The 131375-nt window shown below is 38.0% G+C and overlaps 6 protein-coding genes across 20 annotated transcripts; all 6 read left to right on the forward strand.

Annotated features, from left to right (window-relative positions):
- The first annotated feature begins 6492 nt into the window (after nt 1–6492).
- On the forward strand, nt 6493–20496 carry LOC116265201 (putative white-brown complex homolog protein 30). Its single transcript, XM_031645750.2, has 14 exons — nt 6493–6909; nt 7208–7284; nt 8368–8640; nt 10588–10651; nt 10738–10884; nt 11009–11043; nt 12958–13031; nt 13525–14435; nt 15264–15560; nt 15912–16400; nt 17276–17424; nt 17950–18239; nt 18320–18453; nt 20132–20496. The coding sequence occupies exons 1-14, from the start codon at nt 6674–6676 to the stop codon at nt 20286–20288; spliced, it is 3333 nt and encodes a 1110-aa protein (XP_031501610.1). The 5' UTR covers nt 6493–6673; the 3' UTR covers nt 20289–20496.
- Nucleotides 20497–30713: 10217 nt separating this feature from the next.
- On the forward strand, nt 30714–32972 carry LOC116265979 (uncharacterized). Its single transcript, XM_031647002.2, has 3 exons — nt 30714–30756; nt 30849–30957; nt 32275–32972. Exons 2-3 carry the CDS (start codon nt 30879–30881, stop codon nt 32757–32759), a joined length of 564 nt encoding a protein of 187 aa, XP_031502862.1. The 5' UTR covers nt 30714–30756; nt 30849–30878; the 3' UTR covers nt 32760–32972.
- An 8314-nt stretch (nt 32973–41286) lies between these two features.
- LOC116266346 (uncharacterized) lies at nt 41287–88916 on the forward strand. Of its 3 annotated transcripts, none has more exons than XM_050080810.1 (7): nt 41287–41726; nt 41894–41990; nt 42103–42218; nt 42517–42561; nt 44955–44980; nt 45149–45284; nt 88660–88916. In XM_050080810.1, the coding sequence occupies exons 1-7, from the start codon at nt 41390–41392 to the stop codon at nt 88764–88766; spliced, it is 864 nt and encodes a 287-aa protein (XP_049936767.1). In that variant the 5' UTR covers nt 41287–41389; the 3' UTR covers nt 88767–88916. The 3 variants fall into 3 exon arrangements, with proteins under 3 accessions (XP_049936767.1, XP_049936768.1, XP_031503375.1); XM_050080811.1 differs by lacking the exon at nt 45149–45284 and adding an exon at nt 87157–87292; XM_031647515.2 differs by lacking the exon at nt 88660–88916 and adding an exon at nt 46653–47061 and having other exon boundaries at nt 41288–41726.
- LOC116265674 (uncharacterized) lies at nt 50143–55119 on the forward strand. Of its 2 annotated transcripts, none has more exons than XM_031646460.2 (2): nt 50143–51741; nt 53085–55119. In XM_031646460.2, the coding sequence occupies exon 1, from the start codon at nt 50432–50434 to the stop codon at nt 51590–51592; it is 1161 nt and encodes a 386-aa protein (XP_031502320.1). In that variant the 5' UTR covers nt 50143–50431; the 3' UTR covers nt 51593–51741; nt 53085–55119. The 2 variants fall into 2 exon arrangements, with proteins under 2 accessions (XP_031502320.1, XP_031502321.1); XM_031646461.2 differs by having other exon boundaries at nt 54852–55119.
- On the forward strand, nt 56864–106262 carry LOC116265465 (uncharacterized). 6 transcript variants are annotated; one of them, XM_031646063.2, is made up of 10 exons: nt 56864–57102; nt 57817–57867; nt 58510–58626; nt 60215–60775; nt 62200–62606; nt 62923–63022; nt 63109–63168; nt 63365–63454; nt 63562–63681; nt 63783–64234. In XM_031646063.2, the coding sequence occupies exons 1-10, from the start codon at nt 57001–57003 to the stop codon at nt 64089–64091; spliced, it is 1917 nt and encodes a 638-aa protein (XP_031501923.1). In that variant the 5' UTR covers nt 56864–57000; the 3' UTR covers nt 64092–64234. The 6 variants fall into 6 exon arrangements, with proteins under 6 accessions (XP_031501923.1, XP_049936757.1, XP_049936756.1 ...); XM_050080800.1 differs by lacking the exons at nt 62200–62606; nt 62923–63022; nt 63109–63168; ... (1 more) ...; nt 63562–63681; nt 63783–64234 and adding exons at nt 104228–104634; nt 104951–105050; nt 105137–105196; ... (1 more) ...; nt 105590–105709; nt 105811–106262 and having other exon boundaries at nt 56869–57102; XM_050080799.1 differs by lacking the exons at nt 60215–60775; nt 62200–62606; nt 62923–63022; ... (2 more) ...; nt 63562–63681; nt 63783–64234 and adding exons at nt 102241–102801; nt 104228–104634; nt 104951–105050; ... (2 more) ...; nt 105590–105709; nt 105811–106262 and having other exon boundaries at nt 56869–57102.
- On the forward strand, nt 92213–97711 carry LOC116265869 (uncharacterized). Of its 7 annotated transcripts, none has more exons than XM_050080809.1 (2): nt 92213–93719; nt 97693–97711. In XM_050080809.1, exon 1 carries the CDS (start codon nt 92410–92412, stop codon nt 93568–93570), a length of 1161 nt encoding a protein of 386 aa, XP_049936766.1. In that variant the 5' UTR covers nt 92213–92409; the 3' UTR covers nt 93571–93719; nt 97693–97711. The 7 variants fall into 7 exon arrangements, with proteins under 7 accessions (XP_049936766.1, XP_049936762.1, XP_049936765.1 ...); XM_050080805.1 differs by lacking the exon at nt 97693–97711 and adding an exon at nt 96850–97117; XM_050080808.1 differs by lacking the exon at nt 97693–97711 and adding an exon at nt 96889–97117.
- Nucleotides 106263–131375: the final 25113 nt, after the last annotated feature.

A 131375-nucleotide genomic window follows, 5' to 3' on the forward strand; every position in this document is an offset into this window, starting at 1 on the left:
CTACAATCTAATTTCTCCACTTATCTACGTGCTGCGGCCCACATGTTTGCACCTGTGAATTCTGAAGTTCATTCTTTTTTTTTTTTAAGACCTAGAGTGCAATTAGGGTTGTTCAAGAACTTACTCAGTTTACGTAAACTCAGCTCGATCTCAACTCGTTTAATCAACGACTTCGAGTTAATAGAAGTTCGTTTCAGTGGATAAGCAGAGTTGAAGCAAGGTAAGTTCGACTCACCAATGCCCTCACTACAATCAACTTATTATTTAGAATGATGGAAATTGTAACAATTGATCAAGTTATCAACAGCTTGCAATGTTGTTCTTGATCAACCTTCTTAGATTTATAAGGATCGTTTTGCTTATTTTGGTGTCTCACAGTATTTAACCAACCGTAATTTGTTTCATGAATATTGCCTAGGTGCTGGCAACGATATATATATATATATACACACACATAAACAGCCTGACGTTGCATTGACACTGCCATTTTACAAAGAACAAAGATGGGTTTGAGGACATCAGATTCAACTCAATCTCTTGAGATAGTATATTGCTTATTTGTACATCAAAATTCTGTAGGTCAAATGTCAAGTGTGTGATTATATACTGCCTTGTTAGAGTTTCACGGTGCAGGTTTTGATAGATAAAGTTTAGGGATTTTCACTTTTTATATATTTGCTAATCAAGTGTACAGTAGTGCCAAGAGTCACAGGGATATATTTATATTGGTGAATGTGATAAAATCTATAATGTTGTTAAAATAAGTAGCATAAAAATTCTCCGACAGTGTTACTGACGTGTTATCAACCTCATTATTGATTTTACTATTACTGACTCATGAAATTTGCATCACTAAAAGGCAACTACCTTTCATTTTTTTCCCCTTATGTGAAAAATGCATCGGTAATAGTATTTTTACTACTTACTGCAAAACATAAGCAAACATGTTCTTACTAATGTATTGCAAAACGTCAGTCAAACACCTTTACTGAAAAATTTTATTGAAATTTTGCTAAAACAGACATTTTCCATTGGCATTTTGAAAAATATTAGTAAAAGTTTTACTAACGTATTTCTGACTTTCATTGACATTCTTTTCGTGTTTGTAAAAACCCTTATTTTTTGTAGTGCCTTTTTGCATTGGAGTTTAGCAAGTTAGTAAGGCCTCACACAAAAAGGGTATCTCAAGGTGGTCATTGAAAGTGACATTATTAGACAAGAAACCAAGTTCTGTATATTGTTTGTGTATATAACGAAGTTATGCCGGATGTGGACCCTACTACCAATATTTATATTTACATTAATACCCATAGGGTTTTAGATAATGACATAAAGTGGTATGAGATAATGACTAGGGTACAATAAAATAAAATGTGTATGACATAATGACAGATGTATGAGATAATTTTAAATAGCGGTATAAGATAATGTATATGAGATAATAGCAAATGTATGAGATAACACTAAACAGAGGTATGTAATAATAACAGATGCATAAGATAACAAAAAATGTATGAGATAATGATAAATATATGAGATAACATATGAGCATAAAAAAAACAAAAACACTTTTTTGCCACTAGAAGCATATTAGTAATAACGATATGCATATACTAACTGATAAATTTTACTTGTATCGAATCTCAAAATCTTTTTTTTGTGGTTTTCTTTATTGTCCTTACAAAAAGTTTTTTTTATTAATTACGAGTATGAATTATCATTATCGAAATGGTGCATGAAAATTCATGCATAGTACGACGTATTTAACCAGCTATGATTAGAAGGAGGAGGCAAAGAGGCAGGGAGGGAGGGGAATAAAAACTCGGATGGCAACTACTAAAGGGTGCTCAAAACCGATCGATACTACCAGACGGACGTTGGACTAAGGCTTATATAGCCTTCAAACTCTAGACTATACAAACACAATGAGGGAAAAAGGTGGAGTCACTACAACACGTCCGACCAATCCTCAAGATTAATCTGCGACACCACTTAATAGTGGTAGCCATTGACAAAATAGGAAAAAACAGAAGAAGAAACATGTCTCAATAACTAGTTTGTGTCATGTCTATGACCTAAAATGGCAGACAATGACTTATGCTCAGTATACAAACAAAATATTATGCCAAAAAGGTGTTTGGGTCATCATCTTATATTAAAAGTAAATGTGAGAAAGGACTGGAAATTGTTGTGACCGACAACCAGTATCTCTATAGTCCTATTGTCCTGAACTAAAAAAAGAAGATGATCACCAAAACCAAAGATATCTCCTGATAACAGCACAGAAGAAACCCACATAGATGAGAATCTCCTTCCCGCACAACGTTGTTCTCTGGGTTACTCACATGAAGAAGAATAGAGAGGAACACTAGAGAGAGGGAGAGAGAGCGAGTGGGCAAATAATCAAACTTCTTTATCTATAAGGCATGCACTTGAAGTCTAAACGCTTCATATTTATGGCAGTTACCTAAACAAGCACAGGACATTTATCCTTTCCACCACAGCCGATGCCCAATCACACTATCAGATGTGAACGTCGTTGCAGGTGGTGGATGGCATGGGCATCGGCGCCACAGAAAGAGGGGTGTTGCAGTTCCCTTTTGTCTTCTAGATGTTGGCTTGGTTCATTAAAGAGACACATGTAGAAAATTTCAAACCCCCAACCTTTTTGTAACGTATTCTCGGGTTCCTCTCCTCAAAACTATCGATATAGGATTAATTAAGGAGCATTTACTCTTTTTCAAGGTAGCGTTGTTTATCTCTCTTTTAGAATTTCTTAATAGAGGTTCATAATTGTCATTTTGTGCAATGCTTTCAAAGCAGGTTTGACGTGTGAGGAAAGTCTGCCTTGAGAATTGTTACGAAAAGGAGTTGGGCTTGTTCATCCGTCAAAAGATTTTTTTTTTTTTTTTTTTTTTTTTTTTCATTTGGCACTCTTTTGTTCTTGTGTAGAGCCGGGCCGATAAGTTGTCGAGCCGCCGACATGATGCCTTTCTTGGGCCTGAGCTCGGGCTCAAGTCAGGCTTGGTACCGGGTACACCTGACCCGATGCCCAGGCTTATGAAACTCCATTCCCACATTATTAACAAAAAATGAATACTTACACAATATACACAAGTTGACAAAAAGTAACCTCAATCAACCCATGTAGAGCCCAAATAATAGACTACACTGGCACAAATGCCTAGATCGCCAATGCCAGTCTATCACAAAACTTTGAGTTCACTTGATAACCAATATTCAGTCAAAAGCTACATGTAGGGATAGAAGAGTATGGTCAGATTGCTATGAATATGGAAATACCTAACCATACATGGTTCAACAAAGTATGTATATAGACGTATCAAATCAAAACTTGCATCAATGCGTCTGATAGGCCAAAGGAATGCAGGTGACAACCGTATATGTAGAGGACCATCAAGAAAAATGTACTCATCCAATGATACTCATACTCACATTTTCTACTGAAGTGTCCAGCATGCAAGTCTGCAGGGAAGATGCACTGATACGGGGCTTCAACAAAATGTCCTTGTAGAAACCCAATAAGCAAACATGGTTGGTGAAAGGCAGCAAGCCCATTCATCCTGGACTAATTTACAAAGATCATCCTCTGTTCAATAAATTATCTCAAAACGAGAAGGGATTCAAGCTCTTGCTGGAACAAAGATATCAACTATTTACTGGCCTTGAAAAGAACTCTGACAGCATCAAAGAACCTATCACAATCCCAAGACAAACCAGCACTCATGGTGTGGGATGTCGCAGCAATGAGGAAGTGGTGGAAGAATGAGAGCTCAAACTGGTACCATTTGTCAAAGGAACCACCATGGGCAGATGTTTACCACCAATCAAAAATTAATCATGCTATCTTCTTCATTTTTCCTATTTTTCAAGAAGAACCATTGTACTTTGTCGATGATCAAGTGTCTCATTTTGTAATCTCAATGATATGTAATAATATGCAATCTGACTTGTTCCATTCTTGCATTTTTGTCTCATACTCTTTCTTTCAATCAGGATGACATCCAGAGGAAAGCAATCAACTTCACTAGTAGAAATGAGTTCAGAGCTCTGAGAGATAAAATGTCCGAAGTTCACTCAAATAGAAAAACAAGATCAACCATTGCCGCTGGTGTTTCAATCAAGGAAATTAACATAAACACTACAAATAATCTAAAAATACTACAAATTGGCACTAATCTCTCTCTAGAGGAAAATACTGAATTGATCGAATTCCTCACAAAATATCAAGAGGCTGTTGCATGGACCTACGAGGTCGTACCAGGCAGGCCTTGACACCAAATTATTCGAACACCTGGTTTCCCTTAAAACTGGAATGCAAGTCAGTTAAACAAAAGCTAAGGAAATTGGACCCAAAAATTGAAGGGCAAGTCAAGGAAGGACTCCAATATCTATTGAAAGCCGGATTTATCCGCACGATTGACTATCCCAAATGGTTGGCAAACATTGTGATAGTTCTTAATAAAAATGATAAAATTCGTCTCTACATACAAAAGAAAATTACATCCATATCCTTTCGTAAGGATTTGAAGGGCTTCTACAATACAAATTCAAACTAAACCCACAAAAAGGTATGTTTGAGGTAGAATATGAAAAATTGCCAAGGTTCATAGTCAGCAAAAAAAGAAATGAAATGGGCCTAGCTAAAGCAAAGACAATCATTGATATACAACCACCCACCAATTTAAAAAAGCTGTGGAATTTGCAAGGCCAAATCTAGTCAATTAGGAGATTTATCTTCAATTTAGCTATAAAATGCAAACTGTTCAATTAACTCTTAAGAAAAGAGGTTAAGTTTGAATGGAGAACCGAATGCCAACAATCATATGAAAAGATCAAAAAATATCTTCTTGATCATCCAATCTTGAAACCCTTAGTTTTGGGCAAACCACTATTACTATACTAAACCACTTAGATTGTGATGGTTTTTTGCACAATATAAAGATGGATATAAAATAGAACATGTCATCTACTGTGTCAGCAAAACATTTAGTACAATATAAAAAGAATTACTTTCATATGAAAAAGACTTGCCTAGCTTTGGTATAGATGTGTCAAAACTGAAGGCACCACCTCATATCATGTGAAGTAAAAATTTAATTGAAACTCAATCTCCTCAAGTATATCTTCTAACAACCATTATTGAATGGGTGGATAGCTAAGTGGTAAGTCCTATTGATGCAACACGAACTGGAGTATCACAAAAATCAATTGAAGAACAAACCATTGCAGATCAACTAATAGGGTTTCCCCTATCAGTCAGATGAATGGATTGTAATAATCAAAACAAGATCCCTGATCCCTTGTGGAACATACACTTTGATAGCTCCCAAAGCACTGTAGGAGCCGACATTGGAATACTTTTTCTTACTCTAGAAAATGAGACAATTCTCTACTCTCTCAAATTAAATTTTCTTTATACACCCAACATGGTAGAGTACGAAACCTTAAACCAAAGGCTCTAAATGCTTCTCAAATTTAGAATACGAAGGGTTCATATCTCTAGTTGTCAGTCAAGTCAATCGCGACTGGCAAGTCAATGATTCAAAATTGATTCCTTATCAAAAACTAAGAACGTCCTTCATAGAGCAATTCGAGGAATGCCAACTATTATATATCAAACGAGAATTAAACCCAATTGAAGATGGTCTGGCTAGCTTAGGCTCCACCATCACCTTTAAACCTGAAAATTCATTCAGATCTTTGAGGTTGACAAGTTAGTACAACCTGCATACATGATAATAACAAGAAGTGAGGAAACACCTAGGTATCATAACATCAAACTATATTCAAAGCGGAACATTTTCACCAGAAATGTCCTTCAAAGAACAGAAGACATTAAGATATATATATCTACAAGATATTTTGTTCTCACAGGGGTTCTTTACAAAAGAGGATTCATTGTAGAGTACGCCTAATGCCTTAATAATCAAGAGACATTGAAAATTATCTAAGAGGCCCACAAAGGAATTTGTGGGGCTGAATACTACTAGCCGATCATGCAAAAAGATTGCCACCAATTTGTAAAGAAATTCAAATGTCAATTGCATGCACCCTCAATACGTGTTTCGGCAGCCTATCTCCATTTAGTTAGCTTGCCTTGGCTTTTCTCAATGTGGGTTTTTGATGTGGTCGGCCCGATCATCTTGGTGCATCAAATGGTCATTAAGTATTTCCTTGCAACCATTGACTATTTCACCACCATCCTACCTTAAATCCATGGTTTAACGTGTAGCATGTATTTAAAATCTATGTTGAGATCTTCATTTCTTTCAAACATGCCTTTTCAGGTAACATCAGATGTTTAGGTTATCAAACGTAAGAATACTGTTAAATAAATAATGGATAGAGAAAATCTTGCCATAAATGTAAGGTAGAGGATATTTTGGTCATTCGAGGACTCGAGAAATCCGTTGAGTTTGCGCGCTTTTGAGCTTTCCGCCAGCTGCTTGCTCCCGGCCATGGCGGGAGCTCCTCTTCCCCTTCGACGCTCGAGAAATCCGCTCCACCACCCCCTTCTTCTCCGCATTCCTCGTCTTCTTCTTCCTCGTCTCTTCCTTCTCTCCTTCCTTCCTTCGTTCCTTCTTGTCTTTCTCTTTTCCTTCTTTTCTTCCTTTTCTAATTGCAGAAGCTCCTGCGCGCCGCGACCGCCATGAGCAATGCCGCGCTCAGACCCTGTTTGACCATCAGCATCATTTTCTTCTTCTTCTTTCTTTTCTTCTCGATCTCTTCCCTTCCCGTTTTGGGGCAGGATGACGATGGCGGTAAGGAGATGAATCCTGCGCTCCTCACGTACCTTACGAGCATGACCTACAACCGGCTCTCGAACATTACAGGCATCCTCAGCTCGGAGATCACGAAGAATTTCGATTTCTGTATCAAGAACCCGTGCGTCGTTCTTCATTTTCGTTCTTGTCCTCTTGTTTTGCTGGCTTTGATGTTCTGTTGTGAATTTTTCTAGTATTTAATTGAGAATCGTGCTCAAAGTTTCCATAACATGAAAGATAAAGTGGATGCATGAGTTCGATACCTAATTTTAGATTCTTCAACCAGAATATGTTTGTTTTTCTGCCTCCATTACAGATTGTCTCTCCGAAGGTTCTTAATTCAATGAAATTTATGTGTGAAATTTGAGCGTCTGTGAACGTTTATTAGTTGATTTATTGTGTTGAGTTTTTCTGTTTAGGGAACTTGATTGGAATGGAGCGTTCAATTTCTCATCAAATTTGACGTTTCTGACTTCTTGCGTACGCCAAACAAATGGTAGGTGCTCGTCTGTTATGAAATTCTGTTAAGAAAGCAAGTTGGTTTGTCTGCAGCTATTTATGTATTCCTTTCAGTGAAGTGACATAATACCTCTCTTCGGTTTGTTTTTCTTTTCTTGTTTTTCAGTGAAATGTTACGAAGTTAACTGTTGAAAATTTGTGAACCAAAGATATGGATTCTAATTTCAGCACATTTCAGTTGTTTAGCTATGTTCTTGGGTGCACTCACATGCATCTATACGCAGCACACAGTCACACACTAATTTCTATAATATCAATTATTAAATCATTTGTAATTTTGTAGCATTCCAAAGATAGAAGAAGTGGTTCTCAGCAAGTGTGATATGCAGCTCATGTTTCATTGGTGACCCAGCTGATGAAAGCAATTGGCTACACTTAGACACTTCTACCATCACCTTTATTTACTTGGTCAGTTTTTTGTTGCATGTCATCCTGTGCTTGGGAAATTCTCCAAAAACAGCAACGTTTTATTAAGTATGCCATTTTGGCATCCTCCTGGTCAAACAAAAATCGGAGCAATATGAAGAGAATGTTATTGTTTTCCAGGCTTGGAGATGAATACTAGAGGAAATGCTTTTAGAAATCTATGCAAAACAATGGATTGGAGAGCATGTTAATATGTGCACTAATTATATAATTTTCCTGCAAGCAAGAAAAATAAATTGTTAATGGTAGAACTGCAGCCATTGCTGTCACATTCAAGATTCTCTCTCTGAATGCGCTCCTCATTGTAGAAAAGATATATGCTTCATCAGCTTGGTATACACAGTACAGCATTTGGTTTGTACTGTTCTTCTATTTCAGAGATAACTTCCTTTCATGTTCCAAATATAGAAGTCCGGGTATTAAAGTTTTGCAGGAAAATTTTTCTGGTTAGAACTCTACCTCAAAAGACCCAAGTTACACTTTACAAACAGCAAAAGGGGGATAATGTACTTGCATGGACATGCATTTTAATATGAAGGCCTACCTGAGCATGAAATTTCAATATTTTTTTTGTCTACTTTTCTTTTCCTTCAGTCGGATTGTTTACTGTTGTAGCTGTTATATCATTTTCCAGGGGATCTCATGCGGCGCCTCTGCACTGCAGCCGACATCAAATTTTACTTTAATAGTTTCTATGATAGTAGTGGAAAGAATACTTTTATCAAGCCGAACAAGAACTGCAACTTGTCTTATTGGGTTGCTGGATGTGAACCTGGATGGGCTTGCAGTGTAGCTCAAGATCAAAAAGTTGATCTTCGTAATTCTCAAGAAATGCCTTCTAGAAGTCTTAATTGCCAACCTTGTTGTGCAGGATTCTTTTGCCCTCATGGTCTGACTTGTATGATCCGTAAGTGTTTGACCTAATTTACCTTGCTTGGATTTTATTAATAAATGCCTTTTTCTTTCATGTCTTTTTTGAATTATTATGTGAGCATGTGTTGAATTATAATGCAGCTAAACTCAAATGGCATTAGATAGCTTTATGGATGTATGCAGAATCAATAAGGCTGACTCTGTCCATCTATTCAACAGTGAATTTCATTGTTTTAAAATGATTGTATATTTGCATGTGCTCGTATTGAAGCTGTTGTTGTTTGGATCTAAAGGCCGCCCTGTCATGGGCTGCCATGTTATGTTAGTGACGTATAGCTTCTGTTACTCTACACAACATGGGTTCTTTATAGGGATTTTTTCAGATCTCAGATGGACCTATACAGCTATTGACAATGTCCAACTGGTTTTGCTCAATCCGATTCTGAGCCAGATTCCAATCCACATGTATAATTGCAAAGCACTGTGTTTTACATGTAACAGATTCAGTTATCAAAGGAAATAAAATAACATATCCATCAGACTCAGTAAGGAATATAATATACCAAATCTGAATTTGATTATTAGCCGGAGATGAATTTCTTACTGAATCCAACTTGGATTCAGATTTGAAAAATACTGGATTGTATCTGACTCTTGAATCCCTAGTTATGTGATCTATATTTCAGGTATCATATTAGATCCTTTAAATTGCAAAAGAAGGAAGTGTCACCTATAAAATGCACCTCTTAACAGGGCACTGAAGGGTATATTTTGCAAATTTAGTATTGCAAATGAATGTGGATAACTGGATATTTGCTGGCCCTGTGCCATTGTGCAAGACAAGTTTGATTGACCACCATGAACATGTGCTTCTCACTGAAGAACAAATTGTGAACAGCATTTCATTTGCTAACTGATGTATCCATGATCTATACTGAAGAAGTACTACCATCATGTCATGATCTATGTCACACGGACATGCCTAAAAGTATCACACAAATAGCAAAATGCTGCAAGTTTTGTTTAGATATGTTTAAAGTTTAAACTTTAACGTCATATGATAGTTATCAGAAAATGCTATTCTGTATTTTTCTCATGCGAGAATCTGATCTTCCTTGTGTTTTGCAACAATGTAGTACAAGATCTGTTTCTACTAAAATAGGCCAGTAGAGCATCATAAATTTTGGTGTACAAGAAGTTGTAAAAGAAGTATATATATTCTTGTCTTCATGCACCTCCCTTGATGTGTAACACGTACACACAAAAGAATGTGTATTACTTAGGGTCACATATATCATGAGATTTTAAAAAATCTCGCCATATTTACAAGAAAAACAAAAGAAATAGGGAAAAGTCAAGAGATTTCGAAAATCTCCCCAAAACAAAAATTTCATGATTTTATCCCGACTTTTTTCCAAGATTTTAATATTTTTTTAATTTTTAGAATTTCAAACGTTTTTTATGATTTTATGATTTTTTTTTTAAATTGTCAAAGTTTCCCCAAGAAGAACAACTTCACCAAAAAATGCCCGAGAAAAACCTCATCTATATTTTCCCAAGAACAATATTTGTGACAATGGTATTACTTTGGTGTCCAGATATTTGTGTACCTACAAATATATAGGTACATTTTGCATTATGAATGATGTCTTTTCATATTCTGCATTTTGGAGATTGTTTGCTAGAGCATACTTTTTGAAACCCTGATTTCACATCTCATATCTGATTAATTTGGAAAATTTAGTAACATTGTTTTCACTTTATTTATTCAGCAGTTCCACATACATGGTGCCATGCTCATTGTCCTCTACAACTTATTATGATTACTGATTTTACCCTTTTCTGATATTCAACTTATAAGTATCTCAATTTGATCTTTTATTACTATATCAAGTTTTGCCTTATAAAAGTTCACTTCATTCTGGATACTTTTTCATCAGCCTTCTGATATGGTTTCACATTTTGCTATTCTATTATGAAGCTTGTCCCTTAGGTGCATACTGTCCTCTTGCTAAACTCAACAAGACCACAGGGATTTGTGATCCGTAAGTTGCTTCCTTTTACAGTGACCTTCTGCTGGTTGTTGCTTTGTCCCTTGTGTTGCATGGGTTAATGGCAAAAATTAATACAGATATCTTTACCAGCTGCCTCCTGGGAAAAACAACCATTCATGTGGTGGAGCAGATAAATGGGCTGATGTTGGAAGCAGTAGTGAAGTGTTCTGTTCAGCTGGGTCATATTGTCCTACCACAACAGCAAAAGTTCCTTGCAGTAGTGGGTATTGATTTCCATCCTGAACATGGCCCTTTTCAGCACCTCTTATTTATGACTGTAAATAAAAAGAAACCAGAATTTTCTGTCCTTCAAACTCCTGAAAAAGGTTGTGTCCTGTAATTGTGCAGACATTACTGCAGGAGGGGTTCCACATCTGAAAGAAGTAAGTTCCTTTGTTCTTGTCCTGGTCAGCTTACAAAATAAAACTGTAATATTCTTTAGTGTTGTTGTTGTGGAGGTTATTATATTTACACCATCTGTTTGCAAAAAATTTAAAAAATGGTTTTTTACCCAGTTAAACACTAAAAGTTTCTGAAAAATTTTATGGTTGGCCTATGAAATGAAACAATGTAAATGAACACCATAGATTGTGAAGGCCTCATGCCTGATTTTCTAATTCTAACCTATATTACATGTATAATGAAGATTGGAGTAAAGCATCTTCTTTCACTATGTGAAATGCATGAATATGGTTAAAAACAAAATCATGTGATTACCCTAACTGCATGACTGTTCAAGGATGCATGACTAGTGTGGCAGAAAAGTGTTGTAAATTGTATTACAGTTGTTAAGATCAGATAATTCATCCATAAAATTGTAAAACTAAGAATAAAACGGAAAACCTTTTAGCAAAGAATTAAACACAAGACATCAGGAAAAGAAAATCAGTACAATGATAGTATCAAGATTTAAAATAACAAACAAAGATGAACATGAATGATCCGACCTATATATGATAACTGATAATGCAGCCATGGAGTATAAGCTAGGCAACAGTAATGCACTGAGAACAGGCATAATTGTCAGCCTATATATGTGGGCACTCGGTTCAGCCAGTTCCATTGTGGACTAGTTTTCACAGCCCGTTTCTCTTTCTCTCGCTTTCACCCACCTTTTCTCTCTTCCTCTTCTTCCTGTATGCTTTTTGCTTTTCACACCATCCTCATCATCCTAAAATTGGTGAATATAAGAGAGGAAAAAGACTGAAAAGCAGTCATTTGCCCCAGCAATGGTTTTTTTTTTTTTTTTTTTTTACTATAGTTATATGAGAAGTGAGCATACAAAAGTGGGAAATTATAAAGAAACAAGGTATGAATTGGAACAAGAAAATTACTACAATTAGTTCTACAGTGTTGTAGTTTTACAGTTTTACAATCTGCTTCACCTTTTATTTTGTGTTTTTTATGTTTAAATCAGTCATGAACACCCTCTCACTGTTAAATTATGTAACCAAGGTTGTGTATAACTTAAGTATACACATACATGTATGCATATATATGTATACACATGAGTTCTTTTTCTGTTTTTTGTAGCCTTTTTCATGTAATTTCTATTTCCTTTTCGTAAGTTTTCATTTTTCTTTTGTTTGTTTTAGTTCAGACATTAAATGGCTCTTGGCTATTCCTGATGGTTGTATATATCAAGGCTGAGCCTCATTTTGTAATTCAGTTTTGGAGTTTTGGGACTCTAATGAAAATCAGTACTATTTTCTTGTGTATGTTGCTCTTTTAGATTTCGTTTATCAGACTACAGCTGTGTCTTGAGAACCATTTATTTGTCCTAGATTAGTAAGGAATCTAGGTGCTGTTGTTCCTGCCATTCCATTGTACTCACTTATTATCAAGTTTCATTGAGTAACAATTTTTACTAGCCTTCAGTTAAATGTTAGCCTCCTCACCACCGTAAATGTAGCAGATCACTGGTTCCTGAAGACCTCAATAATCTTTTATGTCCCTGAGGGAGGTCATGCTTTTGCAGTGACTTACTTTGTTAAAGGCACTGGTGGATGTGTTTTATATGTGGAGTTTCATATATAAATATCATGGCTTTTTTTTTATAATGACAGAAAACCTAATCTGTTCAGACTTTAGTGTTGATCATGTTTTTTCATAGTAAAAATGAATTGTCTGCTATGTCTCCAATATTGCTGGCAGCTGCAGGTAAATTGCTGCATGCCCTAGTTAAATATAGGCAGCTGCCCTAGTTAAATTGCTGTGAGGGAGACGTTTGACACCCAAGGAGGTACTATTGGCTGTCGCTGCTATCCACATTAACTAATTTCTTGGATCTTTTGCAGGATGCTTCAAATTAACTTCTTGTGATCCAAACACTTCTAATCAAAATATCCATGCTTATGGAGTCATGCTTTTTGTAAGTGCATCGTCATTTTCTTTATCATTTGACTCCAACTGAGATATTGTTGTTATTAATTCTTTTTTAAGAGCAGCTTATGTCCAGACACTCTGGGTGAATTTTTCTTGACCTACATCATATAGTTGGGGTAAACATGGATTCATAATGCATATATGATATATATGGAAGATTATCTTCAGTTTTCATTTAATTTTTATAATTTTGTATAAATCATCACCTTAGTAATAGTAAAAGCTTGATTTTTTAGAATAATGAACATATTTTCCTTTGTGATTTTAGATGTTTGCATGTTCCTGCTCTTGCAATATATAAATAAAATAGCTCCTAAAACTGTATAAAAATCCTATTTGGCTAATCGAATCCATGCAAAAGCTGAAAGATGTTTGTATAGTCACACTTTCAGTTACCATGACAAACTATATTTATCACTGAATTACCCATACAATTTATGAAGTTCAATAGTCCTCAGAATATGCCATCATTTTCTCAGGCTGCATTGAGTACTTTGCTGCTTATTATCTACAACTGCTCCGATCAAGTTCTGACAACACGGGAGAGAAGAGTAGCTAAATCTAGAGAAGCTGCAGCTAGAAGTGCAAGGGAGACTGCCCAAGCCCGTGAAAGATGGAAAGCAGCGAAAGATATTGCTAAGAAGCATGCAATTGGCCTGCAGACACAGCTGTCTCGAACATTCTCTCGCAAGCGCTCTGTCAAACAGGAGGAACTTAAGACAATGGCTCAAGCCAGAACTTCTGCGGACTCCCTATTGCCACATGTGTCTCCAGCTAGTTCGTCAAATGCATCTTCTGCAGCATCAACATCAAAAAAGGAGCCCAGTAATCTCACTAAGATGATGCGGTCCATTGAAGATGATCCGGAGAGTACTGAAGGATTTAATTTGGAAATCGGTGATAAGCACCACAAGAAGATGCCAAAACCTAAAACCATGCAGACTCGGAGCCAAATTTTCAAGTATGCATATGGACAACTTGAAAAGGAGAAGGCCATGCAGCAGCAAAATAAGAACCTAACTTTCTCGGGGGTAATCTCAATGGCAACTGACACTGAAATCAGGACCAGGCCTACAATTGAGATTGCTTTCAAGGATCTTACTCTTACCTTGAAAGGGAAGAGAAAACACCTATTAAGATGTGTGACAGGTAAAATCATGCCTGGCCGTGTTTCTGCACTTATGGGCCCTTCAGGTGCTGGGAAAACAACTTTTCTTAATGCACTGGCTGGCAAAGCTACTGCTTGCACAATGTCTGGTATTATTCTTATAAATGGCAAGATGGAATCAATACATTCATACAAAAAGATCATAGGATTTGTTCCCCAAGATGATATTGTGCATGGGAACCTGACGGTAGAGGAGAACCTCTGGTTCAGTGCAAGATGCAGGTATGTTGCAGCCTATGTGATTTCATTTTGTTGTACGTCTCCTATTCTGATCTTTGTCCTGATACTGTATTTGGGTACTCTTTTGTCACTTCTAGGAGGAAAGGAAAGAGGAAAAAATAAAGGAATTTTTGTGTGTGTTCGGGTTGGGGAGATTAAGGAGAAGTGGGAAGGGTTGAAGAAAGGTTTATGTGACTAATAGGCAGTCTGCGTTTTTGTCTGATAACTGATTTTTAATGTTAATCAAAACCATAAGCAGCTATCATGGAACCTATTGGAGAAAACTGGTTAAATAAAACTATGCTGTGTCATCTATGCTTGTACATCAGAAATGTGCATGTTTGTTTAATGATATGAAGAGCTGTTGAAAAACCTTCTGTTTAACTAAAAAGAAGCTGTTGTAAGAAATTTGCTATGTTAATCATAGAAATCAAAGCCAGAAGTGACCTGCTGGGAGATCAACGGAAAATGAAAATTCTGAGAAAGTACTAAACCATTCCTGTTAGGTTTTCTCGATGTTTTTTGCAAATACAAGAACAGTCATAAAAGTTGTTTCCCCTTTTAATATTTTGCCTTGGTATATCACTTCCTTTTACATCTTTCCGTTCCTTGAAAATATTTCCTTAAACGTCCATATCAAGTACCAGCTTCTTTTTGTGGTTGTGCATTGCCTTTACATCTGCATCTCATTATATTTACTTGTTCCCCTAAATATCTTGTCATTCATATGCTTAAAACATTTTTCTTTTTATCGTTCATAATTTCTGTAATACCTAGATCAGGAATTGGTCTTATATTTATGTACTCACCACTTGCTTCTTGTTTCTGAAGACTATCTGCCGATTTGCCTAAAGCAGACAAAGTTCTAGTCGTTGAACGAGTTATCGAATCATTAGGCTTGCAGTCTATCCGGGATTCTTTGGTTGGCACAGTTGAGAAGCGGGGAATATCAGGGGGACAAAGGAAACGTGTAAATGTTGGGTTGGAAATGGTCATGGAACCTTCCTTATTGATCCTAGACGAGCCAACATCTGGGCTAGACAGTGCATCATCACAGTTGCTTCTCAAAGCTCTTCGCCGCGAGGCTCTTGAAGGTGTTAACATTTGCATGGTTGTTCACCAACCAAGGTGAATTCAAATGCCAGCTATGAAGGGCTACAAATGCTTTAGTTATTATTATTTTTATAATGATCTTTTACCTCTACATATTGACGAACATTTCGATGAAAAGCTATTTGAAATTTAAAGCTTTTCCTGGTTCAAATAATTTTATCTTTTTATCTCTTCTTTGCTTATGAACCAATACTTGTATTTGTATATGCTTATACATTTGTATGTATGCGCTCACACACACACCCGCCCACAGATATGTATTTGTATATTACTCTCTCTCTCTCTCTCTCTCTCTCATATACACGCACACACTCACACACACATAAATGCAGGTTTTAACCTCTGAAAATTTGTGGAATGTTTCAGCTACACTTTATTCAGGATGTTTGATGACTTAATTCTTCTAGCTAAAGGTGGCCTGACTGTATACCATGGATCTGTGAAGAAAGTTGAAGAGTACTTCTCGGGTCTTGGGATAAATGTGCCAGACCGTGTTAATCCTCCTGACCATTTTATCGACATTTTGGAAGGAATAGTAAAACCAAGCCCAAATGCTAATATGAACTATAAGCAACTTCCTGTCAGATGGATGTTGCATAATGGCTATGAAATACCACCTGATATGCAGGCCAGTATTCCCGGCACAAACCCATCTTCAGCTGGTGGAGCTTCATCTAGTCAAGCACATGATGCTGGAATTCCAGCCCAATCATTTGCCGGAGAACTATGGCAAGATGTCAAATTCTCTGTGGAGCTGAAGAGGGATAATATACAACATAACTTTCTGAATGCCATGGATTTGTCTAATCGTCAAACACCAGGTGTTGCTAGGCAATACAGATACTTTCTTGGGAGGTAAGTTTGGCTGTCTTTATCTTTGTTTAATCTCTTTTAGGAATATGAATAATTGGCTAGAAATTGTAATCTTCATCTGTATTTGTTAATTTGTGCAATATAAGGTTGTTTCATGGTGCTGTTTCATGGTGCGGGTGCGGGTACGGGTGTGGAGGCATACCCGTGTTACTTAGGTCTTAGCAAAGTTTGTTGATTCAGAAGTAGTTCAAAAGAATCATGCAAGTAACTAATACATAGTTGTTTTGACCAAGCTAAAATGACTTCAACACATCCATTTTTTTGTTTTATATATATATCTGCAAAGTGATTTACAAAGTGCTACAATTGCTTTCTCCCTTGTCGTTGTGCGTGCCTATTATATTTTAAATTGTTACATGAAAAGTGCATGAATGTCATTTTTGGGGTCCATATATGGTTGTTAAGCTCAAAGAGCATTCGTAAATGATCATTCTTATGTTTGGGAAAATACTGCAGTCAGTGAGACTGTTACAGAAGTAGGTGAAATATGTAGCCTCTCAGATGAGGGCTAAGCCAACCTTTATGCATACTTTAAATACAGCCAAGCTGATTTTCAACCATTTCTTGGTTCTTTTAAATGGTGACACCTTTAAAGAATGAACATTTAGTTTATTTTTTACTGCAGTTGCACATATATTGTAGACTTTTAAGAGGTTGGTTTCTCTGGATATTAGCAGAAATGCACTCTTAAATAATTGAGTTTTAAGCCAATTGGGTGTCACATTATTTACGGTGGAAGTATTTGGTGTTTGTCACTGTGTTTGGTATATTGCATCCAAATAGCTCTTAAGAGAATCCGGATCTCGGGCGTCTTTGGAAATTCAATTCTTGACCTTTTTCTGCTTTGCATTTTCCAGAGTTGGTAAGCAGCGTTTGCGTGAGGCTCGGATACAGGCCATGGATTTCTTGATCTTGTTATTGGCTGGAGCTTGCTTGGGAACACTTGCCAAAGTGAACGATGAAACATTTGGAGCACTTGGGTACACATATACGGTGATTGCAGTCTGTAAGCTCTCTTACTTCCCAATCCTTCTGGCTCTAGGAAAGGAATTTTTTATAGCCTCCTCTTATACATGTGTTATGGTCAAAGTAACCTTTGAATCTCCTTATTGTCAGATTGTATATCTTCCATTTAACTTTCACTTGGTGTGTTCATTGACCTCCTAGCTTTGATCTCAAAAGAAGAGAAAAAGTGTGCCAGATGTGAACCATGTTTGGCTACGGGTTTTTTCATGTTTAATCCTTCATAACCTGTTGCTAGGCTCATGGTTTGTATTCCACTTTGGAGAATGCAAGTACTTCTATGGAGAAAAAGAAAATTATAGAGTTTTTGTGGTGGATTTTTGCTAATGCTAAAATAAATGTCTGTCGTTTAATCTTTCTTTTTTGGTTTTCTGAGGCACATAATTTATAACAAATTAGTGAATTACAAATGGCTTCTCTGTGAAAGTTTGTGTTTCTTTACCTTCAGTACTATCTGTGAGTTGCTTTGGATGGTAATTTTGATTAGTTCATACTGTGTGAATTGCAGCTCTGCTGAGCAAAATTGCAGCTTTGAGGTCATTTTCTCTTGATAAGCTGCAGTACTGGAGAGAAAGTGCATCTGGCATGAGCAGCCTTGCTTATTTTCTTTCGAAAGACACAATTGATCATTTTAATACTCTGATCAAACCCCTTGTCTACCTGTCAATGTTTTACTTCTTCAACAACCCAAGGTCATCATTTCTGGATAATTATGTTGTTCTGGTTGCACTTGTGTACTGTGTGACTGGTATTGCTTACCTCTTTGCGGTGCTCCTTGAGCCTAGTCCTGCCCAGCTGGTATGGTGTTAAGCTTTCTGGATATTAGCTCTTTGAAATTTTGTATAGCACTTATTTACACAATCATTTGATGTTTGCAGTGGTCTGTCCTTCTTCCTGTTGTTTTAACTCTGATAGCAACACAGGAAAAAAGAAGTGGAGTTGTGAACACGTTAGCAAATATGTGCTATACTAAGTGGGCTTTGGAGGCTTTTGTTATTGCAAATGCAGAGAGGTTTGCCCTAGTATCCCTTCTTGTCTCTATCAGTTTTTCTTTTTTCTTTTTTTTTCAGAAACACATCCCTGGATATTAAACTTTCGAAGCTCTTCAGCTTAAAGGTCTCAGGTCTCGCCCCTAGCTTTCTGGATGTTCTTATTGGCAGTATCAGAAGTTCACTAGCAATAAGCGTGCTTAGGTTTGACACATTTTTTAGACCTAAAACTTCATCTTGATACTTCTGCAAATGTCACTTTCAATTTTGTTTCCGTATTTGTCTATGAAACATTGGTATGGCTAAAAAGGCCAAGTACTCATGTCAAAACGGGTTGACATGGGTGTGGGCCTGGACACGGCAGCCATAATTTTTTTTTTTATGGATATATTTTAGTATTTTTTTATTCAGTATTATATTTTATAAATATAAGCAATGAATTTGTGTGATGATTTAGCTAAAATCTTATTATTATACACATAAATATACATGTATGGCCGTACCCCTGTATTGGTGGTTTTTGAACTTGTTCTGCATCTGTACCCATGTGATATGGGTAATTATATTTGTTTTCATAAAAATTTTGTTTCATTCTCAATTATGGTTCCTTCATTGGTATTAATTTATAGTTCTTTCATGTTTCCTCTTTCTGTTGGTTTTTATTTAAGGGTTCTTTGAAATACCCTTGGCAGTTGTCAGTCAGCGTCACGGCATCTGGATTTCAAACTTTGGCATCATGACTATCATTGTCACCCAAATCAATAACCTTCACCAATTTTTAGTAAAATTTTCTGAATTTTCTGGTCTAGAGTTTAATGAACAAAAAAGTATTGTAACTTTCAATGACAGACTTAACTTACGTATTATCTCAGCACATTTTTTAATCTACAGGGTCGAATTCCCCTTGAATACCTTGTACACCTTTCTCCAAGGCATCTCGAAACAGTATCCTTGGGGAGAGACTGGATATCATCATTAGAAGTGATGAAATGTAGAGTTATAGTATGAAATGGGCTCAGAATGGGCACAAGAGAACATTGGCAGGTAGCTTACGTTGTGAGTTGTGACTATGGGCAAATACCATTTTGCATGTCACCTGTCCTGCACTACAAGAGGTGTCGAGGGGTTCAGTGAAACGCCTTAACATCTGTAAGTGTTTCCATGAAAAAAACTAGATCCTAAGGAAGTAAGATTGTTCTATTTGAGCTTGGTTTAAAACAGGAAACACAAAATAGTAACCTGTTTTCTTTCCAACTTTTTGAAACCTGTGAGGAAGGAGTGCTTGCTCTGTGCTGGCGGCAAGCAGAAAAATGTGCCAGCTTGTCGAGAAGGCATTTCCTCCATCCATGATTAACTGTCCCTCATTTGATTCCATTCTGAGGCAAAACTAAATGCCTAGTTATCAGATTCTTTATTTTGATAGGACTAAAGCAAACATCAAGAAATCTAAGGACTTATAGTTCCTTATCTCACTGCAGAGAACATTTTTCTAATAAGCATGAGTATTCCTTGCTAAGAAAGTATGCTCCTCGAGAGTAGGTTATTATATGCTCCCTTAAAGTTCCCCTTCTAACAGCTAATATTGCATGCCTAACATTATATCATGACTGAAAAAGGACCAAGATAAGCAAATACTGCTAGCAATTTCAATTTTAACTGTCTGAGCATGAACTATGTCACAGACATAGCATCTTTTTGCAGGTATTCTGGAGTTTGGTTGGTGACACGCTGTGGTTCGCTTATGAAGAGCGGGTACAACCTCAAGTCCTGGTCACTCTGTATTGCCATCCTTGTTTTATATGGAATGATCACCCGGCTTTTAGCATTCTTCTTCATGGTGACGTTCCAAAAGAAGTAGATCCAGTTTAGCATTTCTTATTTCATGTAAAGCAGGAAGTTAGTTGTGGCGGCATGTTGACTGTTGCTCTTATTGCAACGAGAGCCCAACCTCCTTTTGTATGTACTTTTGGGGGCTGTTCAGGAGAGCTGTAGATTGGCTATAATTTGTAAAAATTCAGCCTTGTATAGATCTCATATGGAACACGTTCTTTTATTCGTTAAACCAATAGAAAGCTCTTTCATTTTTTCTTTTTACATGCGGGTCTTTCCACACTTGCAAGCACAATTCTTTTTATTGATAAGTTTTGTAGTTGTACTTACCTTAGGTGGGGCGCACACTTCATTACTTGGCGTGCTATATAAGTCAGGATTCTTGGTTGTATATGTTCATTCTAGTGTGCATAACCTGCTCATATTACACTTGGGGAATGCCATTCTCTCTCTCTCTCTCTCTCTCTTACATCCTCAATTTTCAACTTGCAGGGTGCTATCATGATGGTAACTTTTAAAATGACAAACGGTAGTTGGTAGTAGTTAAACGGAAGAGGATGGGGAAAGTGATATTTAAAGCGGGAGCGTTCAACCAAACATTTTGAAAAATATTACATTAGTAACATGAGCTATGAGATTGACAAAGAATTGCCAATGAGAAAACAAAATCAAATCAGACAAATCAAATTTCAGAAAAGTAAAGCAGATTCCGGATAACTAAGGCCAAACCATGCCAAACTTCATACGATTAGAGGGTAAATATTATATGTTTTACAAAAAAGGCTGACTGCCCTACAAAAGAGCCGAATTTCCATCTTTCCCACATCTCTGTCAGCCCTACAAAAGAGCCGAATTTCCATCTTTCCCACTTCTCTCTTGAGGTCTGCAAGTTTATTTTTAGGGACTTGTAATGTCACCCTCAATATGCTTCAACTTATGCATTGGTGACCCCTTTTTTTGGCGCTCTTTTCCAGTTACATGCATCTTGAACTTGCAAAATAAACATGAGTATTCAACTAAGCTTTTTAATATCCTAAATGAGCTAAAAATAATGGTCATTTTACAAAATAAAAAAGAAAAATATATTTTGAAAGCAAAGATTATGCTAAAAATGTCTATAATTGTGCATGGGATTAAGCTTTCAAAACACATAGCTAGTATAGTGGATTTAATATAATATGCATATATGAAGGCATAACAATAACAAAGTATGTTTATATTTAATGCTAAATTGTAAAAAGCTAGAATCATATAAAAATAAGATCTGATGAATGCAAGTGATGGTGACAATTGGATATAGTCTCTAGATCAAATTAGGTCCAATTGAAGCAAGGCAAATGCATATGGATATACATGAAGTGCATATAAAATTGAAATGTGCAAACACTAATATGGCCTTGAAGAGGACTTCAATCCATCAAGATCAATTCCTATTCTCCATTGGTTCAACACAAGCAAAATAAATATAATATAAGATGTCTAAAGAGCCACTTGACAATAGTAACAATTTGTTACTATTCCATGTGTCCGCCCCAAAGATTGGAGAAGGTTCATAGAACACTATGTTATACTATTCCGTGAAGGCCGATTTATAGAATAGCAACACTTCCCATTGCCTAAAGGGGTATGGAGCATGGGTATACTTTGTTTTTAATGCTTGTGAAGGAAAAAGGAAATAAATGGCAACATTAGTGATAAACTATTGAAAATTGACATTGAATAGGGCAGCAACAAGAGTGGCATAATACTGAAATGGCAGAACGGTAGCAAAAATGAAGAAAGGGGAAGAAGAAAGAGAAGGGAAGCAAAAGGACGAGAGAAGTTGGCACCTCACTCTTCATAGGATCCCTAACCGAGATTATTTGCCTTGCATTGGTAGAAAAATTGGAAAGGAAATCAAGTATTCAAACAGTGAATTTACTCTCACATAGCAGCATGCGACTATGTTTAATCAAATAAGCATACTTTAACTTATTTGGCAAATTACTGAATGGTAGTTTTTGAATTACCTAAAGAGATATGAAAAAACAAGAAAAAATTATGGTGAATTTTATATGGCCCGAAGAATAAAATGCTATCAAGAAAATGCATATGATAACTTGGAAAAAGCTTTGCAGGCTTGGGAAGGAGGAGGCACGGGCATTAAATCTGTAGTAGAATAGAATAAGTCTCTCCTATAAGAGTTTGCTACATCATGAATAATATTTTTTAAACAAAGGTGTGGATTATAAGAAGGTAGATTCAAAGAAGATACATTCAAGCTGGGTGTAACTTGTGGTTTATTAAATTCCCTTGGAGTGGTTCTTCAGGGGAGGTGTGGGGTAAAGCAAGGATGAAATTTAGCTGAGAGATAAAGTAATATGGAAAATTGGAGATGGTAAAATAACAAAGTATTGAATAGACAATTGGTGTGGAACCGAATTGGTTAAGGGGTTGTTTAGAGAAGTTTACAACCAATTTTTTTTTAAGATTTCAGTTTAAACTTCATAGAAGCCAAAAGAAAGTATAACAGTGACCCTTTACCTCGATGTCTTGGTTGGAACATGCTAATGAAATCTCCTTTTCTTCCTTTTTTGATCATATTATATGGAAACCAGGGAATGCAAGAATCTCAAGGAGGGGAGGGTGGGGAGATTCAAGCAACAACTCAAATGGAAGTGAATTTTGGATGAATAAGATTTGGAGTACTAAGGATCCTGCAAGGTCCAACTGGTTCATTTTTCTTGCATGAGTAGATGGGCTTCCAACACTAGATCGTCTTTAAAGAATGGGTATTGCCCTCGCCAAAGTGGGTAATCTTAATGGGAAAGCATTGGAACAAGTAATTTGTAGTTGTAAGAGGTGACTTTGATAATGTAAGAGGAACAGAGGCGATGAAGGGAATAAAAAAGATGTATATTCATTGCACACTATGAATGATTTACAAGGTATTTATACATTCAATGGATAAGAATCAACAACGATCATATTCCTAATTTATTGCCAAATCTATGATTCCTCCCAATCTGCAACGTCCACCATCTCATTCTTAAATTGTTGCGATCTCCCAATCTGCAACGTCTACCATATCATCCTCTTGATTTGGTGTGATCTTCAACCGTTACATATAATAACGTTCAACACTCCCCCTCAAGTTGGTGCTCCAGGATCGATGAGACCCAACTTGCATATGAATTTTACGAATGATTCCTTTCCCAACGCCTTAGTAAAAATTTCTGCAATTTGATTTTCAGTGTCTATTTGCTTAGTACAAATTTCCTTTCTTTGGATCTTCTCTCGAACAACATGATAGTCAATTTCAATATGTTTTGTTCTTTCATGAAACACCGGATTTGCAGATATGTGTATCGTTGCTTGATTGTCACAATGTAATTCCATTGGTTGATGATGAGTAATTCTAATGTCATTAAGAATGTACCTTATCCATGTCATCTCGCAAGAAGTTAATGCCATTGCTCTATATTGGGCTTCTACTGAAGACCTTGAAACAGTGGTTTGTTTCTTAACTTTCCAAGATATTGAGCTTTCTCCACTGAAAATACGAAAACTTGACGTGGATCTCCTTGTCATTGGGCAAGATGCCCAATCCAAATCGCAAAAAGCTTTGATTATCATGTCACTATGGGATGACAACATAATCCCATAACTTGTTGTTGGCTTGATGTATCAAAGTATTCTGAAGGATGCCTCTAAATGAGTTGTTCTTGGTTGCGACATGAATTGACTCAATATGTGAACACGATGCAAAATATTGGGTCGTGTAATGGTTAAATAAACCAAACGACCAATTATTTTCTTGAAAAAGGTGGGATCTTTTAACAATTGTCTACTCTCCATCTAATTTTAAATGTTGCTCTATGGGTGTTTCACTAGGTTTGGCACCACTGTATCCGGCTTCATGTAAGATATCCATCATACTTCTTTTGGGATAAGAATATCCCTTTCTTGGATAGAGCTACTTCAATGCTCAAAAAATATTTCAACTCTCCCAAATCTTTCAACTGAAATTTACTGTTGAGGATGACTTTCAGCTTCTTGATGGCATCATGATTGTCTCCTGCGATGATTATGTCATCAACATATACAATGATGAAAATCATGCATTGTTTGTTGATATTGGAAAATAAGGAATAGTTTGCCTTAGATTGAGAGAAGCCAAGTTGCTTGAGGGTCTCTGTTAATAACCAGTTGCAAGATGATTGTTTGAGATCATATAAGGATTTGTTTAGCTGAGACACCTTATTCTCCCCCTGTCGGGTAAAGCCAGGAGGAAGCGTCATATAGACTTTTTCTTGTAGATTACCATGGAGGAAGGTATTGTTGACATCAATTTGAAAAAACTTCATTCTTTGATGGCTACAATAGATAAGAGACATCGAATGGTGGTAATTTTAGCGACATGAGAAAAAATCTCTGTGTAATCAATGCCTTCTGTTTGAGTATAATCCTTAGCAATGAGGCGAGCCTTGTAACGTTTGATAGTACCATCAGCATGATATTTGATTTTATATATCCATCGGCAACCAATAGGGTGTTTACCTGGTAGAAGAGAAACCACGTCCCAAGTCGAGTTCGTTTCTAATGCCCGAATTTCAACAGCCATAGCATCTCTCCATTCTTGATGTTGCGTTGCTTCTTGGAAAGTGGACAGCTCATGGTGATTGAGAATAGAGGTAAGAAACACTTGATATTTATGAGAAAACTTGTGTAAATGGAGGTACTGACTCATGGGATACCTTGTTTCGTTAGGTTGCATAGGCGCCGACGTTGATTCAGATGATGTGGGCCGAGCGATGGAGTGACATTGATAATCCTTAAGTCGTGAAGGTGGAATGCACCGTCTATTTGATCGCCGTAATAGAGGCTCATAGAAATCAAGGTTGGTGGCGATAGTATTGACGGTGGTGGGTTGGTGTTGAGCCGATAATGGGAGTGATGGCTGTGGTGCGGGTGTCGGAAAAGATGATGGAGGTTGATTTGGTTGTTGTGTGCTAGGGGCATGAGGTTGGTATTCATATTCAAATGATTCTTGAGATGGAAGAGGCATAACAACTCCACTATCTTGGACTTTGTGGTTTTGAAAAGGAAATATGTTTTCTATAAACTTAACATCTCGATTAGTAAAAACTTCCTGAGTTTCAAGATCATAAAATTTATGCGCATTTTGACCAAAAGGGTATCCGACAAAGACACATTTGCATGAGCATGAGTCAAATTTGTGAGTTTTACCAATGTTGTAAACATTATATAAGCAACCAAAAACGTGAATATGATCATATTTGAGAGTTTGCTCATAAAAAACCAGGTTTTGTTTTTATGTAAAGGATGAGTAGGCAAACGATTGAGTAAATAGACAGCAGTTAAAACACATTCTCCCCAAAATTTGATAGGCAAACATGCTTGAAAACAAAGTGCACGGGCAATATTTAAGAGATCTTTGTGCTTGCGTTCAACCACTCCATTTTGTTGGGGTGTGGTGACGTAAGAGAGTTGACGGTTGATACCCTTATGGTGTAAAAGATTCTTCATATTTGCAGAAAAAAATTTAGTTCCATTATCACTGTAGATTTTTTTAATGGAGGTTTGAAATTGATTTTCTATAAGATTAATGAATTTTTGGATATAAAAAATGCTTTAGATTTGTAACGCATTAGAAAAATCTTTGTGCAACGCGAAAAGTGATCCACAATAGTGAGAAAATAATGAGCCCCAGATAGTGAAGGTGTTTGATAGCCTCCTCAAATATCACAGTGAATCAATTGAAATATGCTAGTGGTAGATATGGAACTATTGGGAAATGGTAGCTGAGTTTGTTTGGCAAGATAACATACAAAGCAATGTTCATTAACATGAGAACAATCAATAAAATTAAATAATGATTTTAGGCAAGCAAATGAAGGGTGACCGAGTCTAACATGCCATAGATGGGACTGGTTTGGTGAAGCTGCCGCAGCGCGTGGTTCTTCATCCTCAAGGATATACAAGCCATTCTCCATCCTACCCTTCCCAATCATCCTCATAGAGCGTCGGTCCTGAATTGTACAATAATAAGTATCAAAGATAACACGATAATTGTTTTCAGCAACCAACTTAGATACATAGATAAGGTTAAAAGAAAAAGTGGGAACACATAAGACATGATGTAGTGTAATAGAGAAATTTAAATAAGACTAACCAACATGAGTAACCGGAGTGGTTGAACCATTAGGGAGCTTAACAGAATTAGACTGAGCCAAAGAAGGAGAAACGAAGTTAGACAAGCAATTGGTAATGTAATGCGTAGCTCCGGTATCAATTATCTATACTTGAGATGAGGCCAAACAAACAATAGGTGAGTTTAATGTACCTGCGAGGTTGACTTTGGGTGTTTTAGAATTCATAAATTCCATAAACTAACGGTACATGTCTAGCATGAAGGAAGTTGGTTGTCCTTGAGGTTTTGTAGATGGAGAGATTGACAATGCATCATTGGTGGAATGAAGATTTGCTTGAGGTTGCTGCCGTTGGCCACTAGGCGTGCTCCTTTTGGAAAAACAATGAAGATGGTAGCAGCGGGCTTTGATGTGCCCAAGTCATTCACAATGCTCACATTGAGGTCAGGATCGACCCTTGAATTTGTTGTTGTCATAATTTTGTTTCTTTATAATAGCCGCAGAAATGCTATCGGATTGAAGGGGAACATGAAGTTCATGTTGGCATTCTTCTTGAACCAGCAGGGCGTAAGCCTTGGATGTATTAGGAATGAGATCCATGAGTAAGATCAAGCTACGAATTGCTCCATAGCTTTCATTCAGTCCCATTAAGAACTGAATTAGTCTGTCATGTTCTTGAATATCATGCGCATTCTTCGTAGGCCCACATCCACAGGTGGGCAGTGTGACCATCGAATCGTATGCATCCTAGAGGCCTTTGATTTGAGTATAATAAACACTAATTGAAGATTGTCCCTGCTTGCAATTAATAATTTGTTGTTGGATCTGATATAGACGTGGAGCATTTGATTGGGAAAATCTAGTTTTTAACTCGTTCCAAACATTTGCAGCATTCTTGGCATAAACAACTGTTGAAGTCAAAGACTTGTGAAGAGAATTAAGCAACCAAGAAAGTACCATGTTGTTGGATCTTTCCCAAGAGATGACGAGAGAGTGGGGAGTCGTGTGTTTCGGTATAAAACCATCGATAAAACCAATCTTATTTTTGGCTAAGAAAGCCATGATCATGGCCCTTCTCCACGTTTCATATTGATCTCCAGTGAGCTGTTGACATACAAGACACATACTAGGGTTGTCTGAATGATGAAGAAAAAATGGATTATCTTTTTGAGTGGATGACCAATTGAATCTGATGGTGTACTTGTCATTCCATGAAGGTCTGCCATGGTGTGGCACAAATTTAATTAATCAGACGCTTGCACATAAACAACCGATCCTTGCTGAAAAAAAAAAGCACTAGAAGCAATCCTCACTGAAATAGAAAAAAAAAACAAACGCTCGCTGGCTCCTGGAGACTCCTGGACGTTCAAGGGTGTGCCACTCGACAACCAGATGCACCGGAGAAATCAACGCGGGCAGAAGCAACTGCCGTGATCAGATGATGCTTTCTTTGTTATCAGTGGTAACAGAGGCAGAAACAGCGGCACAATATAAACTTTCCTTACAACTTTAGGTATTCATTATACCACCAATAGAACAGATCAAACTTTTTTTTTTGTTGAATACCACTTGCCTACAAATATCAGTTTGCTAGAAAAGGAAGGTGGAACTTTACCGCCAGTGACAACCACACGTTCAGTAACGATAACAGAGAAAAATACAAAGGTAGAAACGATTTTAATCTTGAATGAGTGGATAGAAAATCATCCAAGGAAAGTTAGAGAGAAGCACCAGGAGGAATTGGTAAGCAGGTCTGACAGATGAAGAAGAACGGTGACCTTCTGGCAGTTGGACAGGCAGTAGATATCTCTGTTCTTCCCATATTCCTCACAATTGCCAACCTAGCTCTGATACCATGATAAAGTGAGAGGAACAGGGACGATGAAGGGAATAAAGAAGATGTATATTCATTGCACACTATGAATGATTTACAAGGTATTTATAGATTCAATGGATAAGAATCAGCAACGTTCATATCCCTGATTTATTGTCAAATCTATGATTCCTCCCAATCTACAACGTCCACCATCGCATTCCTAAATTATTTTGATCTCCCAATCTGCAACGTCCACCATCTCATCCTCTTGATTTGGTGTGATCTTCAACCGTTACATATAATAACGTTCAACAGACTTGAAAATGAACGAGTCTATATGATGAATCACCCAAACCAATCATCATCATGGAGATCGGGTCCTGCACAAAGCACCCGACAGTAGTAAAAATCAGACGACATTTGGTTTGTTGAATAAATCCGCTCACAGGCAGTAGGTTGTAACCAAAGCTTGAAAGATAATACATGTTTTCAAGAACAATGGAAGGTGACAAAACAACTTTACTGACATGTGTAGCATATATTGTTTTGTTGTCAGTAATTCTAATGGAAATGGAACAACTAATTTTGTGAAATCTAGCAGTGAATCAAGGCAGCATGACATGTGGTGACTAACACCATTATCTATTACCCAGGTGTCAATTTTAAAGAATGAGATATCTGCAAAGTTTATTTGGGATACTAATCAATTTTTGAGGAGTAGTTTGAATTGAATATATTCATCTTGAGCCAGAGTTGGAGCAGCCCCCTTGTTGAACTCTTTGCCATGTGTGGTGGAGATTAAGGCAGTGGAATCAGTTTTCTTTGCAACAAATGCATTTGCATTGATAATGTTCCCCTTGTCTTGCCTCAATTTTTCACCTTTACGGCCTGTTTGGATGGAAGGAAAGGAAAGAAAAGAGCAATCAATATTGAAAGAAATCCATCCATTTCCCATTCTCTTTCCATTCCTTACCTTTCTATCCCTCCATTTCCTTCCCTTTCCATCTATCCAAACAAAGCGTTAAAGTTTGGGGGGTAACCATTTAATTTGAAGCATCATTCCTTCTAGTATCCAGCAATTTTGCAATAATTGCAGAAATATTGTGGAAGCTTGTTTTGCTTGTCTTTGAACACCTAACGTGCACCTGCTGAGAGACCAACACGCTCGACATCACTAGTTGGAAAATGAGCTTCTCTCTACTTCTCCTCTTGAAGGACCAGTACTTAAGTCTTTTGTATCGAGGTTCAATCCCATAAAAAATTCAACGACTTTGTTTTCTTGTTGCTTTTCAGCAACCACTTTCAAGGCACCACAAGAGCATTCAAGAAGAACATCATAGGATGAAAAAGGATTTCAGTTTGGTAACTTAAAGAGCAACAGACATATTTGCTTGATTCAAATGACTGATGGAGGACTTTAGTTGGTACTTACAAAGGGCTATGCTTTAAGTGAATCGGTCCACACTTCAATAGATGTGGTGGTATAGATGATACCGCTTGATAACTCTTTTGAGATGAAGTTAAGAATCCATGAAAGGACCATGTGATTGCAATGCCTCCACGTCATGAACTCAGGAGCTGCAACGCCGGGTTTGGAAAGACTGCCATCAACAAAGGCCAACTTGTTTTTGGTTAGTGCCATTATCATAGCACGGCTCCAAGTTGAGTAGTTTTCACCAGTCAGTAATTGTGAAACCAATGCAGTACCAAGGTTGCTTGAATGATGAAGGAAAAATGGGGTTTTAGTATCAGTGTTGTTGTTACCAGAAGAGGACTTTGCTCCACCAATGAAGAAGAGTTTGAAGCACTAGGAGCGCTGCCGGTTGATGCCATAGCTCTAATGCCATGCTAGTTTTAGAGAATGCATAAGAGAAACTAAAGGCCGCGATGGAATTAACAGGGCACAACACAACAGAGAAGCCTGGAAATGAATGGAACAAGCATCATGCTTTTCTTCATTTCACGTATTTATACTCTTTTTGCACACAATCAATTACTGACATAAAAGAATATTTTCTGTTACAACAGAATCACACTTTCAACCTTTTAGAGAATTCCACATGCATGAAAAGGAACACCACGATTCAATTTTACAGGGTGTAAAGAAAACAGAGTTAGTAACACAACTTTAAGAATTCATTTTAATTTTTCATCACTCTTCCATCATGAATTACTTATCTATTGGTTGTATATGTGAATATGGGTGAAAGCCCAACATACCTTAAACACCATTTTGGAGACAAAATGGCATCGTTTAAGAGTGTCATTCAAAAACGCTCTTTCAAGTTTACAAATAGTTAACCAAGACTTACTTCATAAATTAAAATATTAAGATGGTTACTTGGCTACTTTATTTTTAATAAGATAAGTTTTCAAAATAAAAATTTCCGTAATTGGCGGAACGTGTAATATTTTACGAACTTCAGGTGGTTTTTAAACTTTGTAAATACTGACAAGGTCTTACGTAAAATGCCCAAGAAAGGAACCTACCGGCTTTCCGATGTTTGAACAACGGTTCCTTCGTTCAGGTTTGCATCTCCTCTCTGGACTTGAAGTTGTGAGAGTTGGAGCCTGTGGAAGCCTGATAGGGTTTTCTTTCCTTTCCTTTCACCTCTTCCAGAAACCTTATTGTCTCCTTTCACGGCCGACGATGATTTCCAGGGTTTCAGGCCTCTTGATCAAGAGGGTTCTCTCCCATAGCAAACCCACCTTCATTTGTGCTCCTCAAGGTCAGCTCTCTCTCTCCTTTTTTGTTGCTTTTCTTCAGCAGTAGAATCTGTAATTTTCACGAGGATTCGTTTCAGAAAATTGTGATAGTGGACGGACGTTAGAGGAGAGAGTTTCATTGTAGAATCTGTTTCAGGTTTATTAGGGTTTTTGTTGTTTGAGTTTGTTGGTTTCATGGAGAAATGGACTGTCTAAATCGTAGAGATTCTTCTAGGCTTATGTCTTCTCTCTCTCTCTCTCTCTCTCTCTCTCTCTCTTTTGGATCGCTTGAGAAGAAAATGGACTGAGATTATCAATTGTAATTGATAACGAGGTGCGGGATATGTCAGGTTTAGGGAAAGAGTTGTCTTTAGGTTCTTGCACATTCTTTGCCAACTACCATAGAATTTCTAACATATAAGGATTGAAAGAACACAGATTTGGGACTCATTTGATATTACTTTTCCTTTTTCTTTTTGTCTAGATTTGGGGCTTGTTCTTAATTTCTTGATAATAATATTTATAATACCGAAAAGTAAAATGACCACCGTCTTCATAGATTCTGGTCTTCTATGCTTGTTGGTACATAGTGTGATTAGCTTTCTCCTTCCTGTTGATGTCCATCCTGGAATTTTATCATAAGTCCTTGAGGAGCAGAGTCCTCGTTGTAACTTTTAACCTTTGTCTTGCTAACTTTTCTATTAAACATTAAGTATGTTAGCTTGTCATGAATTCTATATTTAATCTTTTTAACTGTGGAATTTCTTCTAGAGAACTTGCATTTAAAATTTCTTCTTCAGTCCTTGTAATTGAACAAATTAGATCTATATTTTGACAATTTGTAGATAAACAATCATATTGTCTCGGATGTTGACAAACTGATTCATATTTGACCGCTTTCTTGTTTTGCTCGCACATCACTCATGGTACATGTGGTCACTGGTCTCTCCATGTCAATGTGGTTAGGCCTCTGAAAAATATTTATCTCTTGAATTATTTGCATAGAGTCATCACTATGTTTTCAGATTCATGCATGTTAATTACTCAAAGATGGGACCTCCAAGTCACTTGTACTGTACAAATGCTACAAGATGCAAATGCATGGTGAGATGCTTTAGCATGAAGTCAGATGGTAGGGCCAATATTTTGCTTCTTGATAAGCTCAACTTTTCTATGTTCCAGTACTTCCAAATAGCTGGAACTAATGCTTTACACTTTACAGTGTCTTTCAACTGTATATATGACATGTTTTGCATGCACGTTTTTGCTCTTGCTACCATTTTCTTTGTGATCTATCGGAAATTGGATTTGCTTCTCTGACAAATGTTTTTGCTTTATAGGCATTACAGGTAAACTACACCGTCCAGTTCTCTTACAGAGTAGATGGGTCAGGGCATTCTCATCATCAGAAAGAAGTGAAAACGAGGTGTCAACCAGTAATCCTGGTGAAGATGCTCCTATGTCCTACAGTTACAAAGCAGATTCCAGCATAGAAAATCTTGAAGGAAACAGTTCCGTGCATTACAGAGCTCTGTCAAACCTGAAAGCATCTACAAGGCATGATATGGTCATGATGTACACTTGCAAAGTCTGTGAAACAAGATCTGCAAGGACAGCATGCAGGGAATCTTATGAAAAGGGAATAGTGGTGGTCCGATGCAGCGGCTGTAACAATCTGCATCTTATAGCAGATCGTTTAGGGTGGTTTGGGGAACCTGGAAGTGTTGAGGATTTCCTTGCTGCTCGAGGTGAAGTTGTGAAGAAAGCATCATTAGAAACTATGAATCTGACAGTAGAAGACTTGGCAGGCACAAAGTCCACTTAACATTTTAATTCTATGTGGAATTGTATATTCCATAAATTTTGGTTTTGAGGTTTTGAAAGAACACCTTTGCAGAAGTGCAAGGTCACTCTTGTATTGTGATGCTTTAAGATGTATTGGGCTTGTTTATCTGCTCGTTAACCATGTTTTACAACTACTATCTTTTAATCAAAGCAACCCAAAAAAGATAAGGCGGTCATGGACTTCAAGCATATCTCTGATCTTTCTGCACGGTTTGTCATTTATCTGCGGATGCACTGCAAGAGAAAAAAGGAAGTAAAAGAACTCCTGGCAATTCCTGATCGTGTCATGTCTAATACAACAGCAAAATGCTGAGTTGGAAAAGGGTTACTAGGGAATGGAACATTTTTTCTCTCTTGTCCATCTTAAAGTGATCTTTTCGTTCATCTGTGGGTGTGCAAGAGACCAGCATTATCTTGAATTGGAAGTGTTCATCGTATCTTCATATCATGTGAATGGATAATCTACATCCCTTTGTTTATCCAGGTCCATTTTGAGGCCTTTGGCACCTTGACTGGCTATCAACACATTGCATTAATACAAGTTTCACTCTGTCAAGGGTCCAAAAGCACACCAGCACACCTTGTTGAGGAAAACTTTGTAATGGGCAAAGTCCATGAGGGCGTTTACCTCCATAAGGGCGTTTTTTGGAATGTTTGGTAATATCAAAGTCATGTTTTCTAGAATATCAAAATCATTTTTTCTAAAATAGGAGTTGCGAGAAAACCTAGTTTTCAGATGGGGTTGAATAACTAGGTTTCCTATGTCACTCACACAACAATGTGTTTTGGGTGGGTCATCCAAACACAAAAATCAGTCTTTAGAAAATGATTTAAAACCCATTGTCTTACAAAACTTTTTTTTAAAAAAAAAAAACAGCTTTTTTTTAGGGTGTCATCCAAACATGTCCTAAAGAAATATGTAGATAATATTTCAAAACCAGATTTTAGAGGCAAAACTTGGTTTTACCTCTAAAGCCAGAATTTTAAAAGTGTTGGGGTGCCATCAAAATTGAGTTTAAGGAAAAACAGTTTCGACAACATCCGGTTTTACAAAAAAGGAGTGAAAAACCTGACCCAGGGTTTCAGGTTGTAACTTTCAAGTGTGTCACACAAGCAAAACCAAATTTTCAGAACTCATGAAAAAGTTTGGTTTTTATAAAACAAAGTATTTTATTCAATAAAGGTGTCATCCAAATTCCCTGTAAGTTTTCAACAATACCGAAGTCTAAGATCCAAATAATGGCACTCCTTATTCCAGAACCCGAATGCGCATCCTATTAGACGACCAATGAAAATGGTCAGAAACACGTTATTTTTACATGTAAACACTTGCACTCTAATTGGATTTCGATCTGGAGTCAAATAGAATCCGCCTTAGAATGGCGTTAGGATCTGGGACCCGACCAAAGTTGGCAAAATCAACTTCGATTTGATACCAAAATTCTTGCTCGGGTGACTAAAGTGAGCAACCTAATTCGATTTGGATACCCAAAAATCTGATCCGTTTGCAGAACCAACCATACCCAAGTAACGAGGATCAAATTAAAATGGATATCTTGGAGATCAATAGTGGCAGCATGTCATGTCATGTCTCCCTTACAATAGCAAAGAACAGAATTAGGGCTGAACACGAGCCGAGTCGAGCCCGAGCTCGGTCAGCTCGAACTCGGCTCGACTAAATAAAACACGAGCTCGACTCGACTCGACTCGAACTCGATTATAACTCGACTATCCTGGCTCGAACTCGACTCGATAGTCAATGGTCGAGCTCGAGCTCGGCTCGATTAAGCTCGTTTAGTTGCATCCTAACTTGTTGAGCTCGAGCTCGACTACGGCTCGAATACGTGAAGCTCGATAAGGCTCGAACTCGTGAGCTCGATTAAAATTACCCATTTCTGTAGTTTTTCAAGAATAGTTTCTTTTTAATGATAGGCAGCCACGGCGAATGGACGAAATGACTTTGGGAATAAAAGATAATCAGACGAATACTATGTACTTAAGGAGGTTGAGGATAACCTCATATCTTTAGGAGTTTTGCACACAAATGTAAACTAAAAACAACATTAGAAGTGAACTTTTTATCATTATCCATGCTATACAGGTTAGAGTCCTAAAAGGCAACAAATCAACAATTTGTCATTGACATATTTTGTTCAAATAGTTGTAGAAACAAACCCGAAGACCAATACAGTTTCAGATCCCACCTGTGCACATATGGCTCCTTTCAAATGCGTCCCTGTAACCAGATTGCCACAGAAGTTGTATAATGAATAGCATCTAGAAGGGAAATACACTTGGGGAATCTCCTTGGTAGCTATTACGAGCAGCAATCAAGTCAAACCACGAGATGCTTCCAAATAAGTGCCTTTGAGAAACACATGCCAACTGTAATAGATGTTATATGCAGATATTCCCTATGATGCTTGATCTGCTCTAAGTGGGAACAGAGGAAAAAGCACAGAAGTTTGCCAACTTTTCTATATCAGCAATAAAGGATACAAAAGTAAGAAGGAGGACGTTGATGCTGTTGGCTACTACATGCCCACAGAGTGTGCAGAAGCATACTACGATCCCAATAGCAAGAAATGTAAAAATGAACCTGCAAAAAGTCCAATAGATCTGCATTTAGAACAAAAAAAGAAAAGAAAAGTTGCTTAGAAATGCAAAAAATTACCCATGAAAACATCCAATAAGGTGTATAAAAAAAATACTATACATCAGTCAGACGGGATTCACGCAAGAAAATACACAACATATTGCATAACGAAATGGTCAATATGACATCGTGGAGCAGCTTTATATATGTAGATGACACTGAAGCATCTATTGGGCAGCTGACACATTGAAACAATGAGGCAGTTGAGCGAAGAGAGATTATTGAAGTGCCATCTACATATATAACAAAACTATCACAATAGCTTCATTGAAGAAAGTTTAAAAGGACCAGAGGACTGCTTATTAAGAAATTAAACTAATGTGCTATGAGCAGTAAACGTCGTTGCTTAGGTTGTCACATTATAGTGGTTTAAGCTGCAAATTCCATTCAACAAAATTAGTTTTAAATAACATATGAAGCTTTAGTGCAAATCTGTACATGGATCTTCAATCACTCCTTTTACAGGGAAAGTGCAAGGCAAAGGATTATAATATATTCAACTAACATGAAAAAAAACTGTCAAAATGCTAAAGAATGGAAGAAAATAAAGGCAGAGCAGAAACACAAATCTATCATAAATATGCTGCAACCTTTTCCAAAACACTACACAATGATGACGTTCACTTAGTTGCAAACGTGTTAAGAATTTTCATATCTAGTAACACGAAACAGAAAAGGGAAGAGATGCAGGGCAGCTATATTGTGTGGTGCCATAATATTCAAAGGCATGGTTGCAGTCCGTGAAAACGGGTTCTAATATTTATTAGAGCCTTGCAACATCTGAACTTATATGGTGATCTTTTAAGGCTAAGACTTGGAAATGATGTTTTCGCTATTGGTTTTTGCCTTCGATCCTTTTTTGACGAGCAGTTTTCCATCTGAAACAGACACTAGAACAATAAGCAAATGAATAAAACCAGTACACAGAAAAAGATCAAGAAAAACTACAAGAGGCAACTGAAACAGACACTAGAATCACATTAGATCAAGAAAAAGAAGAAAACAAAACAAAAAAAAAAAAACATTACCAAGAGGCAACTTGAACCATTCTAATGATATATATTCACTTGATTCATCTTCAACCTGAAAGAAATACATATAGTCAATTAACAAATGATTCACAAAATATTTAATGAATAAAATTTATTCAAAATATACTTACTTGTGATACAACTTCATGCATTGGATCACCATCATTCTTTACCCAATTACCCAAACAAACCAAAGCTTCAACTGTTTTTGGCACCAATGAACTACGACTATCATTAACAATTCGACCTCCTGTACTGAAAGCTCTTTCTAAAGCAATAGAAGTTATTGGAATTGACAACAAGTCACGTGCCATTTGTGAAAGCATTCGATACTTAGATTCCTTATCCTTCCACCATTGCAAAATATTGAAAGAAAAAGCATCACCATTATTATCATGCTTAATCAATCTGTCCTCCAAATATGTGTCTATCTCAGATTTGGTGACTTGAAAAGCAACATTCTCAGCTTTACCTAACAAGTTAAAAAATAGATTTATTCCACATTGTGGGGAGTCTCGATTCTCTCGACTTTGAATACTAGAGGAATTAGTTGAAGCAGTAGAAATATTGACATCCACTTCATTTCTTTGAATGTAACTTTGATATACATCTTGTAAAGATTGTTTTACCATTTGCATTTGTTCTTCCCTTTCTTCTCTTGATTGGTAAATTCTTGAAAAGACAAATTCTGATAATGTGAGTTTCACGCGTGGATCTAATATGGATGCAATAATCATTATCAAGTTACAGGATTTCCAATATTTATCAAATTTCTCCTTCATTTTCACTGCCATTGCCTTCATAAACCCACCTTCACTTTCAACTTTTTCCTGCAATATTGCTTGAACTCTCCAAATTTCAAGAAAATATAAGTTTGCTGTTGCATAAGATGACCCAGAAAATAGGGTCGACACTGAATAAAAAACTTGAAGAAAATCACATATCACTGCAATTTTTTCCCAATCCTCGGGTCCAAGCAACCATACCAAACCTGGGTCTTCCATGCTATATCTTGCAAAAGCATCTTTATATAAAAGAGCTCTTTCCAACATAAAATATGTTGAATTCCATCGAGTTGGTACATCTAACACTAACTTCTTTGACGTTGAAAGATCCAACTCTCTAGCTGCAGCTGCAAAACCATGGAGTCTTGAAGGTGAAACTTTGATATATTTAACTGCCTCTCTAATGCTAATGATTTCATCTTTAATGGCACTCAACCCATCTTGTACCATTATATTCAAAATATGTGCACAACATCGCACATGAAAAAATTTACCTCCATGATACAAGTTGATGCCGCTCTTTTCCATGTTTTCTTTTAATTTTCTGACAAGAACATCATTTGATGAAGCATTGTCAACTGTAATAGATATTATTTTCTTTTTAATCTTTCACTCTGCAAGATGCTTAGCAATTACATTTGCTAAAACTAACCCAGTATGAGGTGGCTCAACTTCGGTAAAGTTGATGATACGTTGTTGCATCTTCCAATCTTTATCAATGAAATGTGCTATTAATGCCAAATATCCAAGTTGTTGGTTTGATGTCCACATATATGTAGTCAAAACAATCTTCTCAACACCCTTGAAGACAAGAAGCAATTTCTTCTTTTCATCTTCATATAATTTCATGACATCTCTCTTAACTGTCGTTCTTGAAACTGGCACTCAATTAGGAAAACCAAGCCTAAGAATGAACCTAAACCAACAATTATCCACTATGGAAAAAGCATGTTCTCCGGTTGCCACTAGTTTTGCAATTAACTTTCTTATTGCTTGAGCATCAATGTTGGAACCCATTTCCATAAGCTTCTTCGTGACATCTGAAGTAATCCTAGATTTAAAACTTAAAGTCGTTTGCTTTTTGTTAGCAAAACGTGTCAAACATTTGTGTCTTCTCATTGATGATGTAGAGCCTCCTCCACTTATCGAAAATAGTGCACTGCAGTACTTACATTTTCTTTTTTTGATACAATTTATAACAACCTCGTAAAAATCATTCCATATTGTAGAAGTCTTTGACCTTGACCTTTTTGCACTACTTATACGTACTTCATGAGCATCTATTGAAACCCCTTCATAGTCACGGTCTTGCGAATCTATAGGAGTTTCATTAGAGGAATGTACTCCGATTGGGACATCATCTGAACTCGGTCTCGAATCACATACTTGTTTGCCCTTATTAATGCTCGAGCTTCCTAAATTTGTCATTCTTCAAACTAGTAATTTTCCCTCCTGCTCAAGCTATTCTCCTATTTGAACATGAAAAGAAACTACTCATCAACAAGCAAATTTGAACATGAAAAGAATCTAAGTATATTTATGGAACTGACGTGCATAGTATTCAGTTTGCACTTCATTACTCATCCTTATTGAGCTCGTTTAAGGCTCGATTAAAAGCATGATAAATAATGAATTGAACATAAGAAACAGAAGTAGCACAAATCAAATTCGTTTATCTGATAATTACACTTATCAAATGTTAAAGCTAAAAAATTGAGAAATGTTAAAATTTTAAGTAAATTATGAGATGGGAAGGTAAAGCAATAAACAATAGAAGTATGCTTCATAACGTACAAGATTGTTAAAGCTATTCAGGTTCACACAGAAACTGCTATTACACGGAATGAGACCTTACACAGAAACTGCTATTTCAGTTCATTTCTTGAAACTTTCAATTTTGATCACAATCAAACATCACAACTTTCCTTCTATATAAACCTTTTTTCCCTAGGGATAAACTAAGTGGACATGTTCTAGTCTTGAACATTTAAAATTCATAAGTTCTCCATTAAAATATCAACAAAAAATAGCATTGAAGAATGCAGAACGTGTCACAAAACAATGCAAGCAAAACTCATGCTTAAAGTGTTACAAAACTTTGAACTGGTAGGTAACGAAGTAATTGATATAAAACTCCCAACTTTTAGACTTAAGACATACTTACAGTATCTCAGTGTAAGTCAAGTTTCCGAGTATTGGAGGAATAGGGCCAGTCAAAAGATTGCAGCTCAAGTCCCTAGTTCAATACCAAATTTGTTATCAGATGGATCTCGTCTATCACACAGGCACACAACTTGATGCAGAAAGAAAGTAAAGAAAATAAAAACTTTTGGCATGATAAATACACTTAAGGAATATTGCATCTCCACACTGATACAAAGATACAAAGAGAACTGATTCATCACACACTGCTATTAAGAAGTAAAAATGAGCAGAAACTACTCAACTAGCAGAGAACTGGGTTTCTCTTACTGTTCTAATCCTTAGTTGAATCTTTTTCAAGCTATTGTTAGTGTTGCAAGCTCAGCTGAAATCATGGGAAGAACAGAGGAAGAGTTCTGGCCTCTCCCAAATGCATCTTGCAACTTGTCGAGAAGATTGTTGCTATTCTCATCAGAGTGAGTACACCTCACCAAAAAATCAAGAAAACACCTTGGTGACAGATAAATGTCAACAGCAGCAGGACAAGAACAAAAAAAAAGACAGATAAATGTCAACAGCAGCAGGACAAGAACAAAAAAATGCTTGCAGAAAACACCTTGGTGATGCTTCTAATACATAAGAATGTTCCTTACTAACTGATGAACCAAACTTTAAGTGTGCTTATGATCTTTCTCATGAATTTTAAGCAGTTCAACAACTCACAATGCAGCTTTAAGAGAAACCCAGTTCTTTAAATCAATTCCTACCTGTCAGATGCTGATAAGGATTTTCCCCTTTTTTCCTCGCCTAAAAGACTATCAGCATAAGATTAAATCATTCTTCAGAAAAACAAACATGAAGGATCTGGAAACATTCAAGATAAAACATGAAGAATGAACCAATCTGGAAAACTAATCAGCATTTTGGGGAGTGGGATTTAACGGACCAACTGGTTAATTTGGAGTAGCATTACGGTCGAATGCCATCTTCCAGCTTCTCCCACTTTCCAACACAAACGAGGAAATCAGATTTCCACGTTCTAGAATTTTGTTTATCAACTTAGGCAGCAAAGAGAGCAACACAAGTGCACGTGCAAATCATTTAAGTGCACTAATCTAACAAAAAATAACCCTACTAGTGATACTGACCAAGAAATTCAACCGCATTCAACGTCATTACCGACCTTTAAACTTTTCAAACAAGAAATCTAGATGATCCCCACGTGATCACAAGTATGAGGTTCAAAAATAAAAGGGAACTCCAGTAGCAGAAAAAGCGAACTCACCTACCAGAGTGCATCCATTCCTGCGGAGCACCTCGATTTTTCTCCTGAACGGAAATAAAACCAGAGATAGCGAGAGAACCATCAAACAAACGGCCCAGAGGGAGGGGGGGAATATAAGAAGAAAAATTAGGGTTTAGGTGCCGGTTTGGATAGAGAGAGTCAGAGAGAAGGAGACTTACGTGAAGGGATGACTGATGAGGAGACGACGTGGTCGGTGGTAATCGTCAGGAGAGTTGCGCGAGGGGGCGAGAGGCGTCAGGCGAGAGACGGAGAGAGGGAGAGTCGGACTCGGAGAGGAGAGAGCGAAAATGAAAAAAGGAAATGATATGAGAAACCCTAAAATTCTTCCTGCCTTGGCGCTTTCTCATCTTGATTTTGAACCGGTTTTAAAAAAACCGGTTTACTAAATAATCGAGCCGATTCGAGTTTAACGAGTTTCCTCACATGAACTCGAACTCGACTCGATTAATTAAACGAGTCGGCTCGTCAACTCGAGCTCGACTCGTTTAACTAAATAAGCAGCTCGTTTAAACTTACCAGTCGAGTTAAACGAGCTCGAGTAGCTCTACTTGTTGAACAGCCCTAAACAGAATGGAGCACTCGAACTTCTGCCTTATGCGAGAGAGAGAAAAGAGAGAGGGGGAGATCCGCGGCGACGGGCGTCATACATGTATAAATGGAGAGGCGTGCTGATGCCGCCGCCTCTTCAGAATGAGAGCGCTCTTTCGGACAGCACTGCTCTCCGTACTCTTCAAGACCCACGGGCATAAGTTCCCTGGACTTCCTTCTGCCCATCACCGGAGGTTCTCTCTGTTCCTCGCTGGGAAGCTCAGGGAAGCCCCCCGAGGACGAGCGTTCTTCTGCTGCAGCGCGACCATGGGCGACGGCGGCGCCTCCATGGAGAGGCAGTTCGAGGACTTCCGGGCTCTTCTGGACGACTCTGGAAGCGTCCGTGAGCGAATCCGTTCGGTGGTGTCGGAGGTCGAGTTGGTGGCGAGGGTCATGCAATCCAACCTGCTTCTCGTTCACCATGCCCTAGTTTCTCCCGGCAAGTGCTTTTCTTTCTTTCGAGGTTTTATAGAGTGTTTTTAGCCTTTTCTGCCTATGGTAGCTCTCTTTGTTCATTTCGGTTTATCTATGTGGTAGTTTGAAACTTTTTTGGTCGGTTTCTTGAGCTTTCCTATGGTGATGAAATTGTGTGGGCTGTCCATTCAGAGGTGTTGGAGAAGGCTAAGGTTCAGATCTCAACTCTTCAGGCGCTTTTTAAGCAGCTCTCTGATATCATCGGCGAACGGCCGGGGCAGTACTACAGGTTGCTTATTGAAAATTCTCTCTGGTTGACCTGATTTCGGGGAAGTTGAAGTCTGAATTGGAAGTCTGACTTGTTTCTTGTTCGTACAATGCAATGTATGTAATACGAATAGGTATCATGGAGATTGGAGAGGAGAAACGCAGTCGGTAGTTTCATCACTTGCTTTTCTTCATTGGCTGGAAACGGAGAATCTACTGACACATGCAGAAGCCGAGGAGAAGCTGGGATGTACGGTTCGCTTTTTCAAGTTTTTTCCCCTCCTCTCGGGTTTTTATTTTGAGGGAGACTGGCATGGCTATAAACCATTGCAGATGATGCAGTTTGGTTCGGCTTGCTAACCGGTTTTGTCTCAGATGGACTTGAGATGAGCGAAGGGAAGTTGCCATGCTGCATAAAAGAGAACTTGTTATTGTATTAGGAAACGTTTTAGTTTTTTCTGGAAGTTTTCTTCTACGATTATCTTTATATTGATGGTATCGTGGAATCTGAAATAGCTTTTCTGTCTTTGTGGTTACCTGTAATGCAGTGGACCCGTCCCAATTTTGTCTTGATATTGAAGACTATCTCATTGGTAAGTGGGTTTGTTGTTTGGGCTACATCTTTGAAAATTGATATTGAAGTTTCCCGGTAACAAATGGTGACTTTTCTATTATATGACACTATAGCAGTGATATGGCAGCCTTTTCTTTCTCTCGTGTTTTTCTGTTGAAGAGCCTATACATTCATATGCAGGAATGACATAGATATCCGCCTACATGTTACTCAAGAATATGCACTTCTTTTCAATAATTATAAATTTTATAGCCACATTTGCAGTCAACCTTTTCAAGGCTCTTTTGGGAACTTGAAATGGGGATTAATGGTGAGATAAGTTATCCCTAAAAATCTACTGCTGTTTGGGGTTCTGAATTCAGAAGATAGAGTGGAGATGGAGATGCAACACCTTTCATCTCCTCTTCAATAATGGTCTCCTGAGGGTGTAGTTGACAAATTCACTCTCATCTCCTATTTCTCCATCAGCACTGCAGCTCCTATCTGTGTCATTCTTTGCTGTTAGAGAGAGTCTAGAAAGGAAAACGGGCTTTACGTTATATTGGCCATGTCCTGTATTATACTTTGCAAATTATGTTCATGGGCACATTGTCCCCCTAGGAAGCAGGTTTTATACTTTTTACTAAGCTCTGAGTTAGTTTCATTGCCATCATCTTAATGATTTCCACTGTTGCTTTCAGTACTAGAAAGTCAACGTTACATTATCGCGTTTGGCTAAATAAGTGAATTTTTCTGGTGGTAGGTGAAAGAGAATGGTTGTCGTTTTCTTTTCTAGAACAAGTTTCTTCCTCTTCTTGCCTGGTCACAATTCATTGAAGGAACAATGGTCAACCTCTTATTTTCTTCTGCATATGTCTGTTATTAATCTCATTTTTTTCTTTTTATTAATCTCATTTTTGTCTTTTTTTCTGTTTGATATTTCTTCTTTACCTAGCTCATTGATTGCCATTGTGGCCTTTATCTTCTTCGTCTCTACTATGCACTTCCTTGTTTGTCTTTCTGTCTCATTCTGGATAACTTTTTGGCCATCTTATTTCTCTCATAGGATTTGATGGATGACATGTTACTGATGGTTATCTAGTTTTATTTTTTGTTTGCTTATGAGTTTCAGAGTTATTTTATTCTTACCTAATTTCTTTAAAATTTTTATCTAATTTCTTTAAAAATTTTACTTAATTTCTTTAAATTTTTTCAGTTTTTAAAGTCGTCCAAGTTTTTCTCCGGAAAAAAAACATTCGAGAAAGATCTTGCCATTAAAAGCCTGAGAACAATATTTGTGACAATGATATGTATAAATAGAGATTGACTGAACGAATTCCCATGTACAATGGGAATCCTCTCCACTAACAAGTAACACCCGCCTACTGCAACTATACACCCTATAATCAGTCCACATAGTCAATGAAACTTTCTTTCTCTATCTCCATGCACACACACACACATAAATAGGAGTGGAAATCCTCTGGCCAGTTTAAGCTGCATCCATAGCAGTGCAAAAATAGGTAATATTCGACAATATCATAGAACTAGTTGCTCTTGTTAATTATTGCCAAATATTTAGGCTGTTGTTGAAAATTTCCTTTATTTTTAACTGGTTATCAACTTGACCATAAATATGTGGTTTTCTCATAGAAGTTTTTTATTTTAAAGTAACCTACACCAGACCATCTAGCTGCATCTGCAATTCTACGCAATTTCTTTTCCGAGTTTCATGATTCTGATCGGTCTCAAGATCGCTGAAGCTGCAGAAGCTAGGACTAGCATAGCCACAAATATAACGATTTTTTTGAAAATATCGTGATAGATTGATGAAAAAAATGAAGAAAATGAAAAAAAGGGGAAAATATCGCAATATTTTGAAAATATCATTAAAAATCATTTTATCACGATTTTAACGTGATTTTTCGTGATTTTTTTATTTATTTTTTATTTCATTCTGTTTTCATTTTTTCCAACTTTTGTTTCATTGTTTTATTTCCTCTTGTTTTAGGTAATACTTATTAGTTTTTCATTTCTTGTGTTTTTTACCTAACATTTTGATTTTTTATTTTAAAAAAAAAATCCGAGATTTTCCCCATATTTTTCTGAGAAAAACAACTTTGGCGAAAGATACCCGAGAAAAACCTTGCAATAAAAACCCGAGAACGATATTTGTGGCTATGATTTTGAGAAAATTTATCTTGATGATATGGACGTCTGGGGAAGATAATAGCATGTTGCTGATAGTTTTAGTGATCAAGTTTCTTATTTGAGTATGTAACTTGGGGAATGCAGAAGTGGTAGGGGTATTTAGATCATCCATTAGCATGTTGGTTAAAATATGTGACCTCTATTTTGATACTTCCAAGTTGCTAGATATGCTTCTTAATGGATTGGTATTTTATGGTTTGCTGATTCATTGTGCTTTTGCAGGATTATGTTTCATGTCAAATGAACTCGTAAGTATTCAAGAAGCTGTCCATCTGTCACATTTTCTCCTTTGTCTGCTTTGCTTGTACTTTCAAAATGATTTTTCTTATTCAGTTTTTTCTTTCTACTTTTGCACGTGCTTGGTCCCTCATATGATCTCTACGACTTTTATTTATAATGCAAATTTGTTTTTGCAGCCCAGATTTGTGGTGAATCAAGTGACAGCAGGCAATTATGATTGCCCGAGGAAAGTGCTCAAGTTCCTGACTGACCTTCATGCTGCATTTAGGCTGCTCAATCTTCGGAATGACTTCCTGCGCAAGAAGTTCGATAGTAAGTGCACTTTTTGCTTTGATCTTGATGGTGCAAATATGTTGCTTGCTTTGATAAACCTGCTACTGTGCAGAAGGTAATGCAATCAGAGTCATAGTTCATTAAGAGAAGCGGCTTAGTTGGAGTTAGTCAGCTACTGGATGAAATTAATTGGGTCAGCATAATTTCATCCTGTAACTGAACTTGTAGCAGTAGAATCAGTTTAGATCTGGGTTGGAGTCAGACCCCTGTTGGGGTAACTGAGTCTTTGTTGGTTTTGAAGGAGGCTTACTAGTCCTAATTCTGCTGGAAGGTCTTTGGTTCTCGTATGCTAAGTGAAAAGAACAAACAGTATTCACCAAATTCAATTCTAGCCTACAAGTATTTTTTTTCATTTTACCTGATTATAACTAATTTTATTATATTGAAGGCAGCATTCTGTATCTGTCGGATTTGGGTGTTCATTGCCTGGATTTTATGTTATGGGAAGCACCAAGTTAGATGTTTGATGGATATGCTTCTATATTCACAGTTCACACCATATTTTTACTATCCATGTTGACACTGTATTGCGTGAGAAAGTTTATGTTGGGAGCTAAGTATGCTAATTGTAATCCCTGGCTTGTCTGTCCTTTTCTCGAAGAGTATTTGACGTTTCAGTCAGAAGAATGACATCAGTCACAAACAAAACTGCAAGAATTTTAGTTGCCTTGAGGAGTTGCTCAGGTGCTGAATATTTCTTTAATCTGTGGAGTATCAGTGTTGATCTTCACCAAGGTTGCTGAAGTCCTCCAGACTGCCTAGCGTGAAACTACTGCACCTTTTTGAGAGGAGTAGATGGCTGTGGCCGCCTGGCCTGGGTATTTGGAACCTGAACCTCCTCAAATTGGGCCCTAGTGAGGACAAGATTCTGTGGGCTGGGCCTGCAGGTGGCCTTGTCGCTGTATGTGGGTTACAAATACATATATCTTACCACAGCTCACAGAGTCGGTTAGTTCAACTCAGACCCATGAACTGGCTTGAACTGTAGGCAATTTGATCTGTCAAATTCGCTGGTCAAGTTGTTTGGGTTTCATGGCTGGCTTAGTCCTAGATTAGTGAACTTTAACTGAATGGAAGATGTGATTTCTAATTTATTGCTGCATATGTCTGGGATTTTCATGCTATAATGTTTGATTCCTTTGTTTCTACGCAACTTTGGTTTGCGTAACTGCGTTGAACAAACACTGCCTATTATGTATCTTTCTTAAGCGTTGTTATATATTCCATTTCTTGCAAGATGTGATCCTACTGCAGGAAGTTGATCATTGTATGATATTTAATTGGACTATAATAAACTACTATGATCATTCTAAATGAAGTTCGTTCTTGTTTCTCCCTTCATGACAGGCCTGAAATACGACTTGAGGAGAGTTGAAGAAGTTTATTATGATGTCAAAATTCGAGGCTTGGGTGGTGATTCGGTAGACAACTGCACTGAAGGGGATAAGAGTTAAGCTTGTAAATTCAAGATCTTCGAAGCTTGAAATTTTGAGATGAAGCATTTGCTTTGCTTTCACCTGCAACACTGGTTGAGAAATTCATCGTTGGAGAGCTGAAGCTTTCAGTTGGTGCATTAACGTGCCCCCACCTACCACATTTGACTCCTAGCTTCTGCAGCTTCAGGGTTGCTCTTTAAAGATTTTCTGTTTACATGTTTTTCAAGTGCTCCGATATCGAAATGTGCGTTCAATTTAAAATACTGATTTTTGGTATAAAATGTGCGTTCAATTTAAAATACTGATTTTTGGTATAACAAGGTTTTTGCCTTTTTAGGCATTCGTATATCTTTCTCAGGATACAGCGGCAGAGTAGGTTAGGTGAAGGAGGTCCTCCCATGTTGTTAGGTGAAGGAAGGAGGTCTTCTCATGTTGTTAGGTGAAGTTTGAGTTTTAGTAGGGATGTTAACGGATCAAAGTTTGTTCGAATATATCTTTAACCATATTTATTTTTTCAAATATTCACGTATTCAGATTTGAATGGGAATAAAAGAAAAGGATTATCCAAATCTGAAATATGATTTTACATTCTGAATTTCGATCTAAATCTGATTTTTATATTTATATTCGAATCAAAATCTGAATTTTGAATCAGATTTTGCTAATTTTCAAAATGTAATAGCATTTTTATTGGATATTTGTCTAAACATGAATCCATTCTAAACGTATATTTGTCTAAACATGAATCCGTTCCGAATCTGTATTTTGCACACGTAGTGAATGAGCAACATGTTCTTATGGAGGTCCTGAGTTCGTTCCAACTCTAATTGCAAGTCCGCTGGCATGACATCAATAAACCAGTCAATGAGATGTTGGTGACTCCAGTCAATGAGATGTTGGTGACTCTGACGAGATATTTATGTATATTTAAATCTGATGAGATATTTATGTATATTTAAATCTGATCTGAATTCGATTGGATGTCATTTATTAAATCTGGATCTGATTCGATTTTTAAATCGACCTTGAGCAGTGAAGGCTTGACATTCACTAGCTCAACCTTTAGTGGATGGTGAAGTGACGCTATTTCCTTCTACCCTCATCGTCATGTGGGTTGAGGTTCCATCCCTCACAATTTCCCATCCACGATTATAGCAGCCTTTTGCTGAAAATGCTTGATTAAGTCTATTTTAGCAATTAAGCACCTGTTATTCTTGTTGTTGCAGCTGTGACATCATACTCCTATCTTTTGATTTGAACGGTTTGAGTTGCTCCCATTACTTTTATGTCCATTGTTCAACGCCCCTCCCTGACTTGCTTCCATAAACTCTTTCCCTTTTGAATTGAAGGGCTAGTTCTGGTTTTTGTTGTTTCACTTGAACTTTTGATTTGGGAAACATTTGAGTTCCAAAAGCGACTTGTCCGCCAATGGTCACCGTGTAAATTTTTTTTATTAGTTTCGTAATTTTGAAGTGACGTAGCATAGCTAGTCAGACTAAGAGTAAAAGTTCATTCATTAGTTCGATTTTTATGGGTGCTACTCTTATGAACTTCAAATAGTAGATGCATTACAATTAGTTGACATATGTCTCACTTCCAACTCAGGTTCCAAAATAGCCCTAACCACAAAGGCAAGGGGAAATGGGTTATTCTTAACCTCTCATCAGATCACCATAATTTTCAAGTGATGCAACTATCTTTAGGTAGGAGGGGGTTGGGGGCTGAAAATGGACATGGTAGCCTCATATCCATTTCCTAAGCACGAGAGAGTCCGAGACCTTGAATGATCTTTGGCGTGGCTTCAACTGCAAGTTCATCGCACATATGCTTAGCTCCTTGCTCCTTATACATTGAAAGACATCTGAGTTTCCCTTTCCCTTTTATGCAGTTTTGATTTCTCATGCTCGGTTAAAATAAAAAAAATATTTTTAAAAATATAAAATAAAATTTTTAAATATAAAATATATTTTTAATAATAAAATATATATTATTACTAAAAATAATAATATTATTAAATAACTTATCAGGCAGAATCAAGCCCCGTCAGGCCGGCCCGACCTGGGCTGGCCAAGGACAGTTTTTTCGTGCCAAAACTAGGGCATGATCAGGCCGGGTGCCGGATATTAGTTGGGTATCTAGCCTGATGTCCAACCCTATTTGGAGTGTCCCCCACCTCTTTCGGGGTCTTCAACCTTTTGAGTTTTGACTTGAAAAATTGAAAATTTCACGTGTCCATAATAAAAGTGAAACTACAGCAATGTTTGCCTCAAGGACATATATTCAAATAGGCTAGCTTGGGATGCATTGTAAGCAGAGCCACTTTGCTCGTTGGCCATTTCAAAAATCCAAGTGTGAAAGGTAGGTCTTAAATGCAAGTTGAAGCATGTGGAGATCTCGCCATCTAGATCTCCTTCTAATACATACATGACCTTAGACCTCTCTCTCCCCAAAGGAGTGAAATTAATCCTTTTGCTCACCGAAAAACTAGAGCAATGTTCTTTTGATATTTTGGTAGTTCAACAAAAGTTAAGCAAATATTACATACGAAATGAGTTTATATATAGATATTTTTATTGAATGTTTAAGGCTCACTGCGGTTAAGCCTAAGCATGGGGCTCGGCTCCCGGTGAGTATCCGGCACCTGGCCTGACTCGAGCCCAAAAAAAAGGGCATCAGGTTGACCTGATAATTTATCGAGCTGGCTTGGGTGAGCTCGATAAGCTCAGGTGGGGCTGGATAATATTTTTTTAATATATATATATATATAAATATAATTATAATATGTTATTAAGATTAATTATATTTATTTATTATTTAATATATATTTTTTAGATTAAACGGAACGAGTTCGAGCTCGAGTTTTAAGTATCGAGTTGGGCCCAAGCTTGGGTTTCGGGTGTTGGGTCAAGCCGACTTCTTCTCGGGCCGGCTTAACTGTAGTTGTTGGAAAGCATGATCGCTATGCTTTACAACACTTGGGGAAAAACTCTAGGCTTACTGTAGTTGTTGGAGGCAAACTAAGATTAGCATGATCGCTATGCTTTACAACACTTGGGAAAAACTCAAGTCACATTGTGAGAAAGCTCAGAGTGGTAGATCCATATGAACCAAAAAAAAAAAAGTTGTTTGCATGTAGTTGTGCCAACTTGATCCATGATTTCTTCTCAACACCCTTTTGGTTAAAAGGTTGAATTGTTTGCATGTCGTTCAACCAATTAATTCAATATATTCTTCATCTTTTCAAAACTACTTGCCTCAATCTGTTAAAGAAAAAAAAAATTAAATCAGCAAAGTTAATTAAAAGAACAAAATGCTTAAGCGAAAGGGCGAGATGGTTTGTCCAAAGCGATGAGGGAGGGAAGGTTTAAGAAACCCTAATATTCTCGTTTTGAACGCAGGAACTAAGTCTGAATTATGCACCTTTGACTTCGAATATGCAATAACCAGGTTGAGGTTAGGTCTACTTTGAATTCGTACCTCTGCTGAGCTTCCCTTGCCGAATGCTCGATTATGCAATAACGAGGTTGAGCGGAGGTCTACTTTCTCAAACCCTAATTTTGCCTCTGTAACTCTGTTGAGCTTCCCTTCCCTAATTCCCTTTCCTCCGATCTCTCTCTCTCTCTCTCTCTCTCTCTCTCTCTCTCTCTCTGTGAGTGTGTGTGTGTACAGCTGCTGCTGGCAGTGGTGGTGATGATGAATCTCATTCGGCAAAACCCATCTTTGAAGGCCATTCCTTTTGCAAGTTTGAGGCGCTGGTTGTTGCCATTTTCCACCGCCATCAATGGGAACCACCAATGTCCATCCCCACCCCCATCGTCGTCTCCTCTGAAGGGGTCATCTTTTAGTGTGCTTGACTATCTCACAAGCTCATGTGGGTTCCCTTCGGATGAGGCTTTACGTATATCTGAAAAGCTAGGAAACAGCGGTTGCGCTGAAACTGCTGTTGAGATCGTCAATTTCTTGAAAGCTAGTGGTTTCACGGATGCCCACATGAAGAAGCTCATTGGTTATTACCCAAAAGTGCTGGAGGCTGCCTTGGAGGATGACCTAAAACCCAAGATCAAGGTGTTTCAGGGTTTGGGTGTCTCTGGAGTCCGCCTCGCAGATCTGATTATCTCGCAAGCAGCGTACCTCAGCAGAGATATCGAGAAATGGATGTTGCCATCCATCGCTTACCTCAAGACCTTGCTTTCTAGTGATGAGGACGTCGTCAGGGCGCTCAGGAACTCCGGTTGGTGCTTTTCATGTGATGTCAGGAAAAGGATGGAGCCCAACATCTCGATTCTGCATCGTTGCGGCCTTCCTCATGAGAGTGTGTTGAAGTTCATGGTAAGGAAGCCTAGGCTTTTGATGGTGAAACCCGACAGGCTTGAGGAAATGATTAAGAAGGCCTACGAGTTAGGATTTCAGCATGGCTCTGGGATGTTGCCTCAGGCGGTTTGGGTCATCTCCTCAATGAATCAAGGTACTTGGGATGCCAAATTTGAACTCTTGAAGAGCTTTGGGTTGAACGAAGAACAAATAGTTTTGACGTTTCAGAAATGTCCGTATTTCCTGTCAATGTCCGAGACGAAAATGAAGAGAGCTTTGAGGTTCTTCATGGACGAGCTTAAATTCACGCCTTCAGACGTAGCGGTGAACTCGAACATGATGAGGTTGAGCATGGACAAGAGAATCATTCCTCGTCTTTCTTTAGTGAAATTGTTGTTATCGAAGGAGCTTCTGAAAAGAAGTTTGAGTATGTCGACCATCTTGGTTATGAGTGAAAATAAATTCTACAAAGACTATGTGCTCAAGTACAAGGACGAGGATCCTGATGTTTTTGACCTTTATGAAAGGTTGAGAAAATGAATTTTGGATGGAAGATTTCCTACTGATAAAGCAAGCTCAAGGGTTCATTTGCTCAAGTATTTTTCATCTCTGGCGTGTGCACATATGGTTTTCTACAACCAGAAAGCCAATGGTTGGGACGAAGCTTCGCAGCATTTCTAACAGTCAAGGTGAGGACAGCTTGTTTCCATCAATCAAGTTGTACTTTACTAGTTACACTGGTTGAGGGGCAATAGAATTGCTGAGAGAAACCGCTCTATATGTTCGGTTTTGTTAGATACTAATGTCTCTGTAAACTTGGAAAATCGGACCTTTGTATGGAAAATGTGTTCTTTCTGTCAAGTACCATTCTTCCTGGCCTGTTTTCTCTGCCCTGCACAATCTTCTTCTTCTTCTTCTTTGGCAACGAGAGTCCAGATTTTGTTTGAGCTGGAACTTTAGCCATTTGAAAACACGACTCAAGCGCACTTGGATGCAGAACTTCGTGGAGGAGCCTTCTGGCTCCCTTTACTTGAAATTTTGTCGACTCATGTTTATCAATGCTACTTATCTAGTAGGATATTTTTTATCCTAAGCGTATGTGCCTGGGGTGGGGAAGAGCGCGTGTACAGTTTTTTGCTAGATACTGATGCTGTATAGCTCAAATTCACAGAGTGCCACATTAAGAAGGTTACTAGAGTGTCTCTCTTTAGATTTTACTGTTAAGCCTTTTTTATGCTTTTGTTGGAAGCTACCAGCAGACAAATTCAACATTATTGAAGTATTTATTTCTGAAATTGACTTTTAGAACCATCATCTAACATGGTAGATTAGGATCAGGTTCTGATATTAGCTGGACAAATTACATAAATTTAAAACTATATGTACAATTTTCGACCTTTTTACCTATTTGTCTTTTTCCTCTTTGGGTTGTGTAAGATTTGCCTGAGTTGCAGTGAGGAGTCTTAGTTATCCTATATTCTGATGTATTAGTTTCTTCAGCCTGATGGTTAGTATCGGCCTGATTCTTTACATTTGGTTTCTGGGGTGATTGATGCCCTGAGCTTAACATGAGACCTGGAGAGATTGACACACTGCTGATTGCATCAACCCTAAGTGCTTGAATCCCTCTGAACTTCCCATACTCACCAGGAAGCCTGCTTCTTTAGAAAACAAGTTTTTTTTGTTAGAGAGTTAGGTAGTTCCATTGCATAATCCATTACATGAAAATGCTTAGACAGGTTGAAGTCAATCTCGCTGTGACGTCTATACTGGTTTTATGAATAGGGTCATGCCTTTCTCAATATCATCTTCATGGTTCATGTTTTGCATAAATCTCATATTGCTTCAGCTTTTATTTGTTTTCAACTTTTCACATATGATCCTTCAACTGTTCATCATGTTTATGCAACACCATGTTCTTACATATTTAATGCATAAAGCAGTCTCACAGTATAATTATGGTAGTATTTCTTCTAATGGTCTTTAATCTGCATTTTGATCTGCACTTGATCGATTTGTTCACTCTCTGCAGGGCCTTGATCATTGCTAAAAGGGCATGCATAGGAATTGTTTTTGAAAGAACTCTGCAAGGAATCAAACAAAACAAATACAACATATGTACATAACATATGAACAGACTCTACATAACATATGAACAAGAGTGAACAACATTCAGAATTACAATCCAATAAGGAGGTTTCCATCCCAAGCCACCTCCTCTTGAAGTATTTTGAAAACTAATGCAGACATCAAACAACATAGAGAACCAAGGGGCTGAATAGAAACTGAAATATAGGAGCTTGCTTGAGCACCAATATGGTAGAGGAAACATTTGAATTCCTTCTGGTATCAATAGCTGCAGATTGCTAGGTGTGACTTCTTACTTCCATTTTAATATCAGACCCAAGCTCAATTGGAAGTTTTCCGCAAGGGACCCCAGAAATAGCATAGAAGTTTCTACTACTGAATCCTCAGAGATACTAAAACACCCTTCCTGATCACAAATCATGTAGGCCACTCTCACTTAATCCTCCATCGCTAAAATTTGACGACCTTGTCCATTAGTTCCTTGTGTACTAAATTTGATTAAAAGTGCAACATTCCAGCACAAAGGAGAAGAAGAAAGTGATTGAACAGAAATCTGAACATAATGCAGAAGCCTTAATATGAGCTTCAGGAGTCATCAGAAACCACTGCCCATTATACCGGAGAAGGAGAAAATGTATCAATGACTTGGAGCAACATTGAGTAAATATGAGTCTAAAATATGCACCAGAATATAGCATAACCAAATATTACTCTTTCATGTATTTCTGCAAGCCCTACAGGTAGTGTAGATTCTATTATGTTCAGAATGAAAGCACTACAACCATGACAGCCTCCATCAGAAAAATTGGATCCTAATTACTGTTGTCAGCAGTTTCCAACAGTCTTTGCAATTGGGAATACACCATCTATGATTGCAAACGATTTTTTCTCCAAGCAGAACAGAAAGGGATCAGGTCCTGCAGGTAATAAAGAACGATGCACTTGAAGCTCCATTTTCACATGATAGGTACAAATCAGAACGGCAATGTGGAAACTGAAGGGACTCAGTAGCTGCAATATATTGCAAGTTGGAAGAGTTAAAAGTAGAGTGGTTTTTGATATTTAATTGGAGTCTATGGAGAATGAGAAAGGCAAGCAGAACGGATGATAAACATGTCAAACATTCGGCTTGGATAACGACTGGAATCAACTACCAAAGTGAGATCTTTTGGATCAGCTGATGCAAACCATTCCTATCCTTCATAGCTCTCAGTGGGGAGCTGAGCTAACACAGTGTATACCTGTTAGGAGCCTGCTTAAACATACATTACTTGGAGGAAGACAAAATTAAACCAATTAATTTTAAGAATCATGTTTATTTGCAACTCAATCCTGCCTGGCTCTGTTCCTGATGAGATCCAACCATGGAGCAAGAAAAGTTTTCATGAGATATGGCTAAGAGTACAGAACTTGGAAGCAAGTACTTCATGTAGTTCTTTTGAAAATTTCGAGATCGAGAATCTTGTGTTCCACCAATATTGACATGTCAGAAAGCTAAGCATATATATTGTCAAACTACAATAGCTTGTACTAAGCAGCTTTCCAAGCTGAATCCGGAAGAAGCCACTGTTCAGAAATTGAAGTTTTGGTCGAAAGTTGGTCCAAATAGGTGACTACTGGAGTCTGAGGCAGAACTTTTTGCATCTTCTCTTTATGGTTTCCTTTTGCAACTGACTTTTGCTTTTCATTTCTATTTTAAACCTGTTGAAAGCCCGCAGAAAATGAGTGGAGCCTCCTGTATTTTATGCAGACGATGTGGTACCAACTCCTGTAACAGATCAGCTTGCAACTGTCTTTTGCTTTTCATTTCTCCTTTAAACCTGTTAAAGCCCGCAGAAAGTGTGAGTGGGGCCGCTTGTATTTTATGCAGACGATGTGGTACCAACTCCTAATGGTAGGAATTAGCGAACCATTTTATTTTTCTTATTTTCTTGTGCACATTCTTATCTGAAATTCGAGTACATGAATGTGTTCTGTCATTTGTTTAGTAGGACTGCTTCTTAAGTGATCTTTCTGTTCAAACAGAGCATATGTATTTGTTGATAGCGAAAATGATCTTTTGGCAATTTGTCAATCGTGATTGGCAAAAAAATGAAATTGATCAAAGAGTTTGTTCCTAATGAATGATGAAGAAAATCAACAATCAAATGCAAATTCTCTGGCTGTATATTGCTTCCCCTACTTGGTTTGTCGGATTTAGCTTTTGGGAGAGTCTCACCCGTTTGGTTCGTGGTCTGGTTTGAGTTTTCAAGATGAAGAAATCAACAATTTGATGCTACAGCCATGTTGATTGAATCGAAACGACTTATCTGCCGAATTCGAAAATTGTGCTGAATATGTTATGAATCGGCAAGAGAATATTATTATATTAATCTTAAAAAGTAAACGAAAAATACATATAAAAACAATTAAAAATAGTTTAAAATAATAAAAAATTGAATAATGTGTGGCATGTTGCATTCCTTTATCGGCTGGTGAGTTGCATTTCATTTCTTTTTTTCTGTTTCTACCTTCTTGAATGTGAATATCAAACGTGTAGGTGGGTCCAACAGCGTCTTCATCACCGTTGAAATCTGGAGGTAGTAAGCGTCTCAAATCCAACCAACTTGACGGTGACTGATGCAAATAGATCAAGGAACCAGAAGGATGAACCCGGGATTTGAATTTCTGATGTACCCACTAAAAATGAGTTTTGGAACTATGGTGGAGTTAAATTGGATCTTTATCTGGAACCCTTGTACTGTACTGTACAAGAAGGAAGCGGATCCAATATAGAAAAATCAGTTCTTATCCCATTAAAAATACACATCTGATAAGCAATACGGATTAAAGTTCGATATGTGGACATGAAAAGTCTAACCATCTAAGCTTGCATCCACTTTTTAAGTTTGATTGCTCGCAATGGAGCATCCGCTATGATCCTAAGTGTTGAACGAAAGATGAACCTAAGATGCATCATCATTTTGGGTGAAATTTCAGGTAAACAGGAGAGACTCAACATCCGATAAAGAGCCCAAGTTTCCACCCAACCTCTTCCTTGTTTTCTTAGGATATATGGCATGTTTTTGGTGTTAACTTATGCATGGTAACCCTCTCTTTTGCAGCACGGGAGATTGATGCCATTGACATGACCGTCTATCAGCCCCAACATCAAGCCACTGTACCAAACCCCTCGAGGATAGATATCACCATTCATGTTTCTTGAATGGCGAATACTGAAAATGGATCTTATATTCAATCTCTGTGCCACGTATCTTGTCAGATACAATGCTCACAATCAGACCCTGTAACTCAAATCAAACTGGGTGCCGAAGCTTGTAAGTTTCAGGTTGAATCCCACCAATTGTTTTGGTTCAGTTTCAATGAAGGCGAAATATATATACATGGATCTATTTATGAAAACTCATGCTCATTTCTTTGCTAGAATAACCAGGTCCAACATTGTCATGCACGTAAAATCAAGATGTGGCTACGACTCATCAACCTTGGATTTTGCTTGGGTTTAGACTTAGATCCAAATCTAATTTTTGATTTCTTGGACTGGACACGATATCCAGGACGTTTCAAATCCATGGGGACACCCAAAGACAGATCACAATTCAGAACCGACCATTTTTCAAATAAAAAAAACCCATGAAAGATACTTCACACCAATAAAGCTTCAACTTGGGGTGAGTTTGGAGAGTAGGAGGCAGCGTTGCTTGACTTGAGATCCAAGCTTGGAGCCACCCTCCCCACCAGAATTCACAATTTTGCTCCCGTTCTTTTTCTTTTGCTTCCTTTCATTAAAGTTGCACTCATGTGCTTCCTTCGTTTGCCTTGTCTGTGCATCTGATCAGACCGGCGGGAACTGATAATCAATGGCGTCAATTCAAGGCGGAGAAAGGGAAGGTCATAGTTTCAAATCCTTACTGGCATTGAGGCCAACTTATGACGAGCAATGGCAAGTACCAACGGCAAAGGTGAGAATCCTTTCAATGGTCTGCTTCTTTTCAACATCTGATAATCGGTGATAAACAACTGATCATGAAAAGTGGGAGATCTGGCCGTGCCGATTTAAGATACTCAGCGTATATATTGTCGTTTACGTGTTATATTCGTCTGCCGTTGCACTTAATTGCCCTTTATGCATTTGAATATATTGCTTTCAAGCATACAAACATATGAGCCTAGTGATCATGCACTTGTTGCCCTTTATGCATTTGAATATCTTGCTTCCAAGTATACAAACATATGAGCCTATGTTGGTTACTGGGAATAGAGGTAGTTGGGTTAATTAAGGAGACTTTAAGCTGCCTTCTTTTATGGGCTCAAAAACGAAGGGAATGAATTAAATATGATGCAGAGTGTGGATCTTGTTATATCGTTAATCAGAGATTCATATCTGTATGAATCTGATCTACCTCTAACATGGGAAAGCTTCATTGAATACTACTCTGCCGTTTTAGCCATGCGAGGCAGGTGACGTCGGATTTTGTATGTGTATACGACATAGTAACCAAAAAGAAAAAGACTGTGGCACATGCCGGCCGGAATCAACACATGCTGGCCGGCGGTTGGTAGCTGGGGTGGGTGCAGATATACCATGAGCAAACGACACGCTAGTTAGCCAAAAGGGCAGACCATATATAGATTGGACATTTTACTAATGGATTTAGAAACGTGGTTGTGTGCAGGAGCAGGATAAGGAAACCAGCGAAAAGAAAAGAGCGTTACTTGAGAATGAGGTGTGCTTCTTTCTTAGACCTTTCTTCCAATAGTTAATTGCATTTTCCTTTTTGCCAGGAAACGTTACGATCAATAACGTGTATTTATAGGAAAATTGGACGCCAATAAGAAATTTTTAATTCAGAACAACTTACCATGTTACTGTACCATTATGTTAGTTTAACAAAAGAGTGATAACGTCTTCACATGGGAAAATTGAACGCCAATAAGAAATTTTTAATTAAGAACAACTTCACCATACCATTATGTTAGTTTAACAAAAGAGTTCTCAAAATGTCTATTCTTAGGTGTCAACTTCCTATACTATTACAACTTCCTATAGTGTAATAGGGGGACTCCTATACATAAGTTTAAGCATAATACAGACATCACTTTGAAACATCAAAAGCAAGCGGTGACAAGGGAAGGATAGAGGCTTTAGCCCTCTGGTTGGGTGGTAGATTGAAATACTTCTTCTATTCACCCAACAAAAAGTTCGTAAAATTAACTTAATCGTATTAACTGGATATCCGTTTAAGCTGCGTACACCAAGTTTTTCTAAGGTGGAAAATGATCCAACAATGGCAGCCTTATTTAACTTCCGTGATTTTTCTTGTTTATGTTAAATAATCATGGGGACCAAACTGTTTAATTACAATTAGGTCGCCAAGCTGCAGAAGATGGTAGAGCAAGAAGAGAGTCTTCATCAAGTGCTACAACGCGCATTTCATCGGCAGATTGGATCTCTTCCTTATCTTCCTGACTTTGTTCCCAAGGAGGTAACTTATTTTTGCTGTTGTTATTCCATTGTGGAAATTCTGCCACTACGTACCAGGTTGGGTATGCTAAGGTCGAGCCCTCCGGGTTTGGACTTGGTTTTTGTCCCTGACGTAAATGGTCTGGGACATACCAATCTCAATTTCTCTCCCTCTCTCTCTCTCTCTCTCTCTCTCTCTCTATATATATATATATATATATATATATATATATAATCTGATGCATATTTATTGTATATGGGCCGGTACAAGTAGCTAGACCCAATATTAACATCCTTTACTACTATTTTTGCAAACTAACTTTATAATATGTATGTAACATTCATATCCAAATTAAACCGCATGCCATAAATTCATATGAGTTTTTCTTTTTAATGTGTTAACAGCCATTTTAAAGGGTTTCAAAATTCTTAGTTTGGTAAAACCCTGGATTTGTGGGGAGATAGGACGCTCCGGTCTTAAATCCGCACCTACCAAACGTAACGTAAAAGATTATTTGTCAATAATATTGAGGAATACATAACATAAATAGGTTTTAAATGAGCTTAATCGAGTCTAAATTAGTCGAGCTTGCCTTATTGGAGCTCAACTCCTTGAGAAAAGAGAGTTTGACCCTTTACTCAAACTTTGTTCATTTACAAAATAAGTCGTATCTAATTGACTCAAGTTTTAGATGAATCCAGAAGCTTGACTCGTTGTTACGACATTTTAGACATGAAATTAGATCCGTATAACTTCATGTCGCGGTTTTTTCCTGTTAGTTATACTTGCTGACCACTTTGTGATGCTACGAAATTTATCCTTTTTTCGTTGACTCTAAATCCACGGGCCTTTTAAGTAAACAACTTCAGTTTTAGTGATCGTCACCTACTTTATGTGATTCATATACCTTAGTGCAAACAGTTGATGTCAAGTATCCGAAAAGCTGCAAAGTCAAGGAGCACTAACCTGTCTCTAGCTTACCTTGTGGAACACTTATCTAGGTTTGATGTGGACACCACATGTAGCTTCTAACTCGGTCACAATAAAAGATTTCAAGGACTGAGATGGGCTGTGGTCCACCAAGAGTTACCATGTAGATCCGCTGCTGCCGAAAGGCATGCATTTGTGAAATATTTTTTTTTTCTTTCAACTCTCCATACTGTAGGTAAAGTATGCTGTCTAAGAATTCCCAATTTCAAAAGGGAATAAAAATATCTATCTTTATGACAAGTTTCCCTCGCAGGCAACACCATAAATGCTAATTAGATTTCTGAAGTTGATGCTAAGCAAGTTATCAAAGTCCAAAGGAAAGTGGTTATCGATGTTTAAAATATTACGAAGCTAGAGGCATATGTTTTCCCTTTATGACAAGAAACCCTCAACAATGTTTAAGTAGTCATTTTCAATGTTTTGCTCGCATGAACTAGTTGTGAAAACCTGGTCCATGCTCGTCATAAAGGCTAAGTTTAGCGGCCAACTGCCCAAAAAATTGGTAAAAAATATGAGGAATAAGACATAAATTCCCCTTAACAAAGCAACCAAAATCAAGAGTGAAAGGAGCTTCAGATTAAAATAATAGCTAATCTGTTGTGACCACTTTGATTTACAGATGAAGGAGCTTCTGATGGAGGTAGCGATGGTGGAGGACAACATTGCTCAACTTGAAGGTGAAGTGAACGATCTTCAACGCGGTCTGACTCAGGAAAGGGATTTGTATAATGGTCTCTATTACCGTCATCAGCTGCAACAACAACAATTCAAACAACAACAACAAGAAGAGCAGCAACAGAAGCAAATATCCGAAATTAGAAAAGGAAGCGACAATACTGCATTATCATATCGTGTCTCATCACTGTTCGACGAAAGGCCTAAGACGCAGGCAACTCGTAGAAGAAGACATGCTTCAATGGGTTCTGCATCTGAAGCAGAAGCTTTGTTTTCCATCAACCACACAGTGAGAAGTGGGGACTTGGCCTCTAGCTTTAGCACCAAGGAATTGCCTGGTGGACGCCTAAAAAGCGCAACGTTTGGAAAAGAGGCCGGGTTCAACCAAAATAGCTCGAGCATAAAGAGCCATGAAAATGGATCCCACGGGAAGGGCACCAAGAGAAGCACCACTGAAAAGATAGCGCTGGCCCCCAAGCTACCTCCTAAGCATCCTACTGCTAAGGTGCGCTCCTTCTCCTTACACTTGTTCCAGTTCCATCTTGATTTCTAGTAGGATCTTTCTTCCTATGTAGTGGCCATGTATATGAGGATGGGAAATTCCATATAGTGTTGTCCCCACACGAAAGAAATTGTGCACGCATATGAAACAAGATATTGAACGAACTTAATGCTTTCCAAAAGAATTACACTATTCTCACTGCATGCATATATAATTTTTATAATTTTAATACCTTAATTTTCCCCTCCAATCTCCACGCATTAATATTCATGTGGGTTTCACCATGGAACAAAGCTAGTTATCTGCACCATCCGGCACACAAAAAGTTGCGTATTGGGAATGTAAAACCAAAAAATACCTTTGGCCAGTGAAAATGGGAGCGTTGAAAAAAAAATAGTGAAAAAGTTAAAAGTTCAATAAATACTTTTAACTTTTGGGGGTGCTGGCTTTTCATTATAAAGGGTACTTTCAGTCAGGTACCGAACACCCACTTCCGTGCTTCAGCCCCGAAGATAGGTGTTCTAGTCATTGCAGGTAACGAACACCCACTTCTGTGCTTGAGGTCCGGACATATAACCATCTTTGCTGACCAAGCACGTATATATGAGCCTACCCCCAATGAGCTACCCGATTACTCAGTCTAAGTTCTACGTCCTGTCAGGAGCAAATTAACTGTTGACACCTACTTTTAGGCATTAATCCTCCGTTTTTGTCACCCTTCCCCTCTTATGATTATGTAGTCGAGCAGGGAAAGTGCGAGGAGAAAAACAATATTTATTAGTATATTTGGATAGGAACCGAGTCAACTGACTGTATTTCAACCAATTTTCAACTTTGAGGTGTAAAAACTGATTCTTAATGAACAATAAAAATGCACAGATTAGACACTACTCACTAAACCTTAAAAAACTAATAACAGCACTGGACTTTGTCTTTTGTTTAATTCATTTAGACATAAAGAAGTTTTTATACTAACAGCAACAAATTTTGCTCCATTGAACTTGCATTCTCAAGTATTCTAGAAACAATATAAAGGAAGCCCTTGAGTAACAAATCGATAATGAATGATGGAGCTGTACTTGGCAACCAATGAGTCCTCCCGCCCAAGTCATTAGGTGTATAGCATGACTTTTGTTGAATTGACCATGCTAAACTCATGTACTATATATATATATATATGATGTGTTTTTAACACCTTTCATTAATATTCAAAAGAACAGGTAGCTAGCTAGCCTATTATGATCCATGTGGGTTGAGTTTGATTTGGTTTAACTTGAGAACTGAATTCCATATCTACTTCCTAAGACACCAAAAGAGAAAAAGAACCTAACTGAAAGGTTTAATAAAGAATAGTCTGGCAACATGCACTTATCTTACAATTAACCTCCTAACTTTTATTTTCATTTTCTGTTTTTGTGTTCTTATAGACGACTGAAAAGGAAATGAAGGGCAACTCAAATCTTGTTCAAAAGCCTTCAACTACTTTAACAGTATCACAGGATAATATCTGCACAACATTGCCCAACAAGCTCTCTGAGGACATCATCAAGTGCTTGATTTGCATATTCTTGAGAATGCTTAGAACATCGAGGATGGTCAAGCCTGATAAGTCGCTCAACTATGCGAAAACAGCTCTCTCTCCTCTCCCAAGCTTTCTCAAAATTGAAAACTTCTCGAGCTTGAAAGAACCAAGTTTGGACCCTTACGGCATATTTGATATCGATGAATCTATTCCAAGAGATATTGGTCCTTACAAGAATTTTGTGATACTCACAACTAGTTCTTTTAATACAATCAACCTTGATAGTTGCAGAACACTTCTTGAGCAACTAAGGTAAGGTATATACAATTTGATCATCATTTCTTTCATATTATATATATATATATATATATATATATATATATATATATATATAGTAAGGATTTGCTTCAGTTATCATACCTAAGGCATGAAAATTTTAAATGTGCATGTGCATTTTTTTTTTATCAAAATGATGAGTTTCTGCTGTTACGATAGATATCTTGATTAACTATTAACTTTGTCTGCCCCAAAGGGGTTGATGAAGTGGATTGGGCTTTGGCTGCTACCCAAAGGAATAGTTAGAGCTACAATGATATGAAAGTGATCTGTGTTTCGTACGGTGTTACAGGATTTTATTGAGCAAACTTTGCAAAGTTGAGCTGAGATTCCTAACGTACAAGCAAAAGTTGGCCTTCTGGATCAACATGTACAACGCCTGCATCATGCATGTATTATGCCTAAAGTTCTTTACTCCTTTCTCTTTGATTGAATTCTTCCTTTCTTTTCAAAATGTAAAATCTCAATATGTTCTTAGGCATATCTTCAACATGGCGTACAACCAAACCTTGAAAATTTGCTTCTGCTGATTAAGAAGGTAATCATCGATTTACCATATATAGTTTACAGTTTCATAGTGTAACAAGTTTGCAGCCCTCAATTATTAAAAAGTTGATCAGTTAGATTGGAATTTTATATTCTTTGAGAAAAACATATTTGATAGAGTGAGAGTGAGAGACAGAGATGCTAATGAAATTATTAGTATAATATTCTTTTTTTTTTGCCTGTGCTAGGTAGAGCTTAATATTGGAGGGAGCATGTTGAATGCTTTTGAGATAGAGCATCTCATCTTGGGGCAACCAATTGAACCTGGAAATAAAGAAGTGAGCATTCAGTTAACTTACAAAATATTGCAAATATGAAATGAATGGCTCTATATTTAATGTGACACAGTACGCTACCTTAATTATCTCTTCTTTCTGATGTTTAGGCCTATCTGGAGGCTAAAAGCAATATGAAAGATGACATTGTACATTACAAGCATAAGCTTGAACATAGAGAACCAAATGTCACCTTTGCCTTATCTTGTGGGAGTCGATCATCACCAGCAGTACGCACAGAGCTTAGTCATTAATATTTTACGAATCAAATATCATCAATTTAATCATAAAAGCATGCTCACTCACCAGTGTTCATGGCTTACATCTTCAGGTTAGGATCTACACTGCTCAAGCTGTTTCCATGGAGTTGGAGAGATCAAAGTTGGAGTATTTGCAAGCTTCCATTGTGGTGACAAGTACAAAGATGCTCATGATCCCTAAGCTTCTGCAACAATATATGCGCGACTGCTCGACCAACATAGACCTGTTGATAGATTGGGTGTGCAGCCAACTTCCATTGTCGTGCTCGTTGAGGAAATCCATCATTGAATGCATCAGAGGGCATAAAAATGAACCGATCTCAACATTTGCAGAAGTGATACCTTATCAATCTGAATTCCTTTACTTATTGGTCACATAGATGCATGTGTCAAGGAGTGTGATTTGTACCTATATTCCACAATCGGGTAAAGGCAATCTTTTTTTCATGGCTCTCATTTTTATGAGATCAGAATTAGGTTGTAAATAAGTCAAGCGATGAAGTAAATATTTTCTTGGTCTTCATCAGTTTTTTTTTTGTCAATTTTCTAGGTTTAGCATGCCAAAGCCGTGCATCTCTGGCAAGATTTTTTCTCCATTATGGCATCCAGATACCTGATAAATTTCATTGGTGAATTTCTGTGAAAAATTGAGATTATTGTTTTTTTGAGCAATTGGGTGACCTGTTAGTGTTGCATGTAAGATTCGAATCAAAAGATTGCAAATCAATTCAATCAGTAGCTAATTAATTCAGGACTGCCATCTCGGGAGATCCATCAATTCGACCAACAGACCACTGTTCACAGCCCCGTTTTAACCCAAGGTTTGAATTCTTTAGTTGGTATCGCGTAAGGGCCTAAATGCTCCGGATTTGAGTAATGTAAACATAAGGAACACACCCTTAACTCTCACGCGATCCCATACCTGCATACGAGAAGAAACGGGGAGCAATTATGCTGATAGAAAAATCTATCACTCCCCTTTTCCAATGATGCATAACAAGCACCCTGGAGATCGGACTAGAACTTCACAAGCATACCATCCTTTACTTACTAGTAGTAGTCATCGCAATTAGAGCTCCAAGCCCCCGTTATGTCTTTCCATAAAGGAGACATTGGGCCCAATCTTGCTACTCCAAGAACTCTTCCTGCTTAGGTACTTTCTCCTCCGAAGAATACAATGTTGACCTTATTGGATTCCATAATCCTTCTCATTCCAATTCCTTTCTCCTGTGAAGGCAAAGACAGAACCTTCTAAGAAATGCGATGGGGTTTTTAACAGAATCCTCATCTCCCCAAAAGTAACCCATCGTTAGTGTTTTTTTTTTTCCAAGGCCACACCCTACAAGCACTTTAAAACTAGAAACTAGTAACAAGGGATGGCAACCAAAACTGACTTGATTAAACATATCCTACCCACACAGAATAAGAATTTTCCCTTCCAAAACACCAATTTTCTCTGCATCTTCATAAGTACTGGGTCCAGGCTGAATCCGCATGCAGGATAAGATAGAAATAATCTTAAGTACTTTGTTGGGAACTGCCCTCTTGTCTATGACACCCTTCAATTCTACCTGCTTCCTCATTGGACAGTATAAAACCAAAGAAAACTGAATTTTTTCTACATTCATCTTCAGCCAACACCAAATTCCAAGTGTCACAGTACGTCCCCCAAGTGTGAAGACCATTATATAAACAAAACAACACATCATTAACATTGGATCTGAACCCAACTATAATCCGGCATATATTAAGCATCAATATTTTTCTTCTTTCTATCACTACATGAAAGTGCCTATAAAAAATCTTCCTGCAAACATGTTTGTGCTCAGTGTGCTGGTCATGGCCACATAATACCAGCCGACACTTGTTGGGTATGCAAAAGGGCGATGAGAAGGATGCGGGCCAAGGCCCCTCCTCGTTACCGGTGCCAATCAACATACTTAAGGTTAAAGATAGACTTACCCTATCATGACTTAGTTTGGGGAATCCCAACCTAGTCTCTAGTAGCTTTACTTTCAGCATAGAAAACTAGGAACTGAAACAACAAACTAATTAACAATAAGTCCTTCAAGATTTCTCATGATCTTAGATATCTAAGACTAAATTTTTGGGTGTTACAATCCATTCCTTTAAGACATGCATTTGTACATATGAGATCCCAAGTTGAGTGTTGAACCAACTCTAATATCAAATATCATGACTTGGTTTGATGGATCCCAACCCACTTTCTAGCGTCTTCAGTAAAAGGTTAGGAATCATGACAACCAACCTTTTAATAATCCTTTTTATAAGTCATTCAAGATTCATAACGATTTCAGTTATGGGGCTAAGCTTTTGGGGTGTGACATATTCTCTTGCTTATATATATATATATTTTTTTGCTAGCCTCCTGAGAGTGTGCTGGTCGAAACCACATAGCCTCTTTAAGGGTATCGGTTGATGCTTGTCGGGTGTGATGGATAGTGGCAGGCCAAGAGCAATGAGAAGGATGTGAGCCAAGGCAAGGCTGCATCAGGTCGGTGCCAATTAACATACATAGAGTTCAAGATTGACTTACTTTCTTTGGTTATAGTTATTGTTGGTCGAGATTTAGCTCCATCAAGGAAACCTTCAAGATCATATGAGATTAGCGAAGGTCAAAATTGTAAGATTGACTTACTTTCTTTGGTTATAGTTATTGTTGGTCGAGATTTAGCTCCATCAAGGAACCCTTCAAGATCATATGAGATTAGCGAAGGTCAAAATTGTGATGCCCAAAACGCATAGTTGTCAACATTAAAAAATGGATATGCCGTGTCACAGGCCGACTCCTTCGGACCGTGCGGCGTGGCAAACTCTCGCCAGTAAGTTGCAAGCCTTCGCCTCGTTCAAGTGGGCGTAAATCACTTCGCCTTTTCGAAAACAAAAGACACAAAATGCACAAAGAGTGTGAAAATAAAATTCAGAATATATTCACTTAAATAGTTGAGTACTTCACGAGGGAAAGGAAGTAAGCTTTTACACTTTACTTACAAAGGATGGCCGAAGCCGCTTACAAAATTCCCATGCTAATAATCCAAAACAAGGAATCCAAATCTTACACTTGGGGCCGTTTTGGGAGGGTACTCCGACACAGGTGAACATACAAGCTTACACAAAGACTCAACATAAACAAAGCAAATACAGCAAAAGCAAATGACGACTATACAGACACGACACAAGGAAACAGGCTCCCCCCTTCAAATCAAGCGCCGTTCTTGGCGCTAGCAGCTTCGTGGTAGATTCTAACTTCTTCAGGATGACTTCGCTTCAAATGAAATGCATACTCCCATGTTGACTCGTCTAGTCTACCCACATGACCAAGTATCGCTTCGGTTCGCCAAAGTAGTTGACTTTGTGTCGAAGGATCTGGCCTAATTGTCGATCAGTGACCCTCCGAGTCGAAGGAGCTCGTTGCAAGATTGGTTCTCACTGCGGCTGACTTCTCTCCAGGTCTTCAGCATCGGCGTAGAAGGGCTTGAGGTTGCAGACGTGAAACACTGAATGCACCTTGAAGTTTGGCGGCAGATCTAACTTGTATGCCAGCTTCTCAATCCTATTGACTACAGTAAATGGCCCTTCATACTTTCGGATCAGTGGTCGGTGTTGCCCACAGAAGATACCAGAGCGGTCTGGATACAATTTGACGAGTTGGTCTCCCACTCGAAACTCGACAGGTCTCCCACTCGAAACTCGACAGGTCTCCGATTCTTGTCAGCCTATTTCTTCATCTTCTTGGCGGCCTTGTGCAAGAACGCCTTAGCTATCTCCATTTGTTCTTGCCAGTCCCTGACGAACTGGTAGGCGAAGCTGGCCTTCCCTTCTCTTGGGCAGCAACAGTGTGAGGCATCAACGGCTGTTGTTCTGTGGCTACTTCGAAGGGGCTGTGGCCTGAAGACTCGCTCTTCTACAGGTTGTAACCACATCGAGCAGCTTTACCCAGTTTTTTTAGTTGGCGCCGATAAAGTGACGCAGGTACTGTTCCAACAAGGCATTGATGCATTCAGTCTGGCCATCAGTCTGTGGGTGGAAGCTTGTGGAAAACAACAAGTCTGGGCTAAGCAACCGAAACACTTCACGCCAAAACCTTCCCATGAAGCGAGTATCGCGACCACTCACAATACTCTTCGGCACGCCTCAGTACTTCACAAACAACAAAGATAGAGTTGTAGCCATCAACTCTGGGTAGACTCACAATGAAGTTCATGTAGATGCTCTTCCACGGATGCTCCGGAATAGGAATAGGCTCAAGCAGGCCGGCAGGCTTCTGATTAGTCTCATTGTCCTGCTGACAGATGAGGCAAGTCTTTACATACGCCTCTACGTCGTCGCGCATCTGGGGCCAGTAGTACCCATGTTCAAGAAGGGCCAGAGTCTGCTCCTGGCCTAGATGGCCAGCCCAAAACATATCATGGCACTCCCTTGTTAGCTCCCGCCGGAGATTGCCCCACTTTGGCAAGAAAAAAACGACTGCCCTTGGTGAGGAGCAATCCATCTCGTAGCCAGAATCTTCGAGTCTTCCCCGCTTCAGCCAAGGCAACCAAGTGTTGGGCCGCTGAGTCCTACCGCATCCCTTCACGAACCCGCTCGAGGAGTGCACCCTCCAATTGAGCTTCGGAGGTCCCCGCTCGAGAGGCTGCAAGTTCTGCCTTTCTACTCAACGCATCTGCTACCACGTTGGTCTTACCAACCATGTACTCCAGAGCGAAATCGAACTCCGCCAAGAATTCCTACCAACGAGCCTGCTTCGGAGTTAACTTTTTCTGAGTCTTGAAGTAACTCGTGGCCACATTATTCGTCTTGACAACGAACTCTGCCCCCAGCAGGTAGTGCCTCAATATGCGCAAGCAATGCACAATGGCGGTCATCTCTCGTTCATGCACTGTGTACCGCTTCTCAGGGTCCTTCAACTTCCGACTCTCATAGGCGATCGGATGACCGTCCTGCATTAGTACCCCACCAATGGCAAAATCTGAAGCATCTGTGCGTACTTCAAAGGGCTTTGAATGATCTAGCAATTTGAGGACAGACTCTTGTACAAGGGCATGCTTCAAGCCTTTAAAGGCGTCTTGGGCAGACTGAGTCCAAATCCAGAATCTATTCTTTTTGAACAAGTCAGTGAGGGGCGCCACTATCAATGAATACCCTGTGATGAACCACCGATAGTAATTAGCCAACCCAAGAAAGGACCGCAATTCAGATACATTTGATGGCTGCTTCCAATCTTGAATAGCCTTTACTTTCTCCGGATCTATTCGCAGCTGGCCATCCCCTACTATATGGCCGAGGAAACTGATCTCTCGTTGGACAAAGAGACACTTCTCTTTCTTCACAAAGAGATCATTTTCTTTGAGTACCTGAAACGCCATCCTCAAGTGACCGACATGCTCCTCTAGGTCGCTGCTAAAGACCACAATGTCATCAAGGTAGACTACCACAAACTTGTCAAGGTAGGGGTGGAATATCTTGTTCATGAGAGTTGAGAAAGTCGTAAGGGCGTTCGTCAACCCGAATGGCATGACTAGGAACTCGTATGCTCTATAGCGGGTGATGCAAATGGTCTTTGATTCATCACCTTCCACGATCCTGACCTGCCAGTAGTCGGAACGAAGGTCCAACTTTAAAAAGATCTTCGCCTTGCCCAACTTGTCGAACAAGTCCGCAATCAAAGGCAGTGGATACTTGTTCTTCACCGTCACCTTGTTCAAAGCGTGGTAATCCACACATAGTCTCTTGGAGCCATCATGTTTCGTCTGAAACAATACAGGGGCTCCGAAGGGTGCCTTAGAGGGATAGATGATATTTGACTCAAACATGTCGTCAAGCTGTTTCCGAAGCTCCTTAAGTTTTGCCGGTCCCATTGTGTAAGGGACCATTGCTGGTGGCTTGGCTCCAGGAACCAAGTCTATCTCGTGATCAACTTCACGCCTGGGAGGTAGGCGCTTGGGCAGCTCGGGGGGCATCACTCCCTCGAACTGCTTCAGGACATGGGCTAGCTCTGGGGGAATGACTCTCGGCTAAGGGTCATCTTCTTCTAGACATACAGCCACGAGGAATGTTTGTTCCCCATGATGCATGCCCTTCTTCAGTTGCATTGCCGTCAACGTTGGCTGAGACTTGCTTCTGGCAGCGTGGCAGTGCACTGTATGAGACAAGTTCGCACCCATCAACGTCAGTGTGTTGAACTTCGGCAACATCATTGCATTCTGGCCTCTAAGGAACTCCATTCAAAGAATCACCATGAAGTCGTCCATGGGTACTACGGAGAAGTTGGTGACTCCCGTCCAGTCTTCAATCTGAACTGTTACACCCTTCGCTTCTCCTAGGAACTGTTATACCCTTCGCTTCTCCTAGGATGGGCCTGACTTCAGATTTCACCGTTTTAAGGGTCCTCTGCTGCGGCACAGGCTTCAATCCCACTTGCTCTACCTCCTCTCTTGAGACGAAGTTATACGTTGCACCAGAGTCTACCATTGCAACAGTAGACATTCCATTCAGAGTGACGTCTAGGTACATTAGTTCCTTGTTCACCATACTGCTAGACACTGCACGACTTTGGACAGCATTGATCGTCTGGGCGGCACCCATCCGTGTTTGTCCTTCTTCGGTCATGACTTCGGTGGCCCTCATAGCATTGACCTGCCCGATAGGTCTCACACGTTTCGGGCAGACACACGCTTGATGCTTTCCCCCGCAAACCCAACAAGTCACTTGTCTTGGTGGCCCAGTGTAGTCCTTGCGAAAGATGGATTTTCTCTCGGTTGGCTTCTGGTACGACGATTCATTTCTGGTGTCTCGCCGTTCCTCCTTCTTACTGCCGTGGTCGGACTTCTTCACAGACTTGAAGGTATTAGTGTAGCTTTTGCATTGGGTATCGGCCAAGCGCTCGGCTGCTACATATGCTTGCTCCAAAGTCTCTGGATTCGTTCTCTCCACGTCAACTTGGGCCCAAGGTTGGAGCCATATGATGAACCAATGAAGTTTGTCTTTTTCTAGCATCATAGGCACGTCTAGCATGACCTTTTGGTATTCTAGCATGACCTTTTGGTATGCCCTGATGTAGTCTCTCAAGGCACCTGTCTGCTTAAAGTTCGCAACCAACCGATAGACATGCCTTTCAGCATCCACAGGCATGAAGTATCCCTTCAACTGCTTGTGGAAGTCGTTGAAGGTATGAATCGTGCAGTCCCCGTTCTCAATATTTAACATTTTCCGCCTCCAGCAAGCCACAACATCTACTTTTAACAACATTGTTGCGGTCTTCATCTTCAAGTCCTCCTCTACTACGTTCTGCAAGTTCAAGTAGTAGTCAACTTGGAACAGAAAGTTGTTGATCGCCCTCGCATCCCGGCTACCACTGTACTTCGCTGGACGTTGAACGTCGATCCTACTGGTCCTCTCTTGACTACTATTGGCCGAATTAGTACGCATCACTGGTTTGAAACCTGAAGTCCAGTGACTTCGTCCTGTAGGGTCTTCACCAAGTTAGAGTGTGATCGGTTCATGGCCACTGACTCGGCCATCTGTTCCCGCATCAACTTCATCTCTTCATTGAATCCCTCAAAGGTCTCGGCAGCAAAGCCAATGGCTTCCTCATGGGTGGCCACATCTGTGACCAACCGATTCACCGTCTCTTTCAGTTCTCCCTGGTCATGGGCCGGGCTCGCCCCCTCTGGGAGGGCTGGCTCCTTGCCTTTGGCACATCGCAGATTGTATTGTGATGCCATGGCGTCCACCTCAACAGCAGCAAGCCGGCATGACGCTCTACACCGACTCTCCGATCGCTTCCCCAGATTGAGCAGAATCTGGGCTCTGATACCAGCTGTCACGGGCTGACTCCTTCGGACCGTGTGGCGTGGCAAACTCTCGCCAGTAAGCCGCAAGCCTTGTCCTCGTTCAAGTGAGCACAGAACACTTGAACGCCTTTTCGAAAACAAAAGACACAAAATGCATAAAGAGTGTGGAAAGAAAACTCGCAATATATTCAATTAAACAGTTGAGTACATCACAAGAGAAAACAAATAAGCTTTTACACTTTACTTACAAAAGATGGCCGAAGCCGCTTACAGAATTCCCATGCCGACCATCCAAAACAAGGAATCTCAATCTTACACTTGGGGCCGTTTTGGGAGGGTGCTCCGACACAGGTGAATATACAAGCTTACACCAAGACTCAACATAATCAAAGCAAATACAACAAAAACAAATGACGACTATACAGACACGACACAAGGGAACATGCCAAGTGCTTTTCTTTAATAGTCACTCATGATACACTCTACTTTCTCATACCAGAGAACATTTTCCAAATTGATGAATATCTTTAGAAGATTGTTAACATATACTCGATGTACACTTCCCTTTTTTGTCGGATCACAAGACATTCATGTTGCAACTTTTATTGAAATTGGATCTATCATCATGCTTGCAACTACCTTTATCTATGCAATTGCCAATAGATTCTTTCATACCTCAGTGTTGTTTAACAAGTCAAGCTAACTTGAGCTCCACTCGAACTTGATAATCTCAATCCGAGCTTGACTTATTCTTAAACATGCCCAGCTCAAGCTTGAGTTTGAGCTACATGACCTCCGTACTCGTTTATACTTGAGTAGGCTTGTGTATGGTTTTGCTAAAACAATCAGATTTTCAATTTACAAAACGGGGAAAGCAAACCCATTTTTTAATATATTTCCTTAAACATGAGTTTTGTTTACATTTTACATACTAGAAATTTGAAAAAATGCATGAAAGTATGGAGCGCTATCAAAATTTCTCTTATGAAAAATATAAAAAAGCTTCAATCATACCTTTTCTTCTAATTGTGGGGTTCATGGCCCCTTCCGGCCATCTTTGGATCCAGCATGCCACCACTGACTTGACAGCTGGTCAGCCACCACCATAGCACGACAGTGTTATCCATGTGGGTGGAGGTAAATGGGGTTGACCGGACCCATGCCTTCCCAAAGATGTTTAAAAAATAACAATTTTACTTGTACATTTTAAAATTTTAATTTTAACATTTATATTTCGGCTAATGTTAAAAATTTGAAATTATAGTTCAACTGCTCCAATGAAAACTTCCTAGCTCTGCCTTTGCAGCTCCCCAATGCATTTTTTTTTATTTATCACATTTATTTTTTTAAATCTTCTCCGGGATTTCTTTTTTCAGAAGACAGATTCTAGTGAAAAAGATAGAAACCAAACATCTGTGGCCTTTGTCTAGCAAGGCTACGCTCTTCTTTGAAGAGAAAGTGATGCCAAATGAAAAGGTATAAAGGTATAACTGTCATGAATGAATACTAAAAGAGAAGGAAATGTATCAACGGTGATACCAATGATGTTAAAGGCGGTGAAGAAAAGCGAGGTCATGTTAAGCCCATCATATTTGAACCACACAGAGTTGATGTTGTTGAAATGAGTTTCTGTTTTCCCTGCATAGAAATTCTTCATTTTAACTTTATGGGACTAATGCAGAAGAAAGGCTTTTTTAATCAATAAAGGAGGGGCATTTTGCAGCTTATTTAATTACAATTGAAACAAGATAAGTGCACAATTTTGGGATCTTAATTGAAATTCATGATTGACTTGTATAATGCAAGTATAGCTAGAAAAAGATGGTTTAATCAGAGCATGGAGGAAGGCATAGGTCAACTAAGCTTTTACAGACTACTGATCCATAGACATGAACACTTCAACATTCACTTTTTATGGGTGTCCTCTTCACATCTTGCTAATTGATTTTATATTCTGCTTTATGATTGATAATTGTCCTCAATACTCTAAGATGCTTGAGTCGATGGAAAAACGAAGAGCATGTTGCATGAGTTCAGGTATGTTGTCTTTTCCATGGCCTTTGCTTGTGTAGAAACTAAAAGGTTTGAGTGACTAAGGAACATTTGATAAGGAGCTACAAGTGATTGAAAGGTGATGTCTGAATCTGGTTCACTTGAGAAGAATATGTTGATGTCTGGCAAGATTTTCATGAAAATTGTATTTGGAAGAAGAAAACTTACAAAAGATGGGGTCTAAAGGAAATTTTTTTCTTCTGCTCTTGTTGAAGAGCTTCAAAAGAAGGAGAGAATAACATGGATTTGCGACTCTGTCAGAGATTCAATAACTACCTTAGATCTCTTCGTGAGCTTGAAAGGAAAGTTGATGAAAATGGAATGCAAACTTGATGGCGCTTCAAGAGGAAATATGTTAGATTTATATGAAGAACATTGACATCCTTTTGGCTGAAATGGAATCTGAAGGGATGTTGGTTGGCAGAAAGTACCTCTCAGATGTGGAGAAAATAGCTCCTAATGAGCAAAAAATTGCTGCTGACAGGTTTAGGAGATGGGCATCAAAATATTGTCCATATTCATTGTATATGAATGCTGGTAGTGTTGCTCATTTGCATCAGCTGTTCTTTGAAGAGACTGCAAACAGGTATTTACCACATCTCTTCATTTCTTATAAATTCTCCTTAATAATGATTATGCACACACTAGGAAGAAATGGTATACATGATTTCTCTATGACTAAGGAGCATCCTTACTCCCCTGAAAAACATAGAAAATATTTGACATCACTTTGTTTGTATTAGCCCTAACAGAATGTGTTTTTTCCTAGTTTTAACATCATTGTTGAGCTTTTTGTATCTTGTAGCTTTCATACCTTGAACTGAGTTGCCATAGAACTCAACCTGCCTTCAACTATTGATAAAAAAATCGATTACTTCCTATTTGATAAACTTTTTCTCGTTTCTGGATTTGCAGAAAAGCTAAATCATATGCTGGCAGTTAATTTCTTTGTATGCTTATGAAACTTGGCAGTGAATCACAAAGGCATTAAGAGGACTGTTTATAGGAATATTGGCACCAGTCTCTTTTGCCATGGAACACTTTAGGTAGCTATTATGTGTTAAGAACATCATTTTTTTTTAAGTAATTCTATTGTCTTACATTGATCAAATTCCTACCTATTGGCACTTAAGGGTTTGCTCTTCTATCATTTGTTGCACGTTTCTTACTCTGATTCTCAGAAGGATCACAAGTACCACACCTACTAAACTTCTACCACCATTCTATTGGCTATATAGCCTTCATCTTGGGCATTATTAATGTCTTTAAAGGGTTGAACATCATTCAAGAGAAATTTGTAATCAGAGCCATCATCTACCATTGTATCTACTGAACACCATTCTATTGGCTACAGTGGCATCATCTTGAACATTTAAGATTGTAATCAGCTAATTTTAAGTTGGGTTGGGTTTTAAATGCCAGTTGTGAAATATGTGATCTACTAAATTTTACGTGGTCTCTACAAATTTTCTTAGTGTAAAATTTTCATGCAGCCTTCACTTTTTTTTCTTACAGATTGAATTAGTAAATTTGTTACAAAGCATCAATTGGGAGACAAAAAAGTGAGCTATTGGTGATGGAGGTTCAAAAATGTTGTTTAGGAAATTGTTGCATACTTTACACATTGCTGATCTCTTCTGCTATTGAGGTAGTACATAAATACGTTTATGTTTGCTTTTCATATTCTCTTTTTATGGATATCAACTTTGATTCTGTCTGGTTTTTACAGCTTCAGGACTATTTGCATTCAAATGGCATCTTATAGAATTCGAATTGTGTCAACGCTATACGTAGGAACTTCAATGTATGGAACAACATCAGAATTGGTGTAGCCTGCTGCAGATATTTATATAGCTTTATTTTCATTAGATGTATGCAGGACTTATCAATTTTTTATTAGTAAATCAGGGTTTATTTGTTCATGATGGATATAGCTTCACCACAACAGGTGACCCACTATACTGGTGACAAAAAACTCACCACTGAATCTACGGAACGGTCGATTGTTGCCAGTGTAAGCATTTATACCAGCAACAGTTTTCATCGGTGCAGTTAGTTATTTCAATGTACTTTTGTCGATAACTATACTAGTGATGACAAATTCACCGCTATAGGCTACCTCAATGCAACCTATAGCGGTGATGACAAATTCACCGCTATAGGCTACTCCAATGCAACCTACAGTGGTGATAGTACTGGCAGAGGCAGAGCCAAGGTAGAGCCTGCATGGGCCTTGGCCCCACTTCATTTTTTTTTTTAAATTTACATGTAAATTTTAGAAAATTTCACTTGTTCTATATAAAAAATTTTAACAATAATATTTTGGCCCTAATCAGAATTTAGAAACTTTAATTCAGCTCTCCTCATAAAATGGCTTTGCTCTTGAGTACCAACATTAATTTTCATTCCTTATAGCCTATACTGGTGAAAACTTCGCTAGTATAGGCTTTTTTTTTCTTTTGTAGTGCATGAAGCGAGACATAAGCTTCTAGGTTTAATAAGTGAAAGCCTTATGATGAAAAAAAAATTAGCACTTAAAATATCCTTGAGTACTCATTACAGTGGATCTGAACTTGTGTTTTTCTCTGTAAACTAACAGATACTGATTGGTTAATTAATATCCTTGAAGGCTTTTAAGCTGAAGCTTAGAAGTCTTTAATATATATTCAACTTCTGTTCAGAATTCCCTACATTTTTGGCTTTTATTAACACTCCTTGCATCAATATATTGGAGCAATGGTATGTTAATGTCATCGGTTTTTATAGTACGATGACTTTATAATGAGATATTGTCGACATGGATGAAAAGAAACGTTTGCTTGTCTTTTATCAGTTCCAATTAATGCTTATATTACTGGCTATCATTCCTTAGCCAAATAATTAATCATATATTCATTTCTTATATTGTCAAATGTTTTCGAGTTGGGTTCCCAGTTTTTTGGTAGTCTGGTTTTTCTGAAGGTCTGCTTCTTAATTGTATGCATGCTCTCTCCGTAACTACTTGGTATCCCTAGTCTTACATCCGACCAACATGTAATTGGTGTGAGTGGCATGTTGTTCTATATGAAGCAGTTTACAGGATGATGTCAGACAATGTCACACTACTATTTTTATATAGTCCATTGATTTAAATCCTTTTTCTGCGTATTTGGAAGTGCGGTGGGCGAGCACAACTGTCACGTTTTAGATCACCGCTCCTCACATCCCTGTCGCCATTATTTCCATTCCTAAATGCATTGTAAATGTGGAACCTTTTGTTGTAGTTCACCATTAATGCTTCTGGCATGCAGACGGGGAATCTCTTCCCCTATTGTCCTCTCTTTTCTCTCTGGTGCTTTGAATTATGTACTTTTTTTACGAAACTTGATCGAGTAAATAAATGCGATATGATTCGAACTGTAAGCTAAAAAAACGGTGAAATTTTGATGTAAAAAAAAATCATGAAAACTCCTCGATGCCAAGATCAAAATTCATCTTTCTTTTTTTGAATATGTATTTTTTTTATCTATTTCAGTTTATAATAAGTAAAATTTGACGCAGGACCTTCGTATATACATGACGTTGTTTGCCAGTCAAGCTCTACAAAATTATACATTTTCCAGAGCTTTCGATCAATACCTGTCTCTAGCGACAAAACTGAATTTGTCATGCATATGTCTACATCCGAGCAGTTCACGTGGAAGGCTGAATGTACAAGTACTAGTAGACAAGTTAGCCTGCTGTATATATAAACTGGCAAGCAGTTGAGAGTTCTTGTTTGGGATGTCAATATATCTGATTTGGATTCAAAATTTGATTGAAACATTCTGAAAAGGTCTGATATGTAAAAGGAAGTTAATATCTGATTAACAAATCAGATCAGATCAGATTCAGATTTAAGAAATGACATCTGATTAGATTTGGGTCCAGATTCACATATATATAAATATCAGATCCGATTTCAGTTTAAATAAATATGCAATATCTGAGGTCTTTGCTTTTTGAAAATCGAATGAATTTGGTTCAAAAATTGGATCTGAATTCAGATGTGAATGTAAAACTCGGATTTGGATTGTGAAATCGGGCTTCAGATTCACATTCATATATGACTTTTCTTCATTTGTATTCAAATTCAAAGCTGAATATGAATATGTAAATATTAAAAGAAATAGATAAAGTTAGTAATATATCTGATTTGAATCTAATCTACTGGCATCCCTAGTCCTTGTGTACATAATTTTATTTATTTTCAGTCCACATGTTTTTGAACCACTGGGAGGAGTGCTAATGCACCCCTCTGAAAACCCTATCTAAATTAGAATCCAGCCCTACCAGACACCAAGCTTGACACAAATTATCAAGGTCTATTGAGAGGGAGAAAGAGAGGGAGAGGAGATGGGGAGAAGAGGGAGGGACAAGAACTGGTTCACAGCCTCTATAATGGCATCTTTAATCTCAATCTCAATATTTCTCAATATCATCAAGATAGCACCCTTCAAGATTTGAACTGAGGACATAGTTAACACGCCACCCATCCCAATAAGTCATGCTATCTATCACTTAGAGATAGAGATAGAGGGAGAGAATTATCTCCTTGTATTGAGTAGCATAACATGAATATGATGCCGAACTGATTGCTTGAAATACCCCCGTAAAATAGGAAGGGATAACCGAAGGCAAAAATAGAATTTCTTTTAAGGATATATCACTAATGTACAATGCCATGCTAAGAAAGCTAGTTATATGCACTACCACCAAACATGATTTTCTAGTGCACTGAGGTGTAAAATAACCAGATTACCCTTGATATATCAAGACAAAAACCTTTCTAAAAAAACAAAATTAAATTGGAAAGTAGAAAAAAAGGAATTTTCCAAAATATGCATTTATTTTTCAGAAATGGCCAAAATGATCCCTTTTTCTTTTGGTGCATATATGTGCACGCACTTGGGTGGCTCACGGTTGTGGTGAGTGTTCGGATCCCCAAACATCCGCGACCCTGAGGGGCATTTCCATCTTATTAAAAAAACCCTATTCTTGACCTTACTGGGGTTCTTCCCTTTTATCTAATGTGGGCAATTTACGTCATTTGAAGTAACTAGCTTGGCATCATATTTGCTGACAATAATGAAGCAAATAATGCTTAGGTTTCCTAGGGTCACGTGATCCTTAGAGTTATATACTATTGTTCGACAGTTGTATATGTTTAAAGTAGTTTTGGAATTTATTCCCTACTGACTTCATTCAAATTATCTTCTGTCATTTTCACTTGTAATATGAATCGATCCTTTGTTACTTTGATCGCAGTTAAAGGCAGACATGCATTTGACGGTATAAGTTTACCTGATCATTTAAAACTCAGCCTTTTTTTACTAGTTACGTTATGCCATTTTATTGAAAGAAAAGTACAACATTATGGACAGGTGTTTTCAAAGAGGGTTGGTGCAACAGATATAGTAGGGGTTGGTAGCTAGTTTTCATTTTGATCTTCCGTAGTATCAATTCATTATGCTATAAAAAGGAGACATCGACATACAAGTTAAAGCATAGTGGAAGTGGCTTAATAATTTAAGGAATAAAAAAAAAAAAGTAGGAGTTCGGTGCAGATGAATGGTAAAATGAAGTAGTCATTCTACTCACCTTGCTCACCCCAAATATTACACAACAAAACTTTCCACGTACTCAAATTTCCAACATTTGAAGGCCAAAGTGTGGATTTGGGATAAGCAAAACGCAGGCAGAAAGTGATCTGTCAATTGCCCATGATTCAGGGACGATTAATTCAGAAAAGGCCTTATAAAATATTACTAAAAGGAGAACCTCTCCCCTCCCTTCTCTCTCTATGTCTCTCTCTCCCGGACCACTAATGGTTTTCAACCAGGAGAGTTCTGAACCTCTCTTGCCTGGCAGTTTCAGTTTGCTGGAAACAGATGGCCGATGGTATCAGAAACCTCGATCTTCCCTTCCTCCTGCTGTTTGCGTCATTTTGTGCTGTTTATCCTTCAAGGCCAGAACCCATGTACTCGACATGGCGCTGGGGAGCTCATCATGTGCCTGCTGGTCTTCACAGGATTGAGACATGCATGGTGCAGCTGAGAACATGTTGATCTGTGGATGGATGGCTCCTAAGAGGTGGGGAGCTCGAGAACAACCGCCATCATAGGCAAGTCTGCGTCTTGGCTCTGATCTTGATTTGTGTTTCTTTTCATTTCTTTACTTCTCCTGTGATTTGGGGAGGAGTTCGTGAACAGATTTGGTGGATTAATTCCATTTTTTTAATGGTAAATTCTTGTCATAACCGCTATGGAATGCTTACGATGGCGTAAATGGCAATGGAGCATCATTTGCTTCAAGCAACGGTGAAGTACATGGCCTGAGAGAAGGAACTTCATGATTATAATTAAGTAGTTTTTACAATTTCTTTTCTTTTCATGATGTGCTACGGAGACCACTGTTCACAAGAGCTTCGTAAAAACGCCATTAATATACTCAATCCTTGTGGTTGAAGGAGATACAGAATTCAACAGAGAAAAGGATATTGAAGCCCAGAGATAACTAAAACAAAGACTAGTTGATAAACATCTGTATTCCACCTGGACGCAGCTCAAACATGGAGAAAATCAATGATTGGAAGAGAAGATGGAGAGGGCTAAGTAGATTGGAGGCTTAATATTAATATATATCTCAGCTAATCGATCCCCAGACAAGTTTTTTTCATATTCTTCCATTTTTTTTTTGGCTTTTTCTTTCATGTGGGCCAGCAAAGTCTATACTTTTTTTTCCTCTCAGTAAAATTTCTTTCCTTCCATTCCTTTCTCCTTTCTTATGAAGCCATTGCCCCCTGCAGTACACCTCACATATGCGAACCAGATGTTTCATTGCCATGCATGCTGCTGGAAGACAAATAATTTGACTCCCTCACTGTATATTCACATAATTAAGCCTGTATGTTTCACAAACTAAATATTCTGGGAAGTATTATGCAATTTTTACAAGCTTTTCTTTTTAAATTTCAAAATTTAAAATTTAAAATATTGTGAGGTTTATCCTTGCCATGAAGGTGCTCTGTGAAAGTGGCTTTAGGCATTATATTCATTTCTAAATTAAAAATAGCAACACTCGTGACACAAATGGCTGCTTTCATACAGCACCCAGGATCATAGCAGCAAGAGGTTTGTTTTGTAATTAACTTAATTAATTTGCATCCGACTTGTTTTGAAACTCTTGAATATCTGGAAAATTTGTAACTTTCCCAATACAAACATTGCATAAAACTAACTAATGTAGAGTAAGCCAATTCTACATTAAGATAATTATTCCTTTGGAAATAGATTATATCTGCGATTTAGGCTGATTCGTATAACAATATTAAGTACAAGTCCCAATCTGCTCATCTGTGTTTCTTTTAGATATATAGAGACGGTTTCATGGAAAGTTTTGGTCCTAAAATCAGGCTCAAAGACTTAGGTTTTAATAATGCAAATTGTATATTAATGTGTAGCTGGCAATAATAGTCATCTATAGATGCATTGCATTTCAATTTTTAGCGGTTTGGCCTAAGTAGCCAATCATATAAAATGCAAAATCATGGCGGCAAACTACAAAAATTGACCAACGTGATAAAAATATTTTCACAAGTCTATTATTTATGACTTCTAATTGAATACAATAAATATTCTATACTTAATTGTCTTCAAAATCTTGAGAGGGAAAATTGTAAAAGTGGGTTGTCATAGCAACGTGTTAAGCGTGCGCCAAAGATAGAAAAGTTACTTGCCCTTTATATTTATGCCTCAGCTGATAAGTTGTTTTAAGTTAAAAAATCTTCTTACAGAAAAATTTTAGGAACATATTGACCTAATAATTAGGTAAACCTTATATATGCCTGTGATTAAGTTATCTTTTCATGCTAGAAAATTTCTTAAAGAAAAAATTTAGCAGTACATTGATCTAATACATTTTTTCTTCATGCAATCATGCTGGGTAACACCCTACAATTTATTGCCGCCAACATGGAATACAAGAAAGAATTATTGAATAATATAATATGAAAACAACAAATAGAGGGGAGAAAACCGAAATAGGAAAACTGAAATAGAACACGGGGTGCCCCCAACATCATGAAGTAGTACTCAACCAAAAACTTGATTGATTCTTCGGACGGAAAATTGTTATTGACTTCAAACTTTACAATCTTGCTGTTGAAAACAAAACTAGAGATTAAATCCCATCCTTAGCTGCTTCAAGCAACCGCTTCCAGCTGTTATTATTTGATTTTACCTTTTCTTCCACAAGCCTATTAGAAGATCCATGCACCATTAACTTCCACAAAAGGAGCCACTGCATAGACATTTGAGCTTCCAAACACATCAAAAAATTTAATTTGAATATTGCTGCCATCTTATCGTAACAAACCTAAAAAGGAAAACACAGACAATAGAGAGGACTGAAAACATAGTTCACAGTATATTTACTTTATGGGTGATAATATTACACTTCTCGAGTGTAGTAAGATAATATAAAGACACATTACAAAGTTATCATGACAAGGAAAAGTAACTGTTGCAACAATGGGAAAGGAAAAGATAGAAAATCAGTCCTGAACATGAGTTATATTTGTCATTTATTGTAACTGGTCTTGATATGCATATCCTTTAGCTTATCTTGTTTAGACATTCTTTAACATGCTGTCCCAAACTGAGTGTAGGATCAACAATATTTAGCTTGTCTCTAAAAGTTTTGAACATACTTGAACCAAGAACCTTCATCATACCATAAACAAGTTGCAAATTCGACCTTATGACTTAACTTGAGATTTACTTACTAATATATCACGCACAAAATGAAAATCAACCTTGACATGCTTAGTTCAAGTATGAAAAACCAGGTTAGCTGTCAAATACAATGCTCCTATATTATCACAACATAAAATGAAGGAGGGTGTTATTGATACTCCAAGTTCATGAGAAAGGGACCTTGGCCATAACAACTCTACATCAACACAAGCAAGAGACTTATACTCTGCCTTGGTACTAGATTGAGCAATTGTTTGTTGTTTTCAAGAGGCCCATGACACAACATTATTACCCAAGAATGTAACAAATCCACGAGTTGATTTTCTGTTGTTTGGCTTCCTGCCAATCAACATTAACAAAAATGGCCAATTGCACAGAAGATGAATTGGTGATTTGAAGGATGTAACGATGGTTCCATTTAAGTAGTGCAAAATCCTTCCCCAATACTGATGACAAAAGCAATGTTCTGCCTCATAAATGTGGCATATTGTAAGGCTCCTACCACACTTCAATACAATGATGAGTTTGTAAAAGCTTGAGAAGCATCATTATTCACTTTGTTTGTGCTCATTGGAGAGGATGTGACCTTTGCCATGGTCAAATTAGCTCATTGAATAATATTTTTAATTTTGTTGACACAAGTATAAATTATGAGCTTCTCATTTTACCTCAATGCCAAAAAAATAAGATGACAGGTCATGATCTTTAATAGAAAAGGTCTCTCCAAGATGCCCAACAATATAAGGTCATCCACATAAACAACTAAATAAAGCTGAGTGCTACCTTTAGAAAAATGATAGGCATCAGATCATGAGACTGAAAATTCAAGCTATTGTAAGTGACAACTTAATCTATGATATTAGGCTAGTTTGGCCTATTTAAGCCCATAGAGAGCTTTATTCAGTTTTCATGCATAGGTCGGATGTCTTTTTTCTACAAACCCCTTTGGTTGGGAAATATATATTGCCTCTTCAAGATACTCATTGAGGAAGGCATTATCAAAGTCTAGTTATTGCAATGTCCACTCATATTGAACTACCAATGTAAGCAACACTATAACTATCAGGGTCTGATAGTTGGATTAACAGTTTAAGAGTAGTAAATGTCAAGCACGTGAAGAAACTCAAGCAACAAGTCGAGCTTTGTGTCCAGACATTTATCTATCCACATTTCACTTCAATTTGTACTTTCACTTTGAGCTAATAATGTTAAAAGAGGAATTGGAAGGAACAAGATGCCACGTTCCATTCTGCTTTTAGGCAAGAAATTTTTTAGCATTGCCTGCTGCCATTCTTTTTGAATGACTACTTTATAAAAGGTTGTTTGTTTCATTTGATCAATTATGGTGCTGAAAGACTTTTGGGTCAATGGCTTGTCATAAACCTCGATACCATTGAGCGGGTATTGTGTTCAAGTAGAGAGTTAGCTATAAAATGTTGTTGTGCCCCATTAGAATCAGGACTAGTGCTAGCAGAGGAGGGATCAACATGTATTTCAGCCACCTCGTTTCTCAACTTCAATTGGACATGTGGGTAAGTCCTCATTTGAGAGGTACCTACTGCTTGTAAGGAGGACATCACCTCCCCACATATACTTTATGAGAAAAAGGAAACCTGCAATGTTGAAAAATCAACTGGGAGAGGCAGCATGACAACTGAACTAGTCATTGTCATCTCCTTGCTATTTGCAACATCTTGAGTTTGACAGAAATTAGTATCTAACAAGATGTAGTTGTAGACATCTACAAGGGATGACCTCGAATCAAAATATCTTCTCTTGTCAAGTCTTCTCTTGTTGTTTGGAAATTGGGAAGAGCTTTTGCTAAAAATGACATGCCTAGAGAAGATAATGCAATGAAAGTTTGGCATCATAGCATAAGTATACTTTGTGGTGGCTAGCATAACTAATAAAAATGCATTGCATCGTTTTTGTTGAAATTTAGTGGAATTTTACAAAGAAATAAGAGGATAACATTTAGATCCAGATGCCCTTAAATGAGAATAATTCGACATTTTGTCAAATAGCTTCTCAAATGGAGAACGAAGAACTTTTAAAATCCTATTATTAACATAGATGGCTGTTTTAAAAGCATCAATCCCAAAATTGTATTCCAGACCAGCATCATCAACATGCTTAATCCCACTTAAACAACATGTTGATTTTTGCACTCAACAATCCCTTTTTTCCTCATGCATGTAAGGGTAATAAGGTCGATGAAGGATTGTGTCGCTTTTACAAAATGAGGGTCATTCTTGTAAAATTTGCCACAATTGCCGGATTAATAGATGCCATAGATAGACCCAATTGTTTTTCCACCAATATTTTCAAAGTTTTAAGCAATCAACCACTTCCGATTTCAAATTGACAGGAAATAACTAGGAATAATGAGAGAAATTATCGGCTATGAGAAAGAAATGTCAATAGCCATATCTAGAAGTGACCAAAGCATATCCCCAGACATCCATGTGAAGCAATTCAAGAATTATTGGTTCATGAAAATCATATAATGAAAATGATTTCTTATGAGATTTTCCAACTTAACAAACATTGGTCTTTCTATGAGAGCTCATTAAAATAAGACATCATGACTTAAGAAAATTCACAATGTTTTTATGTGCATGACCAAATCTATGGTGCCACACTTCAAAAGAAGTTGATCTACCTCTTTATTGTCATCGAACTATCATTGTTGATATGACTTGCATCATTACGATAGACTGTGTTACGCTTCTTTGGTCTTTGAAGAAGCACATGATCCACACATTGATCACTTATCACTAACTTGTGAGGAGAAAGCTCAAAAAACACAATCATTATTGGTAGCAAATTGTCCCCCTAATAAGAGCTTATGTGAAATCTTTAGAATATGTAAAGAATCAGTATTTGAGCATATCAACAAATAAGTCTCTCATATGCTTAATGGAGTCGTGATCCGTTACTAATGATAACATCCTTGGGTCCATCATGTGCCACTTTATTTTTCGTTATCTTATTACTGGCCGCAACATGGTTTGTCACACATGTATTAGGATACCAAGAACTATTCATTTGCTTCTTAAAAGTTCAAAGCAAAGAAGGCCTGTGGAATATCATAACAAGTCTTAGCTGCATGGCCCTTTCTTCCACATTAATATTGGCAGAAATAGGGCTCCATAGATAATTTCCAGAATCACTAGAATTACTTGAATCATTTTGCTGGTTGTGTTGAGGTTGATTACCTTGATATGCTTGTCCTCAACCTTGAGGAGCTCTACCTCCAAAACTGTGGTAATAGCCCCTACCATGTGCATCCATACCTTTTAAATGCACTGAAAGCTACCTGATTGAAGACTTGCATTCAGGGTTATGAGGATTCAATTTTCTTGGATGAAGTCGACTTGGATCAAGTTCTTGTTCAAAGAAAACACAAGTAAATGACTAAAAACTCAATGCATCTTATATTTACTTTCTAAGAAATAATATTACACTCCTCGTGTAAATGAAGAAAGAGACGCATAATCACCATAACAGAAAACAATCATGAAATAACAAAAAAAGAAAGGATAGAAATTTAGCTCTGAAAATGATTGCAATTTGTTATCTATTGTAATCAACCTTCATATGCATATCCTTTAGCTTATTTTTTTTTATAGATGTTCTTTAATAAAAACCCATAAGTCCATTGACCCTTAACCATTATTGACACAAATCTTAATAATCCAACCAGACACTAGATTAACCAGAGGAACTGAAAATTTTTGTAGCCAACGAAAGATTAAATGGCCCTTAAAGCTTGATCAGACTTTTTCCACTTTATATTGACTTTGACACAAGCATGCCACACTTCATTCATTGCATCTTAAATGGAATTGACCACATCATGTGCAAGATGTGATTTCAAAGAAGCTAGTTTTCCATATAATAACGTTGAAACATAGATGCCAGCAAAGCTTAAATTCTTTACAACTATATCTTCTCTTAAACCATCATTAAAAGTTAATGACAAAATCACCAAGGAATTTGTTGGAGGATCCAAAATGAGCACCAAAAACCAATAGGGAACCAATATCTAAACCGCAAGCAATGTTTATTTTCTTGAGCTTTGCATGCAATGCAACCCACATCGAGTTTGCAATAGAGATGCCAAGTCTTCATACCCTACATCATGTTATTAATCTACCATAGCTCGCCACATATGAAAACTAATAAATTTTGTAGGTTGATTTGCATCTGAAGAGCCTTTTAACACTTTGGAAAACTGCTTTTAAATTTATTATGTTAAAATAATGTATAGTTGGGTTGGATATCAAAATTAGAGATACAAATCTAGAGCAATTAGCAAGATACAAATGATGACATAGACGAAAGCTTTTGATCACCTAAAAGAATTTTGATCTCCTAAAAGAATGTTGGAAATTGTAAAATGCTTAGCAATCAAAGTGCAAGTTTCTAACAATTTTTGAAGATATCACATTTATATTGTTAGAATCCTCGGCATTTGGTGCCCTTATAATGGCCTTGAGGCTCTTGATTATGAAAAAGAACTAAAAAATGGTAAAGTTGTCCACAGTACCTTCCCTCTTCTGTTTTCTCTTTCCGTTTCCCTTTCAACCATATTCTTTCTTCTCTTCCTTCAAGAAACCCTTTCAAATGAACTCGTAAGTATTCAAGAAGCTGTCCATCTGTCACATTTTCTCCTTTGTCTGCTTTGCTTGTACTTTCAAAATGATTTTTCTTATTCAGTTTTTTCTTTCTACTTTTGCACGTGCTTGGTCCCTCATATGATCTCTACGACTTTTATTTATAATGCAAATTTGTTTTTGCAGCCCAGATTTGTGGTGAATCAAGTGACAGCAGGCAATTATGATTGCCCGAGGAAAGTGCTCAAGTTCCTGACTGACCTTCATGCTGCATTTAGGCTGCTCAATCTTCGGAATGACTTCCTGCGCAAGAAGTTCGATAGTAAGTGCACTTTTTGCTTTGATCTTGATGGTGCAAATATGTTGCTTGCTTTGATAAACCTGCTACTGTGCAAAAGGTAATGCAATCAGAGTCATAGTTCATTAAGAGAAGCGGCTTAGTTGGAGTTAGTCAGCTACTGGATGAAATTAATTGGGTCAGCATAATTTCATCCTGTAACTGAACTTGTAGCAGTAGAATCAGTTTAGATCTGGGTTGGAGTCAGACCCCTGTTGGGGTAACTGAGTCTTTGTTGGTTTTGAAGGAGGCTTACTAGTCCTAGTTCTGTTGGAAGGTCTTTGGTTCTCGTATGCTAAATGAAAAAACAAACAGTATTCACCAAATTCAATTCTAGCCTACAAGTATTTTTTTTCATTTTACCTGATTATAACTAATTTTATTATATTGAAGGCAGCATTCTGTATCTGTCGGATTTGGGTGTTCATTGCCTGGATTTTATGTTATGGGAAGCACCAAGTTAGATGTTTGATGGATATGCTTCTATATTCACAGTTCACACCATATTTTTACTATCCATGTTGACACTGTATTGCGTGAGAAAGTTTATGTTGGGAGCTAAGTATGCTAATTGTAATCCCTGGCTTGTCTGTCCTTTTCTCGAAGAGTATTTGACGTTTCAGTCAGAAGAATGACATCAGTCACAAACAAAACTGCAAGAATTTTAGTTGCCTTGAGGAGTTGCTCAGGTGCTGAATATTTCTTTAATCTGTGGAGTATCAGTGTTGATCTTCACCAAGGTTGCTGAAGTCCTCCAGACTGCCTAGCGTGAAACTACTGCACCTTTTTGAGAGGAGTAGATGGCTGTGGCCGCCTGGCCTGGGTATTTGGAACCTGAACCTCCTCAAATTGGGCCCTAGTGAGGACAAGATTCTGTGGGCTGGGCCTGCAGGTGGCCTTGTCGCTGTATGTGGGTTACAAATACATATATCTTACCACAGCTCACAGAGTCGGTTAGTTCAACTCAGACCCATGAACTGGCTTGAACTGTAGGCAATTTGATCTGTCAAATTCGCTGGTCAAGTTGTTTGGGTTTCATGGCTGGCTTAGTCCTAGATTAGTGAACTTTAACTGAATGGAAGATGTGATTTCTAATTTATTGCTGCATATGTCTGGGATTTTCATGCTATAATGTTTGATTCCTTTGTTTCTACGCAACTTTGGTTTGCGTAACTGCGTTGAACAAACACTGCCTATTATGTATCTTTCTTAAGCGTTGTTATATATTCCATTTCTTGCAAGATGTGATCCTACTGCAGGAAGTTGATCATTGTATGATATTTAATTGGACTATAATAAACTACTATGATCATTCTAAATGAAGTTCGTTCTTGTTTCTCCCTTCATGACAGGCCTGAAATACGACTTGAGGAGAGTTGAAGAAGTTTATTATGATGTCAAAATTCGAGGCTTGGGTGGTGATTCGGTAGACAACTGCACTGAAGGGGATAAGAGTTAAGCTTGTAAATTCAAGATCTTCGAAGCTTGAAATTTTGAGATGAAGCATTTGCTTTGCTTTCACCTGCAACACTGGTTGAGAAATTCATCGTTGGAGAGCTGAAGCTTTCAGTTGGTGCATTAACGTGCCCCACCTACCACATTTGACTCCTAGCTTCTGCAGCTTCAGGGTTGCTCTTTAAAGATTTTCTGTTTACATGTTTTTCAAGTGCTCCGATATCGAAATGTGCGTTCAATTTAAAATACTGATTTTTGGTATAACAAGGTTTTTGCCTTTTTAGGCATTCGTATATCTTTCTCAGGATACAGCGGCAGAGTAGCTAATTTTGTGAGATATTTCCGAGTGCTAAACGGTTTAAAGGTCATCCCATATTGTTAGGTGAAGGAGGTCCTCCCATGTTGTTAGGTGAAGGAAGGAGGTCTTCTCATGTTGTTAGGTGAAGTTTGAGTTTTAGTAGGGATGTTAACGGATCAAAGTTTGTTCGAATATACCTTTAACCATATTTATTTTTTCAAATATTCACGTATTCAGATTTGAATGGGAATAAAAGAAAAGTATTATCCAAATCTGAAATATGATTTTACATTCTGAATTTCGATCTAAATCTGATTTTTATATTTATATTCGAATCAAAATCTGAATTTTGAATCAGATTTTGCCAATTTTCAAAATGTAATAGCATTAGATATAGGATATTTGTCTAAACATGAATCCATTCTAAACATATATTTGTCTAAACATGAATCCGTTCCGAATCTGTATTTTGCCACGTAGTGAATGAGCAACATGTGCTTATGGAGGTCCTGAGTTCGTTCCAACTCTAATTGCAAGTCCGCTGGCATGGCATCAATAAACCAGTCAATGAGATGTTGGTGACTCTGACGAGATATTTATGTATATTTAAATCTGATGAGATATTTATGTATATTTAAATCTGATCTGAATTCGATTGGATGTCATTTATTAAATCTGGATCTGATTCGATTTTTAAATCGACCTTGAGCCCTCAACCTTTAGTGGATGGTGAAGTGACGCTATTTCCTTCTACCCTCATCGTCATGTGGGTTGAGGTTCCATCCCTCACAATTTCCCATCCACGATTATAGCAGCCTTTTGCTGAAAATGCTTGATTAAGTCTATTTTAGCAATTAAGCACCTGTTATTCTTGTTGTTGCAGCTGTGACATCATACTCCTATCTTTTGATTTGGACGGTTTGAGTTGCTCCCATTACTTTTATGTCCATTGTTCAACGCCCCTCCCTGACTTGCTTCCATAAACTCTTTCCCTTTTGAATTGAAGGGCTAGTTCTGGTTTTTGTTGTTTCACTTGAACTTTTGATTTGGGAAACATTTGAGTTCCAAAAGCAACTTGTCCGCCAATGGTCACCGTGTAAATTTTTTTTATTAGTTTCGTAATTTTGAAGTGACGTAGCATAGCTAGTCAGACTAAGAGTAAAAGTTCATTCATTAGTTCGATTTTTATGGGTGCTACTCTTATGAACTTCAAATAGTAGATGCATTACAATTAGTTGACATATGTCTCACTTCCAACTCAGGTTCCAAAATAGCCCTAACCACAAAGGCAAGGGGAAATGAGTTAGTCTGAACCTCTCATCAAATCACAATAATTTTCAAGTGATGCAACTACCTTTAAGGTAGGAGGGGGTTGGGGGCTGAAAATGGACATGGTAGCCTCATATCCATTTCCTAAGCACGAGAGAGTCCGAGACCTTGAATGATCTTTGGCGTGGCTTCAACTGCAAGTTCATCGCACATATGCTTAGCTCCTTTCTCCTTATACATTGAAAGACATCTGAGTTTCCCTTTCCCTTTTATGCAGTTTTGATTTCTCATGCTCGGTTAAAATAAAAAAAATATTTTTGAAAATATAAAATAAAATTGTTAAATATAAAATATATTTTTAATAATAAAATATATATTATTACTAAAAATAATAATATTATTAAATAACTTATCAGGCAGAATCCAGCCCCGTCAGGCCGGCCGACCTGGGCTAGCCAAGGACAGCTTTTTCGTGCCAAAACTAGGGCATGATCAGGCCGGGTGCCGGATATTAGTTGGGTATCTACCGTCCAACCCTATTTGGAGTGTCCCCCACCTCTTTCGGGGTCTTCAACCTTTTGAGTTTTGACTTGAAAAATCATTTATATAGAATGAAAATTTCACATGTCCATAATAAGAGTGAAACTACAGCAATGTTTGCCTCAAGGACATATACTCAAATAGGCTAGCTTGGGATGCATTGTACGCAGAGCCACTTTGCTCGTTAGCCATTTCAAAAATCTAAGTGTGAAAGGTAGGTCTTACATGCAAGTTGAAGCATGTGGAGATCTCGCCATCTAGATCTCCTTCTAATACATACATGACCTTAGACCTCTCTTCCCCAAAGGAGTGAAATTAATCCTTTTGCTCACCGAAAAACTAGAGCAATGTTCTTTTGATATTTTGGTAGTTCAACAAAAGTTAAGCAAATATTACATACGAAATGAGTTTATATATAGATATTTTTATTGAATGTTTAAGGCTCACTGCGGTTAAGCCTAAGCATGGGGCTCGGCTCCCGGTGGGTATCCCGCACTTGGCCTGACTCGAGCCCAAAAAAAAGGGCATCAGGTTGACCTGATAATTTATCGAGCTGGCTTGGGTGAGCTCGATAAGCTCAGGTGGGGCTGGATAATATTTTTTTAATATATATATATATATAAATATAATTATAATATGTTATTAAGATTAATTATATTTATTTATTATTTAATATATATTTTTTAGATTAAACGGAACGAGTTCGAGCTCGAGTTTTAAGTATCGAGTTGGGCCCAAGCTTGGGTTTCGGGTGTTGGGTCAAGCCGACTTCTTCTCGGGCCGGCTTAACTGTAGTTGTTGGAAAGCATGATCGCTATGCTTTACAACACTTGGGAAAAACTCTAGGCTTAACTGTAGTTGTTGGAGGCAAACTAAGATTAGCATGATCGCTATGCTTTACAACACTTGGGAAAAACTCAAGTCACATTGTGAGAAAGCTCAGAGTGGTAGATCCATCTGAACCAAAAAAAAAAAAGTTGTTTGCATGTAGTTGTGCCAACTTGATCCATGATTTCTTCTCAACACCCTTTTGGTTAAAAGGTTGAATTGTTTGCATGTCGTTCAACCAATTAATTCAATATATTCTTCCTCTTTTCAAAACTACTTGCCTCAATCTGTTAAAGAAAAAAAAAATTAAATCAGCAAAGTTAATTAAAAGAACAAAATGCTTAAGCGAAAGGGCGAGATGGTTTGTCCAAAGCGATGAGGGAGGGAAGGTTTAAGAAACCCTAATATTCTCGTTTTGAACGCAGGAACTAAGTCTGAATTATGCACCTTTGACTTCGAATATGCAATAACCAGGTTGAGGTTAGGTCTACTTTGAATTCGTACCTCTGCTGAGGTTCCCTTGCCGAATGCTCGATTATGCAATAACGAGGTTGAGCGGAGGTCTACTTTCTCAAACCCTAATTTTGCCTCTGTAACTCTGTTGAGCTTCCCTTCCTAATTCCCTTTCCTCCGATCTCTCTCTCTCTCTCTCTCTCTCTCTCTCTCTCTCTGTGAGTGTGTGTGTGTACAGCTGCTGCTGGCAGTGGTGGTGATGATGAATCTCATTCGGCAAAACCCATCTTTGAAGGCCATTCCTTTTGCAAGTTTGAGGCGCTGGTTGTTGCCATTTTCCACCGCCATCAATGGGAACCACCAATGTCCATCCCCACCCCCATCGTCGTCTCCTCTGAAGGGGTCATCTTTTAGTGTGCTTGACTATCTCACAAGCTCATGTGGGTTCCCTTCGGATGAGGCTTTACGTATATCTGAAAAGCTAGGAAACAGCGGTTGCGCTGAAACTGCTGTTGAGATCGTCAATTTCTTGAAAGCTAGTGGTTTCACGGATGCCCACATGAAGAAGCTCATTGGTTATTACCCAAAAGTGCTGGAGGCTGCCTTGGAGGATGACCTAAAACCCAAGATCAAGGCGTTTCAGGGTTTGGGTGTCTCTGGAGTCCGCCTCGCAGATCTGATTATCTCGCAAGCAGCGTACCTCAGCAGAGATATCGAGAAATGGATGTTGCCATCCATCGCTTACCTCAAGACCTTGCTTTCTAGTGATGAGGACGTCGTCAGGGCGCTCAGGAACTCCGGTTGGTGCTTTTCATGTGATGTCAGGAAAAGGATGGAGCCCAACATCTCGATTCTGCATCGTTGCGGCCTTCCTCATGAGACTGTGTTGAAGTTCATGGTAAGGAAGCCTAGGCTTTTGATGGTGAAACCCGACAGGCTTGAGGAAATGATTAAGAAGGCCTACGAGTTAGGATTTCAGCATGGCTCTGGGATGTTGCCTCAGGCGGTTTGGGCCATCTCCTCAATGAATCAAGGTACTTGGGATGCCAAATTTGAACTCTTGAAGAGCTTTGGGTTGAATGAAGAACAAATAGTTTTGACGTTTCAGAAATGTCCGTATTTCCTGTCAATGTCCGAGACGAAAATGAAGAGAGCTTTGAGGTTCTTCATGGACGAGCTTAAATGCACGCCTTCAGACGTAGCGGAGAACTCGAACATGATGAGGTTGAGCATGGACAAGAGAATCATTCCTCGTCTTTCTTTAGTGAAATTGTTGTTATCGAAGAAGCTTCTGAAAAGAAGTTTGAGTATGTCGACCATCTTGGTTATGAGTGAAAATAAATTCTACAAAGACTATGTGCTCAAGTACAAGGACGAGGATCCTGATGTTTTTGATGTTTATGAAAGGTTGAGAAAATGAATTTTGGATGGAAGATTTCCTACTGATAAAGCAAGCTCAAGGGTTCATTTGCTCAAGTATTTTTCATCTCTGGCGTGTGCACATATGGTTTTCTACGACCAGAAAGCCAATGGTTGGGACGAAGCTTCGCAGCATTTCTAACAGTCAAGGTGAGGACAGCTTGTTTCCATCAATCAAGTTGTACTTTACTAGTTACACTGGTTGAGGGGCAATAGAATTGCTGAGAGAAACCGCTCTATATGTTCGGTTTTGTTAGATACTAATGTCTCTGTAAACTTGGAAAATCGGACCTTTGTATGGAATATGTGTTCTTTCTGTCAAGTACCATTCTTCCTGGCCTGTTTTCTCTGCTCTGCACAATCTTCTTCTTCTTCTTCTTTGGCAACGAGAGTCCAGATTTTGTTTGAGCTGGAACTTTAGCCATTTGAAAACACGACTCAAGCGCACTTGGATGCAGAACTTCGTGGAGGAGCCTTCTGGCTCCCTTTACTTGAAATTTTGTCGACTCATGTTTATCAATGCTACTTATCTAGTAGGATATTTTTTATCCTAAGCGTATGTGCCTGGGGTGGGGAAGAGCGCGTGTACAGTTTTTTGCTAGATACTGATGCTGTATAGCTCAAATTCACAGAGTGCCACATTAAGAAGGTTACTAGAGTGTCTCTCTTTAGATTTTACTGTTAAGCCTTTTTTATGCTTTTGTTGGAAGCTACCAGCAGACAAATTCAACATTATTGAAGTATTTATTTCTGAAATTGACTTTTAGAACCATCATCTAACATGGTAGATTAGGATCAGGTTCTGATATTAGCTGGACAAATTACATAAATGTAAAACTATATGTACAATTTTCGACCTTTTTACCTATTTGTCTTTTTCCTCTTTGGGTTGTGTAAGATTTGCCTGAGTTGCAGTGAGGAGTCTTAGTTATCCTATATTCTGATGTATTAGTTTCTTCAGCCTGATGGTTAGTATCGGCCTGATTCTTTACATTTGGTTCTGGGGTGATTGATGCCCTGAGCTTAACATGAGACCTGGAGAGATTGACACACTGCTGATTGCATCAACCCTAAGTGCTTGAATCCCTCTGAACTTCCCATGCTCACCAGGAAGCCTGCTTCTTTAGAAAACAAGTTTTTTTTGTTAGAGAGTTAGGTAGTTCCATTGCATAATCCATTACATGAAAATGCTTAGACAGGTTGAAGTCAATCTCGCTGTGACGTCTATACTGGTTTTATGAATAGGGTCATGCCTTTCTCAATATCATCTTCATGGTTCATGTTTTGCATAAATCTCATATTGCTTCAGCTTTTATTTGTTTTCAACTTTTCACATATGATCCTTCAACTGTTCATCATGTTTATGCAACACCATGTTCTTACATATTTAATGCATAAAGCAGTCTCACAGTATAATTATGGTAGTATTTCTTCTAATGGTCTTTAATCTGCATTTTGATCTGCACTTGATTGATTTGTTCACTCTCTGCAGGGCCTTGATCATTGCTAAAAGGGCATGCATAGGAATTGTTTTTGAAAGAACTCTGCAAGGAATCAAACAAAACAAATACAACATGTGTACATAACATATGAACAGACTCTACATAACATATGAACAAGAGTGAACAACATTCAGAATTACAATCCAATAAGGAGGTTTCCATCCCAAGCCACCTCCTCTTGAAGTATTTTGAAAACTAATGCAGACATCAAACAACATAGAGAACCTAGGGGCTGAATAGAAACTGAAATATAGGAGCTTGCTTGAGCACCAATATGGTAGAGGAAACATTTGAATACCTTCTGGTATCAATAGCTGCAGATTGCTAGGTGTGACTTCTTACTTCCATTTTAATATCAGACCCAAGCTCAATTGGAAGTTTTCCGCAAGGGACCCCAGAAATAGCATAGAAGTTTCTACTACTGAATCCTCAGAGATACTAAAACACCCTTCCTGATCACAAATCATGTAGGCCACTCTCACTTAATCCTCCATCGCTAAGGAAACCATAAAGAGAAGATGCAAAAAGTTCTGCCTCAGACTCCAGTAGTCACCTATTTGGACCAACTTTCGACCAAAACTTCAATTTCTGAACAGTGGCTTCTTCCGGATTCAGCTTGGAAAGCTGCTTAGTACAAGCTATTGTAGTTTGACAATATATATGCTTAGCTTTCTGACATGTCAATATTGGTGGAACACAAGATTCTCGATCTCGAAATTTTCAAAAGAACTACATGAAGTACTTGCTTCCAAGTTCTGTACTCTTAGCCATATCTCATGAAAACTTTTCTTGCTCCATGGTTGGATCTCATCAGGAACAGAGCCAGGCAGGATTGAGTTGCAAATAAACATGATTCTTAAAATTAATTGGTTTAATTTTGTCTTCCTCCAAGTAATGTATGTTTAAGCAGGCTTCTAACAGGTATACACTGTGTTAGCTCAGCTCCCCACTGAGAGCTATGAAGGATAGGAATGGTTTGCATCAGCTGATCCAAAAGATCTCACTTTGTAGTTGATTCCAGTCGTTATCCAAGCCGAATGTTTGACATGTTTATCATCCGTTCTGCTTGCCTTTCTCATTCTCCATAGACTCCAATTAAATATCAAAAACCACTCTACTTTTAACTCTTCCAACTTGCAATATATTGCAGCTACTGAGTCCCTTCAGTTTCCACATTGCCGTTCTGATTTGTACCTATCATGTGAAAATGGAGCTTCAAGTGCATCGTTCTTTATTACCTGCAGGACCTGATCCCTTTCTGTTCTGCTTGGAGAAAAAATCGTTTGCAATCATAGATGGTGTATTCCCAATTGCAAAGACTGTTGGAAACTGCTGACAACAGTAATTAGGATCCAATTTTTCTGATGGAGGCTGTCATGGTTGTAGTGCTTTCATTCTGAACATAATAGAATCTACACTACCTGTAGGGCTTGCAGAAATACATGAAAGAGTAATATTTGGTTATGCTAGATTCTGGTGCATATTTTAGACTCATATTTACTCAATGTTGCTCCAAGTCATTGATACATTTTCTCCTTCTCCGGTATAATGGGCAGTGGTTTCTGATGACTCCTGAAGCTCATATTAAGGCTTCTGCATTATGTTCAGATTTCTGTTCAATCACTTTCTTCTTCTCCTTTGTGCTGGAATGTTGCACTTTTAATCAAATTTAGTACACAAGGAACTAATGGACAAGGTCGTCAAATTTGTGAACGGTTGTAACAGATCAGCTTGCAACTGACTTTTGCTTTTCATTTCTATTTTAAACCTGTTGAAAGCCCGCAGAAAATGAGTGGAGCCTCCTGTATTTTATGCAGACGATGTGGTACCAACTCCTGTAACAGATCAGCTTGCAACTGTCTTTTGCTTTTCATTTCTCCTTTAAACCTGTTAAAGCCCGCAGAAAGTGTGAGTGGGGCCGCTTGTATTTTATGCAGACGATGTGGTACCAACTCCTAATGGTAGGAATTAGCGAACCATTTTATTTTTCTTATTTTCTTGTGCACATTCTTATCTGAAATTCGAGTACATGAATGTGTTCTGTCATTTGTTTAGTAGGACTGCTTCTTAAGTGATCTTTCTGTTCAAACAGAGCATATGTATTTGTTGAACTTCTAAAATCAAATAGCGAAAATGATCTTTTGGCAATTTGTCAATCGTGATTGGCAAAAAAATGAAATTGATCAAAGAGTTTGTTCCTAATGAATGATGAAGAAAATCAACAATCAAATGCAAATTCTCTGGCTGTATATTGCTTCCCCTACTTGGTTTGTCGGATTTAGCTTTTGGGAGAGTCTCACCCGTTTGGTTCGTGGTCTGGTTTGAGTTTTCAAGATGAAGAAATCAACAATTTGATGCTACAGCCATGTTGATTGAATCGAAACGACTTATCTGCCGAATTCGAAAATTGTGCTGAATATGTTATGAATCGGCAAGAGAATATTATTATATTAATCTTAAAAAGTAAACGAAAAATACATATAAAAACAATTAAAAATAGTTTAAAATAATAAAAAATTGAATAATGTGTGGCATGTTGCATTCCTTTATCGGCTGGTGAGTTGCATTTCATTTCTTTTTTTCTGTTTCTACCTTCTTGAATGTGAATATCAAACGTGTAGGTGGGTCCAACAGCGTCTTCATCACCGTTGAAATCTGGAGGTAGTAAGCGTCTCAAATCCAACCAACTTGACGGTGACTGATGCAAATAGATCAAGGAACCAGAAGGATGAACCCGGGATTTGAATTTCTGATGTACCCACTAAAAATGAGTTTTGGAACTATGGTGGAGTTAAATTGGATCTTTATCTGGAACCCTTGTACTGTACTGTACAAGAAGGAAGCGGATCCAATATAGAAAAATCAGTTCTTATCCCATTAAAAATACACATCTGATAAGCAATACGGATTAAAGTTCGATATGTGGACATGAAAAGTCTAACCATCTAAGCTTGCATCCACTTTTTAAGTTTGATTGCTCGCAATGGAGCATCCGCTATGATCCTAAGTGTTGAACGAAAGATGAACCTAAGATGCATCATCATTTTGGGTGAAATTTCAGGTAAACAGGAGAGACTCAACATCCGATAAAGAGCCCAAGTTTCCACCCAACCTCTTCCTTGTTTTCTTAGGATATATGGCATGTTTTTGGTGTTAACTTATGCATGGTAACCCTCTCTTTTGCAGCACGGGAGATTGATGCCATTGACATGACCGTCTATCAGCCCCAACATCAAGCCACTGTACCAAACCCCTCGAGGATAGATATCACCATTCATGTTTCTTGAATGGCGAATACTGAAAATGGATCTTATATTCAATCTCTGTGCCACGTATCTTGTCAGATACAATGCTCACAATCAGACCCTGTAACTCAAATCAAACTGGGTGCCGAAGCTTGTAAGTTTCAGGTTGAATCCCACCAATTGTTTTGGTTCAGTTTCAATGAAGGCGAAATATATATACATGGATCTATTTATGAAAACTCATGCTCATTTCTTTGCTAGAATAACCAGGTCCAACATTGTCATGCACGTAAAATCAAGATGTGGCTACGACTCATCAACCTTGGATTTTGCTTGGGTTTAGACTTAGATCCAAATCTAATTTTTGATTTCTTGGACTGGACACGATATCCAGGACGTTTCAAATCCATGGGGACACCCAAAGACAGATCACAATTCAGAACCGACCATTTTTCAAATAAAAAAAACCCATGAAAGATACTTCACACCAATAAAGCTTCAACTTGGGGTGAGTTTGGAGAGTAGGAGGCAGCGTTGCTTGACTTGAGATCCAAGCTTGGAGCCACCCTCCCCACCAGAATTCACAATTTTGCTCCCGTTCTTTTTCTTTTGCTTCCTTTCATTAAAGTTGCACTCATGTGCTTCCTTCGTTTGCCTTGTCTGTGCATCTGATCAGACCGGCGGGAACTGATAATCAATGGCGTCAATTCAAGGCGGAGAAAGGGAAGGTCATAGTTTCAAATCCTTACTGGCATTGAGGCCAACTTATGACGAGCAATGGCAAGTACCAACGGCAAGGTGAGAATCCTTTCAATGGTCTGCTTCTTTTCAACATCTGATAATCGGTGATAAACAACTGATCATGAAAAGTGGGAGATCTGGCCGTGCCGATTTAAGATACTCAGCGTATATATTGTCGTTTACGTGTTATATTCGTCTGCCGTTGCACTTAATTGCCCTTTATGCATTTGAATATATTGCTTTCAAGCATACAAACATATGAGCCTAGTGATCATGCACTTGTTGCCCTTTATGCATTTGAATATCTTGCTTCCAAGTATACAAACATATGAGCCTATGTTGGTTACTGGGAATAGAGGTAGTTGGGTTAATTAAGGAGACTTTAAGCTGCCTTCTTTTATGGGCTCAAAAACGAAGGGAATGAATTAAATATGATGCAGAGTGTGGATCTTGTTATATCGTTAATCAGAGATTCATATCTGTATGAATCTGATCTACCTCTAACATGGGAAAGCTTCATTGAATACTACTCTGCCGTTTTAGCCATGCGAGGCAGGTGACGTCGGATTTTGTATGTGTATACGACATAGTAACCAAAAAGAAAAAGACTGTGGCACATGCCGGCCGGAATCAACACATGCTGGCCGGCGGTTGGTAGCTGGGGTGGGTGCAGATATACCATGAGCAAACGACACGCTAGTTAGCCAAAAGGGCAGACCATATATAGATTGGACATTTTACTAATGGATTTAGAAACGTGGTTGTGTGCAGGAGCAGGATAAGGAAACCAGCGAAAAGAAAAGAGCGTTACTTGAGAATGAGGTGTGCTTCTTTCTTAGACCTTTCTTCCAATAGTTAATTGCATTTTCCTTTTTGCCAGGAAACGTTACGATCAATAACGTGTATTTATAGGAAAATTGGACGCCAATAAGAAATTTTTAATTCAGAACAACTTACCATGTTACTGTACCATTATGTTAGTTTAACAAAAGAGTGATAACGTCTTCACATGGGAAAATTGAACGCCAATAAGAAATTTTTAATTAAGAACAACTTCACCATACCATTATGTTAGTTTAACAAAAGAGTTCTCAAAATGTCTATTCTTAGGTGTCAACTTCCTATACTATTACAACTTCCTATAGTGTAATAGGGGGACTCCTATACATAAGTTTAAGCATAATACAGACATCACTTTGAAACATCAAAAGCAAGCGGTGACAAGGGAAGGATAGAGGCTTTAGCCCTCTGGTTGGGTGGTAGATTGAAATACTTCTTCTATTCACCCAACAAAAAGTTCGTAAAATTAACTTAATCGTATTAACTGGATATCCGTTTAAGCTGCGTACACCAAGTTTTTCTAAGGTGGAAAATGATCCAACAATGGCAGCCTTATTTAACTTCCGTGATTTTTCTTGTTTATGTTAAATAATCATGGGGACCAAACTGTTTAATTACAATTAGGTCGCCAAGCTGCAGAAGATGGTAGAGCAAGAAGAGAGTCTTCATCAAGTGCTACAACGCGCATTTCATCGGCAGATTGGATCTCTTCCTTATCTTCCTGACTTTGTTCCCAAGGAGGTAACTTATTTTTGCTGTTGTTATTCCATTGTGGAAATTCTGCCACTACGTACCAGGTTGGGTATGCTAAGGTCGAGCCCTCCGGGTTTGGACTTGGTTTTTGTCCCTGACGTAAATGGTCTGGGACATACCAATCTCAATTTCTCTCCCTCTCTCTCTCTCTCTCTATATATATATATATATATATATATATATATATATATATATATATATATATATATATATAATCTGATGCATATTTATTGTATATGGGCCGGTACAAGTAGCTAGACCCAATATTAACATCCTTTACTACTATTTTTGCAAACTAACTTTATAATATGTATGTAACATTCATATCCAAATTAAACCGCATGCCATAAATTCATATGAGTTTTTCTTTTTAATGTGTTAACAGCCATTTTAAAGGGTTTCAAAATTCTTAGTTTGGTAAAACCCTGGATTTGTGGGGAGATAGGACGCTCCGGTCTTAAATCCGCACCTACCAAACGTAACGTAAAAGATTATTTGTCAATAATATTGAGGAATACATAACATAAATAGGTTTTAAATGAGCTTAATCGAGTCTAAATTAGTCGAGCTTGCCTTATTGGAGCTCAACTCCTTGAGAAAAGAGAGTTTGACCCTTTACTCAAACTTTGTTCATTTACAAAATAAGTCGTATCTAATTGACTCAAGTTTTAGATGAATCCAGAAGCTTGACTCGTTGTTACGACATTTTAGACATGAAATTAGATCCGTATAACTTCATGTCGCGGTTTTTTCCTGTTAGTTATACTTGCTGACCACTTTGTGATGCTACGAAATTTATCCTTTTTTCGTTGACTCTAAATCCACGGGCCTTTTAAGTAAACAACTTCAGTTTTAGTGATCGTCACCTACTTTATGTGATTCATATACCTTAGTGCAAACAGTTGATGTCAAGTATCCGAAAAGCTGCAAAGTCAAGGAGCACTAACCTGTCTCTAGCTTACCTTGTGGAACACTTATCTAGGTTTGATGTGGACACCACATGTAGCTTCTAACTCGGTCACAATAAAAGATTTCAAGGACTGAGATGGGCTGTGGTCCACCAAGAGTTACCATGTAGATCCGCTGCTGCCGAAAGGCATGCATTTGTGAAATATTTTTTTTTTCTTTCAACTCTCCATACTGTAGGTAAAGTATGCTGTCTAAGAATTCCCAATTTCAAAAGGGAATAAAAATATCTATCTTTATGACAAGTTTCCCTCGCAGGCAACACCATAAATGCTAATTAGATTTCTGAAGTTGATGCTAAGCAAGTTATCAAAGTCCAAAGGAAAGTGGTTATCGATGTTTAAAATATTACGAAGCTAGAGGCATATGTTTTCCCTTTATGACAAGAAACCCTCAACAATGTTTAAGTAGTCATTTTCAATGTTTTGCTCGCATGAACTAGTTGTGAAAACCTGGTCCATGCTCGTCATAAAGGCTAAGTTTAGCGGCCAACTGCCCAAAAAATTGGTAAAAAATATGAGGAATAAGACATAAATTCCCCTTAACAAAGCAACCAAAATCAAGAGTGAAAGGAGCTTCAGATTAAAATAATAGCTAATCTGTTGTGACCACTTTGATTTACAGATGAAGGAGCTTCTGATGGAGGTAGCGATGGTGGAGGACAACATTGCTCAACTTGAAGGTGAAGTGAACGATCTTCAACGCGGTCTGACTCAGGAAAGGGATTTGTATAATGGTCTCTATTACCGTCATCAGCTGCAACAACAACAATTCAAACAACAACAACAAGAAGAGCAGCAACAGAAGCAAATATCCGAAATTAGAAAAGGAAGCGACAATACTGCATTATCATATCGTGTCTCATCACTGTTCGACGAAAGGCCTAAGACGCAGGCAACTCGTAGAAGAAGACATGCTTCAATGGGTTCTGCATCTGAAGCAGAAGCTTTGTTTTCCATCAACCACACAGTGAGAAGTGGGGACTTGGCCTCTAGCTTTAGCACCAAGGAATTGCCTGGTGGACGCCTAAAAAGCGCAACGTTTGGAAAAGAGGCCGGGTTCAACCAAAATAGCTCGAGCATAAAGAGCCATGAAAATGGATCCCACGGGAAGGGCACCAAGAGAAGCACCACTGAAAAGATAGCGCTGGCCCCCAAGCTACCTCCTAAGCATCCTACTGCTAAGGTGCGCTCCTTCTCCTTACACTTGTTCCAGTTCCATCTTGATTTCTAGTAGGATCTTTCTTCCTATGTAGTGGCCATGTATATGAGGATGGGAAATTCCATATAGTGTTGTCCCCACACGAAAGAAATTGTGCACGCATATGAAACAAGATATTGAACGAACTTAATGCTTTCCAAAAGAATTACACTATTCTCACTGCATGCATATATAATTTTTATAATTTTAATACCTTAATTTTCCCCTCCAATCTCCACGCATTAATATTCATGTGGGTTTCACCATGGAACAAAGCTAGTTATCTGCACCATCCGGCACACAAAAAGTTGCGTATTGGGAATGTAAAACCAAAAAATACCTTTGGCCAGTGAAAATGGGAGCGTTGAAAAAAAAATAGTGAAAAAGTTAAAAGTTCAATAAATACTTTTAACTTTTGGGGGTGCTGGCTTTTCATTATAAAGGGTACTTTCAGTCAGGTACCGAACACCCACTTCCGTGCTTCAGCCCCGAAGATAGGTGTTCTAGTCATTGCAGGTAACGAACACCCACTTCTGTGCTTGAGGTCCGGACATATAACCATCTTTGCTGACCAAGCACGTATATATGAGCCTACCCCCAATGAGCTACCCGATTACTCAGTCTAAGTTCTACGTCCTGTCAGGAGCAAATTAACTGTTGACACCTACTTTTAGGCATTAATCCTCCGTTTTTGTCACCCTTCCCCTCTTATGATTATGTAGTCGAGCAGGGAAAGTGCGAGGAGAAAAACAATATTTATTAGTATATTTGGATAGGAACCGAGTCAACTGACTGTATTTCAACCAATTTTCAACTTTGAGGTGTAAAAACTGATTCTTAATGAACAATAAAAATGCACAGATTAGACACTACTCACTAAACCTTAAAAAACTAATAACAGCACTGGACTTTGTCTTTTGTTTAATTCATTTAGACATAAAGAAGTTTTTATACTAATAGCAACAAATTTTGCTCCATTGAACTTGCATTCTCAAGTATTCTAGAAACAATATAAAGGAAGCCCTTGAGTAACAAATCGATAATGAATGATGGAGCTGTACTTGGCAACCAATGAGTCCTCCCGCCCAAGTCATTAGGTGTATAGCATGACTTTTGTTGAATTGACCATGCTAAACTCATGTACTATATATATATATATATATGATGTGTTTTTAACACCTTTCATTAATATTCAAAAGAACAGGTAGCTAGCTAGCCTATTATGATCCATGTGGGTTGAGTTTGATTTCGTTTAACTTGAGAACTGAATTCCATATCTACTTCCTAAGACACCAAAAGAGAAAAAGAACCTAACTGAAAGGTTTAATAAAGAATAGTCTGGCAACATGCACTTATCTTACAATTAACCTCCTAACTTTTATTTTCATTTTCTGTTTTTGTGTTCTTATAGACGACTGAAAAGGAAATGAAGGGCAACTCAAATCTTGTTCAAAAGCCTTCAACTACTTTAACAGTATCACAGGATAATGTCTGCACAACATTGCCCAACAAGCTCTCTGAGGACATCATCAAGTGCTTGATTTGCATATTCTTGAGAATGCTTAGAACATCGAGGATGGTCAAGCCTGATAAGTCGCTCAACTATGCGAAAACAGCTCTCTCTCCTCTCCCAAGCTTTCTCAAAATTGAAAACTTCTCGAGCTTGAAAGAACCAAGTTTGGACCCTTACGGCATATTTGATATCGATGAATCTATTCCAAGAGATATTGGTCCTTACAAGAATTTTGTGATACTCACAACTAGTTCTTTTAATACAATCAACCTTGATAGTTGCAGAACACTTCTTGAGCAACTAAGGTAAGGTATATACAATTTGATCATCATTTCTTTCATATTATATATATATATATATATATATATATATATATATATATATATAGTAAGGATTTGCTTCAGTTATCATACCTAAGGCATGAAAATTTTAAATGTGCATGTGCATTTTTTTTTTATCAAAATGATGAGTTTCTGCTGTTACGATAGATATCTTGATTAACTATTAACTTTGTCTGCCCCAAAGGGGTTGATGAAGTGGATTGGGCTTTGGCTGCTACCCAAAGGAATAGTTAGAGCTACAATGATATGAAAGTGATCTGTGTTTCGTACGGTGTTACAGGATTTTATTGAGCAAACTTTGCAAAGTTGAGCTGAGATTCCTAACGTACAAGCAAAAGTTGGCCTTCTGGATCAACATGTACAACGCCTGCATCATGCATGTATTATGCCTAAAGTTCTTTACTCCTTTCTCTTTGATTGAATTCTTCCTTTCTTTTCAAAATGTAAAATCTCAATATCTTCTTAGGCATATCTTCAACATGGCGTACAACCAAACCTTGAAAATTTGCTTCTGCTGATTAAGAAGGTAATCATCGATTTACCATATATAGTTTACAGTTTCATAGTGTAACAAGTTTGCAGCCCTCAATTATTAAAAAGTTGATCAGTTAGATTGGAATTTTATATTCTTTGAGAAAAACATATTTGATAGAGAGAGAGTGAGAGACAGAGATGCTAATGAAATTATTAGTATAATATTCTTTTTTTTTTGCCTGTGCTAGGTAGAGCTTAATATTGGAGGGAGCATGTTGAATGCTTTTGAGATAGAGCATCTCATCTTGGGGCAACCAATTGAACCTGGAAATAAAGAAGTGAGCATTCAGTTAACTTACAAAATATTGCAAATATGAAATGAATGGCTCTATATTTAATGTGACACAGTACGCTACCTTAATTATCTCTTCTTTCTGATGTTTAGGCTTATCTGGAGGCTAAAAGCAATATGAAAGATGACATTGTACATTACAAGCATAAGCTTGAACATAGAGAACCAAATGTCACCTTTGCCCTATCTTGTGGGAGTCGATCATCACCAGCAGTACGCACAGAGCTTAGTCATTAATATTTTACGAATCAAATATCATCAATTTAATCATAAAGGCATGCTCACTCACCAGTGTTCATGGCTTACATCTTCAGGTTAGGATCTACACTGCTCAAGCTGTTTCCATGGAGTTGGAGAGATCAAAGTTGGAGTATTTGCAAGCTTCCATTGTGGTGACAAGTACAAAGAAGCTCATGATCCCTAAGCTTCTGCAACAATATATGCGCGACTGCTCGACCAACATAGACCTGTTGATAGATTGGGTGTGCAGCCAACTTCCATTGTCGTGCTCGTTGAGGAAATCCATCATTGAATGCATCAGAGGGCATAAAAATGAACCGATCTCAACATTTGCAGAAGTGATACCTTATCAATCTGAATTCCTATATTTATTGGTCACATAGATGCATGTGTCAAGGAGTGTGATTTGTACCTATATTCCACAATCGGGTAAAGGCAATCTTTTTTTCATGGCTCTCATTTTTATGAGATCAGAATTAGGTTGTAAAGAAGTCAAGCGATGAAGTAAATATTTTCTTGGTCTTCATCAGTTTTTTTTTTTTGTCAATTTTCTAGGTTTAGCATGCCAAAGCCGTGCATCTCTGGCAAGATTTTTTCTCCATTATGGCATCCAGATACCTGATTAATTTCATTGGTGAAAAATTTCAATTATGTGAAAAATTGAGATTATTGTTTTTTTGAGCAATTGGGTGACTTGTTAGTGTTGCATGTAAGATTCGAATCAAAAGATTGCAAATCAATTCAATCAGTAGCTAATTAATTCAGGACTGCCATCTCGGGAGATCCATCAATTCGACCAACAGACCACTGTTCACAGCCCCGTTTTAACCCAAGGTTTGAATTCTTTAGTTGGTATCGCGTAAGGGCCTAAATGCTCCGGATTTGAGTAATGTAAACATAAGGAACACACCCTTAACTCTCACGCGATCCCATACCTGCATACGAGAAGAAACGGGGAGCAATTATGCTGATAGAAAAATCTATCACTCCCCTTTTCCAATGATGCATAACAAGCACCCTGGAGATCGGACTAGAACTTCACAAGCATACCATCCTTTACTTACTAGTAGTAGTCATCGCAAATAGAGCTCCAAGCCCCCGTTATGTCTTTCCATAAAGGAGACATTGGGCCCAATCTTGCTACTCCAAGAACTCTTCCTGCTTAGGTACTTTCTCCTTCGAAGAATACAATGTTGACCTTATTGGATTCCATAATCCTTCTCATTCCAATTCCTTTCTCCTGTGAAGGCAAAGACAGAACCTTCTAAGAAATGCGATGGGGTTTTTAACAGAATCCTCATCTCCCCAAAAGTAACCCATCGTTAGTGTTTTTTTTTTTTCCAAGGCCACACCCTACAAGCACTTTAAAACTAGAAACTAGTAACAAGGGATGGCAACCAAAACTGACTTGATTAAACATATCCTACCCACACAGAATAAGAATTTTCCCTTCCAAAACACCAATTTTCTCTGCATCTTCATAAGTACTGGGTCCAGGCTGAATCCCATGCAGGATAAGATAGAGATAATCTTAAGTACTTTGTTGGGAACTGCCCTCTTGTCTATGACACCCTTCAATTCTACCTGCTTCCTCATTGGACAGTATAAAACCAAAGAAAACTGATTTTTTTCTACATTCATCTTCAGCCAACACCAAATTCCAAGTGTCACAGTACGTCCCCCAAGTGTGAAGACCATTATATAAACAAAACAACACATCATTAACATTGGATCTGAACCCAACTATAATCCGGCATATATTAAGCATCAATATTTTTCTTCTTTCTATCACTACATGAAAGTGCCTATAAAAAATCTTCCTGCAAACATGTTTGTGCTCAGTGTGCTGGTCATGGCCACATAATACCAGCCGACACTTGTTGGGTATGCAAAAGGGCGATGAGAAGGATGCGGGCCAAGGCCCCTCCTCGTTACCGGTGCCAATCAACATACTTAAGGTTAAAGATAGACTTACCCTATCATGACTTAGTTTGGGGAATCCCAACCTAGTCTCTAGTAGCTTTACTTTCAGCATAGAAAACTAGGAACTGAAACAACAAACTAATTAACAATAAGTCCTTCAAGATTTCTCATGATCTTAGATATCTAAGACTAAATTTTTGGGTGTTACAATCCATTCCTTTAAGACATGCATTTGTACATATGAGATCCCAAGTTGAGTGTTGAACCAACTCTAATATCAAATATCATGACTTGGTTTGATGGATCCCAACCCACTTTCTAGCGTCTTCAGTAAAAGGTTAGGAATCATGACAACCAACCTTTTAATAATCCTTTTTATAAGTCATTCAAGATTCATAACGATTTCAGTTATGGGCTAAGCTTTTGGGGTGTCACATATTCTCTTGCTTATATATATATATATTTTTTTGCTAGCCTCCTGAGAGTGTGCTGGTCGAAACCACATAGCCTCTTTAAGGGTATCGGTTGATGCTTGTCGGGTGTGATGGATAGTGGCAGGCCAAGGGCAATGAGAAGGATGTGAGCCAAGGCAAGGCTGCATCAGGTCGGTGCCAATTAACATACATAGAGTTCAAGATTGACTTACTTTCTTTGGTTATAGTTATTGTTGGTCGAGATTTAGCTCCATCAAGGAAACCTTCAAGATCATATGAGATTAGCGAAGGTCAAAATTGTAAGATTGACTTAGTTTCTTTGGTTATAGTTATTGTTGGTCGAGATTTAGCTCCATCAAGGAACCCTTCAAGATCATATGAGATTAGCGAAGGTCAAAATTGTGATGCCCAAAACGCATAGTTGTCAACATTAAAAAATGGATATGCCGTGTCACAGGCCGACTCCTTCGGACCGTGCGGCGTGGCAAACTCTCGCCAGTAAGCTGCAAGCCTTCGCCTCGTTCAAGTGGGCGTAAATCACTTCGCCTTTTCGAAAACAAAAGACACAAAATGCACAAAGAGTGTGAAAATAAAATTCAGAATATATTCACTTAAACAGTTGAGTACATCACGAGGGAAAACAAGTAAGCTTTTACACTTTACTTATAAAGGATGGCCGAGGAAGGGCGTGAGGTTGCAGACGTGAAACACTGAATGCACTTTGAAGTTTGGCGGCAGATCTAACTTGTATGCTAGCTTCCCAATCCTATTGACTACAGTAAATGACCCTTCATACTTTTGGATCAGTGGTCAGTGTCGCCCACAGAAGATACCCGAGCGGTCTGGATACAGTTTGACGAGTTGGTCTCCCACTCGAAACTCGGCAGGTCTCCGATTCTTGTCAACCTATTTCTTCATCTTCTTGGTGGCCTTGTGCAAGAACGCCTTATCTATCTCCATTTGTTCTTGCCAGTCCCTGACGAACTGGTAGGCGAAGCTGGCCTTCCCTTCTCTTGGGCAGCAACAGTGTGAGGCATCAATGGCTGCTGTTCTGTGGCTACTTCGAAGGGGCTGTGGCCTGAAGGCTCGCTCTTCTACAGGTTGTAACCACATCGAGCAGCTTTACCCAGTTTTTCTAGTTGGCACCGATAAAGTGACGCAGGTACTGTTCCAACAAAGCATTGATGCATTCAGTCTGGCCATCAGTCTGTGGGTGGAAGCTTGTGGAAAACAACAAGTCTGGGCTAAGCAACCGAAACACTTCACGCCAAAACTTGCCCGTGAAGCGAGTATCGTGACCACTCACAATACTCTTCGGCACGCCCCAGTACTTCACAATGTTCTTCACAAACAACAAAGATAGAGCTGTAGCTATCAACTCTGGGTAGACTCACAATGAAGTCCATATAGATGCTCTTCCACGGATGCTCCGAAATAGGAAGAGGCTCAAGCAGGCCGACAGGCTTCTGATTAGTTCCCTTGTCCTGCTGGCAGATGAGGCAAGTCTTTACATACGCCTCCATGTCGTCGCGCATCTGGGGCCAGTAGTATCCACGTTCAAGAAGGGCCAGAGTCTGCTCCTGGCCTAGATGGCCAGCCCAAAACGTATCATGGCACTCCCTTGTTAGCTCCCGCCGGAGATTGCCTCACTTCGGCAAGAAAAAAACGTTTGCCCTTGGTGAGGAGCAATCCATCTCATAGCCAGAATCTTCGAGTCTTCTCCGCTTCAGCCAAGGCAACCAAGTGTTGGGCCGCTGAGTCCTACTGCATCCCTTCACGAACCCGCTCGAGGAGTGCACCCTCCAATTGAGCTTCGGAGGTCCCCGCTCGAGAGGCTGCAAGTTCTGCCTTTCTACTCAACACATCCGCTACCACGTTGGTCTTACCAACCTTGTACTCCAGAGCGAAATTGAACTCCGCCAAGAATTCCTGCCAACGAGCTTGCTTCGGAGTTAACTTTTTTTGAGTCTTGAAGTAACTCGTAGCCACATTATCCGACTTGACGACGAACTCTGCCCCTAGTAGGTAGTGCCTCCATATGCGCAAGCAATGCACAATGACAGTCATCTCCCGTTCACTGTGTACCGCTTCTCAGGGTCCTTCAACTTCCGGCTCTCATAGGCGATCGGATGACCGTCCTGCATTAGTATCCCACCAATGGCAAAATCTGAAGCATCTGTGTGTAATTCAAAGGGCTTTGAATGATCTGGCAATTTGAGGACAGACTCTTGTACAAGGGCACACTTCAAGCCTTCAAAGGCGTCTTGGAAAGACTGAGTCCAAATCCAGAATCTATTCTTTTTGAACAAGTCAGTGAGGGGCGCCACTATCAATGAATACCCCGTGATGAACCGCCGATAGTAATTAGCCAACCCAAGAAAGAACCGCAATTCAGACACATTTGATGATGGCTTCCAATCTTGAATAGCCTTTACTTTCTCCGGATCTATTCACAGCTGGCCATCCCCTACTATATGGCCGAGGAAACTGATCTCTCGTTGGCCAAAGAGACACTTCTCTTTCTTCACAAAGAGATCGTTTTCTTTGAGTACCTGAAACGCCGTCCTCAAGGGACCGACATACTCCTCTAGGTCGCTACTAAAGACCACAATGTCATCAAGGTAGACTACCACAAACTTGTCAAGGTAGGGGTAGAATATCTTGTTCATGAGAGTTGAGAAAGTTGCAAAGGCGTTCGTCAACCCGAATGGCATGACTAGGAACTCGTATGCTCTATAGCGGGTGATGCAAGTGGTCTTTGGTTCATCACCTTCCACGATCCTGACCTGCCAGTAATCGGAACGAAGGTCCAACTTCAGAAAGATCATCGCCTTGCCCAACTTGTCGAACAAGTCCGCAATGAAAGGCAGTGGATACTTGTTCTTCACCGTCACCTTGTTCAAAGCACGGTAATCCACACAGAGTCTCTTGGAGCCATCATGTTTCGTCTGAAACAATACAGAGGCTCCGAAGGGTGCCTTAGAGGGATAGATGATATCTGACTCAAACATGTCGTCAAGCTGCTTCCGTAGTTCCTTCAGTTCTGCCGGTCCCATTCTGTAGGGGACCATTGCTGGTGGCTTGGCTCCAAGAACCAAGTCTATCTCGTGATCAACTTCACGCCTGAGAGGTAGGTGCTTGGGCAGCTCGGGGGGCATCATTCTCTCGAACTGCTTCAAGACAGGGGCTAGCTCTGGGGGAATGACTCTCGGCTGAGGGTCATCTTATTCTAGACATACAGCCACGATGAATGTTTGTTCTCCATGACGCATGCCCTTCTTCAGTTGCATTGCCGACAACGTCGGCTGAGACTTGCTTCTGGCAGCGTGGCAATGCACTGTATGGGACTTATTCGCACCCATCAACGTCAGTGTGTTGAACTTCAGCAACATCATTGCATTCTGGCCTCTAATGAACTCCATTCCAAGAATCACCATGAAGTCGTCCATGGGTACTACGGAGAAGTTGGTGACTCCCGTCCAGTCTTCAATCTGAACTGTTACACCATTCGCTTCTCCTAGGAACTGTTACACCATTCGCTTCTCCTAGGATGGGCCTGGCTTCAGATTTCACCGTTTTAAGGGTCATCTGCTGTGGTACAAGCTTCAATCCCACTTGCTCTACCTCCTCTCTTGAGACGAAGTTATACGTTGCACCAGAGTCTACCATTGCAACAGTAGACATTCCATTCAGAGTGACGTCTAGGTACATTAGCTCATTGTTCGCCATACTGCTAGACATTGTACGACTTTGGAGAACATTGATCGTCTGGGTGGCACCCATCCGTGTTTGTCCTTCTTCAGTCACGACTTCGGTGGCCGTCACAGCATTGCCTGTCGGTAGGTCTCACACGTTTCGGGCAAACACATGCCTGATGCTTTCCCCTGCAAACTCAACAACTCGCTTGTCTTGGTGGCCCAGTGTAGTCCTTGCGAAAGATGGATTTTCTCTCGGTTGGCTTCTGGTACGATGATTCATTTCTGGTTTCTCGCCGTTCCTCCTTCTTACCGCCGTGGTCGGACTTCTTCACAGACTTGAAGGTATCAGTGTAGCTTTTGCATTGGGTATCGGCCAAGCGCTCGGCTGCTACATATGCTTGCTCCAAAGTCTCTGGATTCGTTCTCTCCACGTCAACTTGGGCCCAAGATTGGAGCCATATGATGAACCAGTGAAGTTTGTCTTTTTCTAGCATCATAGGCACGTGTAGCATGACCTTTTGGTTTGCCCTGATGTAGTCTCTCAAGGCACCTGTCTACTTAAGGTTCGCAACCAACCGATGGACATGCCTTTCAGCATCTACAAGCATGAAGTATCCCTTCAACTGCTTGTGGAAGTCGTTGAAGGTACGAATCGTGCAGTCCCCGTTATCAATGTTTAACATTTTTCGCATCCACCAAGCCACACATCTCCTTCTAACAACATTGTTGCGGTCTTGAACTTCAAGTCCTCCTCTACTACGTTCTGCAAGTTCAAATAGTAGTCAACTTGGAACAGAAAATTGTCGATCGCCCTCGCATCCCGACTACCACTGTACTTCGCCGGACATTGAACGTCGATCCTACTGGTCCTCTCTTGACTACTATTGGCCAAATTAGTACGCATCAGTCTCTGGTTTGAAACCTGAAGTCCAGCGACTTCGTCCTGTAGGGTCTTCACCAAGTCAGAGTGTGATCTGTTCATGGCCACTGACTCGACCATCTGTTCCCGCATCAACTTCATCTCTTCCTTGAATCCCTCAAAGGTCTCGGCAGCAAAGCCAAGGGCTTCCTCATGGGTGGCCACATCTGTGACCAACCGATTCACCGTCTCTTCCAGTTCTCCCTGGTCATGGGTCGGGCTCGCCTCCTCTGGGAGGGCCGGCTCCTTGCTTTTAGCACATCACAGATTGTATTGTGATGCCATGGCGTCCACCTCAACAGCAGCAACCCGGCATGACGCTCTACACCGACTTTCCGATCGCTTCCCCAGATTGAGCAGAATCTAGGCTCTGATACCAGCTGTCACGGGTTAACTCATTCGGACCGTGCGGCGTGGCAAACTCTCGCCAATAGGCCGCAAGCCTTCGCCTCGTTCAAGTGGGCACAGAACACTTGAACGCCTTTTCGAAAAAAAAAGACACAAAATGCACAAAGAATGTGGAAAGAAAACTCGCAATATATTCAATTAAACAGTTGAGTACATCACGAGAGAAAACAAATAAGCTTTTACACTTTACTTACAAAGGAAGGCCGAAGCCGCTTACAGAATTCCCATGCCGACCATCCAAAACAAGGAATCTCAATTTTACACTTGGGGCCATTTTGGGAGGGTGCTCCGACACAGGTGAACATACAAGCTTACACCAAGACTCAATATAATCAAAGCAAATACAACAAAAATAAATGACGACTATACAGACACGACACAAGGGAACATGCCGAGTGCTTTTCTTTAATAGTCACTCATGATACACTCTACTTTCTCATACCAGAGAACATTTTTCAAATTTATGAATATCTTTAGAAGATTGTTAACATATACTCGATGTACACTTCCCTTTTTTGTCGGATCACAAGACATTCATGTTGCAACTTTTATTGAAATTGGATCTATCATCATGCTTGCAACTACCTTTATCTATGCAATTGCCAATAGATTCTTTCATACCTCAGTGTTGTTTAACAAGTCAAGCTAACTTGGGCTCCACTCGAACTTGATGACTTAATCTCAATCCGAGCTTGACTTATTCTTAAACATGCCCAGCTCAAGCTTGAGTTTGAGCTACATGACCTCTCTACTCGTTTATACTTGAGTAGGCTTGTGTATGGTTTTGCTAAAACAATCAGATTTTCAATTTACAAAACGGGGAAAGCAAACCCATTTTTGAATATATTTCCTTAAACATGAGTTTTGTTTACATTTTACATACTAGAACACAGTTTTAAAAAAATACATGAAATTATGGAGCACTATCAAAATTTCTCTTATGAAAAATATAAAAAAGCTTCAATCATAACTTTTCTTCTAATTGTGGGGTTCATGGCCCCTTCTGGCCATCTTTGGATCCAGCATGCCACCACTGACTTGATAGCTGGTCAGCCACCACCATAGCACGACAGTGTTATCCACGTGGGCGGAGGTAAATGGGGTTGACCAGACCCATGCCTTTCCAAAGATGTTTAAAAAATAACAATTTTACTTGTACATTTTAAAATTTTAATTTAACATTTATATTTCGGCTAATGTTAAAAATTTGAAATTATAGTTCAACTGCTCCAATGAAAACTTCCTAGCTCTGCCTTTGCAGCTCCCCAATGCATTTTTTTTTATTTATCACATTTATTTTTTTAAATCTTCTCCAGGATTTCTTTTTCAGAAGACAGATCCAATGAAAAAGATAGAAACCAAACATCTCTGGCCTTTGTCTAGCAAGGTTACGCTCTTCTTTGAACAGAAAGTGATGCCAAATAAAAAGGTATAAAGGTATAACTGTCATGAATGAATACTAAAAGAGAAGGAAATGTATCAACGGTGATACCAATGATGTTAAAGGTGGTGAAGAAAAGCGAGGTCATGTTAAGCCCATCATATTTGAACCACACAGAGTTGATGTTGTTGAAATGAGTTTCTGTTTTCCCTGCATAGAAATTCTTCATTTTAACTTTATGGGACTAATGCAGAAGAAAGGCTTTTTTAATCAATAAAGGAGGGGCATCTTGCAGCTTATTTAATTACAATTGAAACAAGATAAGTCCACAATTTTGGGATCTTAATTGAAATTCATGATTGACTTGTATAATGCAAGTATAGCTAGAAAAAGATGGTTTAATCAGAGCATGGAGGAAGGCATAGGTCAACTAAGCTTTTACAGACTACTGATCCATAGACATGAACACTTCAACATTCACTTTTTATGGGTGTCCTCTTCACATCTTGCTAATTGATTTCATATTCTGCTTTATGATTGATAATTGTCCTCAATACTCTAAGATGTTTGAGTCGATGGAAAAAGGAAGAGCATGTTGCATGAGTTCAGGTATGTTGTCTTCCTCCATGGCCTTTGCTTGTGTAGAAACTAAAAAGTTTGAGTGACTAAGGAACATTTGATAAGGAGCTACAAGTGATTGAAAGGTGATGTCTGAATCTGGTTTACTTGAGAAGAATATGTTGATGTCTGGCAAGATTTTCATGAAAATTGTATTTGGAAGAAGAAAACTTACGAAAGATGGGTTCTAAAGGAAAATTTTTTCTTCTGCTCTTGTTGAAGAGCTTCAAAAGAAGGAGAGAATAACATGGATTTGCGACTCTGTCAGAGATTCAATAACTACCTTAGATCTCTTCGTGAGCTTGAAAGGAAAGTTGATGAAAATGGAATGCAAACTTGATGGCGCTTCAAGAGGAAATATGTTAGATTTCTATGAAGAATATTGTCATCCTTTTGGCTGAAATGGAATCTGAAGGGATGTTGGTTGGCAGAAAGTACCTCTCAGATGTGGAGAAAATAGCTCCTAATGAGCAAAAAATTGCTGCTGACAGGTTTAGGAGATGGGCATCAAAATATTGTCCATATTCATTGTATATGAATGTTGGTAGTGTTGCTCAATTGCATCAGCTGTTCTTTGAAGAGACTGCAAACAGGTATTTCCCACATCTCTTCATTTCTTATAAATTCTCCTTAATAATGATTATGCACACACTAGGAAGAAATGGTATACATGATTTCTCTATGACTAAGGAGCATCCTTACTCCCTTGAAAAACATAGAAAATATTTGACATCACTTTGTTTGTATTAGCCCTAACATAATGTGTTTTTTCCTAGTTTTAACATCATTGTTGAGCTTTTTGTATCTTGTAGCTTTCATACCTTGAACTCAGTTGCCATAGAACTCAACCTGCCTTCAACTATTGATAAAAAAATCGATTACTTCCTATTTGATAAACTTTTTCTCGTTTCTGGATTTGCAGAAAAGCTAAATCATATGCTGGCAGTTAATTTCTTTGTATGCTTATGAAACTTGGCAGTGAATCACAAAGGCATTAAGAGGACTGTTTATAGGAATATTGGCACCAGTCTCTTTTGCCATGGAACACTTTAGGTAGCTATTATGTGTTAAGAACATCATTTTTTTTTAAGTAATACTATTGTCTTACATTGATCAAATTCCTACCTATTGGCACTTAAGGGTTTGCTCTTCTATCATTTGTTGCACGTTTCTTGCTCTGATTCTCAGAAGGATCACAAGTACCGCACCTACTAAACTTCTACCACCATTCTATTGGCTATATAGCCTTCATCTTGGGCATTATTAAGGTCTTTAAAGGGTTGAACATCATTCAAGAGAAATTTGTAATCAGAGCCATCATCTACCATTGTATCTACTGAACACCATTCTATTGGCTACAGTGGCATCATCTTGAACATTTAAGATTGTAATCAGCTAATTTTAAGTTGGGTTAGGTTTTAAATGCCAGTTGTGAAATATGTGATCTACTAAATTTTACGTGGTCTCTACAAATTTTCTTAGTGTAAAATTTTCATGCAGCCTTCACTTTTTTTTCTTACAGATTGAATTAGTAAATTTGTTACAAAGCATCAATTGGGAGACAAAAAAGCGAGCTATTGGTGATGGAGGTTCACAAATGTTGTTTAGGAAATTGTTGCATACTTTACACATTGCTGATCTCTTCTGCTATTGAGGTAGTACATAAATACGTTTATGTTTGCTTTTCATATTCTCTTTTTATGGATATCAACTTTGATTCTGTTTGGTTTTTAAAGCTTCAAGACTATTTGCATTCAAATGGCATCTTATAGAATTCGAATTGTGTCAACGCTATACGTAGGAACTTCAATGTATGGAACAACATTAGAATTGGTGTAGCCTGCTGCAAATATTTATATAGCTTTATTTTCATTAGATGTATGCAGGACTTATCAATTTTTTATTAGTAAATCAGGGTTTATTTGTTCATGATGGATATAGCTTCACCACAACAGGTGACCCACTATACTGGTGACAAAAAACTCACCACTGAATCTTCAGAACGGTCGATTGTTGCCAGTGTAAGCATTTATACCAGCAACAGTTTTCATCGGTGCAGTTAGCTGTTTCGATGTACTTTTGTCGATAACTATACTAGTGATGACAAATTCACCGCTATAGGCTACCCCAATGCAACCTATAGCGGTGATGACAAATTCACCGCTATAGGTTACTCCAATGCAACCTCCAGCGGTGATAGTACTGGCAAAGGCAGAGACAAGGTAGAGCCTACATGGGCCTTGGCCCCACCTCATTTTTTTTTAAATTTACATGTAAATTTTAGAAAATTTCACTTGTTCTATATAAAAAATTTTAACAATAATATTTTGGCCCTAATCAGAATTTAGAAACTTTAATTCAACTCTCCTCATAAAATTTCCTGGCTTTGCTCTTGAGTACCAACATTAATTTCCATTCGTTATAGCCTATACTGGTGAAAACTTCGCCAGTATAGGCTTTTTTTTTCTTTTGTAGTGCATGAAGCGAGACATAAGCTTCTAGGTTTAATAAGTGAAAGCCTTATGATGAAAAAAAAATTAGCACTTAAAATATCCTTGATACAGTGGATCTGAACTTGTGTTTTTCTCTGTAAACTAACAGATACTGATTGGTTAATTAATATCCTTGAAGGCTTTTAAGCTGAAGCTTAGAAGTCTTTAATATATATTCAACTTCTGTTCAGAATTCCCTACATTTTTGGCTTTTATTAACACTCCTTGCATCAATATATTGGAGCAATGGTATGTTAATGTCATCGGTTTTTATAGTACGATGACTTTATAATGAGATATTGTCGACATGGATGAAAAGAAACGTTTGCTTGTCTTTTATCAGTTCCAATTAATGCTTATATTACTGGCTATCATTCCTTAGCCAAATAATTAATCATATATTCATTTCTTATATTGTCAAATGTTTTCGAGTTGGGTTCCCAGTTTTTTGGTAGTCTGGTTTTTCTGAAGGTCTGCTTCTTAATTGTATGCATGCTCTCTCCGTAACTACTTGGTATCCCTAGTCTTACATCCGACCAACATGTAATTGGTGTGAGTGGCATGTTGTTCTATATGAAGCAGTTTACAGGATGATGTCAGACAATGTCACACTACTATTTTTATATAGTCCATTGATTTAAATCCTTTTTCTGCGTATTTGGAAGTGCGGTGGGCGAGCACAACTGTCACGTTTTAGATCACCGCTCCTCACATCCCTGTCGCCATCATTTCCATTCCTAAATGCATTGTAAATGTGGAACCTTTTGTTGTAGTTCACCATTAATGCTTCTGGCATGCAGACGGGGAATCTCTTCCCCTATTGTCCTCTCTTTTCTCTCTGGTGCTTTGAATTATGTACTTTTTTTACGAAACTTGATCGAGTAAATAAATGCGATATGATTCGAACTGTAAGCTAAAAAAACGGTGAAATTTTGATGTAAAAAAAAATCATGAAAACTCCTCGATGCCAAGATCAAAATTCATCTTTCTTTTTTTGAATGTGTATTTTTTTTATCTATTTCAGTTTATAATAAGTAAAATTTGACGCAGGACCTTCGTATATACATGACGTTGTTTGCCAGTCAAGCTCTACAAAATTATACATTTTCCAGAGTTTTCGATCAATACCTGTCTCTAGCGACAAAACTGAATTTGTCATGCATATGTCTACATCCGAGCAGTTCACGTGGAAGGCTGAATGTACAAGTACTAGTAGACAAGTTAGCCTGCTGTATATATAAACTGGCAAGCAGTTGAGAGTTCTTGTTTGGGATGTCAATATATCTGATTTGGATTCAAAATTTGATTGAACCATTCTGAAAAGGTCCGATATGTAAAAGGAAGTTAATATCTGATTAACAAATCAGATCAGATCAGATTCAGATTTAAGAAATGACATCTGATTAGATTTGGGTCCAGATTCACATATATATAAATATCAGATCCGATTTCAGTTTAAATAAATATGCAATATCTGAGGTCTTTGCTTTTTGAAAATCGAATGAATTTGGTTCAAAAATTGGATCTGAATTCAGATGTGAATGTAAAACTCGGATTTGGATTGTGAAATCGGGCTTCAGATTCACATTCATATATGACTTTTCTTCATTTGTATTCAAATTCAAAGTTGAATATGAATATGTAAATATTAAAAGAAATAGATAAAGTTAGTAATATATCTGATTTGAATCTAATCTACTGGCATCCCTAGTCCTTGTGTACATAATTTTATTTATTTTCAGTCCACATGTTTTTGAACCACTGGGAGGAGTGCTAATGGACCCCTGTGAAAACCCTATCTAAATTAGAATCCAGCCCTACCAGACACCAAGCTTGACACAAATTATCAAGGTCTATTGAGAGGGAGAAAGAGAGGGAGAGGAGATGGGGAGAAGAGAGAGGGACAAGAACTGGTTCACAGCCTCTATAATGGCACCTTTAATCTCAATCTCAATATTTCTCAATATCATCAAGATAGCACCCTTCAAGATTTGAACTGAGGACATAGTTAACACGCCACCCATCCCAATAAGTCATGCTATCTATCACTTAGAGATAGAGATAGAGGGAGAGAATTATCTCCTTGTATTGAGTAGCATAACATGAATATGATGCCGAACTGATTGCTTGAAATACCCCCGTAAAATAGGAAGGGATAACCGAGGGCAAAAATCGAATTTCTTTTAAGGATATATCACTAATGTACAATGCCATGCTAAGAAAGCTAGTTATATGCAGTACCACCAAACATGATTTTCTAGTGCACTGAGGTGTAAAATAACCAGATTACCCTTGATATATCAAGACAAAAACCTTTCTAAAAAAACAAAATTAAATTGGAAAGTAGAAAAAAAGGCATTTTCCAAAATATGCATTTATTTTTCAGAAATGGCCAAAATGATCCCTTTTTCTTTTGGTGCATATATGTGCACGCACTTGGGTGGCTCACGGTTGTGGTGAGTGTTCGGATCCCCAAACATCCACGACCCTGAGGGGCATTTCCATCTTATTGAAAAAACCCTATTCTTGACCTTACTGGGGTTCTTCCCTTTTATCTAATGTGGGCAATTTACGTCATTTGAAGTAACTAGCTTGGCATCATATTTGCTGACAATAATGAAGCAAATAATGCTTAGGTTTCCTAGGGTCACGTGATCCTTAGAGTTATATACTATTGTTCGACAGTTGTATATGTTTAAAGTAGTTTTGGAATTTATTCCCTACTGACTTCATTCAAATTATCTTCTGTCATTTTCACTTGTAATATGAATCGATCCTTTGTTACTTTGATCGCAGTTAAAGGCAGACATGCATTTGACGGTATAAGTTTACCTGATCATTTAAAACTCAGCCTTTTTTTACTAGTTACGTTATGCCATTTTATTGAAAGAAAAGTACAACATTATGGACAGGTGTTTTCAAAGAGGGTTGGTGCAACAGATATAGTAGGGGTTGGTAGCTAGTTTTCATTTTGATCTTCCGTAGTATCAATTCATTATGCTATAAAAAGGAGACATCTACATACAAGTTAAAGCATAGTGGAAGTGGCTTGATAATTTAAGGAATAAAAAAAAAAAGTAGGAGTTCGGTGCAGATGAATGGTAAAATGAAGTAGTCATTCTACTCACCTTGCTCACCCCAAATATTACACAACAAAACTTTCCACGTACTCAAATTTCCAACATTTGAAGGCCAAAGTGTGGATTTGGGATAAGCAAAACGCAGGCAGAAAGTGATCTGTCAATTGCCCATGATTCAGGGACGATTAATTCAGCAAAGGCCTTATAAAATATTACTAAAAGGAGAACCTCTCCCCTCCCTTCTCTCTCTATGTCTCTCTCTCCCGGACCACTAATGGTTTTCAACCAGGAGAGTTCTGAACCTCTCTTGCCTGGCAGTTTCAGTTTGCTGGAAACAGATGGCCGATGGTATCAGAAACCTCGATCTTCCCTTCCTCCTGCTGTTTGCGTCATTTTGTGCTGTTTATCCTTCAAGGCCAGAACCCATGTACTCGACATGGCGCTGGGGAGCTCATCATGTGCTTGCTGGTCTTCACAGGATTGAGACATGCATGGTGCAGCTGAGAACATGTTGATCTGTGGATGGATGGCTCCTAAGAGGTGGGGAGCTCGAGAACAACCGCCATCATAGGCAAGTCTGCGTCTTGGCTCTGATCTTGATTTGTGTTTCTTTTCATTTCTTTACTTCTCCTGTGATTTGGGGAGGAGTTCGTGAACAGATTTGGTGGATTAATTCCATTTTTTTAATGGTAAATTCTTGTCATAACCGCTATGGAATGCTTACGATGGCGTAAATGGCAATGGAGCATCATTTGCTTCAAGCAACGGTGAAGTACATGGCCTGAGAGAAGGAACTTCATGATTATAATTAAGTAGTTTTTACAATTTCTTTTCTTTTCATGATGTGCTACGGAGACCACTGTTCACAAGAGCTTCGTAAAAACGCCATTAATATACTCAATCCTTGTGGTTGAAGGAGATACAGAATTCAACAGAGAAAGAAGATCCATGCACCATTAACTTCCACAAAAGGAGCCACTGCATAAACATTTGAGATTCCAAACACATCAAAAAATTTAATTTGAATATTGCTGCCATCTTTTCGTAACAAACCTAAAAAGGAAAACACAGACAATAGAGAGGACTGAAAACATAGTTCACAGTATATTTACTTTATGAGTGATAATATTACACTTCTCGAGTGTAGTAAGATAATATAAAGACACATTACAAAGTTATCATGACAAGGAAAAGTAACTGTTGCAACAATGGGAAAGGGAAAGATAGAAAATCAGTCCTGAACATGAGCTATATTTGTCATTTATTGTGACTGGTCTTGATATGCATATCCTTTAGCTTATCTTGTTTAGACATTCTTTAACATGCTGTCCCAAACTGAGTGTAGGATCAACAACATTTAGCTTGTCTCTAAAAGTTTTGAACATACTTGAACCAAGAACCTTCATCATACCATAAACAAGTTGCAAATTCGACCTTATGACTTAACTTGAGATTTGCTTACTAATATATCACGCACAAAATGAAAATCAACCTTGACATGCTTAGTTCAAGTATGAAAAACCAGGTTAGCTGTCAAATACAATGCTCCTATATTATCACAACATAAAATGAAGGAGGGTGTTATTGATACTCCAAGTTCATGAGAAAGGGACCTCGGCCATAACAACTCTACATCAACACAAGCAAGAGACTTATACTCTGCCTTGGTACTAGATTGAGCAACTGTTTGTTGTTTTCAAGAGGCCCATGACACAACATTATTACCCAAGAATGTAACAAATCCACGAGTTGATTTTCTGTTGTTTGGCTTCCTGCCAATCAACATTAACAAAAATGGCCAATTGCACAGAAGATGAATTGTTGATTTGAAGGACGTAACGATGGTTCCATTTAAGTAGTGCAAAATCCTTCCCCAAGACTGACGACAAAAGCAATGTTTTGCCTCATAAATGTGGCATATTGTAAGGCTCCTACCACACTTCAATACAATGATGAGTTTGTAAAAGCTTGAGAAGCATCATTATTCACTTTGTTTGTGCTCACTGGAGAGGATGTGACCTTTGCCATGGTCAAATTAGCTCATTGAATAATATTTTTTATTTTGTTGACACAAGTATAAATTATGAGCTTCTCATTTTACCTCAATGCCAAAAAAATAAGATGACAGGTCATGATCTTTAATAGAAAAGGTCTCTCCAAGCTGCCCAACAATATAAGGTCATCCACATAAACAACTAAATAAAGCTGAGTGCTACCTTTAGAAAAATGATAGGCATCAGATCATGAGACTGAAAATTCAAGCTATTGTAACTGACAACTTAATCTATGATATTAGGCTAGTTTGGCCTATTTAAGCCCATAGAGAGCTTTATTCTGTTTTCATGCATAGGTCGGATGTCGTTTTTCTACAAACCCCTTTGGTTGGGAAATATATATTGCCTCTTCAAGATACTCATTGAGGAAGGCATTATCAAAGTCTAGTTATTGCAATGTCCACTCATATTGAACTACCAATGTAAGCAACACTATAACTATCAGGGTCTGATAGTTGGATTAACAGTTTAAGAGTAGTAAGTGTCAAGCACGTGAAGAAACTCAAGCAACAAGTCGAGCTTTGTGTCCAGACATTTATCTATCCACATTTCACTTCAATTTGTACTTTCACTTTAAGCTAATAATGTTAAAAGAGGAATTGGAAGGAACAAGATGCCACGTTCCATTCTGCTTTTAGGCAAGAAATTTTTTAGCATTGCCTGCTGCCATTCTTTTTGAATGACTACTTTATAAAAGGTTGTTTGTTTCATTTGATCAATTATGGTGCTGAAAGACTTTTGGGTCAATGGCTTGTCATAAACCTCGATACCATTGAGCGGGTATTGTGTTCAAGTAGAGAGTTAGCTATAAAATGTTGTTGTGCCCCATTAGAATCAGGACTAGTGCTAGCAGAGGAGGCATCAACATGTATTTCAGCCACCTTGTTTCTCAACTTCAATTGGACATGTGGGTAAGTCCTCATTTGAGAGGTACCTACTGCTTGTAAGGAGGACATCACCTCCCCACATATACTTTATGAGAAAAAGGAAACCTGCAATGTTGAAAAATCAACTGGGAGAGGCAGCATGACAACTGAACTAGTCATTGTCATCTCCTTGCTATTTGCAACATCTTGAGTTTGACAGAAATTAGTATCTAACAAGATGTAGTTGTAGACATCTACAAGGGATGACCTTGAATCAAAATATCTTCTCTTGTCAAGTCTTCTCTTGTTGTTTGGCAATTGGGAAGAGCTTTTGCTAAAAATGACATGCCTAGAGAAGATAATACAATGAAAGTTTGGCATCATAGCATAAGTATACTTTGTGGTGGCTAGCATAACTAATAAAAATGCATTGCATCATTTTTGTTGAAATTTAGTGGAATTTGACAAAGAAATAAGAGGATAACATTTAGATCCAGATGCCCTTAAATGAGAATAATTCGACATTTTGTCAAATAGCTTCTCAAATGGAGAACGAAGAACTTTTAAAAACCTATTATTAACATAGATGGCTGTTTTAAAAGCATCAATCCCAAAATTGTATTCCAGACCAGCATCATCCAGCATGCTTAATCCCACTTAAACAACATGTTGATTTTTGCACTCAACAATCCCTTTTTTCCTCATGCATGTAAGGGTAATAAGGTCGATGAAGGTTTGTGTCGCTTTTACAAAATGAGGGTCATTCTTGTAAAATTTGCCACAATTGCCAGATTAATAGATGCCATAGATAGACCCAATTGTTTTTCCACCAATATTTTCAAAGTTTTAAGCAATCAACCACTTCCAATTTCAAATTGACAGGAAATAACTAGGAATAATGAGAGAAATTATCGGCTATGAGAAAGAAATGTCAATAGCCATATCTAGAAGTGACCAAAGCATAACCCCAGACATCCATGTGAAGCAATTCAAGAATTATTGGTGCATGAAAAACATATAATGAAAATGATTTCTTACGAGATTTTCCAACTTAACAAACATTGGTCTTTCTATGAGAGCTCACTAAAATAAGACATCATGACTTAAGAAAATTCACAATGTTTTTATGTGCATGACCAAATCTATGGTGCCACACTTCAAAAGAAGTTGATCTACCTCTTTATTGTCATCGAACTATCATTGTTGATATGACTTGCATCATCACGATAGACTGTGTTACGCTTCTTTGGTCTTTGAAGAAGCACATGATCCACACATTGATCACTTATCACTAACTTGTGAGGAGAAAGCTCAAAAAACACAATCATTATTGGTAGCAAATTGTCCCCCTAATAAGAGCTTATGTGAAATCTTTAGAATATGTAAAGAATCAGTATTTGAGCATATCAACAAATAAGTCTCTCATATGCTTAATTTAGTCGTGATCCGTTACTAATGATAACATCCTTGGGTCCATCATGTGCCACTTTCTTCTCCGTTATCTTATTACTGGCCACAACATGGTTTGTCACACATGTATTAGGATACCAAGAACTATTCATTTGCTTCTTAAAAGTTCAAAGCAAAGAAGGCCTGTGGAATATCATAACAAGTCTTAGCTGCATGGCCCTTTCTTCCACATTAATATTGGCAGAAATAGGGCTCCATAGATAATTTCCAGAATCACTAGAATTACTTGAATCATTTTGCTGGTTGTGTTGAGGTTGATTACCTTGATATGCTTGTCCTCAACCTTGAGGAGCTCTACCTCCAAAACTGTGGTAATAGCCCCTACCATGTGCATCCATACCTTTTAAATGCACTGAAAGCTACCTGATTGAAGACTTGCATTCAGGGTTATGGGGATTCAATTTTCTTGGATGAAGTCGACTTGGATCAAGTTCTTGTTCAAAGAAAACACAAGTAAATGACTAAAAACTCAATGCATCTTATATTTACTTTCTAAGAAATAATATTACACTCCTCATGTAAATGAAGAAAGAGACGCATAATCACCATAACAGAAAACAATCATGAAATAACAAAAAAAGAAAGGATAGAAATTTAGCTCTGAAAATGATTGCAATTTGTTATCTATTGTAATCAACCTTCATATGCATATCCTTTAGCTTATTTTTTTTTATAGATGTTCTTTAATAAAAACCCATAAGTCCATTGACCCTTAACCATTATTGACACAAATCTTAATAATCCAACCAGACACTAGATTAACCAAAGGAACTGAAAATTTTTGTAGCCAACGAAAGATTAAATGGCCCTTAAAGCTTGATCAGACTTTTTCCACTTTATATTGACTTTGACACAAGCATGCCACACTTCATTCATTGCATCTTAAATGGAATTGGCCACATCATGTGCAAGATGTGATTTCAAAGAAGCTAGTTTTCCATATAATAACGTTGAAACATAGATGCCAGCAAAGCTTAAATTCTTTACAACTATATCTTCTCTTAAACCATCATTAAAAGTTAATGACAAAATCACCAAGGAATTTGTTGGAGGATCCAAAATGAGCACCAAAAACCAATAGGGAACCAATATCTAAACCGCAAGCAGTGTTTATTTCCTTGAGCTTTGCATGCAATGCAACCCACATCGAGTTTGCAATAGAGATGCCAAGTCTTCATATCCTACATCATGTTATTAATCTACCATAGCTCGCCACATATGAAAACTAATAAATTTTGTAGGTTGATTTGCATCTGAAGAGCCTTTTAACACTTTGAAAAACTGCTTTTAAATTTATTATGTTAAAATAATGTATAGTTGGGTTGGATATCAAAATTAGAGATACAAATCTAGAGCAATTAGCAAGATACAAATGATGACATAGACGAAAGCTTTTGATCACCTAAAAGAATTTTGATCTCCTAAAAGAATGTTGGAAATTGTAAAATGCTTAGCAATCAAAGTGCAAGTTTCTAACAATTTTTTAAGATATCACATTTATATTGTTAGAATCCTCGGCATTTGGTGCCCTTATAATGGCCTTGAGGCTCTTGATTATGAAAAAGAACTAAAAAATGGTAAAGTTGTCCACAGTACCTTCCCTCTTCTGTTTTCTCTTTCCGTTTCCCTTTCAACCATATTCTTTCTTCTCTTCCTTCAAGAAACCCTTTAAATTAATCAGGTTTTCTAAAAAAGTTCTTCATTTTGTTTTTCCATGTTTCCTTTTCAAGTATTTTCTTATCAAATATTTGTTTCTTATACCTCTGCTCAAGTTTGCATCATATTTTTATGTGAGAAGGGCATATTTCCTATAATTTTGCGGCATCAACCTCCATTTAAATGAGTGTTTGAGCTTTTGCAATTGAAATAAAAAAATTTATTAATAAGAACATTCTTTCTCCTATCTATTTCATTCTTTCTTTATACATTGATTGTGTCCAAATAATTCTTCCTTTATGAGCCAAAATTATTGGTCAATTGGGTCCCAATGTCATTGTAAAGCCTTGTTGAAAGTTCCTCATCAACCAAATGGCAACTATTGTTCCTCTAGAACATACTCATGGCATGTCAGCCATGCTTATGTTTCTTCCCTATCTCCCGCATGCACCAATTGCATTTGTGCTGTCTGTACTTGTACTACAGATAAGTTTGTAGAGAAAGAACAACGACCAAATGATTGAATTGATGATAAAGAACAGTTGAGCCTGGTTTTAGCCCTATATTATTAGTTTCTTATGTAGTCGCCTTTAAATCCCACATCTTTTTCATTTTTCTGCCATTTATATGAGTACTTATGTGTCAATTTTCTTATTTCCCTACTAAAATACTACTATACATGTTAAAACATGTTCATTGTTATATATATATATATATTAATGCAACACTATGTAACTCGTTCACATGCAATATGATCTATAGTGAAGGTGGATTCTATCATTTTGAGAGAGTTATCCTCAGTAGGTATCGGTGTTGTACCTACTTTAACTTTTATTTGCATCTTTACCTGTGAATGTAGTTAAAGCTCAAATAGATTTCTACACCCTTTCACATAAATGTGATTGTATGTGTATAATCATTTCATAGTATTCTTCATAATACATGCTAGCATGCCCTATACGGAAGTAAAATGACAGATCTTCATAAAGCCATGCAACATTGATTTCTTCTAGTATTGAAATACTCTTGAATGCTTTTGAGAAATATTAGAGATTTCATTCTATGTTGTCCTCAAAAAGCACACCATCTAAGCTCTGACTTTATCTTCCTTGTTTGTAGAATACTAGGCTGTCTTTTGCTCGTTTATATTAATTATAAGCTAAAATATTAAAATTGCTGATGTTTTGTATTATGTCTTTTGTAGATGAGGTGAAACATGTCTAAATTAAAGGGGAGGACGTCTTTTAATCCATCTACATTGCACTCATACTTTCTTTAGGGGACCATTTTTGTTAGATACACATCATGGTTAGTAGGACAGAAATAGTAAAATCTTAAATTATGTTCCAAACTCTAAAATGACATGAAGAGAAGGGCATTATATCAGCCAATATTTTGTCAGTAATTTCTCTCTATGGCATGACATATTTTTTATGTGAAAATTATAGACAAAATCCTATGGTGGTAAGGGAAATTTTCAGCTCATTGCTTCATATGGTTTAATGTGTTGCTTTCATTTTCCCAAGTCCAAAATTATGTCATTGTTGAAACATAGAAAGGTTATGCTTCTAATGGTTCTATTGAAGTCAAATGATCTAATGCAAAAAATGAGACATGCTATCATATGCTACCAATATGAACACACATATGAATAGATTCATGTAGAATGTTGCCATCACCTATTTTGGTAAAAGAGATAGTGAAATCCTTTTCCATCCAAGTCACATAACATAAGCCACAAACAACACCAAAATCACAATGAAAAAGCATATGAAATCATGTTTTTAGATTATTTAATCAATGTCCATGATTAATATTTAAGAATCATGTAAATCTTTGACTAAACAATCCTTATTATTTGATGTCATTGTCTATTGACTTTTACTTGTGTAAATACATACAATCTTGTTTATGCTGATGAATGTGCTTGCTATTTGCTTGGATGCCTCTATGAATGCACTTGCCCTGACATATATACTTGATTCCTTCTTTATTCAATGATGTGAGACCTCTAATTACTACAATTTTCATGTCTGTCATTCACAAATTTTGAATAGTTGATCTTCATTAATTTCATTGACAAAGTTATTGAATTGTCTTGCTATATGATTGTTCACCTCTAGTATGCAAAGCTACATTAAAAAGTTGCAGTAGATGCAGTCTTTCTTACATTTGACATTGTAAAATGAATGATTGAACATTCACAAATGTGATGCATTCAAAACAATTGTTAGAACAGTAGTACCTAATTCAATTTTCAACTGTGTTAGAAGTTGCTAATCAAGGAAAGCTTGTCTAAGGTAAACATCTGTCAGCCTTGCCAACAAAATGATATAATATCAAACATACCTTGTTGTGGACAGAACCTCTAGTCATTCTTTTTTATATGATTTGAATTAGAACATAAAAGTAAAGATACAACCAACTTGTTACCACCTTTTTTATTAAATAATTAGGAAATATCTAAAAGACATTGTTTTCATTATCCTTCTATTGAGTGAGTATTGATTTTGTGCTTCTATGTTGTCTAGTGAAGAAAGCTAATTTTGTGAATTCCTTTTTAGAGCTCAAACTCAAAATATATACAACATCGGAGGGGACATTATTCTCTTCTGCATGTCCATGGAGTTTTAAAAAATTCAAACATCTCCGAGAAGAGATTAACCCTTCTAATGTATCCAATGAACAGCTACTCAGCCGTTCGATTCATTTACATTGGACAGTCGTGAGTTAAAAGTTCAGCCATTCACTCGGTTTACCCTATGGGTCCCCACACAAGGGGACCATTTTTATTTTTTTCACTCACTTTCCTTTGTTCATTCTCCCTCCCGCCGAAGCTCAACAACCAACCACCCCTGCCCCATTGTTCTGCCTCCTCAGCAGTGAACGAGTGGTAATGCAGGAGAAGAGCATCTGGGCGGTTTTGGCACCCAACACCTATTGTTTAAGCTACTGCTCCAATGTCGCTCCTCCAGTTCAACAACTCTAAGTGATGGATGCATCTCCCTCTTCAAATCGCTCATTTATGGGATTTTTCATTTTTTACATGTGTGATTTCTGTTTGTCTGGGTTTTGGGGATGCCCTTCTAGTGATGGCATCACAGGATTTTGCTCAACTGCTCAACCATCCAGGTTTCGGATTTGGGATATTGCCCTTTCCTGCACGGGGCCCAACACCTGCTGCTCATGCCCTTGTTGTTTTTTATTCTTAGATTTGAGGCCTTTGTTTTTGCATTTCTAATTAGGAGTCTAGGGAGTTGAAGGAAGGAATAGACAAGCCTATTGATTTTTTTTTTGCTGTGAAAAAATGCATTTCTAATGATACCATCTTTTTTTCAATTTTATCATCCTTTTGTTTCAAAATAGTTTTCCTTTTGATTTAGTTTCCCTCGTGTTTCATAAATATCATAACATCTTTTTTGGTTAAAGCTACTATAAATTGAAAAAAAGATTGTGACTATTAGGGCTATTAAGCTAATTGAAAAAATAGAACAATGGGTGTTCAAGCATATTTAGTTCTTGCACAAGTCAAAGAAAACTCTAGACCACCAGAAAGTACATGCTAGAAGCTGAAGGCATGCAAGTTGGCCTGTTTACAAACTTTATAAGGAAAAAACAATATAATATTTGAACTTTTCTTACGCTTGTTGAGAAAATCTAAAACCAACTATTTACAAAATAAAGACATGTTTTTTAAACTTGCAACCTTCCAAGCAATAGAATTTGGTTAACTGCGAACTATAGACCTTAATTTGAAAACAATGTACTATAAAATATATTTGTTATCAGTTAAGAAGTCTGCAAGGACCAAGCTGTATTGAATGTATTTTTGTTTGCCTGCAGCTAGCCCATTTATGAGTTTGATCTAGTTATACATGGTCCATATACAACCTACAGGTGGAGGTGCAGAATTCAAACTTTGAGATTTGTTACTGCTATAGTTCCATCAAGAATGTAAAATGGTTTCAGCAACATTTTAGTTCTCATATGTTTGAGTGAAACCAGATTCAAAATGTTCGTAAGATTGAATGTGAACCCAAGCTAATGAGCTGCTGCTTAGGTTAATAAAAGGTTTAGGCAATTTTGTAGAGTGAAGATTGAGAAGTTAGCTTGTGGCCTTGCGTGGTCACAAGGAAAGCAATGCAACTTCCTTATTCCTCAAATTGTGGTTGCATTTATTGATTCTTCATTAACAATAATAATGGCTAAGTGGATGTACTACTAGTATATGTATTGACATCAGAAACTTCATAGTACCAATCAGGTTAGCACCTGAAAAAAAACAAGCAAATTTTCCAAAACCCAAAGTAACTAGATGATGTTGAAGCATCCGCTCTTGACATCCAAAACATAAGGTTGAAGACCTTATAATTGTTTTGAGCGACCAATTGCAGAATATACATCCAACGCAAAACCTTTTCATTGGCGATGATAAAACATATCCTGTTTATGTACATTCACATTAATATTCGTACATTTTGTCTTCGACTATGTCTTCATGTTTTCTCCATTCATTTCTTCTTCATACATGTGTGAATTCAAGATCACTCACACGATCACGTTATGCTATTTTCTCATTCAAGCATAACATGTCTTCTTGTGCATCTTCTAATCGGCCAATCAAAAACTGCACATTCTCT

The sequence above is a fragment of the Nymphaea colorata genome, chromosome 12 (assembly GCF_008831285.2).
Source record: "Nymphaea colorata isolate Beijing-Zhang1983 chromosome 12, ASM883128v2, whole genome shotgun sequence".
NCBI lineage: Eukaryota > Viridiplantae > Streptophyta > Magnoliopsida > Nymphaeales > Nymphaeaceae > Nymphaea > Nymphaea colorata.

What these genes read in the sequence shown, in the direction of transcription:
- LOC116265201 (XM_031645750.2), top strand. Translation starts at nt 6,674, where the DNA reads ATGAGCAATGCCGCGCTCAGACCCTGTTTGACCATCAGCATCATTTTC. An exon ending in TGGTTCAGTGCAAGATGCAG is followed by an intron (nt 14,436 to 15,263) that starts GTATGTTGCAGC and finishes TTGTTTCTGAAG; the next exon opens with ACTATCTGCCGATTTGCCTA. An exon ending in ATATACGGTGATTGCAGTCT is followed by an intron (nt 17,425 to 17,949) that starts GTAAGCTCTCTT and finishes TGTGAATTGCAG; the next exon opens with CTCTGCTGAGCAAAATTGCA.
- LOC116265979 (XM_031647002.2), top strand. Translation starts at nt 30,879, where the DNA reads ATGATTTCCAGGGTTTCAGGCCTCTTGATCAAGAGGGTTCTCTCCCAT. An exon ending in CTTCATTTGTGCTCCTCAAG is followed by an intron (nt 30,958 to 32,274) that starts GTCAGCTCTCTC and finishes TTTGCTTTATAG; the next exon opens with GCATTACAGGTAAACTACAC.
- LOC116266346 (XM_050080810.1), top strand. Translation starts at nt 41,390, where the DNA reads ATGAGAGCGCTCTTTCGGACAGCACTGCTCTCCGTACTCTTCAAGACC. An exon ending in CCATGCCCTAGTTTCTCCCG is followed by an intron (nt 41,727 to 41,893) that starts GCAAGTGCTTTT and finishes CTGTCCATTCAG; the next exon opens with AGGTGTTGGAGAAGGCTAAG. An exon ending in CCTGCGCAAGAAGTTCGATA is followed by an intron (nt 45,285 to 88,659) that starts GTAAGTGCACTT and finishes CCTTCATGACAG; the next exon opens with GCCTGAAATACGACTTGAGG.
- LOC116265674 (XM_031646460.2), top strand. Translation starts at nt 50,432, where the DNA reads ATGATGAATCTCATTCGGCAAAACCCATCTTTGAAGGCCATTCCTTTT.
- LOC116265465 (XM_031646063.2), top strand. Translation starts at nt 57,001, where the DNA reads ATGGCGTCAATTCAAGGCGGAGAAAGGGAAGGTCATAGTTTCAAATCC. An exon ending in CTGACTTTGTTCCCAAGGAG is followed by an intron (nt 58,627 to 60,214) that starts GTAACTTATTTT and finishes TTTGATTTACAG; the next exon opens with ATGAAGGAGCTTCTGATGGA. An exon ending in TGCTTCTGCTGATTAAGAAG is followed by an intron (nt 63,169 to 63,364) that starts GTAATCATCGAT and finishes TGCCTGTGCTAG; the next exon opens with GTAGAGCTTAATATTGGAGG.
- LOC116265869 (XM_050080809.1), top strand. Translation starts at nt 92,410, where the DNA reads ATGATGAATCTCATTCGGCAAAACCCATCTTTGAAGGCCATTCCTTTT.